General features: G+C 41.8%; 3 protein-coding genes across 9 annotated transcripts in view; 1 reads left to right on the top strand and 2 right to left on the bottom strand.

The window, feature by feature from the left end:
- Nucleotides 1-13,929, bottom strand: part of LOC137340498 (myosin phosphatase Rho-interacting protein-like) — a 131,280-nt gene extending 117,351 nt beyond the window's left edge. For 2 of the 6 annotated variants that reach the window (XM_068002973.1, XM_068002974.1), the window contains exon 1: nt 13,248-13,929. In XM_068002973.1, the coding sequence (XP_067859074.1) occupies nt 13,248-13,370 (123 nt within the window). In that variant the 5' untranslated portion in view covers nt 13,371-13,929. The remainder of the gene's footprint in view (nt 1-13,247) is intronic. The other 4 variants (XM_068002975.1, XM_068002979.1, XM_068002980.1 and 1 more) reach the window with 4 other exon arrangements.
- A 27,033-nt stretch (nt 13,930-40,962) lies between these two features.
- On the top strand, nt 40,963-50,743 carry LOC137340497 (tumor necrosis factor receptor superfamily member 13B). Its single transcript, XM_068002972.1, has 6 exons — nt 40,963-41,045; nt 41,138-41,190; nt 42,194-42,310; nt 42,880-42,969; nt 45,665-45,880; nt 49,626-50,743. Exons 1-6 carry the CDS (start codon nt 40,987-40,989, stop codon nt 49,928-49,930), a joined length of 840 nt encoding a protein of 279 aa, XP_067859073.1. The 5' UTR covers nt 40,963-40,986; the 3' UTR covers nt 49,931-50,743.
- Nucleotides 50,744-53,252: 2,509 nt separating this feature from the next.
- On the bottom strand, nt 53,253-141,175 carry usp22 (ubiquitin specific peptidase 22). 2 transcript variants are annotated; one of them, XM_068002970.1, is made up of 14 exons: nt 140,879-141,175; nt 101,926-102,058; nt 89,218-89,331; nt 86,750-86,851; nt 76,571-76,740; nt 74,713-74,860; nt 67,494-67,599; nt 66,110-66,271; nt 64,928-65,054; nt 64,061-64,152; nt 61,228-61,290; nt 60,312-60,401; nt 57,883-58,032; nt 53,253-56,828 (listed from the first exon to the last, which is right to left on the bottom strand). In XM_068002970.1, the coding sequence occupies exons 1-14, from the start codon at nt 140,996-140,998 to the stop codon at nt 56,786-56,788; spliced, it is 1,620 nt and encodes a 539-aa protein (XP_067859071.1). In that variant the 5' UTR covers nt 140,999-141,175; the 3' UTR covers nt 53,253-56,785. The 2 variants fall into 2 exon arrangements, with proteins under 2 accessions (XP_067859071.1, XP_067859072.1); XM_068002971.1 differs by lacking the exon at nt 60,312-60,401 and having other exon boundaries at nt 140,879-141,174.
- Between the last annotated feature and the right edge of the window lie 3,004 nt (nt 141,176-144,179).

The raw sequence follows: 144,179 nt of genomic DNA, 5'->3' as shown, positions 1-144,179 counted from the left end.
TGGGTGTAATTTTTAAAATATCACTATTAAGTTACATTTAAGGGAGTAAATCACCGCCTCAGGTGAACAGATGTTTTTCTGACTGGAGAGAAGTATGCAGTGGAGTTCCCCCAGGGATCAGTATTGGGGCCTTTGCTTTTCTTGTCATGTATAAATGACCTGGACATGGGTATAGGGAGTATAATTTCCAAGTTTGCGGATGATACAAAACTTGGCAACATAATAAATAGTGAGGAGGATAGTTGCAGACTTCAGGAGGGTATAGACAAACTGGTGAAATGGGCAGATGCAATTTAATGCAGATACGTGTGAAGTGATGCACTTTGGGAGGAACAACATGGAGAGGCAGTATAATCTAAACAGTACTATTTTGAGGGGGGTGCATATTCACAAATCTTTGAAGGTGGCAGGGCAAGTTGATAAGGCAGTTCAGAAAATGTATGGGATACTTGGCTTTGTAAATAGGGGCACTGAATACAAAAACAAGGAAGTCATGCTAAACCTTTACTGGTTAGACCTCAGCTGGAGTATTGTGTACAATTCTGGGCACCACACTTTAGGAAGGATGTCAAGGCCTTGGAGAGGGTTCAGAGGTGATTTTCCAGGATGATATCAGAGATGAGGGACTTCAGTTATGTGGAGAGATTGAAGAAGCTGGGATTGTTGTCCTTAGAGCAGAGAAGGTTAATGGGAGACCCAATAGAGGTATTCAAAATTATGAGGGGTTTCAATAGAGTAAATAGAGAGAAACTGTTTCCTCAGGCAAGTGGGTCAGTAACCAGAGGTCATAGATTTAAAATAATTGGCAAAAGAACTATAGGGGAAACGAGGAGAATTTTTTTCCACAGAGGGTTGTTAAAATTTGGAACACACGACCTGAAAGGGAGGTGGAAGCACATTCCATAGGAACTTTCAAAATACAATTGGACACGTACTCGAAGAGGACTAATTTGCAGGGTTACAGGGGAAAAGCTGGGGACTAAATTGGACAGCTCCTTCAAAGAGCCGCCACAGGCATGACGGGCTGAATGGCCTCCTTCTGTGCTGTGAGATTCTATGATTCTATGAAATCAACAGAACACCCACGTGCCGGGAATACAGATTAGAATTCAGACGCAGCATCTGTTCAAGCATTGCTTGAAACAATGGAGGCTAATTAAGAACATCCCTGTAAACATTCATGCACAGAATTTTGCAATGGTCCTATTCATTTGTGCTTAGCATGAGTTAGTTGCCAAGAAACGTTCATCAGGTGGCAGTAGCTGGTTTAATTGGTGGACTCAGCTGGCCAATCTCTGGGCACAGAGAGCCGGGCGAGAGTCAGAGATTAAGCCCTTAGCTTCCTGTCCAGTTAAGGAATAAAGGAACAAAGAAGCACAATCAAGGAGTCCGTGTGATCTGGCAAGGAAGCCAGGCCTGAAAAGAGTAGGCTCTCTCCCTAAATTCTGGGCCAAACAGTTGCAGAGCGTCTTCTAGTCACAAGAATGCATTTAGATCATTAACGGGACTAGTGTGGTGCATTTTGTTATTTTCTATGCTACGTGGAGTGTTACAAAAATAAGATGAAGTAAGGTAAATGTTAATTTGTTCATTCATTTATTGTTTGTAAATTATCTGTCTGTTGCTTTATAATCGGCCTCGTTAAACTAGAGTATTCATCAGTCTGCCTTTCAGAAGATTGAAGTCGTGCATGTGGAGGCATGTGAGTGATTACAGTATCTAGTTCATATAACAAGTGTTTTCATTGTTATGACTCCAAGTCACACTATCATAAGACTAGATACTGGTCGGTAAAGATAAATTCCAATCCTAAGGGACACAGGATTCACATATGGAAAAGATTGATGACACAGAGGGAGAACATATAGTTCAGGCCCAAAATTTGTAACAGAGCACAAGAACAAAGTGGAGCTGCGGATGAATGAGCTGGAAAGTAGCCTGAGGCTGCACCAAACACGTCTGGAAGAGGAAGATAATAACAGGAACTCCAGCAAATGCAGAGCTATTTGAATCCTATAAGTTTGAGAGCAGTTTGGTTGTGCATATAATCAGCGTTATGGTCTTGGGGAATCTCTGTGGATGTCTTATGTTTCTGGTTATGTGGACAAAGGGCTAAATTAAAGGACAAGCTTTGTGTGGCCAATACCTTTACTGGCTAGTAGGAGAGGCTCGGTTCCAGCACTTAATGCACCCCAAGTGCTGGTACCATTGGGATACATATCTCGGTGACAGTATGAAATTCATAACTGGCAGATAGCAATTCCACGATTAGTTTTATGTGTAGGAAATGATACTGGAGAAAAAGAACAAACTTGCATTTATATAGTGCCTTACACAATCTCAGGACATCCCAAAGCTCTTTACGGCCAATGAAATATTTTTCGAGTGTAGTCGCTCCAATGTAGGGAAATGTGGCAGCCAATTTGCACACAGCAAGGTCCCACAAACAACAATGAGATTAATGATCAGATAATCTGTTTTAATGATGTTGTTGAGGGATAACTATTGGCCAGGACACAGAAGAACTCCCCTGCTCTTCTTCAAATAGTGCCACAGGATCTTTTACATCTTTTCTCTGAGAGGACCAGGTCTTGGGTTTAACATATCAGAAAGACAGCACCTCCAACAGGGCAGCACTCCCTCAGTACTGCACTTAAATGTCAGCATAGATTATGTGCTCACATGGCAAGTATGTATCCTGACATGAGAGTTGTTTCTCTGCTCTACAGTCTTGTCCACACTCAGGTGTGGCTGGGTCAAGGGGTATAGCTCTTTCACTTACCTGCAGTTCTGATCTGTTTCATGACTCAAATAGGCTCTTTTGGATGAATTCTGCATTCAATTGGAATGGGGGTGGTGTTAAGGAACAACATAGGATGCCAAGATTGGTCTTAAGATTTTATTTTGGAAAGGGGGGTGTTAAAGATTGTACATTCATCCAACTCTATCCAGTCTTTTGCTGAGGTTTGTATTCTATACTTATCAACTTCCCTCACTGCACTCAATCACCAACCCTCTTGCAGTGCAGTGATCACTAAAGTTCAAATCAACTCTATGCTCTTCAACAAGGCAGTGAAATATTAGTTCAATATTAATTTGTTATTGGGACTGATGTTGAATAATCTAAATTGGCAAGTGGATTTTGTAGGCATGTTACCAATTCTATGTTGTCACATTGCGCACCAACCTGCACATATTCCCTTTTCACACAGTGAGCGAGACAGGAAGCTCACTATTCAAGTGTCAGGTTTCACATCACCAATAAAAGGTGGAAATGGATAACCCAGGCAACTATCAACTGATTAGCTTTAAGTCAGTAATAGGAAAATTATTAGAGTCTACAATTAGAGATCAAATAAATGAATACGTAAAGGGCATAGCCCAATCGGAGATGGATTTGTGAAGGGTAGGTCATGTTTGACTAACCTGATAGAATTTTTTGAGAGAATAACAGAAAGTAGTTGGGGAGAGGTAGAAAGTCGGGGAAGAAGAGAATGCAGTAGATGTAGTTTATATGGACTTCCAGAAAGCATTTGATAAAAGCACGTTAGAAATTGGTTGAGAAAATTAAGCCCTTGCCACAAAAGCAAAACTGGTCATATGGACTCAAAGATCATTGAATGAGAGAGAGCAAAGAGTTATCATAATTGAATGATTCTCAGTCTAGCAGGTAGTGGCTTGTGGTGTTAGAATTTATAAATAAATCTTGCATATGGCATGCACTTGCTATCCACAAACCTTACTTCCTGTGGTCATAATTTTTGGTCATGTTTTTCTGTCAATATTTACTACTATAAATTGTTGCGAACATTTCCCATTCAATTTTACAAACTCAACTTTCAAGATGTAGTTGCTTACTTTGGCCACCAGGTCCGAAGTCTCTCCTAACTCCATCACCATCTTGTATGTAAAAAAAACTTATAACAGTCAACCAACTGTGGGCAACACCTCGTGCAATTTATTAGAATATAGAACAATCTGGACTTTGACATATAGGGGTGAATATCAAAAGTTTGCCAATGATACTAAAATGGGAGAGGCAGCAAACTGGCAGGAAGAATGCAGGAAATAAACTACAGGAGGACAAACAAGAGAATGGGTAGATAAGTAGTAGATGCATTTAATATATAAAAAGTGATGTAATATATTTTGGGAACAAGAGTAAAGAATGGAAACGTGCCTTAAATGGCAAATTTCTCAACGCAGTAGAAGAACGAAGGGTTTTAATGCGTGCAGATGTACCAATCCTTAAAAGCAGGTGGACAAGTGAAAAAAAAGCCATTAAGAAGGCAAATAGGATTTTGAGCTTGGTATCAAGAGGGATTGAACAGAATAACAAAGAAGTAAAGATTACACCATATAAAATAATAGTTAGGTCCCTTCTGGATCACAATGTGCAGTTTCAGGCACTTCATTACAGGAAGGATACATAACCTAGGGAAAAGTCCATTGCAAATTTATCAGGATGATAGCAGGGATGAGATACAAGGAAAGGTTACAGTGACTAGAATTTATTCTCTTGAATTGAGAAGATTGGAAGAAAATTTGATAGAGGTATTCAATGTGATAAAAAGAATAGACAAAGTAAACATAGATTATTTCCATTGATAGGTAAATCACAAGATCACAATCTCAAGATAACACTGGATACATAAATGCAGAAATTAGAAAAAACGTTTTCATAAAAGAGTTATCGGAATGTGGAATGCTTTACCACCAGTGACAAATGATGCCATGATTGATTGCAGCATTGAGAATTATACTAAATATTGAACCGAAAAGGGCATGGGGAGAAAGCAGGAAAATAGGACTATGTAAAATCAGCATGTGGGAGGGACCTAAATTCAGCAGACAAGGAGAGCAAAATGATGGTTTCATACATTTTCCAAGCATAGGGTTATTTTTTGACAGCTACACAAAAGAAAATACAGCAGATGCTAGAGTATAACTTTAGAGTAAAACTCTTAACCAAACACTGGTTAGTTTAATAAGAATAACGAGGTGAGAGTAAATACTACATGCTGATCAGCATTATCAAGAACCTCTCACTGATTGAACTACATTGCATGACCTTTTGTAATTGAAAACTTTCACTTTCTAACAAACCAAATATGGTGACCATCATGTAGATCATAAGGGGTATGTTGCAACTACCCTCTTCATGTTACCACAGAAAACAATCAGTAAAGTCTTGGTAATGTTTACGTGACATGACAACATTCACACTGACCAATTCCAGCCTCAGTGGGAGTGCTGAGTATTTGCAGAGGCAGTTCAATATGTATCAGTACAAATTCACTATCTCTAGCTTTGTAAGTTTTCTCTTTCATAAGAACATAAGAAATAGGAGCAGGAGTAGGTCATACAGCCCCTCAAGCCTGCTCCACCATTTAATCAGATCATGGCTGATATTCAACCTCAACTCCACTTTCCTGCCCAATCTCAATATCCCTCGATTCCCCTAGAGTCCAAAAATCTATCTATCTATCTATCTCAGCCTTGAATTTACTCAACGACTCAGTATCCACAGCCCTCTGGGGTAGAGAATTCCAAAGATTCACAACACTCAGAGTAATGAAATTCCTCCTCATTTCAGTCTGAAATGGCCGACCCCTTATCCTGCGACTATGCCCTTCAGTTCTAGACTTTCCAGCCAGGGGAAACAACCTCTCAGCATCTACCCTGTAAAGCCCTCTCAGAATCTTACATGTTGCAATGAGATCACCTCTCAGTCTTTTAAACTCCAGAGAATATAGGCCCATTTTACTCAATCTCTCCTCATTGGACAACCCTCTTATCCCAGGAATTAATCTAGTGAACCTTCGATGCACCGCCTCTAAGGCAAGTATATCCTTCCTTAGATAAGGAGACCAAAACTGTACTCTGTATTCCAGGTGAGGTCTCACCAAAGCTCTGTACAATTATAGTGAGACTTCCTAAATCTTATACTCCAATCCCCTTGCATTAAAGGCCAACGTACCATTTGCTTTCCTAACTGCTTGCTGTACCTGCATGCTCACTTTTTGTGTTTCTTGTACGAGGATATCCAAGTCTCTCTGAACACCAATATTTAATAGTTTCTCACCATTTAAAAAATATTCTGTTTTTCTTCTTACTAAAAAGTGAATAACCTCACATTTCCCCACATTATACTCCATCTGCCACCTTCTTGCCCTCTCACTTAACTTGTCAACATTTTTTGCAGACTCTTTGTGTCCTCCTCACAGCTTACTTTCCCACCTAGCTTTGTATCATCAGCAAACTTGGATACATTAAACTCGGTCCCTTCATCTAAGTCATTAATATAGATTGGAAATAGCTGAGGCCCAAGCACCGATCCTTGAGGCACCCCACTAGTTACAGCCTGCCAACCTGAGAATGACCCGTTTATCCCTACTCTCTGTTTTCTGTCCATTAACCAATCCTCTATCCATGCTAACATGTTACCCCAGCCCCATGAGCTCTTATCTTGTGTAACAACCTTTTATGTGGCACCTTATCGAATGCCTTTTGAAAATCTAAATGTACTACATCCACTGGTTCTCCTTTATCTACCCTGCTAGTTACATCCTCAAAACACTCTAATAAATTTGTCAAACACGATTTCCCTTTCATAAAACCAAGTTGACTCTGCCTAATCATATTATGATGTTCTAAGTGCCCTGTTACCACTTCCTTAATAATGGATTCCAGTATTTTCCCGACGACTGATGTCAGACTAACTGGCCTGTAGTTCCCTGTTTTCTCACTCCTTCCTTTCTTGAATAGCAGTGTTACATTTGCTACCTTCCAATCCACTGGGACCGTTTTAGAATCTAGGGAATTTTGGACACACACTTCTTCCTTCCTCTCGCCTTGCCACGTGCCAATCAGGTTGATCCATTTCTAGGCTTCTGTTAGGAATACCTTTGCACTGGTTACTAAGAAATGGCCAAGAGTGAGATGGTTCAACCTCTCCTTTAAGGAAAGCAGGTGCCCTCTATTTGGCAACTCTGTAGAAGACCTGAACAAGAGTGGGAACTCAAGATACATATTTTTTTCCAAATGCTCTTCTTAGCATATTAACCACATACTGTACCACTGCACACTTCTGACTATCAATCTTCTACTCAAACCCATGATTTTTAAAAAATTCATTCTCAGCATGTGGGCGTCGCTGGAAAGGCCGGCATTTATCACCCATCCCTAGTTTTCCTGAGAAGGTGGTGGGCCTTCTTCTTAAACTGCTGCAGTCAGTGATTATTGCGGTTTTGATACAACTGAGTGACTTACTAGGCCACTTCAAAGGGCAGTTAAGAGACAACCAGGTTGGTATGGGACTGAAGTCTCATATAGGCCAGACCAAGTAAGGACGGTTGATTTCTTTCCCTAAAAGACATTAGTGAACAAGTTGGGTTTTTGCGACAATCCAACAGCTTCACTGTCACTTTTAGTGATGTTGGGCCAGAAATCATTCCCGAAATAAAGGATGAGCTCAACAGCAATCTCCGTTTTTAGTGGTGAATTGAAGGAGCAAGTTCCCGAGTTTACACGTGCACAGTGAAACGCGGAAATCCAGAACCTGCTCCTAGTGGTTCGCCGGCGACATGACAGCTTTGAGTTAAAGGGCCATCGCACGCTGAAATCAGAGAAATCATTGAAAAAGCATCAACTTGCTCATCTGCCCAGCTGGAAAGTAACTAATTACGCCACCAAACAGGTACGCTAAATATAACAGATCTAAACTAAGTTTTAGTAGCGCAGTAAGTTTTAATGATTGTCAAACACCAAAAATTAACTTTTAAAAATGTGGAGTCTCATATTACTAGTTTTAATAGTTTTTGGTCATTAAATTTTTTTTAAATTAATTTTTTTTTACTTTTCCCTTCTGTCTCTAATTTAATTCGATTATTTCTTTGGCTTTTTATAAAAAAAAATTTTTTAAATTTACAATGACGTACAGAATACTAACTTTAAATGAATGAAATCTGCTTGCCTGCTTGAGCAATGCAGCCTGAATCTGTGGGCATGACTTCTCTTCCTGATAGATTTTGTGGGCGTGTCTTCTCCTCACACTTTTCCAGCCGTGCAACAACTCACGCTGCTCAGAGCCTGGATTGATAGCACACATTTTTTTTTAACGTTCAAATTCAAGCAATTCGCGTCAGGCCCCGCAGTAAGCATTTTCGTTAATTTAATTCACAGGAGCTGCGGTGAGCGTTGCCTCGCTGCTCTGCATGATTTCTGGCCCGTCAAGTCTACACAAGACATTAGCACAGCCACACCTGGAATACAATGTACAATTCTGGTCACCATACTCATAGCAAGGATATCCAAGCATTGGAAGCAGGGAAGAAAAGGGCAACCTAACCGATACTGGCTTACGGCATCTGAGCTATGAGAATAGGTTGAAAATCCTGGGATTGTTCACTCTGGAGAAGGTGGTTTATTTTTTTTTTTGAGTTATACAGCATGGATAGAGGCCCTTCGGCCCATCGTGTCCGCGCCGGCCATCAAGCCCTAGGGAACATATTAATCAAGTATTGAAGATTCTTAAGGGAATAGATAAATTGACCCCCAATAATATGTTTGATTAATATTGAAATTAGCTTCTGTACACAGAGGGTGGTGATCATGTGGAATGGACTGCCTGGAGTTAATGGAGGCAGATAGTGTGGAAAAATTTAAGGAAGAATAGGATACTTATTTGAGGAAATGGCAATTGAGAAGTATTCATTTTTTGTACGAGTCTTTTCTAATCTTATACTATCCTATGTTTCTACCAATTCAAGAACAGCTCAAGGCAACTCTTTCCACTCCTGTGAGAAAGCACCCAACTGCTGCTTGTGCTGTACGTTGCAATGCAGCTGAACCAGAAAACTTAGTGTGGGGAATTGTGCTCATGTACCCACATCCTAAAAATTCATCATATTTTGCCACCCCTGCTCCATGCCATCATTCAGCACACTGCCCAACCCCCACCCTACTCCATATCAATCATTCAGTACATTGCCCAACCCCCTGCTCCATATCATTCAGCACATTGCCCAACCCCCACCCTGCTCCATATCAATCATTCAGCACATTGCCCCACCCTATGCTTCATATCACTGAATAAACTGCTGCACCTCCACTCCATATCATCATTCAGCACACTCCCCACCCCGTTCATATCATTCAGCACAGTTGCATCCCTTCCTCCATATTACCATGCAAAACTGCTCTACCATATTATAATTTAACATGTCCCTCGCCTACTCTATATTATAATTCAGCACATTACTCCATCACCTGCATATGTTGTAATTCAGCACTCTGCTACATCTTCCTGCTCTATGTCATCATTCAGCACACAGCCTCACCCCCTGCTCCTTATCATTCAGTACATTGTCCCACGTCCAAGAAAAAGATATTAGATGGGGTGACCAAAGGTCAGAGATGAGTTTTAAAAAGTGTCTTAAATGGGAAGAGAGAGGTAGGAAGCCAAAGAGGTTTAGGGAGGTAATTCTAGGATGTGGAATCTAGGTAATTGAAGCACAGCTGCAACTGGTGGTGATTGTAGAGCTGGAGGAGGTTACAGAGACAGGGAGGGGCAAGGCCATGAAGGGTCAAATAAGAACCGAAGCTGCAAAGAGTCTGGTTCAGCCTGAGACAATGCCAGGAAGGGGAATGAAATTAGTGGCAAGGGTGCAGGGTTTGTGGTGGGACCAAAAGCGATGGCTTCAGTCCTCCAATGTTTAACTACAGGAATTTGAGGCTCATCAAAGACTGGATGTTGGACAAGCAGTCTGACAACACATAGGCTTTGGAGAGGTCAAGAGAAGTGGTGAACAAGTACAGCTGGGTGTCATTTGCGTACATGTGGAAGCTGAGCCTGGGGTTATCTTTGCATTCCAAGATAATCCTGGAGCAATGGGCAATTTCGGCAGAGGACAGTGAGGCTCAATGCGCTTGATGTGGTCCAGCAAGGTCTGGTGACGGATGGCTGAACCATTGTATGTCAGATATGCACCCCTTGGACTTGAGGGAGCTAAGACGGGGGCCATACCATGGGGAACGACTAGGATGGAAGAGAATAAAGGTTGAATGGAATAAAAGTCTGCTCTGTCTGTTTGCTGTAAGGTCTATGTGAAGCGTCTGGGCAGTCTCAACCCAGTTCCTAACGGCTATGAGCTTACGTCACTAATGGGATGATAATTCAACATTAGTTAGCAATTTTGCACATTGAAGCTGCAGGATGCCTAGTATGATGTACAAACAGAGATTTCTTCTGATTTTGAAAAGGCTGAGGCATGGTGTTGGGACAGAGCAGGTGGAGATTTACCCTGCATTTAACCTGTGAGTGTTTAATGCCAACATTAGATGCCCAAAATGGGAACCCAGCGCTAATATCCCGCACCTTGATGAGCACTAAATTAATTTAAATTTTTTTTAAAAATGGTATTATTCAAATCTCAGATCTGATCAGTGATGAAGCAGTTGATCTCAGATGGGGCAGCAGATGGGGCAGCAGTAAGGATACTGCAATTATTTTCAGTGTCCCCAACCAGTGACCCCTGCTGGAAAGCATACATGTAGATATCGGATGAGGATAAGATGGGTCAAATTTTAGGCGATCAAACGCCAGCAGTGAGCCTCAAATGCAGCAGATGGCTTATCAGAAAATGCACTGCCACTGATATTTCTTCCATTAATTTCAATGGAAGGAAAATCACGAGCAATGAACTCTATTTTCTGATATGCTGCCTGCTGCATTCAAGGCATGGCCTCTTGGAAAACACTGCCCTATAAGAACTGGCTGTGGTGGCCCCCACCATGATCAAAAAACCTGTCGATATTCACTGGGCAGAACGTTCCAAGATCTAGTACCCCAGCAGGGCCTGGCAGACAGCAGGCAATTTTATTGGAAAATTACTGGTGCAATGCTTGCAATTTTTCTCCCATTAATATCAATGGATGGAAAATTACAGGCAAAACACCCATAATTTTCTGATCAATTGCCTGCTGCATGCAAACCCCACCAGTGGTGCTGGGCTTCAAAGTTCCGCCCAGCATCTAGGCCCACCGATGAACAGCAACCACTTGGGCAAGGTACTGATACCTGTGGATCTATATCTCAGCATGAATTAGCACTTTCGGGATTGGAAGGGAGAAAAAAGAAAAAAGAGTAGGTGAAGGCAATTACAAAATTACAATGTCATTGAGGGACTTGAATGGCTGAAATGCCTCATGATAGTGACTCAGTTAAACTATTCATAACACTATCAAATAAACCTGCATAAGGGGTGTCTTCAGGTGAAGTTAGACATTGAGGCACCGGGGCAAGCAGGCATAATTCAAGCCCCATTTTGAAGTCATATAATATGTTCTTACTTTTAAAAAGAAATACTTTTTCAAAACTGATGACAATTTAGGAAGCAGATAAGCAGAGTTGGTTAAAGCATAGGAGTTTCTCAGTACAGGTTGAGGAGCTGGGAGATGAAAAACTGAGGTGCTGCAGTGACATTGCTGGAAGGAGGGTGTAACTACAGTTAACATTATAAATGTGGTCAAGAATTTATAATGGGGAAAGTTGACATAGGAAATGTGTGTAGATGTAAGATTTTTAATATTATACAGTGTTATAAAAATTATGAACTATTGCCATTGCGTGTTTTTTCCCAGGCTAGACCTGGCATTGACTGACAGGACATTTCAATTGAGCCAATGCGTGGTAACATCCTTAACCAAAGATTGAATTTGAGACATAATCACTGATAATTTACTAGAATTTGAAGTGCAGTGAATTACTGGGATATCAATGGAATTTCAAAAGAAATAGATTACTGAGATATCACTGGAATTTTAAATGCAATGGATTATTGGGATATAGCACAGCCCACCGAACAGCCCGCCCTCTACTCTTGCAGCCTTTAATTTACTCAAACGTTCAAAGCAAAACAATAATTCAGCTCAAAAAAATGTTTTAAAAGCTACAAATGATGAAAAACTGAAATAAAAACAGAAGACGCCGGAAATTGATTAAGACGTCTCGTAGACAGGCTTCATCATATCTGACCAGGAATCTTAACCTGCCTCTCTTTTCAGATACTGACCGACCTGCTGTGCATTTCCAAGATTTCCTGTTTTTTTTTTAAAAACTTTACTATCTAGCTAGTTTTCAGAGTCTTGGCATAAAGTGCCTTCACCTGCTGGCGTGAAGTACAGGATTTAAAATCTATTGCTAGAAACATGGAGACCTCCTATGGATAAATCCCTAGGCAGAATCCATTTACCTCACTGCACAGCAGCTAAATGCGGCCCTGACCTTGTACTACTTCAATGATATAAATCAGTCAAAATAAGTACAGGACCGAGATCTAATTATACAAATTACCCATCGCACTTTGAGGTCTGGGATTACACGAAGCAATTCCCACAATAAATAAAACGATTTATATAAACACAGCATTACAGAGGCTGATGACATCAAATTATAGGGTCCCAGGGGGCAATCCGTTTACATTTCAATGAAGAGGGGAGAAGAAAACTCGAGATTTGTATCCGACACAGTCCCAAAGCCGCCTCTATGATCCTGCAGGATGAGAGCAAGAAACTTAAATGGCCGGTTGGTCACGCACAGGGGCAGTCCCTCCCCTCCCGCCTCAGTTGGGTAATAACTGGGGGAAAGGTAGGATTATATAACTGCCCACCAACTCCACCCTGTAATACGATCACAGTTAGAACACCGAAGAGTCCTCTCTCCAGATTGCACACATCTTTAGGGTGAACGTGCTGAGCCATTGCGAAATCTCACGGGTTAATTGCCCGAGTGCTTGCGAGGGAAATGAGGGATGTGAATACATTCAAATAAACTGAATGGCCTGTGCACAATCCACTCTGCAGCCTAGCAAAGCGTAAAAACGGTGGACGCCGCTGGTTTTGTGAATAATACTTATTTACATAAATTTCAAATTATCTCTTACATCAAATAAGGCGAGACAGAGTGTCCAGGCTCACAAAAAGAAAATTAGGATATGGGTGAGTAATGCTACAGAAACAAGCGCGTCCGAATACAGCTCCTGACATGTAATAAACACAGACCTTGTCTCCATATATTGGTTCTGTGCGTTTTCGGACAGACAACAAATGTATCTGCGTTTAATTTTTAAAACATGGTTTAAACTCAAATCAGTAAAACATAAATTGAAACTAAATGATAGCAAACGCGGCCAATGCGTTTACAAATACACCGGGGAAGAGTTCAGATTTATTTATTTTTTGCTCACCTGGTTCAAATCTTGGTCGGAGGTTAGGTGCGATTCCCGGGGTTTGAAGCAGTTCTGACACTTGCTCTGATTGAAGATATTCGCCTGGAATTTCCTACAAGCTGCATTTTCTTTGGCAGACATCGTCCCGAGGAACAGTAACAAGGCAAGCCCCGAGTTTGAGAACTCCCATGGATATTGGGTCAGACCTTGGGAGGCTGCTGGGGGGCCGGGGTTCCCTCTTCCCCCTTCAGCCGCTCAATAATTTCCTTCTAAACACCGGAATCCTGATCCCGAACCACGAATTGTACTAGTTGCATTCCCCCAAAAAAGCCGAAGCACAATCCTGGAGCCAAAGAGGATTCAACGCTTGATTCCCGGCCATACAGCGCTGGAGCTGACCCGGGGATAACGAGCTCCTGCCTGGCTCAGATCTTGGCCTCGTTCTCTCTCTCTCACTCACACGTCTCCCTGCTCCTTGCCTGGGTTGCAGTCTCAATGGCTCCGACACTCTCAGCCGCGGCTCGGTGTCTTGCGCTCTAAGTACGGTGGATGTCGGAGCCGAAACTCACAAACAGAACCTAGCTCCGCAATCTGCAACGCCTGCGCATTTCCACGCACACGTCATCCAGAGCCACCTTTCCCATGCAACATTGGAAGAGAAAAGTGCGAGTACTACACTCCCGAACAATTCACCTCTACCCCAAAACAGGAAGAGCGATGAGAACCGACCGAAACCATTCACATCCAGTTCAACACAGGGCAGTGAACAAACTCAATAACCTCTACATTCCCACAAAACAGGGAGACTGGACAGCTCCATTACCAAAACAATCTCAAAATCCCACCCACCCAAACCCCCATCTAATAGCAGGGAAACTCAAAGGGAGCAATCCCACACTGTTACACTCCAAAAACACGGAAGAGCTTAACAGCTCCAAACTATCTCTGCCCAAGGGAAAGTGAACTGTCCCAATTCCAAATTATTTCCATCCAAAAACTCAAGGGACTGAACAGCCCTACATTCCAACCATTCATAATTCATGCAAAATAGGAAAAAAAAATAATAGCTCCAACCTTATATTATTCCTGTCCAACACAGGGCGACTGAACAGTTCCAACCCCCAAACAATTTACAGAGACTGAAGAACTCCAGAAAATTCAACAGTCCACCTCTCTAATGTCCTTATTAACAGAGAAAGCCCGAACAACCTCCAACAATGCACCTTTGCAATGTAGGAAGACTAAACAGTTCAACCCCAAATTCAACATTCCAACCCTACCCTATTGAAAAAAACCTTAAACTGCTTTTATCAGATTGAGGAAGACTCAAACTCTACTCTTATCAAACTAAATAGCCTCTTAAAAATCATCCTGAATAAAAAACTGAGGCTAGCCTTTGTCAAACTAAAGAAACCCCAAACTGTTGCGATCAAACTAATTAAAATCCCAAGACCAGACACTACTGTTAGGGAAAGTAGCAGATGCATATTTAACATTTTCATTTAAAAAACTGCAATATTACACTGTTTTTCATATGAGATTCCTACAGCTGCTATTTCAATTGAGGCCTTCACGCTTTTTTTTAACTGGATTAACACCTCTATTAAAATAGAAGGCAGAGGAATGTCATACGAACATATTAAATATTTGTTATTATCATCAACAATAATTTATAGCCTCAAAATACTGTTTACTCAAAACCTCAATACTGCTTTGTAAAAGTTCAATCCCCCACTCTCACAAACTGAGCAAAAGCCCAAACTACTTTGAACAAACTCAGACATGTCCAATGTCTGCTCTTCTCACACTTCACAAAAACATTCTCTGCACTAAACTGAAAAATGAAATCACAATATAAACAAATAACTATTTTCAGAATAAATGAAATGGAAATAACTCATTAAAATTGAGAAATACATGGAAAGAGTTTATGTATATTGCATTTCAATTAGTGTAATTTAACATGTCAAAATTCTGCAAACTACTTCAATGTAATATTGGGGATTTTATGAAAATCAGTAACACTGTCACAACCTGCAGCTGGTTTTCAGAATAAGCTCTAAGCAAATTGAAGTTTACCTGACAATCTTTGTCTTGGGGTTTGCAAAGATAAGATAGGCTTCTGAGTCCTTCTTGCTTATCCTGTAGAAACCAACAGTGCCCCAAACCAACTGCCTCTTGAATGATTCCAGATTTTGCATCTTCCCTATCATTAGTTACTGAATGGTGGTAGATGTTTGTTAAGTAAATATACACATGAAGTACATTTACCTGTATTGTATGTAAGGCATTTTCCACTAAAATTAGAGCATGTAGCTACAATGGTGTTGTTGCCACAGACACATCTGTGGCTACAATGGTGTCACCATAGCCACATCTGTGACTAGTCAGCGATTTCTATTGGACAATACTCGATTAGAAATAGTAGCGACACAGGACCAATCCCTGGAACATTCCACTCAGTCCACTGCCCCAGCCAAACATCACCCCTGACACGCAACTCTGCGTCCCCTCTTTCAGCCCTGTTGTTATCTATATCCAGGTTTTACAATGAATATCCACTTTCCTTAAACTTGTGTACAGCTTTTAATGCAGAACATTATCAAAAGGCTTCTGGAAATCGAGGTGCATTAGGGCTGCTTGAAATGTCATTTCCTATAAAATGTCAGGGAGGTTAGTCAGGCCAATGAATTAATCAATTCCATTATTTTGCCAGTAATTCACATAAGTCTAATGAGCTTATAGTTACTTGATTATGTTGTTTGGTTTTGAAGATAGACCATTTGACTTATTTCTAATGATGCAGGACTATCCCCATATTCATTCACTTCCTTATGATGCCCATCAGCATTTTGTAGATTTTGTCTCTAATTTCACTTAGCACCATTGAACAGATACCATTCTTCCTTGGAGATTAGTTTTATGCCCTTTGAGTCTTTCTAAAAACCCCTCCCAGTGAAATCAAAATCATTAGGTTTACTTGTAGAACTTCCTATGATGCATCTACCCTGGTAACGATTTACAGAAAATAATCATTTAGTATGTGTTAACTGTTTTAGCTCAACCTCAGTTTTAACTGAGACCACAGTAGAATGGAGTTCAGCCCTAGAGGAAGTTCACCATAGAGGTGCAGTGGGAGCTTTTGTCTATAATAATTAATACATGTATAAAATGAGTAAACTGTATTTGATTCTTGCAAGAGTTTAGTGCTTGTGGGAGTTCAGGCTAACATTATCTAAATTTTTACGGTAGACACAGAGGTATGGAAGCATAGGGAACCCTTGTGGTGTGTATGGAGTGCATCATGTGAGCCTCAGTGGACCCAGTGGCAGCACATTTCCACTGTGTCAGAAAATTGAGTCTCTGGAGCAGAGGATCTCTGTGCTTGAGGAGCAATTGGTCATATGCTGTAACATCAGGGATGATGAGGGGTGTCTGGATCGTAATCTTTGGAATATGGTCACTCATGAGGCAGTTTTAGACAGAGATATTGTACACAGTGAGGTGGGTGACCAACCATCGGGACAACAGAGGCAATCAGGATTCATAATTGCAGTCAACTCCTGAGTTACTAGAACTATCCAATATTGGACAATTATGAAGTGGACAGTAGTATATACAAATGATTTGGACTTGGATATAGCAAACATAATTTAAAAATTTGCTGATGACACTAAAGTAGGAGGTTTAGCAAACAGCAAGGAGTGTAAAATATTTCAGGAAGACATAGATAGGTTACCTGAATGGGCAGACTGGTGGTAGACACAATTTAATGTTGAGACGTATGAGGTAATATGTTCTGGGAGGTAAAACAGGGAATGGGTGAATACACTCAATGTAAGATTCTGAGAGGTATAGATGATTAGAGACCTATGAGCTCAAATCATAGAAAAAAAATCATAGAATCATAGAAAATAGGAGCAAGAGTAGGCCATTCAAAATGATCATGGCTGATTGTCTAACTCAGCACCCTGTTCCCGCTTTTTCCCCATATCCCTTGATCCCTTTAGCATTAAGTAATGACTTGGCCTCCACTGTCTTCTGTGGTAGACATTCCACATTCACCTGAGGAAGGAGGAAGCCTCCGAAAGCTTGTGGATTTCAAAATAAAATTGTTGGACTATAACTTGGTGTTGTAAAATTGTTTACAATTCTGTGGTAGAGAATTCCACAGGTTCACCACCCTCTGAGTGAAGACATTTCTCCTCATCTCTGTTCTAAATGGCATACCCCGTATCCTGAGACTGTGACCCCTGGTTATGGACTCCCCATCCATCAGGAACATCGTCCCTGCATCTAGTCTGTCTAGTACTATTGGAGTCGGAAAAGAATATATAAATGCAAGTAAGCAATTGAATAAAACTGAGATCCACTCTCATTAGTTCAAAGCATTCACTGATAGGTGACAGCATTTAGCACTATAGGTTACTCATAGACAAAAGATGCTTCAGGAGAGGCTCACAAAAATTAATTGAGCGCAAAACCAGCAACTGCAATTTCTTTAAGTAAAACCTGAAGTTGAACTGTTTTGTTGTTTTAGTTTTCCGTTCAAAAGCTCTTTTGTGTATCGAGGTCATTCTGGTCATTAGAGTGATCCTGATGTACTCATTTTCAGAATGCTACAGCACACAAAAAATGCACAGCAGTTTGTGCGAGCCGTAAACATTGAGCACCTGCTTCTCCGATTTCAGCACTGAGCAAGGGAATTAGATCAGCAATATGATTGTGGACTGCATTATGACAAGAGGTGTGAAACCAACTTAAGGAGCTTTTATGTTAACTTATTCTCTACAGAACAACAGTACTCAAAAAGAAAATTGCACTTATGAGAATTGTTTGATAGTGCAAGTGTAGTTAGAAAGCATGACAATGCCAACAGCACTTTAGGTTTTATAAACAGGGACACAGAGTATAGAAGTCATGACAAATTTGTACAAAACATTGGTTAGGCCACAGTTAGAGTACTGTATGCAGTATTGGGCACCCCATTATTGAAAGGGCATTAAAGCCATAGGGAATGTACAGTATAGATTCACCAAGATGATGTCACGGATGGAAAACTATAGTTACGGGAAAACACTTGAGACACTAGGGATATTTCCACTGGAACAGAAGAGGCTAAGAAAAGATTTAACAGAGAGTTTTTACATTATGAAGAGTTTTAATAGAGTGAATAGGGAAAGACTATTTCCTCTTGTACTCAGTATTAACCTAGAAAATTTTAATCTATTTATATAGCCCTTGTTCCAAACTTAAGATTTTTCATAGCAAAACTTTATTTTATACTTACAAGATCTATCTGATGACCTCAGCTCAGCCACTCCCTCAATTCAAACAGCAAAATCCAGTTAATTGAATTAATTTTGCAGTCAATCTACTTTACTTAAAAAAACAGCCTAATCCTCACAGTGCACCTCTTTCACATCAGCCCATCTATAACACAGCCATCATCACCAACTCCTTAGGCCAAACTTGCTCCCTTAGCTGGACTCAGCAAAAACTTACTGTCAATGTATCTCTCAATCTGCTTCTTGCAGTTGCAGGCTTCCTTGTGGAACATAATAGGCAAAAGCTTTGGTTGGGAAGCATTTGGAAGAAGACCTTGCTGATAGTGGAATATCCATAAGGTGAGAAAAAGCAAGCTGTCCCATGCAGGCACACTTTCCTTTTGGCTCTGCTCGTGTTTTGTGCCACCAGTTCATAACTGTATGGGATGTTTTCTGCAAGATGTGAGAGAAAGCACGTATGCTGGGGACTTGTAAGGCATATTACTGTAGGCAACTAATAATCGCTTGACTTTTTTTATATTTGTTCTCAGGATTTGAGTGACACTGGCAAGGCTGCACTTATTGCCCATCCCTCAATTACCTGAGAAGGTATCTAAAATGATCGGAAAGGCAATGAGCTGAAAACCTCTACTGGATTCAGCCTAATTCCAGTACAGAAACGTGACTGCGACTGCCTCCCTTCGTTCCCAGCACTCGACGCCACACCGGCGGACAGCGACCGAACCAATGCGCGCCAAACCTGACGCATGCGCAAATCGGTGCGTCACCGTGGATTGGGCACGCGCAGAGCGCGAGTTGCTGCGACTGGTGCGGAGTGCACGTGCGACAACGATTGGGAAAAAAACTGTGTGAAGGCGGGAAAATAATGGTTGCTCAAAACCCCTCAACTAAAGAGAAACGGTGCACTAAATAAGAGAGAAAGGGGTCAACGATACTTTGGGTGCTAACCGTAAGGTGTTTTGTGCGCAGTTACCAAACCAGTTTGCTGCTGATGGATTTAAACCAACCAATGAACCCTAATATGGAACCATAGAATCATACAACACAGAAGGAGACCATTCGGCCCATCATGCTACCCAATTAATCCCACTTTTTCCCGTAGCCTTTTGAATTTTTCCTCTACAAGTATTTATCCAATTCCTGTCTGAGAGTTATTATTGAATCTGCTTCCACTGCCATTTCAGACAGTGCATTCCAGATCATAACTACTCGCTGCGTAAAAAAAATGCCTCCATCTTGCCTCTGGTTCTTTTACCAATTACCTTACATCTGTGTCCTCTGGTTACCAACCCTTCTGCCACTGGAAACAGTTTCTCCTTATTCTTATCAAAATATATCAAAAATTATGTAATAATACAAAACTTTACCAGAAATAACAAACTTGACTTTGGTGACAATTATGACATTTGTGGTAACTGTAGAAAATGGTACTTTTAGGGAGCTTCTAATCAGGTGTGGATCCAGTTATCTACAACTATCAGCTCTATAATACTTAGTTAAAATAAACTGAACAATTAAAGTTTTAAAATGCGGAGGGATGGCTACAAATGTCCTCATACAACTGATATGAGCTGCATCCCTCTCAATTACCTGTGATTTAAAGCTTTACAAAGATAATTAAAATGTGTAAAATGACTTCTTCTCACTCACAAATGTTGAGCCATTGCCCTTTCAGCAGTAGTCAGTAATTTCTGTGAGAGCATAGTTCCATTCTTGTCCTTCCTAAAATTTTATTTTGGAGCAGGTTCCTGGCTAGATGTATTCCTGCTACAGCATGGTGCTATTATGAGGGAGTGGTACACAAGCGGCAAGGACTGAAGAGTTTTTTCAGCTGCATTAAAATTAAAACTGGTTTCCAGGTACTAAAAAGGCATTTACTAAATTCAGTTAAAATAAAAGATTTTCACTAAGCAAATACCCTTCTATTCTGCAAGAGTACATGATCTCGGATGCATAGCAGTGACACTTCAAATTAATGATTTACACCTTCCCTTGAATCGAGCTGCAAAACAGCTTGCAGAAAAACAACTTGTATAACTAGAGTTCAAAGTTCTAAGTGATATATACCTGCAGTATGGGTGTTGCATTTTGTTAACACATGGAATTGGTGAAAAGTTTGTAGGTCTTTACTACAAATATAAAAGATTAACACAGACGTAGATAACACATAGGCGGAGTATGTTACAAGCCAGTGACCCACCAAAATGATATTATAAGCTGTGAGATTTAAACTGTGAGGTGTGAGCCTGTGATATGACCTTGAATCCAGCGCGGATTATTTATATTATAATACAAGGTGGGTTTGTGGAGCTTTTATTTCTTTTTAGGCAAGTTGGGTTTAATTTTCTGGGGCGGCTGTCTTGACAAACAGCCTATTTCCACATTCAAATCACCTGATTTGGAATGAAATAGTGTACTTATGATATGACTTACAATGATATCAGGGTTTATTTCACAGTATGCTATAGGAGGATATCATAAATTGTATATATTATTCATTATCATATCTCAATCTTCCCAGCAAAACCAAGAAGAATTTAGCATCAATCAGTAACACTCATTAAGGTGACATAGTGAAAGTATTCACTGTTTATTGCTCACTCTCACAATATTACAGGTATCCCTATGTTTTGTAGAATTTTCAGGCAATTAAGGATACAGGCAACCTTTCCTATTATCACTTCAATTAATGGGTTTGTTAGAGACTGTTTGCCATCAAATGGAAACAGCAGCCATGTTTGCCAGTTCTTCTTATGCTATCTGATTCAGTTTCCTTTGTGCTCTGTGTATTGTGGAGCATGCATGGAAACAAATTGAGATCTCTACTCATGGGAAGAGAAGATTACTGGTCATGTTGCAAGAAAATGTAGAAATATGACATACAGAAAAGGGATGGAATATTCAAAAGCAATTTCTTGTCCCTGTATGATTGATTTCCTAATATCATTGAGCAGTCAGAGACAATCAGTGAGCAGCTGAAGGAGGAAGTGTTGAGATAGAAATTCTTGATGAATCATTAATGGGCTCTGCTTGGCAACATTCCTGAGCTGCATGGAAGAAGGTGATAGTTATGGACCAGTTTAATCAGCAGATTGATTGTTGACCCAACCTGCTGTGATAAGTGTACCTAGTCAAGTGACATAGTGAGAAGCAAAGAAGTAATATTTATGGAAGATAAATGGGCATAAGAATGTTAATTGCTTACATTATATCATTTTAACTGTTGTAAAGTAGGTTGAATAGAACATCAATATTTTCAGTATTCTGAATTCTTAGAGCACTCTATGTATCTTACTACCTCTCGGTCTCAGGTGGGTTTCTCACCTCTGTGTCCCGTCATCTTTTACAGCTCAGTCCTTGGGTGAGCCCTGCCTTTTTATAAAGTGGCCCTGGAATTTCCTGAATGGAGGTGTTTTTTCTGAGTTTCTTATTAGCTCTGTTCTGCTTCTCTGGAAGTTTCGGACCGCATCGTGTAAGAAAACACTACGTACGGAATATTGTTTCAGATCTTCTGAAATTCAGTCTAAATACATTAGAGGTATTTGACCAGTCTTTGTCCATTCTCTTCCCTCATATATACAGACTAAATTGTATTCCTATTATGTACATCTGAGGTTCATAAAGAATAGAAATTTCAGATAAAGCAGTCATTGATAGGCTGAGGGACTTAAAGGAAGATACTTCACACAAAGGTATTCAAACAAGTGGCAAGCAAAATCAGCTATGTCCTTACTACTATCTTTAGGGAATCATTAGAAACAGGAATTGTGCCCAAGATTGGAAAGTAGCTCACAATAATGATCTTTAAGAAGGGGCAATGGGACAACCCATCTGTTGTGGGTAAAGTATTGGAATGGAACCATAAAGAGGAGATAATGGAATAACTAGATAAGTATGGTATGATCAAAGGGAGCCTGCGTGGATTCATGGAAGATAAATGGGCATAAGAATGTATCATTGCTTACATTATATTATTTAATAATAATATTGAGTATCAGGAAACACTAGATTGTTGTCGCAGGATTCACAGTTTTACATGTGCAAAGGTTCATATTTACTTTCCCCTCCTGGTGAGGTCATTAAACTTTTTCCAGCATTTCCAGATAATTGCAAAAAAATTACAGAGCGTGTTAAAAAAAATTTCTTTACGAGGTGGTTAAGAATGCAGAATTCTGTGCTACAAACTGTTGTTGAAGTAGAGTCCATGAAGTATTTTAAAAGGGAAATAGATAGTCACTTGAAAAAAGGAATATTAAAGGTTATGAGGAGCAAGCAAGGGAGTCAGATTAAATTACGTAGCTCATGGAGAGAAAATCACTAGCACAAATTTGATGGGCCAAATGGTCCATTTTTTGGCTGTAGCCTTCTCTGATTTTATAATATAGTTTCCTTTTGAATGTTTATCTCCAGTAGCTCTTCCACACCCTCCTCAGGCACTCCTAATGTTCCACTTTGTAAAATCTGAAGCAAAATTCTTATTAAGCATCTTTGCCATTCTGCCACTCTCAAGTCCATTGTGCTCTCTTCATCTTTAAGTAGTTCCACCCTGTTTGACTAACATTTAAATAAAACTTTGTGCTGTTTGATTGTAGTGTTTACACTTGCTGTAATTAAAGTCAATAGCAAATGTATTTTATAAGCAGACATAACCAGCTGTTGCACCATATGAAGCTATATTCTGCAGCCACTGAACAAAGGTTAGGCAGAAGAGTTTAAGGAGGAGATTTCAGAGCTTGTGACCCAGACAGCTGAAGGCACAGTGGCCAATGAAGGGGTTAAGGGTGAAGATGGGATGCACCAGAGAATAAAAAGTTAAGAGGGGTTTGTAGGGCTGGATGAGGTTACAGAGTTAGGGAAGGGCAAGGCTATGAAGGGATTTAAACATAAGGATGAGAATTTTAAACTGAAACCAATGTAGGTACAAGGGTGCTGGGAGAGCAGGACTTGGTATGGGATAAAATAGGGGCAGCAGTGCTATGAGCAGTGGATGAGTTGAAGTTTACGGAGAATGGGAGGTCGTCCTGGAGAGCATTGGTATAGTCAAGTCTGGAGAGATGATAGAGAGCTAGAGGCAGTAGATGGGTCGAGAGAGGTGATAGAGGGAGCTGAGTGTCATCAGCACCTGGAAACTGACCCCGTGCCTTTGGATGATGTCGTCAAGGGGCAGCAAATAGCTAAGAGGATAGACCCTTGGGGAACTCCAGAGGTTATGGTGTCGGTGCAGGGAGAAGGCATTGTAGGAGATACATTGGATGGGATAGGTTGAGTGGAAGAAACAAGGGCAATTCCACTTAATCAGACAACAGAGGAAAGGTGTTAGAGGAGCATGGTGTGGTCAACCGTGTCAAAGGTTGCAGAAAGGCAAGGAGGACGAGGAAGGATAATGCACCACAGTTACTGAGGATATTATTTGTGACTTTGGTTAGGGTCGTTTCAGTGCTCTGACAAGGACAGAACTCTGACTGGAAAGATTCAAACATGGAATTGCAGAAAAGATGGGTACGGATTTGAGATGCAACAAAATGTTCAAGAACTTTGATGGGGAAAGGAAGGTTGGAGATGAGGCAGTAATTTGTAAGTACATAGGGGTCAACGGTGGGTCTTTTGAGGCGAGGGGTGATGTCAGCGGTTTTGAAAGAAAGTGGGAGTCCCTGAGGCAAGGGAACTGTTTACAATGTCAGCTAGCATAGGGGCCAGGAAGGGAAGTTGGGTCAGCAGTTTAGAGGGAATGGGTCAAGGATGCAGGAGGTGGATATCATGGCCAAGATGAGCTTGGAAAGGGCATGAGGGGAGATGAGAAACTGGAGAAGGCCACGAGTTCAGGGCTAGGACAGCAAGGGGAATGGGAGGAAGCATTAGAGGCAGCTGGATGGCCTCTACTGGCCAACAATCTTAATGATAAAGAAGTCAATGAGTTTCTTACACTTGCTGTTGAATGTGAGGGTGGAGGGGGCGAGGGTGGAGGGGGCAGGGGAGAGGGGTTTAAGGAGACAGGTGGTAGTGGAAAAAAGCCAGGCATTATCTTTGCTCTCCAAGATTATCCTGGAGTAGTGAGCAGTTTGGGCAGAGGAGAGTGAAGGCACGCAAGGTCAAAAGGGCCAACTTTAAGAAATGAGCAAAGAGCTTAAACAAATTGTTTGGGGAGGAAGGGTCAATAAAACCTCAATTGAGGATAATGGAATCTTTTAAGGACGCACAGCAGAATTAATACAAACCAAGGACTAGTAACAGACTAAACAATCATGATTAAATGGATTAACAAGAAAATGCATTAAAAAAAACTGCCCAAAATCTGTGGGAGAAAATGTGAGGGAAATCATTGGGAAGAATACAGGAACCTCCAAAAAAAATGTAAAAAGGCAGTTAAGCGGAAAAGAAGCAACTATAAATGAGCATAGATGCAGAAATCAAACACAGCTGTAAGAAATTCTTCCAACAATAACTGACATTTCTTAGCGTTCATCATGTACAACGAACTGTCTGCGTGGATATTGAGTGGGCATTAAGCCGGGGGATGGGAGTGGGGGGAAAGGAAACGGGTCAGGAGGGCACAAAAGCTTGGCCAAAGAGGAGGGTGTTAAGGAGGCTTCTGAAGACAGGAAGGAAGCTAGCAAGGGAGATATACTGAGGGAGGCAGTTGTAGCGGATGGTGATAAGGCACATCATTGTAGTTTTGGAATTATTCAGTACCATCAGTGGTAACACAACAATTTTTATTAGAGCAATTAATTTCTCTCAATAGTAGTCTCTCTCTGCCAGCAAATGGTGCCATTTTGTTATGTAATTATTTTTGTGAAATAGGTTTACACAGTGCACTAGCACCACTAACTGGCACAAAATAGCACTACAACTATGGAATAAAAACACTGATCTTGAAATTACTCAGGAATTCTGCTGGTCTCCCATTTTAAATCCAGCAAGAGACAGGCAGAACAAAATTCCTGTTTGTCTTGTAAGGGGCAGAACCTCCATCTACCCCTTACAAGGCAAATGACAACTGGGCACAGAAATGGGACTCCCTAAGCCTGGAACTTCTGCTCCTGAGGTTGGAAGGGAACCTAATGCCTCTCTGGCAGCTGGTACATCAAGGGAATGGAGGCAAACCAGCCTCCACAAGGGCGTGTGTGGGCCCCAACGATGGGATGTAGGCCAGCTAAGTGGCCCGAACCTCTGAAGAGTGCCAAATTTACAAAAAAGAAACTTTGCCAGATCAGCCCTGTTTCTCAGGGGATCAGAGTCGAACATGGCTGGTGGTGGGTCCTAGGTATCCCCAGCCTCCCACGTGTAGGCGAATGACAGAGTTTCTGTTGTGTGGAGCAGGCAGGCGCCAAAGATATGCCCAAATCAGGATCAGTACTGGAGGGCACCATCTTGCATCCACAGATTTTAAGCCCCACTGTATCCTGGTTCATTTCACAAGGTCCCCCCTCGCAGTGCTCAGCTGTTTCTTAAATGACAGCTCTACAATCTCATCCATTAGTCCATTCCACATGTGGATCGTTCTTTGTGTGAAGAAGAATGTCCTGATATCAATCTAAAAATTGCTACAGTTTTAACCTGAGCGCTTTTAGTCCTTCTGTTATGGTTTAGCGTGCACAAATTTACCTTTCTATATTGCTTACTATCCTATATAGCTCTTAAAACCTACCTCTTTAACCAAGCTTCTGGTCACCTGTCCTAATATCTCCTAATGTGGCTCGGTGTCACGTTTTGTTTGATAACACTCCTGTGAAGCGCCTTGCGATGTTTTACTACATTAAAAGCATTATATAAACGCAAGTTGTTGTTAAAGTCACTTCTTTATTGTCTCATTTAAGGCCGAAAAGCCCAGTTTTCTCTAGTCTTTCCACATAACTCAGTCCTTTGACATCAGAGGTCAATCTGTGTGCCTCTTCACTGCACTATCTCCAGGGCTTGAATGTTTCCCTTCTTACTCAACAACAACTTGCATTCATATAGTGCTTTTAATTTAGTAAAACCTCCCAAGCCGCTTCACAGGAGCATAATCAAACAAAATTTGACACCGAGCCACATAAAGAGATATTAGGACAGATGACCAAAATCTTGGTCAAAGAGGTAGGTTTTAAGCAGCTTAACCAAAACTGGACACAGTACTCGAGGTGTGGACTGACCAGAGCACTGGTTTTAGCAATGGCTTCCTCTGACTTGTATTATACTGTTTTGGCGATACAATTCAGCATTCCATTTGCTTTTTTTTATTGCTATTCTGCAGTGACTAGCTATGTTAAGCGCCGAGTCTACCAATGCCCCAAAATTTCTTTTAACTGCAACCATTGCTATTTCAGCAGCCTTCAACTAATATGTATGCCACCCATTTTTTTCCTTCCAAAGTGCAGTACTTTAGACTTGTTGGTATTAAATTCTATCTGCCACTATCCAGCCCACCAACGTATTTATCTACATAGAATTTACAGTACAGGAACAGGCCATTCAATGCAACTGGTTTATGCCGATGTTTATGCTCGAGATGAGCCTCCTCCCACCCTACTTCATCTAACCTTATCATCATATCCTTCTATTCCTTTCTTCCTCATTTACTTATCTAGCCTCCCTTTAAATGCATCTATGCTATTCTCAACTACTCCATGTGGTAGCAAGTTCCACATTCAAACCACTCTCTGGGTAAAGAAGTTTCTCCTGAATTCTTATTGGATTTATTAGTGACTATCTTATATTTATGACCCCTAATTTTGGACTCCCCACAAGTAAAAACATTGTCTCTACGTCTACCCTATCAAAACCCTTCATAATTTTTAAAGACCTCTAAGAAGTCACCCCTCACCCTTTCTTCTAGAGAAAAGAGCTCCAGCCTGTTCAGTCTATCTAACTTATTTTGAGGTCCTTTGGTAGATTTGACTGCTCCTCTTTGTCTACAACTTTGTCCAGTTTGCCATGTCGGTCTCTGAGAGGAGTGGCACATCAGCCACAGTGGCACTTGAAACTTCCCCAACTATTCCCCCCTCCTGCCCCCAGGTTAGCTGCTAGATGATTCAGAGAAGGTTTATCTGATGACATCCCTCAACTGTGTGGAAGAAGGTGATAGGTGGTGGACAGGTGTAAAATAAGAGAACCAATCTGGTTAGCTAACCATACACTGCCAGTTTGCACACTGATACAGGATATAGCATCACTGTACAGTTTGGTGAAGCCAATCTGAACTGCAGATAATTTCAATGCGCTTGGGGACTCCCTGAGGTACAATTCAACTTTGGTGGGGACACAAAATGAGTGGTAACGAGTCGGCCACCGTTACACACTGTGCCCGGTTTTTCTTTTCACAATGGGCAGCCAATCTGCCTTCAATAAGGTTTTGCATGAAAGGCTGTTAAACAAGTTGGAGATTGGTGTTGGAGCCCTAATCTATATAAAACATGTTGTAGGACTTTAGGTTTCTGCAGTAAGATGAGCTAGATGGGTTAAATAGTCTCTCTCATGTAATTATTTTTGTAATCACCTGAAACATTTAAAAAAGGGGTCCAGCCCAGCCCATCTTCTGCTGTACACGAATTTCCTGTGTAGGTACATGTTTCTGTTATTGTGTGCGCCTTCCTCCCTTTTCACTATTGAATTTTGTAAGTTTTGATTTTTTGAGGCCTAACTTGAAACCCTGTAAATTTGTACAATGTAGATGAGACCATTATATCTCTGAAAAAAGTTTTATTTTACATATGTTACTATTTTTGATAAATTCATAAACATTATTCAAAATAATTCACAAGTTATGAATTATGTGTAATTATTCCATTAAGCAATGAAACTTTGGTGATTCAAAAAATGAAATCTGTGTCTATAATATTAACAAACATTTAATATTCTCCAAATATTGGAGAATATTAAATGTCTTTATCCAAAGAAAAGGAAATATGTGACAGCAGAAAATTTCTCTCAGTGAATCAACTGAGGAATTCAAGCACGTTTAAAATGTAATTTTGTTGTACATGTGCTTCAGTAATTGTCTATGGTTTAAAAGGCAGCACTGACCAAACTGGAAGAAGCTTTAAAGTCTGTTATTTTGTTTGTTTCAAGCTAATTTTGCCAGCAGGAAATGCAGCTAAAACTACCACAATGTGAATCATCTCATTTCCTCTCTGACTGGGGAGGTTGCGAGTTACAATTCTATTTATTCACTGAGGCTTCCCCTTTTAGTCTCAGAGCTCCAAATGAGTTTCACACAAACTTTTTATATGAAAAAGTGAACAAGAAAGCAAATCACCCACCCCTTCATTGTCAGGTGCTTTATCTGAATAATTGGACCCCTCAGTAACTGGTGGAGGCAATATTCTGAATACCATCAAATCATCTTCCCTACATGAAACTGATTCATTCTTACAAGGGTTCATTTATTAAAAAATGATAGATGGAACAATCTAGATAATTAGTTGCTTTGAACATTTTAACAAAGAGAGTGTCTGAAACTTTGTCAAACTGAACATTTTTTCTTGAATTTTTGTACTCTGAGGCAATAGAGGTCAGTCCTGGCAACACTTTTCTATTTCAGACATCCAGTGTTAGTGATGAGCACTCCGTTGTCAGGTATAGCACAGGTTGGATGTGGAGTGAAGTTTCTTCTATTCGGCATCATCAAGACAAACTTGAAAAAAAAACTGATAAAAATGCCAGAATATAATTCAGCCTTAATTGTTTCTGTTGTTAATTCCAGTGTTCTACAGAGTAAACACTGTTCTACAAGGAGTAAATTCAATCTAGTCCAAAACTGTACAGACGAAGAGGGATGAGAATGGCCTATTCAAAGTCACAGCCTTTTCATTCTCCACATCAAAGAGATCTAGACAAGATGGCAGTCTTGTAGAATCATAGAGTGGGACACAGAAACAGGCCATTTGGTCCATCAAATCTACTTTGGTTTTTCTCCACATAAACCAGTTTGCTAATCCCACTTCCTTGCTCACCACCCATGCAATTTAATATTTCTCTTTTTCAAGTAACTATTGAATTCCCCTTTGAAAAAAATTATGGACTCTGCTTCAACAATAGTTTGTGGTGGATAATTCCACATTCTAACCACCCTCTTTGGTTTTTTTCTAACCTATGTTGGTGATTATTCATAACTTTGTTCCCTCTTGTTACTGTCTCACTAACCTATGAAAACAATCTACTACTATTTATATTATCATATCCCATCATAATCTTGAAGAAATCTGTCAGGTCACTCCTTAACCTTCTCAGCCCTAGTGAGAAACCCCATACTGCTCAATTCTCCCTGCATAACGATAACCCCTCAATTCTGGTAATACCCTAGTGAACCTTTTCCATTGCTTTTATTTTCTTCCTATAGTGGGGTGTCGAAAACTATACACAGTACTCAAACTGTATCTTGTCTAAGGTCTTGTACAAGTTCAACAATACCTGGCTTTCCTCACCCTATAATGCCCAATTCGACAGCAACTTTGTTAAATAAGAATTTGCTGTTGCCTGTTTCAGCTGCTTAACTGTTTCCTAATTGCAGTTTACAGCCGATTATTAGGATTAGTGCTTTTCCCTAGTCATTGGCTGGCCCACAGCATGGGAGATAAATTTACATTTTAACATGCAAAACTGTGTTTAAACCAGCAGGCTTAATTACTCTCCAAAACTTTAAATGCAGTTAACTCCTGAAAAGTTCCAGCAGTAATTTCTAGTTTTTTAAAAAAATCTTAAAGTCTTGGCTGAATTCCAATCCCAGAAATCAAAACACTTCACTTTAACTCACTGTATTAGCTCTTCACATTCTGCCTTACGAGTCACTACGTTGGATGCTTGAGACATGCCTGGATGAGTGCAGCTCCAACAACACTCAAGAAGCTTGACACCATCCAGGACAAAGCAGCCCACTTGATCAGCACCCCACCCATCACCCTAAACATTCACTCCCTTCACCACCGGCGCACAGTGGCTGCAGTATGTACCATCCACGGGATGCACTGCAGCAACTCACCAAGGCTTCTTCGACAGCACCTCCCAAACCCGCCACCTCTACCACCTAGAAGGACAAGAGCAGCAGGCACATGGGAACAACACCACCTGCATGTTCCCCTCCAAGTCACACACCATCCCGACTTGGAAATATATCGCCGTTCCTTCATCGTCGCAGGGTCAAAATCCTGGAACTCCCTTCCTAACAGCACTGTGGGAGAACCTTCACCACACGGACTGCAGCGGTTCAAGAAGGCGGCTCACCACCACCTTCTCAAGGGCAATTAAGGATGGGCAATAAATGCCGGCCTCACCAGCGACGCCCACATCCTATGACCAAATTTTTAAAAATGTAAAGATTTTAGCATCTACATTAAGAATGTCTTAACTAGGATGACACCACTGACAAGGATACTCGATATTTGCAGGTAGAAAGTTGTTTATTTCTTCCATACAGAATGCTGTTTGGCCAAGATCTGTTTACCACCTGGGTTCTGCAGTTTAAAGTTGAAGGTTCCCATGATATAGCTTGAAGCATTCATTCAACAAGACAGTGGTGAAGGTCTGGAACTCACTGCCTGAAAAGGTGGTAGAGGCAGAAACTCTCAACTCATTTAAAAAGTACTTGGATATGCACTTGAAGTGCCGTAACCTACAGGGCTACAGACCAAGTGCTGGAAAGTGGGATTATGCTGGATAAAGCTTTTTCGGCTGGCACGGACACGATGGGCCAAATGGCCTCCTCCTAACTTTCTATGATTCTAAGAGAGCCAAAGAGCAGCTGCTTTCCATTCGACTGCTTCATGTTCACATGCAGAGAATAAAAGGTACAAAAAAGGTTCATTTAGAAAGGCTAATATTAACCATGTAAAAATCTTATTTATTTTAACTGTGGAGTGTGCAATTGTTGAGTAAATCCTCATTTACCTGTAGGCAAAATTCCAGAAAAAAAACACAAGAGATGACTGGGTGGGTAATTTCTGGATGGATAAACTAAATGTGAAATTTCAGTGGATTAAGAAAAATGCATCTTACAAAAGATTTTTAAAATTTCCTTTATTTTAATATAACTTCTTATCTCCTGTACTCAGGTGAACTGATCATAGAATCAAAGAATGATATTGCACAGAAGGAGGCCATTCAGCCCATCATGCCTATGCCGGCTCTTTGGTAGAGTTGTCCAATTAGTCCCACTCCCCTGCTCGTTCCTCATAGACCTGTACATTTTTTTCCCTTCAAGTATTTATCCAATTCTCTTTTGAATTTTGATAGTATTCATACATTGAAAACTTTTACTGTTTTTGTAAGAAATAAAACATTAAAGCTTCACTTCATTAGAATCACTCCTTCAAAAATGAAGGTAATATATTTGATTATATTCACATATCAACAGGCAACAGAAGGCATGCAAATGTGAAAATCAGAATGAGATGATTCCATTTAAGGCACTTCAACCATTGACATTTCCCCTTCACTGCTTCCACTGTGACTCAGCCTAAGTTGTAATCAGTCATAATGTGACCTGTTCTACCACATCAGATCATTGTAAAATCTTGATGAAGTACTGAATTTCGTCACCTGTTGCTCATGCAATGTTCATCCATGAAACTACAATCTCACAGCATATGATAGCAATTTATTTAGACTGGAAAAATGGCCAAAATCGCATTGGAAAGGAGGCAAAAAGCAGATTAAAAAAGGAAAAAGAACCCGAGAGATACTCATCTTGTCACAGAGACAAAGATGGTGTGAAATCTTACAAGGTGTACTCATCATGGGGTCCAGCTTCTAGATCATTCTCAAAACTGGCAGTTCCTGACACAGCACCAAACAAGTCTGATAAATGTACCTGAAAACTTGAAGAGTACCATGAGAGGAAGGACAAGACACAGCTGCTCTGGAAATTTCCTGCATGCTACTTTTTGCCACTATCTTGGAAGTTGTAGCTCCATAGATACAATACTTGCAGTGGGAATAAGTTACAGGCATCATCACATCTGACTTCCCTTTGGGGCAGTAACTGAATTACCAAACTAATGCCAATAATATGGACATGGCCAATGCAACCTTTATGCTGACAGGGATCAGCAGCCATCATACAATCTCTGTAAACCCATCCTGAATATTACAGGAGATATTTTGGTGACTAGGCAATTTATAAACAATGGGTTTGTAGCCTCCACACAGGCTGATATGGGGATATAAAGAATTCTCCCCTGCTCCCCACAGACTTTCCCCAGTGAGTAGCTGTCCATCTCTCAGTAGTCCCAGACTTTTGGAAACATCAAGCACCTGCATCTAGCCTTCAGTTAAAAATGAGGAAAAACAAAACAGAGTACATTGAGTGGGAATCTTCTGTTTTGCGCAAAGTCCAGATGTAGGGATATTCTCTTTCATCAGCTAAGTGCCAGAATGGCTTCCTATCTCAAAGTGGACAGGTCTGAACTTTTCAAGGAACAAGAAATCTGCTTCAATAAATGGGTAAGGCCATAAATAAACAGGCTTCTTTGATTCTTTTGCAGTTGTTCATAAATATAGGGATACAGTAGGCAGGAAACAGAAAAGACAATTTAACACATCTAGGTTGCCACTGTGTTCAAAAATCAACCATAAAGGAATGATATGTTAATAAAAGGCACAATTTCCTCAAAAGTAAAACAAAAAAAGATTTACACCAATGCTCACCACGAGCAATGCAGGAGTGCTAACATTAATATAAAATTATTGCTTCTGTGCTGAGTGCAATAAGAATATAAGAAATAGGAGCAGGAGTAGGCCATACGCCCCCTTAAGCCTGCTCCGCCATTCAATCAGATCTTCGACCTCAACTCCACTTTCCCGTCCGATCCCCATATCACTTGATTTCCCTAGAATCCAAAAATCTGTCCCTCTCAGCCTTGAATATATTCAATGACTCAGCATCCACAGACCTCTGGGATAGAGAATTCCAAAGATTCACAACCATCTGCATGAAGAAATTCCTCCTCATCTCAGTCTTGAATGGCCGCCCCTTATCCTGTGACTATGTCCCCTAGTTCTAGACTCTCTAGCCAAGGGAAACAATCTCTCAGCATCTACTCTGTCAAGCCCCCTCATAATCTTATATGTTTCAATTAGATCACCTCTCATTCTTCTAAACTCCAGAAAGTATAGGCCTGTTCTACTCATCCTCTCTTCATTAGGACAAGCCCCTCATCCCAGGAATTAATCTAGTGAACCTTCGTTGCGCCGTCTGTAAGGCAAGCATATCCTTCCTTAGAAAAGGAGACCAAAACTGTACACAGTACTCCAGATGAGGTCTCACTAAAGCCCTGTACAACTGTAGTAAGACTTCCTTACTCTTGTACTCCAAACCCCTTGCAATAAAGGCCAATATGCCATTTGCTTTCCTAATTGCTAGTTGTACCTGTATACTAACTTTGTGTTTCTTGTACTAGGACACCCAAGTCTCTCAGAACACCAACATTTAATAGTTTCTCACTATTTAAAAATATTCTGTTTTTCTATTCTTCCTACCAAAATGAATAACCTCACATTTCCCACATTATACTCCACCTGTCACCTTCTTGCCCATTCACTTAATCTGTCTATATCCCCTTTTTTGCAGACTCTGTGTGTCCTCCTCACAGCTTACTTTCCCACCTAGCTTTGTGTAGTCAGCAAACTTGGATACATTACACTCGGTCCCTTCATCTAAGTCATTCATATAGATTGTAAATAGCTGAGGCCCAAGCACCGATCCTTGCGGCACCCCACTAGTTACAGCCTGCCAACCTGAGAATGACCCGTTTATCCATACTCTCTGTTTTCTGTCCTTTAACCAATCCTCTGTCCATGCTAATACATTACCTTGAACCCTTACCTTGTGTAACAACCTTTCATGTGGCACCTTATCGAATGCCTTTTGAAAATCCAAACATAAGACATCCACTGGTTCTCCTTTATCTACCCTGCTAGTTACATCCTCAAAAAACTCTAATAGGTTTGTCAAACACTATTTCCCTTTCATAAAACCATGTTGACTCTGCCTAATCATATTATGATTTTCTAAGTGCCCTGATACCACTTCCTTAATAATGGATTCCAGCATTTTCCTGATAACCGGTGTCAGGCTAACTGGCTCGTAGTTCCCTGTATTCTCACTCCGTCCCTTCTTGAATAGTGGGGTAATATTTGCTACCTCCCAGTCCACTGGGACCAAAATCTAGAGAATTTTGGAAGATCATAACCATTGCATCCACTATCTCTGCAGCCACCTCTTTTAGAACCCTAGGATGTAGGCCATCAGGTCCAGGGGATTTGTCAGCTTTTAGTCCCGTTAGTTTGTCTAGTACTTTTTCTCTAATGATATTGATTGTTTTAAGTTCCTCACTCTCATTTACCCCTTGGTTCCCCATTCTTTTTGGTATGCTTTATGTGTCTTCTACTGTGAAGACAGATACAAAATATTTGTTTAACGCATCTGCCATTTCCTGATTCCCCATTATAATTTCCTTTGTCTCAGCCTCTAAGGAATCAACATTTACTTTTGCTACTCTCTTCTTTTTTACAAACTTGTAGAAGCTCTTATAATCTGTTTTTATATTTCTTGCTAGTTTACTTTCATATTCTATTTTCTCCCTTTTTATCAATTTTTTGGTCGTCCTTTGTTGGTTTCTAAAACTCTCCCAGTCCCCAGGCTTTTTACTCTTCTTGGCAACATTATAGGCCTCTTCTTTCAATCTAATACTCTCCTTAACTTCTTTAGTTAGCCATGGGTGGATCACTTTTCCCATGGAGTTTTTATTTCTCAATGGCATGTATATTTGTTGAGAATATTGAAATATTTCTTTAAATGTTTGCCATTGCTTTTTAACTGTCAAACCCTTTAATTTAATTTCCCAATCTACCTTAGCCAACTTGCCCCTCTTACTTACGTAATTGGTTTTATTTAAGTTTAAGACTCTAGTTTCTGACTTACGTATATTATTGATCCAGGTCCTGGGGGGGGCGGGGGGAAACGTTGGTTTTGTAGGAACAAGGAGTGTCCCTCTTCCATGGAGGAGGTTTGATATTTCCTTTTGTGCTGTTTATTCAATAACTGTTCTGTATCAACATCAGGTTACAGAAGGTCAAACTATGTGGGCAGGAGAGAAGCTTGCAGCTCATTCATTCATTTAAGTGAAATTAAATACTTTTCACTCAAGTCAAAGTAAATTGTTTCTGGCATTTTCAATCAGTAGTCAGATTTCATTTATCTCTGTATTTGTCAGAGGTAGTGCTGCAAAAAGTTTAAAATCACTGGACCTTTACAACGCAGTTAAATGACTGATTAATATTTGCAAATTTAACATAACTTCTCTGCTTTTCAATTCTATCCCTCCAGAAATTTGCTGTAAGATGACCAGGGAAAGCCCCAGGAAGTTGTTCCTTCTGTTAAAACAAGAGGTTTCACATTCTGATTCACACAGGCATGTGTACTGAGAAGCTGCAAAGGACGGCCAGCTGGGACCAAGATAATGTGAGTACCATATATAAATGTATAACGTGTTCAGAAAGCTTGTCAGTGATACTCTCAAAAGGTTAACAGTATTTAATCACTTACTAAGGAAACCATCTGAATATTGGATTCCCTTTCCCTAGAATATATTTATGTTTAAAACAAATTTACACTGTCTCACTTGTTTTTTTTGTTTAGTTTTAATTAAATATACCTGTCCCACCACCCAAAGATTTAAATACTTTGTTTTGAGAGGTTTTACTGATTATATAGATCAACTAGTGTAAATACAATAAAAGATGTTCCGATTCAATGCAACTGTTACACAGGCTGCCATTTAAGAAGCCTAAATTATTGTACATTTCTCATATCTGTGAAAGTTAAAATAAGAAATAGATGTACTGCATGGAGAGAATTTAATAAACCCAGAAATAAAAGCATTGATTTGTTAAATAGTGAGGTTGAGGTAACCACCAAAAGAAATATGGAAGAGAGAGAGTAAATCACTAACAGGACCTGGGGCAGATGGCATTTTGAAATTTCCATGGTGCCTACTATTCCCAGGAAGTCTCCATTCCAAGCACTAATGCAACCCAGACCTAGTTAGCTTCAGAGAGCAGATTAAGCAGGCATACTTAAATTGGTGTGGCAGTCCAGAAAGTCACCACAGAAAGAAAGAGGAAAGAGTCCTGAAGCATTTTTGTTGTGTCCATGCTAAAGTTCTATCTATTCAAGCCAGATATATACCAACTATTTACCTACAAATCTGAAACAATAAATGACAAAAGGGGGAAGACACTATTTCTGCAGGTGTGCAATCTGGCACATCCAGACAGCCTATTAAAACTCTTCTTATTACAACAGAACTATTCCACTGGTGCCAGCTGAAGCTGCAGTGTTCAAAAATGCAGTTGGAATCTGAATAAGGCGAATCCCTTACTGGGAATAAAAATCTTTGCCAGTCTCCTTGAGTTTGTAATAAGAAATAAAATTTCTCACTTAGCAATGACTATTTTTCTCCATTATTAATAAACCATTAAGAAAATGGCAGGAAAACACATGGCTCAAATAACCTACGATTTCATTATTTACGGGTGACACAGGTATTCATTTTTTTTTTATCAAAAGAACAATTTAACCTTTAGCTGAGTCATTTCTCTTGCATCTTCCCTTCAGCTAGCTAACAACTGTTGATACTGGAGTTTGAATGCAGGAGCTTTTGTCTGCTCCCTTGTCTTTTTAAAAATTTGTTCGAGATGTGTGCGTCAGTAGCAAGGCTGCATTTATTACTCATCACTAAATTTTCCGAGTGGCTGTGGGCTTTTTTCTTGAACTGCTACAGTCCTGCTGGTAATGTGCTCACAATGTATTAATTAATCACATTCTCATCAAAGCCCTCGGTTGCTGCTCCTTGTTGTTTATGTCAATCATAACTATATGCCACATTTTCCTTCCCTTTTGCCACTTTTAAGATTGGAAAATAGAAGTGGTAGCTAGCGCATCTAGTATTTCGATTAATCTTGATCCAGGGCATAAATTCTCCTACAAATTATTACTTTGGCTGTTCCTGTTAGTAATGCATTGAAATAAATCCAATTGGCTTGAATTACTTTCTTCATTAATTAGTAATGGGTGGTTGTAGTTGATAGCCTGTTCAAACAGTAGAAATAGAAATTCTCCTGATCAGACAACTTGGTTACTGATGGTTGTTTGCCTGGCAGGGAAAAGCACACGTTCCCTAATTTAGCCAGTGGTTCCTCCCCATATTCAATAGGTAAGGTGCATTAAAATCTTGTAGTAACCCTTTAATCAGAGAACATTGGAATAGGAATGATCAGAAAGTTTCTGAAAATCACGTTTAGTTCTTTTCAGTTAAATCACTTGTTAAAACCTGTTCTTTATGCGGCTGTAATGTGTCTTTCCAATTCTTAGTTCATTTTATTTGTCCATAAAAGGTAATTAACTCTTTGGTACCCAATTTTACTTTAGAGACTTCAAAAAATTGTTTAGGTTGTCAGATCTTTGGTAAGAATCCATGAGTGAGTTTTATTCAGAGCTTCATTTAAGTCTCTGAAAGGCAAAGTTGGCAATACAAATGATATCTCAGAGCAATAAATTATTATAGTGGGAAATCAGTATGAAGGGCCAAGGCCAATCGTACAGGACACCAGATAAATCAGGAAGTAATGATTATGTTATGCAAAGCTTGTGGTTTAAAAGCATGTAGATGTAGGAGGAAGTGCAAAATTGAGGGAGGTAAGAAGTCCCACGCTTTGAATTTCGGGAAAAGAATGAATCAGAGTAGCAGAATGTGCAAAAAGTCTTAATCTCAATACAGAATGCAGTGAGAACATGCAGGATGGTGTACTTTGAGCTTCGAAGGAACAAGTGAGGCAAGTTGAGAGTAGCACAAGTAGTAGTCATGTCTTGTGTTTTCCATTTTGTTTTGTTAATACTAAAGGTCTTGTCCAAGTCTAAATTTCAAGATTCACACCCAAGGAACTAATCAAAATCATAAAGAAACTGGGTAAACAGTCATGTGAAGCAGAGGCAAGGATGGGAGAGGAAGGATGAGGGACAGCTAAGGTGATCCTGGTGTCTTTTTAGGTTCCAGAGATGCTTTGAATGATTTGAGTTGCATTTTGACTGACAGTGGCAAATACTGAAAGGTTGGGGACACTCATTTGAAAACAATTTACACTTGCTTAGTCCTACCTTGCGCAGACTTCACTAACAGCATGCCTTGTGAAATGTCTCTGCAGTCTATATTCTTTTTTTCCGTGAATTTATGTGCACATCAAGGTGAACAATAAGACTACCGTGAATACAATATTTTACATTTCGGGCACCCATTGCTAAATCAGGCACTCACTTCAGCAATAGCAACTGTTAGATGCAAAATAAAGCTCCTTCTACATCACCTCACCAGGTCAGGTACAGTATGGGTTAGATACACAGTAAAGCTCCCTCTACACCGCCTTATCATACACTCCCAGGTCAGGTATAGCAAGGATTAGATACTGAGTAAAGCTTCCTCTAAACAGCTTGTTACTGCTGCGTCCTGTGCATAGTAACACTTTGATTGCATTGGCCCCTCTGTAGATGGTTGAATGCTCGATTTCAGGGCTAACAGGCATCCCCTGGCATCCAGCATCAAACAGGGCAAATGGTAGGAAACACGGTGGAGGCTATATTTCCATCATTTCAATCTGTTTTGCATGTACCCATTTAGATACGGATGGGTGACTTTTACCCCGCTATGCTCGGCTTCTGGAAGAAGGCAGAAAGCAGGGACATGGCGAAGTGTATCCCCAAGCACTTTCATGGCCCCATCTTCCCCCGATCCACCAGAAAACTGGCAAGAGGGATTAAAAAGTCTAGGACAATACGTTTAAGTTAATGAAAGATGCGTGTCTTGAGGGTGAAGAGGATGTTTTGAGATAAAAAGGATAAAATTCAAGATTTACAGTGGCTGATCAACTGAATGGTGGATGGAATTTAATATGGAGATCTGCAAGATAGAAACATGGTTATCCGCAATGGTGCTATTTGCATGAAAGTATTGTGAAGCTTGCCAATTTACATCAATCTACATTTGAATCCAATCCAAATACATAAAGATCACAATGAATTGAAAGAAAGCAGCATTGTCGATGACAGTTACACAAAATCTGCATCAATACAATCACATTAAATGATAACCCACACACCAGGATCAGCCCACTTCCCGTCAGGCAGGTGCAAATCACACTCAGCCACACTCCCGCTTGGGATTTAACCTTAGCGGAAGATATAGGCTCGAGTTCCGTACAAAATGCCAACCAGAGCAACACCTCGAGCTGGCTGTGTGCAAAGTCCTTCCAGAGGCTTTGGCCCTGCAAAAATCTACCCTCAGGTCAAAAGTGAAACCATTTCACATTGATACTAAACTTGTAGTGTTAAATGCTCCCCAAGTCTCTGTGCTGGGTCAAATTGGTGAGATAGCTGTCCTCGTTTTAGTTGTAACCAATTATTTTCACCTAATATATATTCAAAAAGTATATTATATAGGCTGCTCGTTCATAAATGTTGCTTTTATCTTATCGGAATTAAACTATAGAAATTACAGCACAAAAGGCGGCCATTCAGCCCTTCGGACATGTACTAGCTCTTTACCTGGAGTTGTCTATTCTAATCCCATTTCCTTGCACTTTCCCGTATTCTTTTATATATTCCCTTTCAAATGTTTACTAAATTCCCTTTAAATTATACAATAGTCTTTTTCTCAAAAATGTACTATTTCACATTTGCTTGCATCTGCCACATATCCTCCCACTCTGCTAACCAGTCTGTCTGGTAGAATCTTTCCAAACTGTTTGCCCTTTCCATCAGTAAGACCAAGTTATCAATTGCAATCTCCTGCATTTTTCCTCACTGTTTGTAATGTCCCCAAACTTGGTATCAACAAATTTCAGTATCATTCCTCTTTTGCCTATGTCCAAACTATTTATGTAACAAAAGATACCCCAGGGATCTGTGCTAGGAGCTTCATTATCCTCATCCTGCCAATCCTTAAACACTCTTACTCCTTTCTTTTTGTCCCCCAACCATTTTCTATTAATACAGTTATAGTCCCTTTAATACCATACACAGTAAGTTTTGTAACCAAGTCTCTTATCAGATACCTTCTGAAAATCCATTGCATTCCCTTTATCTATAAACTCTAATCTCCTAAAAAATAAAATCAATTAGTCGAACACCATCTGCCAATATTTGTCCGACCAATACCATCAAAAAAAGATTAAGTGATTATCCATCTCATATCTTGCTGAATGGCTGCTGAATTTGCCTACAAAATAACACTTAGTAATTCATTGACTGCAGCGATTTGGGATATCCTGAGGCCATGAAAGGAGCTGTATCAATGTATTTTTTCTTTAATAAGGGGATCTACAATTATTAACACTAAAGCTAAAATGATTCCTTTTTAAATTATTTTAAAGACCCCGCTGTCCCCTTGTTGAGAGAATATGAGCAGCTGTTCCGATGATGAATTCTGGGACGAACTCCTGCGAAGATGCTTCAAATGTATGAATTGTGGGCACAACTGGCACAGCATGTGCAAGTCCTACTGTGGTGTGTACGCTTTCACTACCTGTTTCTGCAGCCTGTAAGCACATGGAACTATTTTTAATAAAAGCTCGTGAAAATTTGCATCTTTGTTTCAGTTACAGACCAGAAAAAATATTCCTTGCTTCCGTATCACACAGAGCCAGTGCTGGTAGGCTTCAGATCAAACGTTTGGTCATGTTCACCCCAATATTGAGACATTTACATCTCTAAAAAAGGTAGCATCTTTCCAAACTGTTTGCCCTTTCCATCAGTAAGACCAAGTTATCAAAAAATATTGAAAAAGGACAGGGAGAAATGAAACAGGTCCATCCAGCCTATCCCATGCAGATGTGGTACAGTCTACATGCACCAACCCAACCCGCCCCCACCTGAGTCACACAAGCTCCTGGGAGGGGCAAAAATAGAGAGAGAGAGAGAAAAAATCTTAGGCCAATTTAGGAAAAAACTCTGGGAGGTTCCTCTCGAATCCACAAAGGCAATTAAACAAGCCCCTGGAGACTGCAGCAACTAATCACAGCTAGCCCCACCTACTTTCGAGAACTCAAGATGTCAACCAGTTTCAGTTCTAAGGAACTCGCCCAGCTCTTTTTTGGCAGCCTGGAGTGAATCCATACCTATCACAAATGTGGCAATCTATTCCAGAGGTCATTGACTCTCTGAAAAGAAATACTACCCAGCATCGAATGTAACTTTTTTTTTGTATTTTGTACTAAATGTCCCCTAGTCCGTCCCTCTCTATCTAGCTCAAATAACCCATCCATCGAAACAGAATCTATTCCCTTCATCATTTTAAAAACCTCAACCATATCACCTTAAAGTCTATGTTTCTCCAGCAAAGAAAGCCCCAGTTCTGAGCCTAATCTGATAACTATAAGTTATAGAGTTCTATCTTCACACACCTGGGCAGGAATTAGGCAGAGGATCACACACCTGTTCTTTATTCCATTGAAATCAATGGGATGAAAATTGGGCGGGTGATCCACTCCACTACATTACTGTGGAGACGAAAATCTACCCAGAGTCTAATCTGTTCTGCATGTATACCACTGAATGCACTATATGGAAATGTGTTGAACTGACTTGTTTGTCTTTCACAGTTTGATTCACAGTAAATAGTTTGATTCTCACCATTGTGATTGTCTCTTTATCAGAGATTTGGAGTTGCAATGATGCTGCAGGATTTTATTGGGACGAACTGCTGCGCAAATGCATCAAGTGCTCAGATGTATGCGGACAGCACCCTCAACAGTGTTCAGAAATTTGCCACGGTAAGAAATTTGAGACAGATAATCATATACCTGAGGAAGGAGGAAGCCTCCGAAAGCTTGTGAATTTAAAATAAAATTGCTGGACTATAACTTGGTGTTGTAAAATTGTTTACAATTGTCAACCCCAGTCCATCACCGGCATCTCCACATCATATTATTTTCTGTGAAAGCTCCGTGACTACAAAAGTGCGATCAGTTATGTCCGTGATTATGTTGGCCATTACTTTGTTCCTTTCTGTAAAGGAACATGATACACCAATATCCACCCCCAGTGCAATAGTGCAAGAATGCAGTAAAAAGTCCTAGCGGTTGCACCATGCTGCGGTAGCTGAATTACGCTCAAGTGACATGCTTGAACGCTAGGTTATGATGATTCCTTCTTTTTAACGACCATTTCCTTGTTCTGAGACTTGCAGCAGCAAGAGGACAGGCATACTGCTTGAGGCCTTTCAATGTTCTGAGTACATTCCTGGTCTGTGGCAAAAAGCTGCTGCAGGATAACTGCCTTTCTGATTTTCCTGCCCCACTACTTGCAGGTGATTTACTCTCAGATTTTCCCTCCCAATCAGAAAAAAAGTGTGCAGCTGCCACTTCCCAGCTCTCTTTCGTGGGACATTTGGAATTGGGAACTCACCATGTGGGATCATGGATCCTAACAGGTTGGTAGTAAAGACATGAGTTGCCTGCTAGTTGGTGTGATAGTGACCCAGGGTGGTTTGTTCTAAAATATTAACTGTGTGCAAAGTGCCTAGCCTCCTTTCTACCCTCCCCTGGCAACCTGGGTGAGATAGAGAAACCTATTAAAAATGGATAGTTAGAGCTTATGCCCCATCATTCATGCACTGAAGGACCAGGCACTATCTTGACAAGGATTCAGTAGACCTGATAGTGCAGAGGAATAAAATAGAGAACAGTGGACTCAGACAGAGGAGACAGCATTTCAGGGATGATATAATGCCATTAGTAGAAATGCTGTTAGCAGACTAGATTCTACATAATTTCCATGAAACTAGAGGAACCGATTGATAGGACCCCCACACCCAGGGTGGGACATGGAATCAGAACTGCCAAAACCCAATGTAAATTTGAGGGACTAGTTACTGAGTTAGACATTTTAGCCCCAATTTTATGTTGAAAAATTTGTGTGCCCACTGTCGTGTGGACACATCCATATCCATAGCATGAGGAGCCGTACACATTTTACAATATACCTATCCCCTCATTTGGCTAGGTTCCCTGCACATATGAAGCGTGTACATACATTTATGCCTACAAACTAATTGGTTGCCAATCGTAAAATTGGGTCAGCCAATTGAATCTTTACACAGAAGTCAATTTTCAGGTGTGTCAAGGTATATTGAAGCTTCCGAACAATGGTTGAAAGGAGCAACGTGGGCAACACGAGCCAGAGATGAAGGCCTGAATGTCTCTGCTTTGGTAAGTGCAGCAAAGGAGGATGGTTGTTTTTAGGGCAAAAGCCCACCCTCCTGAAAAGGTAGCAATGGAAGCTGCATGGATGGAGGTAGCAGAGCATGTTAAGACCATAGCCCAAGAGCAGCAACACTTGGAGAAAACGAGGAAGAAGTTTGCAGATGTCCACAGATGTGCCAAGGTAAACAGACACCCCTTTGCGCATATGTTGCCTTTTTCTCTCTGGAAAGAATGCCACACAGGATTCGGGCACTTCTTCTCTCCTCCCCACCTCCTCTCCCCTCAGGGATACAGGATGAGGACAATGTTTGTTCTCTCCCAGCATTCGTGCATGGTATACAAGGTGAAGGCCGTCTTTACAGAAGCCAATCCCAACACCTTTCACTTGGTATTTGCAAGTTTTCCTTCAATTCAGTACTGCCACCATGCCAGAGCCTTGGCAAAGTCATGTCCATTGAAGAGGAGAGGTATTATGTACATTGGGGTGCAGAATGTGTTCCTTTAATATCCTTCACTGTGTTCTGCTTGCAGGCCAAGGCTGTGCATAAACAGTGGGGAGAACCAGACAGGTGAAGGACTTACAACCAGCAAGACATCCCCACAAGGAGATGCCTTGCTCTGTTGCCAAGGGAAGGCATGAGGTACAGAGTTTAGAGGTGTGGTACCGCCATCCAGCAAGTATCATCCTATCCTTATTACCTTTTCCACACTCCCCTAGGGCTGCATAACAAAATGTCTTATGTTCTATTTTTCAAGGCATCATATTGGGGATGCTTGTAACTAACTGGCTGTCCTTTTCATTTCCTGTAGGTTCTTCCCAAGATGAGTGACCAAGACACAGTGGCAGCACAGTCTCATTGCAAGTTGCACCAAACACTTCCCTGTGACCCAGCACAAGCCCAACCACCGGCACCTCAAGGAAGCCATTAGTGAAGCATTATTTGCAATTGAGAAGCAAACGGAGGAGACAGGAGAGAAAGACAAATTAGAGCAGCTAGCCAGCTCTCACGGTGTCCTCATGGCATGGGCGAAGGATTAATATCGTACTGGGCTCCACCAGTTTTTAAAAATTCTACACCCTCTCCAGCTGCTGTCTCTTTTCCCCGAGAAAGTGATAAAATGATAGCTCTGGGCTAACATGGCATCTGTGCCTTGGTTCAGCTGTAAACTGCAGCATGGCTGATGTTGGACAGGTTCCCTACAATTGCCTGGAAGGATACTGTAGCCTAGCTGTCACCCCACAGCAACATCAGTCCCAGTTGAAGAGAGAAGGGCTGCAAGTCAGATTGCAACACATCGGCGGTGACTAACACAAATATTCTGGTCTCAACTGACATGCTGAGGTGGAAGTGGCATGGTCTGTAGACCTGGGTCCTAAGTTAATGATGGGTCTGCACATACTGGCTAAGATGTTTTCATACCTACAGATGAAATCTTCCTTCTCCTTTAATTCTCATGCATGAGAATATGATGGACCCATCCTCCCAATTTTCCCAGGTGGCACTAAGATAATAGCAAGGATTAGCCCTTTAAAGGCAAAGGGCAGCACAGGGCTAACGGCCAACATCATAAAACAAAAAAAAACTGAACAACGGTTGTAGCCAAATATGATAATCCAGCCAAAACTACGACACATTAGCTTTAAGGCGGCCCCAGTCTTGCCTTTGTGTACATATATTTATGAAGCTTGTAACGTAACTTAAAAAACCTCAAATCAAACCTCAAAATCAAGCAGAGACCTTGTGCATCCAGTTTTACAATCTTCCCTGGCAGAATGCGAGGCCCCATCATTGGTGCACAGCCTTGCGATATTTACCCTATTAAGTAAAGCATCTGGGATTGATCAATACATGACATGTGGCTCTCTTGTTTTATCCTATTTTGTTTCATTTGTTGGGATTGATTATATGTTTCTCTCTTTAGAGATCACAAGCTCAAATCAGGACTCCTTAGCTAGTCTCAGGCACTGTCTACCCCATGAAGAGCATTTTAACATCCGCATCTTTATGATCCTGGCAGTTAGTCTCTGTGTCATCACTTATGTATTTCTGATGCTGCTGGTTTGTTGCATGAAGAAGAGGGGTGTTTCCACATGTGACACTGCTGTATCCAGCCACAAGACTAATGTATCCTCAAAAGGTCAGTAACCAGCAACGTGACTTTATTTTGCAACTGAGAGTCTCAGCAGTTCTTTTGCAGATTAAAAGTAATAAAACTAAATGAATGGGATTCCTTTACAGGTGTGAATTTTCAGTATTCACTCCACCCACCCCATACAGCTTCAGAATAAAACAAAAACAAAGAAAGTTAAGAAATTAGAGGACTAAAAGGAGAAACAAAATGGGCTAGAAATTAGTATCGTCACAAAGTCTATTTGTGGGGTACATTCCTCACATAATGACTAACTAGTAACTCTGTTCAATTTTTCTTATTAGCTTTGATTTTGCAAAGTTGGAAGAATCAGGGCTGCTCCCGACCATGATGTGGGCAAGCCTCTGGTAGCAGCTAGGAAGCCTGGCCTTACTGAATTCTGAGGCTATCCCTTCCAATTTTTATTGGACGTCTGTGCACGGAAAACTGGGCAGCATGGAGCCTGGCCACCTGTGCGATTGCTTGGGGTCAAGTGCAATAACTCTTAAGGGCTAGTGCTCACCATTAAAAGGGGAGTGAATCTTTGTTTGGCTGAATAAACTCTTTTCTGGAAAGTACAATGTAGGCAGGGAAGGGAAGAAAAAAAGTGTAAAACGCCCACCTTTTGATGATGCAAAGAAGGTTCACTTGGTTAATCCCGGGGATGAGGGGGCGGACATATGAGGAGAGGTTGAGTAGATTGGGACTCCACTCATTGGAGTTCAGAAGAATGAGAGGCGATCTTATTGAAACATAAGATTGTGAAGGGGCTTGATCGGGTGGATGCGGTGAGGATGTTCCCAAGGATGGGTGAAACTAGAACTAGGGGGCATAATCTTAGAATAAGGGGCTGCTCTTTCAAAACTGAGATGAGGAGAAACTTCTTCAGTCAGAGGATAGTAGGTCTGTGGAATTTGCTGCCTCAGGAAGCTGTGGAAGCTACAACATTGAATAAATTTAAAACAGAAAGAGTTTCCTAGAAGTAAAGGGAATTAGGGGTTACGGGGAGCGGGCAGGAAAATGGGCATGAATTTAGATTTGAGGTTAGGATCAGATCAGCCATCATCTTATTGAATGGCGGAGCAGGCTCGAAGGGCCGATTGGCCTACTCCTGCTCCTATTTCTTATGTTCTTATGCTTCGGAGGTCCTGTTGTAGGGGTCCTATTTGGAGAGGACAGTTATTCTCCTTTCATAGCTAAGGTTAAAAGGTGCTTGGATGGAGATTAGGGAGACTGTGCATGGATTGGGAACAAACAAGGAAAAAGTTCTTCCACGTTAGGTGGACTGCCAGGCTGCTTCATCAATGACCTTCCCTCCCCAAGGTCAGAAGTGGGGCTGTTCGCTGATAATTGCAATGTTCAGCTCCATTCACAATTCCTTAGATAATGAAGCAGTCTATGCCCACATACAGCAAGACCGCAACAACCTCCAGCCTTGTGCTGACGAGCAACATTCACATCACATAACTGCCAGCCAATGACTATCTCCAACGGGTAGAACCACATTTCTTTGATATCCAGTGGCATTATCATCACTGAGTTCCCCATCATCAACATCCTGGAGTCACCATTAACCAGAATCTCAACTGGAACAGCCACATAAATGCCATGGCTACTAGAGCACATCAGAGGCTGGGTATTCTGCAGCAACTGGCTCACCTCCTGATGCCTCAAAGATTCTCCACCATCTACAAGGCACAAGTCAGGAGTGTGATGGAATACTCTCCACTTGCCTGGATGAGTGCAGCTACCACAACACTCGAGAAGCTCGACACCATCCAGGACAAATCAGTCCGCTTGATTGTCACCTCATCCACCACCTTAAACATCCACTCCCTCCACCAGCAGCGTACTCTGGCTTCGACACCACCTCCCAAACTTGTGATCTTCACCACCTAGAAGCACAAGGGTAGTAGGTTCATGGGTACACCATCACCTCCAAATTCCCTTCCAGGTCACACCAGCCTGACTTGGACATGTATTGCCGTTCCCTCGTGATTGCTGGGTCAAAATCTGGAAACTCCCTACCTAACAGCATTGTGGGAATACCTTCACTATATGGGCTGCAGTGGTTCAAGGCAGAGGCTCACCGTCACCACCTTCTCAGGGAAGTTTCTCAGGATAACTAGCAATGGGGAATAAATGCCAGCTTTTCTAGCAACACCCAGAGTTAATTTTTTTTTTTAAATATAAAAGTTTTTTCTTTTCCATTATATGGAAACTATAGGCCACGGCAGCTGTTAAAGGATCACATCTTATTTGCTAAACTCAACAGGACATTGTTAATGACCCTTAGCTAGGTAGAGGTTCAAAAGTGCACAGTGGAGGCAAGTGAAAGAAGAACATTTCCTGAGCCTTACTGGCATGCAGTACATATAACCATGATCTTTGCCAGGGTACCAGGATGCATGCCTGAATACAAGAATGCCGAGGGAATTCTCATTTGAGGAAACTAGATAGGATCCTGGTGCTGATGAAGTTGCTTAGGTACGGTAAGGTGGAGTCAAGTTGTAAGACAGCTGAGTGAGAAGGAAGGTAGGTAAGTAGGGTTCGTCCTGAACTAGATAACGTTGACTAGTTATTGGTTAACTGGGGCTGTTTTTGCATGTTAAGAGATCAATTTCTGTAGTAGATTCCAGATGATCCAAGGTTATGGCCATCTGATGAGGAGTGCAAGGCCAGGAGGCAGTTAAGCAAACTAGCAGACCATTCTGTGACTGAGTATCAGGGTTCCAGTGACCAAATGGGTAGCTAAACTAATCCACCAGTCAGGCCAAGGGAGACCCACCCAACCAGGTGTGTTTCTACAGCTTCAAGAGCAAGGGGATTGGTTTACCACAGTATAAGAGCCCATAGGGTGATGCCAGCGATCTCAGGTGCTCTAACTCTAAATTGAGCATGTTACAGGGGATAGCTGGTCCAGGAGAATGGCCAGGCCCCCATTGGGACGACCAGATCAGGTTGTTAAGCTCAAGACTGCAGGATGTGAGCAATGCAACTGCATTGCTGTGTCCTGGCTTAGAGAACTGGAGATTGGATTAGAAGATATTGGTGTATAGTAACACTGGTAGGAAGTAACCATACCTAGAGGGTAGGATAATCCACGTTCATAGTCTCACCGCATCAGTTGTTGTAACACCAAACAAAAGTACAGCTAGAATATCACTTACAGTCAAGGGTGAAAGAAGTAGTGGTGTCAACATAGCACTGTTCAAGCTCTGCAGGGCAAATAAGAGTGTTGTAGCTAACATGGTTAAGGAAGAGAACACTTGTGTGGGAATTTGAAGTCAGCAAAAACTGCAGGGCTGAGCTAGACTGAGTTGAGAAATGGATCGAAGAGATGGCTTTTAGAGAAATTATCCAATGACTGGTAACTATAATGTGGAGATGCCGGTGATGGACTGGGGTTGACAAATGTAAACAATCTTACAACTCCAAGTTATAGTCCAACAATTTTATTTGAAAATTTTATTTTATTTTCAAATAAAATTGTTGGACGATAACTTGGTGTTGTAAGATTGTTTACATTTGGTAACTATAAATGAATGGTATAATACCACAGTGCCACCTAGCTCTGAAAGAAATGTAGTACGTATACACACCTTACAGATTAAAATTAATTGCTTGGCGAAACACCCAGGCATAAATGGAAAGTGTGACACAACCTTCCAGTAAGTGCAATAAATCCACACTATACCATATCATAGATGTTGCCTGCTGATTTTGCTAAATTAGACATTGCTTTTCTTCTCAGACCGACTGCTGCAACTGGGTGTTGAAGGAGAAGACCAGAATCAAAGTATATCCTCAGAGCCATCATCGTCTGAGCCATCTGAGACTTGTAGCTACTGCTTCTCAGAGCAGAGAGTCTCAGATAAAGAAAGAAAACTGTTGTCAACACCTCATCAGTGCATCCCGATACCATCTGCAGCTGACACAAGAGCACTGCCTTCTGCCACAGTTTACAAAGAGAAGCCATTTCAGATTATCTGCTCTCCCTCACAACCCAGCACAAAAGAAACAGAAAGCTTCCTGGAGAAGTGCCACTTGAAGTATTGAAGACTTTGAGCTGAAGCCACTTCAACTCGTGTTGAAAGTGGACTGACTCCCCACTGTAAAACTGGTATACTCCCTGTCCCTCATACACTGATGTAAAACACAGGGTTTAGGTCACCCTTCCGATACAACAATCATACTAAATGTCCTCAATAAAATACAGCCTGTGCCCCACCTTAAACAACAGCTAGAGAAGATCTGATGTACTTCAGCTTTGCAGACTGTACAGAAGCAGGATCAGAAATCACATGACAGGACAAGTACTTCCATCACAAAGTCTTCAGTAAGAGTATGGAAGTCTAAGAATCATTATGGTTTGCACAAGGTGATGCCTCGGTTAGTAAATGCACTGAGCCACACAGCAGAAAGATTCCTGGGTTGTTCAGTGACCTGCAGGTGCTATTATTTGTCTTTGTGCCTCTTGACCAGGTGTGTGGGCAGGGGAAATCAGCCAAAGTTCCTGCTCCTGACCACTATCTAGTGACATGCTGAAAAATGTGTGAATGTCAGGTGAGGACAGCATCAGGCCCCAGCTGCGTGCTCCACGTGGTCGGATAGTCTGCCAACAATCACTGCGTAAACTCAAGTGAAAAACGGTTGCAACCCTTTTGGAATAGTTTCCCATCAAGGAGATTGCAACTTCAGAAGCGGAGGAAAAAAATAGAATTCATGCAGGGAGTCACTGGATACAATAATAAAACGACAAGCAGATCTGGTCAAGTCACTCCCAAGCAGTAATTGTGATACTGTGCAAATGTACTATTGTACCTGCAGGTTTTCAGATTTTTAAGCAAAAATAAACACAAATGGAACATCTCATTTTGCAGATTAGCCGTTGGGACAAGGTGACTCACTTGGTAATGGGAATTGTGCCAAAGGTCCAGGGACGTGGGGTATGGCAAATGTTACATCAGTTAGTCTTATCCTGGTTGTGGGAAACTTCAAGGTCAATAAGACCATAAGAGATAGGAGCAGGAGTAGGCCATTCGGACCCTCGTGCCCGCTCCGCCATTTAAGGAGATCATGGCTGATCTGATTTTTACCTCAACTCCACTTTCCCACCCTTTCCCCATATCCTTTGACTCCCTTGCTGATCAAAAATTTGTCCAACTCAGCCTTGAACGTATTCAATGATTAAGCCTCCACAGCTTTTTGGGGTAAAGAATTCCAAAGATTCACGACCCTCTGGGAGAAGAAATTCCTCCTCATTTCTGTCTATGCTCCCTAGTTTTAGATTCCCCCGAGGGATAACATCCTCTCAGCATCTACCCTATCGAGTCCCCTCAGAATCTTGTATATTTCAATAAGATCTCCTCTCATTCTTCTAAACTCCAATGAGTACAGACCCAAGCTGTTCAATCTTTCCTCATAAGACAACCCTTCCATACCCGGAATCAACCTAGTGAACCTTCTCTGAACTGCCTCCAATGCAAGTATGTCCTTCCTTAAATAAGGACACCAGAACTGTACACAGTACTTCAGGTGTGGTCTCACCAGCACCCTGTACAGTTGTAGCATGACTTCCCTGCCTCGATACTCCATCCCCGTAGAAATAAAGGCCAATATTCAGTTTGCCTTCCGGATTACCTGCTGCACCTGTATGTTGACTTTTTGTGTTTCATGTACAAGGACACCCAGATCCAGCTGTAATACAAGATGAAATTTGTGAAGACTTAGAAAGGCCTGGGCCAGTGATGGCTTAGATTTGCAAATGCTTGACGAATGTGATTGCAATATCCTTTTTTCAAAAAAAAATCAATGTCTGGATAAAGTGAATGTGATTGATATATGTTTAAACTTTCAGAGGTTGTTCCATGAGGTGCCATGTGAGACTTGTGAAAATTACAGCAGATCCTGTGAATAGGAAGAATGATTAGGAACCATAAAGCAAAGTGCAGGGGTAAATGGATTTTTTTTTGTATTAATAAATTCAAAAGAAAAATTGGCAAATAAGACTGTGCACACAACGATGTGAAACTTTTAAACAAGAGATGGATTAGGATACTGACGAGAAGTTGAGAGGTGCATGAAAAGCTGGAGTTCCTTGGATGAGTAGAAAAATTAAAATTAGACTTAAAAAAGGCACATCACAAATCTAGGCCTAATAATACAGAAGGAAATCAAGTGCAATATAGAAAATATATAAAGGGGAAAGGAAAAAAGATTAGAAAATAGAGGCATGATAGAAGACTGACAGCTAACATATTCCAACTTTATAGCACGACAGTTGTCAGAGTCTAAAGCAGGTTTTGTCATTGCTGCTATAGTTCAGAGGAGAGATTAGATCTGTTTTCCCAATAATATTTCACATGGAGGCAAGTGGGGAAGAGAGCTCTCACTAATTGTTGCAGGACAAACTACAAATCTGACACAGGAAAACCCAACGTGATCCAATACAAGAACTAATTCTGGAGTCTCCATGACATTATGAAGACGACCCAAAATTTCCATGACATTATGAAGACATTAGGAGGTCTCCCATAGTCAATTGATTTATTTTGACATTTTGCTTTTTCAGAACATGGAAAAAAAATCAAGTGAGATTACAAATGAAATTGGTACTGCAGGCAATACCACAAATGGAGAACTAGAATAACAGTGGGGCTGAATTCAAATATACATTATCCTGTCCGGAGGATATTAAATGGGAGTCCTTACATTTCATACTGAGGACAGTGCATCAACAAATGACCCTTATCATGGGATATGCCTGAACCACCTGGCATTCTGGGAAATGTAGTTTCATTTAAGCAGCTTTTGTATACCAAACACTAAGACCCACAAATAAAAGGACAACAACTCCCAAAATGCACTGTGATTATCCAAGCTCGTGAACTGAGCACATATCCTATAAACTGCTGAGGCTGATTTTTTTTTGTAAGCCTCTCTAGGGTAGGATGTGTGAAAGCAGTCCATATTATAGTTGGCTGTTTTCACTTTTCTCTCGTTATTGAATCCGTTCTGCTACGGTGAACTACACATCAGTTGAAGTTGAGCAACAGCCAGTCATTTGCAGGACTGACAGACATTCTGAAGGCCAAGTGACATGGTTGAGATTTTTGCATAATTGTGAATGACAAAAAAGACTAATGAACAGAAACTCTCCCTTTCTTGAAATCACTGCCACTGGCAGTACTACCCTTGGGTGTTCTCTAACTTTACTACCAAAATGGATGATGTTGTAGCTAATGTTTAGCTGTTGTCTGTAATAACAGCAGGATCATAATTATGACTAACACTAGTAATCTCGTCTTTGCTTTTATGATCTAATAAGTCAGGTGACAGTCATTAGCTATTACATCATCATTTCAGGCAAACTAGTGCGTGAAATCTGTAACCTTTATTAATCCTTGTTGTATAAATCATTTTGATTGTACAACTTCACAGTAACATTAAAAAGTACAGATGGGAATGTATGTAGGGAACATATCTTACCACAATAGTGGGGAACTTGTCACTTGACCTTAAATGCACAGAAAACAATTCTCAAAATGTAGCTTACACTGCCATGTGGACATTCCACATGCCATACCCAAATACTTAAGTTTCTGCCGCACTGCGCTATACACAGGGCATGGCATATGAAATGCTCGCGTGGTACTTACACCGCATTCACCTACATGTAAACAGCACAAGTTCTACACTTCACTGCAGTTACAAGAAAACCCGATACTTAGTAGAAGGCCCATTCCAGAAGGAGGAACACGAATGAAACGCAGCTTTCAAAGGCTTTTTCTGCCCACTGACATTTAGAGCTTTGAGTTCTGTTTCTCCAGAGTAATGCAAGGCACTGTGGAACCTTTCTTTGCTAACGGCACAGAAACAGACTGGGATGCTGCACATCTACAGCAGTGGAACGGCTGGAGGGACAAGCAGCTTTTTATAAAAAATGTTTTTAAAAAGTTTGACGCCAATAAAAAGGACATTTAAAAATGTTTCCGTCTGAATGAAGCTCCATTCAGGGATGACTGATTGCCTGGTGACAGGTTTACTAGTCAGACACTGGTGATCCAAATACCGACAACCATATCTCTGGTTTGTGAATAACCTTCTAAAGACCCTGAAGAGTGAATCAGTCTATCCAAATCTTAACATCCAGCAGCCCTGAGCACTATTCTTGTTTTACTCAAACTTTCAGGTGTCTAAAGTTAAAAGACCATCTCCAATAACTTTCCACATTTCCTGGGGCAGGGAATTTGGAAGATGCTTTTTTTTGTTGGACCCAATATTCACATTAGTAAACAGGTATTTAAAATTTTCTACCATCACTTCATCACAAGTAATGCAGATTGCTTGGGCACGAGTACTGAGGGGATCAAACTGGAGAGAACAGACTGCGCAGTTCAACCAAATTGTTTTTAAGAACACCAGATTTTTTTTTTAAAAAACGATTCCTGCAAAGATAACCTAGAATATTTCCTGGACCAATCTGCAGAATCAGAATTACCAAAATAAAATACAATGAAAAGGGTTTAAGGTACAGAACGCTGCAGAAAACTCAGCATTTCAACAGGGACAAACTGCAGCAGGTCTGACGAAACTGAAAATACATATGGAAGAACCAAATTAATTCAGTGCAAAAATTTAAAAATCCAATACTCTGACCTTAAATCGCAGATAATCTCAGCTGCACATTCTAGTCATAAAGAAAAAGAAAAACTGCAGATGAGAAATTCCTTATTGCCTGCTTACTCCCATCAAGAAAAGCAAAATAGTAATAAAAGAAAAAAAGGTACAGAAGGTGCTGGGAAAGCTACACTGCAGCAGTCTTACTCGCTTACATATTCCAACTTACTCTTGAGCTGCTCCTGTATAGTTTGAATGCTGCTTTTCCCTTTGGTGGAAGCTACCAATGCACACAATTGGGCTTCCAGCTACTCTGCTGAGGATGCTTAAACAGTAGTTTCCCACCCAAGTCTAAAAGCTGTTGTCCTGTCTAACACGAATGGCTAGAACTTGGAATTAGGGTTCCACAAAGCCTTGCATTTCTCTACACTCTCCCGATTGCTAGTGGCTACACAGAACCCCATCACAATACACACAGAGCTGCAGCTACCACAATATGGATGCCATGTGTCCCCTGAAATGAAGGCCTGAGTAACTGGCCAATCTTCTAATGATGGTGCTTTATGAAGACTGTAGACCAAGAGAACACTGCAATATTCAGCGAGTAACAAATGGTTGGGTTCTTGCTCAGGATGGGGGCAGCTTGCATCAATTCACATAGGCAGTGGGTCGAAGTGTCCATGAGGGATTAGACTTTATATTGCCAAATCAACAGGAATTCCAGACAGTTGGTGCAATAAATGTGACAACACTAAGCCACATTAACAGGCCAGATTTTGGTTTCTTTTTTACCTCAAACACAAACCTCTGTAAAATGTCCAAAATTCAGTAATTTAACTAAGTGATAATTTCATCTGGTTTTTGAAAATGGAGACAGGTCTGTAATCCAAAAACATGATCAACTTCTGAAGCAGAATTGGAACAGTGTCCGCAGTGATTAGCTACATGACTTCCTTTTATCTTTGTGAAACCCAGTTCATAAATAACAATTTAACCTGCTCCTCAACTGCGAGAATTACACAGAGAATCAACATGGCATCCAGGAAGCTTGCTGATCATCCTGAACCGTTAATTACAGCTCTGCTCTGTTTTATGAAATGTTTTCATAAATAAAACATTTACTTATCTTTGTTTTTAACTGAGATCGCACTACATTCTGAAATTAGCAATATCAGCTATTGTGGAACAAGCTGACCAGCAGGAGCTGCTCTCCAACATCCTGTCTTGCTTAAGAAAAAAGTACAGAATATTTGATTACTTGTGAATCATAGTTCCAAAAGCAACTGATACTCAATATAAAATTGTAGAAATGAACAGAACAGGCTGTGTTTCATCGGCATTCCCTTGTTTCAGGCCTCTCTGGTCTGATCACATTGTTTCATTCAATGAAGGCCACTAGGACTGCCACATGGATCCTGCTTTCTGACAAGACAGCAAAAGCTCCCAAACATTGATCTACCGATATACCCCAGACTGCATAATTTAAAAATAAACCAAAGGGGAAGAATCAAGAGCAGTCATTATGGCCGCTTTTCAAACTGCAATGACGTGTGTGTGTGTGTGTGTGTGTTTGTGTGTGTGTGTATGTTTTTTTTTTAAGACATGAACACAGACTTCTCCACCACTCAGTGATGTAAGGCCATCTCGAAACACGAGAGTTTGTACAATAAACAAATACCAAGTTCAGTACAGTTTCATTACGGCACAGCTGCTCTGAATCTTGCTCCTCTGACAGGAAAAAAAATTAGAACACAGCTAGAACGCAAACAAACCTGGGCCCGATAGAGATCTGTTGGGTTGCATCAATCCGCAGTCCTCCGGCAATGCGTACATACTGAAAACCTGTCTCAGTACTGCATTCAGTTTTAATGGCCATTTTTCTGAAAATAGATGCCTACTAGTTTTATACAGTACTCAATATCTAAATCCACAGAAACGTATCTGCAAGTCATTAATACCATCCATTTGCTCTCAGACCCATTGCATATCAATGGGTTGGTTTGTTATTATTGTTATACACTTGGTCGGCTGGAGCTCGAGCACCATGGGAACAGAAGCTGAGATGTGCACCCTCCCCCCCTCCCCCCACCCCACCCACCCCCTCTCTCTGCGGACATGCGGGTTGTGGCTGCGAGGACGACCCGTGCCTCCTTCCATCTCGTTCCATCAGGTGTTCAGTCTCACTCCTTCAGACCAAAGTCAGTGTCAAGTAGGTTCACTCAGTGCTGACAGTACTTAAGAGTTTCAGGTAGGTTGTGTATCGTTCTGAAGGCTTCCCCCAGTCTGATAAGGCTACTCGTATTCAAGGAACTGTTTGTGATAAAACAAGAGATACCTACAGACAGGAAATAAAGACAAAAGCATTACTTATTAAGAATGGATGTTAATGTACATTGAAAACCAGGCATCACATTTTATACGGACATATCACACTAAGACTGACACAAAACTGTATTTCAGCTTTTCTTAAAGGGGCATTGCCACCTGCTGGTGCTGTGCACACACTATACCAGGTGTGATTGTTGCCAACACGAGATCACCATGTCCAGCACGGTTTTTTAATTCTGTATACAGAATCTATAAAGGAACTGGAATTGGCACAGAATCAAAGTGTGAAAACTAGAAGAGTCTCAATCACTAGGGAACAAGCAAAACAAATGAAAGGAGAGATCAGGATAGGTTGGGAAGGTGGGGTGATAAGTGGCAAATGACATTTAATGTGGACAAATGAGACTAGGGAAGGGAAATAAAGAATGGGAATATTAACTAAATGACAACACAGGAGAGAGATCAGGGTATTGGTGGATAGCTTATTAAAACTGAATTTTGGGATGTATACAGCACCAATCAGAAAAGGTGACAATGAATTTGCCACACCCAGAACACACTACAATTCTGGTTGATGTACTAATGCAAGGATATCCAGGCATTGGAGGCAGTGCAGAGAAGGGCAACCAAACGGATATGAGCATCAGGAGCTGAACATCCTGCGATTGTTTACATTGAAGAGAAGACTCAGGGGAAAGACTGCTACAAACTTCGTAAGCAGGTCAGACAGGCTCAAGCGTGGACGAGGAAAGATGCACAGTTTAGATTTAATTCCTTTACACAGAAGACTGTGAATGTGTGCCATGTGATTATGAAGGCAGTTAGAAGAAGAAAGTGTAGAAAAATAAGGGCGAACTGGACAGACATTTGAGAGTGAGCGACTGAGGGAATTTGCAACCAGCCAGATGGACTACAGTTGGTTCCATCTATATATACACACACCTCCTACCCTGTCTGCCTAGAAATTTGTCATTAAAGTAATCCGGCCTTTCCAGAGCATGTGGTAGCCAAGTTTTGGTTTAAAATTGAACCTATTACAGACTTTAGCCATCAGTACGCACCCTTCACTGTCTAGCACATCTTTTATGCTAGCCTTGGTGATAATTGCATCATCACACTTAAACCACTGGTCCTTGTGTTGTCGAATGAAGCTGGTATAGTGCCCACTCTCCAGTGTTCCCTGATGATTGACTACTGCAAACAGCGAATACCTGCAGGAGAGACAACAGGACAACATTACTGAGTCCAGCAGAAGTGTGAGACGAGCAATAGTTTGCAGATAGGGGATTCATATTCCACATCAATTCCACTCATTTTCCTCAATCACAAACAGATTCTTCATAATTTTGTTTTAGATGCCCAAACCATTCTCCATTAGTAGTTTTCTTCCAACCAAACTTGCTCAATTTCAAATTTTTCTGCTATTCTCATGGAATTTGCACTGGACACTGTTTTTACAACCTCTGCATTCATGCTTTCCTTTTAAGTTACATTCTAGAATCCTCAATGAAATGAGGGAGGAAATAGGTACGGCCGTGATCAATACTGTTAGGAGCTCCACAAATACAGGGGTTGCAGCCGAGGACTGGTTCACCACAGATTCACAAAAGGGAATGAGACATAAACCTGGACATTAAAGATTAGTCGGATGCCAGCAGTAGGGAAACATTTATAGCATATTACAGAATGCTGTCAATGCTCATTGAACATGTGGATAGCAGTTTAGAAGCATTCTGCCAATCTTTAGGAGGCAGCTAAAAGAGAGGATGAAGGCTATCCAGCAGATATAATCTACCCTGATTTTCAAGGTTCTTAATTTTAGATAAGATTAAGATTGTTAGAATTAATGGCAAATTTGCTCCTTGGGTTGAAAACTGGCTTGACAACAGAAAGCAGATGATAAATGGGGAAGGCTCTGTCTGGACGGTGACTAGGAGTCTGTGCTGGACCCCTGCTGCTTACTCTGCATAAATTATACACTGGAGAATTACTTCTAGTAGTTATATGACATTTGATGATTATATGTAGCCACATGATGGGGTCACCAAGTGAGGGAGATCAAGAACATTCAAAGTGACCTGGTGACATTAAATACAACACATTGTACATTTACACATGAAACATGTACACTCTGAATAGAAGGCTGTTAGCAAAGGTGGAAAATCAAAGGATTTTGACAGAACCCAGTCACGGAAGTGGTTATCAGCAAGAACTGGGGGCACTAACTAGAAATGATTTTAACCACATCAAGTCATTGGTGAGGTCACACCTGGAATGTGTGCAATTGTGGCACTCTGACCTGCAAGGCAACCCTGGAGGGGTTCAGAGAAAGAGTGACGAGGACTTCTTTAGAGGGGAGACATGATCCAGATCTTTAAAATAAAGACACGTATAAATGAGGCAGAAGTAAACAAGGTTGAGTAAACAAGCTATTGAACTTGGACAACGAGCACAGGGCTAGAGGACATTAGTACAATATTCAGCAGCCTCAAGCACGATTACAGACTACAAAAAACTTGTTCCACACATCTACTATCCTGTGGAGAAAATACTCCCAGAGAAGGGAGTTCATTTGGGTTCAACTGACACCTTTACGAAAGGAGTTAAGAGATGGAATTGAAGGTCAGAGAGATATTGACAACACTGCTTGATTTTTTTTCAACCCCAAGGAAGGTAGAGAAAGGAATTTATTATGCTGAACAGAGGGGGATCAAAAGCTGGCGTGGGCAGGAGGCCCTTGATAGGATAATACATACAGACTCTGGATGGAGCACTGGTGAGCTGAGTGGTCTTTTCTTCATCTGGATTTTCTTATGTACTCAACTCTTTCAAATTAAATTGGTTTTCAAGGCAGGGTAGACAGACAGAGGGAACAGAATTCAGGTGCTCGAAATGCACGGATCAAGTAGATGGAAGCAGATTATTTAACATTGAGTACAAAACGAAAAGGACACAGGCACAAAAGTAACGACCTTAGACAAGTAATATAGAACAGACTCTCATTATAGTAGTTTGTGTGTTTCAATAAAAACTAAAATGAATATCTGGCTAAGAATGTAATTGAAGGATAAGGAAAAAGATCAATGTTAAATCTTCTCTAGAACTGTGGTGCCTATACTTTTGGGATAATGGAGTGCAAAGGGAAAATGGTAACTTTATATTGATAGCTAGGGGATTTTGGGGTGAAGTTTCAACTGTGAGTATTCATCTCCCTCAAATAAATAAGTTGGGTAGAGTTAATGACAGATTTGGTGGGACTGATATCCAACGGTCTTCTCATTCTAGGCTTTGTTCTCTCTCTTTTCCACCCCCCACTCAATTGAATTCTATCTCAGATACTCATGAAACACATACTCGCCTGCATTTATTCAGAAATGTTTTACAATTGCAATGGTTGTCGGAGTGAGATGTTCCCATTTAAAGGAATCCCACACACTGACGAGTGAGACACGATTCGTATTGAACACGTTCGGATAACTAAAAGACTCACTTGCGATTGGGTTGCTTGCCAGTTATGATGTCATGCCCACACATACACACAAGATGCATCTCTCTCAGCCTGTGCTGTTCACATAGGACTCTGGAATGAACAAGTGCACTCACTAAGAACAGGACTCTCCTTCCCACAACTACACAGATTATCGCGACGTACTCAGCAAGCCTCGCACATCAATGGGATCTCCAGATCAAGTTCAGAGAACAGGCCTCGGCTCCCCAGCTACATATGGTTACTTTTCACAGATGATTGCACACAAGAGGGAATTGATGTCTTTGGTGTGTAATGTATTTATAATGGGCAGTGAACTCTTCAATTGAACTGAGATTTATATTTTAAAATAGATATCAAATAACTGGAGGAAACACAAGTGAATACCAAACTTAAGTGACAGAAACTGAACAACAAAAAGTTACTTCCTCTCAAGTAGAGTTAACTTTATGGTCAGCTTAGGTCATCAAAGGTGACTATTTACTTACTAAAAATACAGTCCTTAAAGCAACATCGCCATTTCTTTGATAGTTAAAAAGCTCTCCATAAAATGGAAAATCAGTTCTCAATATTGTCAAACAGTAAGTTACATATTCTGCAGTATCATCTGTCTGAGTGGAATGCAAACAGCCACCATGCTGTCACTCCTACTTCTCAGTTATTAAATGAGGAAGAAGCCAGCTTTTCAGGAGGTTTTGCTCGCTGTGTTGCCAACAGAATGGCTGCTCCCTAGGACCTAAAAGCCACTAGTCAGCACTCACAGACAAGTGCAGTCGGCTGCAAATCCATTGCCTTGTGATTGACCTGTATCACACAAGTGAATCCTCCAGGAAACTGATCAACAGTACTGATAGAGAAGCATTTCTGTGCACCTTGGCAGCATTTAGACAAATGCAAACTTAAAGCTGCTTAAACTTACTTATTGTCATTGTTTAGACTATCCACAGGCTGCTGGTACTGTCCATTCATCCTGCTCTCTTTACTACAAGAAAAAAAAAGTACATTTCAGATAAAGTACATTTTAACACTGGTTATATGTCTATTTACACACCCATACATAAACATAGCAACACAGCTTACAGTGCAACTCTTAAATTGTGGCTAGCTAGGAAGGACTGAATACATCTTCAAAGAGTAATCAGTAACGCACCTTAGTAACAATTTGTAACAGGTGGCAGTGCCATGAGCAGTAAAGATCAGGACTACATACATGTGGATTTGAAAGCAAACCTGATGTGCTCCCCACAGCAGCCAAATGGAGGAACAGGAAAAATATGGCCACAAAACAAAGGTGCTTTTGCATTAGAGGAATGCAGGTAATGACAGGTCTATCTCTGTTAGTAGCAATTTTAAGTATAAATGAACAGAGCTGCAGAGAAGGAACGACACTGTGGAGCCACAAGAACAAGGGTGTATGAATCTGCCATCAGATTACGGCTTCCTGTTCTGTGGGTATCAGGATGAGCTTTTAAAGTCATTGACAGGCCATCTTTCAAACACTGCATTACTCCTGACAATCCTATAAGCGACGTTCGACGGATATTTGAATAACGACACATGTACGGCAAGGCTAATTATTCTGGAAAATACCTGTAGAGTTTCGTGCCTTCTGGGACTTATCTGATCACCTGTGAGGTGAATGTGTGGGCAGGGGCCTCCTGAATTATCTACTGGTCTCTGGTTTTCTTTGCCTCTCCCAGGAAAGGAAGTCAGTACATGGGGATGAGATTTGACCCCAAAAAAATGGGGAGACCACATATGTGCCCAATGTACTTTTCTTGTCCCATAACGTAACATTTAAAATGCGATAAAATCAGCCACATTTTTACCATCTAGGGATGAGAAGTAACCCAGACGTGGCCCATTAACCATTCTTTTACTCCCCCCTAAGGGACTTGGAACAATATAAATAGTAGAAATTAGCAAAGTGAGGGTTTAACCAGTAGCGGGATTATACGAGGTTCAAGTCCCACTCCAGAGACTTGAGCCTCCTAGGCTGACACTCCACTGCAACACTGGGGGAGTGCTGCACAGTCGGCGATGCCGTCTTTCGGATGAGACGTTAAACTGAGGCCCCGTCTGCCCTCTCAGGTGCACTTAAAAGATACCATGGCATTAATTGAAGAGCAGGGGAGTTCTCCCCAGTGTCCTGGCCAATATTTATCCCTCAACCAATATCACCAAAAAAACAAATGTCAGGTATCACATTGCTATTTGTGGGACTTCGCTGGGCACAACTTGGCTGTCAAGTTTTCTATATTACAACAGTGACTACACTTCAAAAAGTACTTCATTGGCTGTAAAGCACTTTGGGACATCCTGGGGTTTTGAATGGCACTATATAAAAGCAAGTCCTTTCCATATTAAAAAAAAAGTTAGACATGTTGATTTATAAGCTATTTGAAAATCCATTAACACCTGATCATTTCTGTCGCCACGACATTTACCGTTTCATCGATTACCATGGAAACATTTGGTAACAGATGGGCAAAAGCAGCTCAGCAATCAGAGCCGAACAGGGTTATGGAAACCTGGACTGCCTCACTGAACTTCACGACAAGAAATCCAGCAGCCATTCAAGCCAACTGATTTAATTTTTTTTTTATATTCATCACATATCAAGTGTGTTCAGGGTGCTGCAATGAATTAGAATGCAGGCACTGCCAGCACTTGGATACGGGTCGAAATCCAAACCAGACAGACGGCTGAAAGTCTCTCCTCTCTGCCGGCTGTAACAGTCCAAAGTGAAATTAATTTGGGCCCATCGCGTCCCACCTCCTTGTGGGCAATTGTCTACAAATCAAAACTGCCAAGACCTCATATTGGTGCACTAGGCAGTGAAATGCATTGATGTGCAGCATTTGTATCCTGCGTTACACAGGACATGGGAGTGCTTAATGACACAATGTAGAGAGAGTTTCTCTCTGCATCTAACAGGAACGTTGGGTAGCAAAATTGGAGAAGTGTTCCATTTCCCAGCACCAACAGTTTCTTCAAGTGCACTGTCAACAGCTACCAAACACCTTCCAGATAGATACAAGAAAAACCTCACCATCTGCGATCCCTCTCACACCTCGAACCGTTGCAGCCTTCCTTTCCTCCATTTTATCAGTGCTCCTCTTTATTCTCTCATTCTGCCTGAACCAAATACACACACTTCCTTCTTCCCAAATCCTCACTGTGTTGGAATAAAGGCTCATTGCATCATATCCAACTCTTCCCATTCTTTCAAAGAAACTCACCTTGGTCCCTTCTCCTTCAACAATCCACAGGCATTAAAAAGCCAAACTTGGCTTTAAAAAGTCACCTAATCAGACCGGTTTGGCTCAGTGGTAGCCCTCTCATCAGCAAGCTGCCCCACTCTGGCTGACACTTCATTGTAGTACTGAGGGAGTGCTATACTGTCAGTTACTGTCTTTTGAATGAGACACTGAATCGAGGCCCTGTCTGTCTTTTCAGGTGGTTGTAAAACATCCCACAGCACTATTTCAAACAACAGCAGGGATTTCTTCCAGTACCCTGGCCAACATTCACCCATTAACCAACACCACCAAAACAGATTAACTAGTCATTTATCGGACCTTTTGTGCTTAACAATATGGACAACAATTCAAATGTATTTCATTGGCTGTGAAGAGCTTTAGGACATCCTACTGTACTAGATAAAGGTGCTATATAAATGAAGATTCATTCTTTTACCTCTTCTCAATCTTAGTGATGCTTTTATACATAATTATAAAAAATACAAGTACCTGGAAGCCATGAATGGCGTCATGTCCAGCTCCAGTGGAAAGGAGACATATGTAGTGATCTTTCGCCGTAACTTGGCCGAGTGTTCAAACCGCTACACAAGTAGAACGAGAGTCAGTTTGGTTCTTTTACCAGTGACTAACCAAACTTCAAACACCCCCCAATTCTTAGTCTATAGCCAAGGGGAACCTGAAATTACTTTCTTCTCAGGCTGACATTACTTTGGTTATAACGATGCATGGAACCATGCTGACACAGATGCTGGACATAGCATTGCTGGGGAAATTTGCTGGCATTTGCACCATCTAAAGCACGGCAATTGCACGCAGCTCGCATCCACACCAGTCACAACTCTGTGGTTACACTGGACCAGCACCGGCTAGTGCACTGCCAGAGAACCACTGCCACTTCCCTGATAACTCCGTGTATTGTTCTTTGCCTGCCTCCATTCTGTAATTACCTTTATCAGTACGAGAGCACCCAGTTAAAAACTGATGTTTTAAAAAACTAAAGCACAGCGTATCACTCAAAGCTAAAACCTCCTGCTGGCTCTGTGCATTCCAACATAGACAAAGTCCCATACATTTAACTGCGTATTCACTTTGTACCACTCACTCCTACAGGAATATGAGCGGCTCAAATGATCACTTGGTTTGAGCTCATTTCCAGTACAGACAGAAACGCAGTAAATTGCATTTAACAATTTTATTTTTAAGTAAACGACACTTGTGGCATGCAGAAACTATTCAACGGAGGACTTTGAAACAAATTTATTCCACTCTGCCAATCCAGCTGAGAATGGTGGAACACTGTATGCATTCACAGGCATCAACGTAAATTCTCCCAGATTCTTTGAAGCTGTAACTTACTTTGAGATGAAAACAGGCCACTATGGGAAGTTTCTTCATTGTAAGCTGTTTTGTTGACTCTTGGTAACTATGGCAACCACTACATTTTATTTTGGCACTGCTTCCGAGATGCTCAGGTCTTGTAAACCTGGGGACAGAATTAGTGAAAGACATAGGCCAATAAGATTAATAATCCTCAAATGACCTTTTATTTTAAAAAAATTGTTCTTGGGATGTGGGCAACCAACAAGGCAGGATTTATTACCCATCCTTGGTTGCCCTGAGGGCATTAAGAGTCAGGGGACTGGAATCAATGTAGGCCAGATCAGGTAGGGACGGTAAGTTCCCTTCCCTGAAGGACATTAGTGAACCAGTTGGGTTTTTTAAGACAATCTGACAACTTTAATGGTAATTTTCTGGTTCGGCCCACAAATTACCAGATTTTATTGAATTCAATTTCACAACTTGCTATGGAGGCATTTGAACTCATGATCTGTGGGTTGCTAGTCAAGTACCATAACCACTAAGCTACCATATTCAACTTATTGGACAGTAACCAGTATTAACTGGGCAATGAAAATTAAGCAACAGCAGATTTCTTCAGTGAAATCAAAAGATGAATGCTGAGCCAAAAGGAGGAGCTTGGTCAATGGGGTAGGTTTTAAGGAGGGTCTTAAAGGAGGAGCGAGAGGTGGAAAGGTGGAGGGATTTAGGGAGGGAATTCCAGAACTTGCTGCTGTGCCTTCAGCTGCCTAGGCCTTCAATGGTGGGACAAACAGAGAGAGGGTTGCACAAAAAGCCAGAGTCAGAGAGAAATGGAGAGTGGTGGGGATTATTGGACTGGAGGAGGTTACAGAGGTAAGAAAGGGATGAGGCAAAGACTGATCAGAGTTTTTAAGAGCAAAGCGTCAGACAGAATTGGGTCTCCACTCCATCCAATTAAACCAGTGGTCGGGGTTTAATTAATAGTTATCAGTAATAAAAACATTTTAAAATGGCACACATGCTAAATGCTTATTCCATTCTACATGTTATTGTCTAGGGATAAATCTCTGCAGTGGCACTGAAACACTATACTATCTGATCACAGCATAAACAGACATGATATATACACCACAAAAGGGATGAGCTGCTACATGTTCAGTGCTGTACATATCTACACAGCTCAAACTCTATACAGTGAGAACCAGTAGCAAAAGGTACCTTCGTAGACAATCTGTGAGTGTGGTAGTTCCAGAGGACATATGGCTTTCTCCATTCACAACATTCCCATCAGAGCCTGGGCTTAAGGGCCAGAATGGAGTGGAAGACCCAGGTAAGTCCAGGCTGATGTCCCAGAAAGGATCTATCGTAGTGGAGACACCACTAGAGAAAAAAAGTTATTATGTCATAACTGTGCACACAGAGGTCAGAAGACATCCAGTGAATAGCTCAATTCAACATAACTTGTCCCTGTAGTAACAATCTTCTGCTACATAGGAGTTACAATGCGGGAACATGGAATTCGGCCCAACCAGTTCGTGCTGGTATTTATCCTCCATACAAGCAGTAGTCCTAATCCCATGTGCCCATGACTGCATCATCATTGATGACAAGGAACCCAACAGCTCTTTGAATCTACTGATGTAATGGAACATACTTCTGTCTCACCATTTCTCTAACAAATGGAAAGTATTAAAAACCTTATGTCAAGTCCACCTTGCAGCACCTCTTCAGCTCAAATAATTGTGCAAAATTTCAGCTTTGTTTTATTTTAGTCAGGTTTGCCCCTTAATACTCAGTTTAACCGCTGTCTAAATTAGTGCTGCGATTAGCTGCAGAAAAGTTTGCAAATGAACCCAAGTTGAGTTCAAGCCAAAATACACCAGTACTGCAAAGAGTACATGGGAGGAAGGTGATGCAGATTGGCAACTCCAGCCCATATCTGCAATACAAATCAAACTGACCAAGGGTGGCCTCAGTGCTTCCACCAGTTAACTAGTTTCAATGGGACGCCAAATAATTCCAAGTTATTCTTTTTGCGATTAAAAAAAATGATTTATCCATTCATTGAATTAAGCAGCACAGATAATAAAGTGGGAACTTAGTGCCAAGAAAAAATTGAATTAACGGATGATTTGAATTACGTGTCCTTGAATTAAGAGGGCTGGACTGTATACTTAGGCTGCAGGTGATCTGTACACTGAAATAGAAAATTAATATCCGAACGCTTGGAGACTGGAATTACTTAGCAGAAATGTGCATTATGCAGCTTATTTTTTCTTAATTTTAAAAAAAATACAACAAAATGGTGAAAGGGAACAGAAATCGATGATTATTCTATAATGGACTCTGGATGGGGCTGGCTTGATGGTCCAAATTGTCTTTCTATGCTCTGAATTTCCTTATGTTTTTAGAAAACACAGTCAGTGAAGATACTAGAAAGAAGCACTTTTGTTTTTACTAATGGTGGCGATGCAATTTTGCTAACCCTCTCCTCTCATAACTGAAGAGGAGAATAGCACTGTACACACCTCTCCTCTCCCACAGCTCCAGATGGTTTAACAAGGCTTCAATTACAAACCTACAATAAAAGCTATTCTCTTACTGGCAGACTTGGCAAGTGACGTCAGACTGCAGTCCCCCAGTGAAGATTTGGTCAATAATGCAGTTACAGTGGTTTGGATTGCTGGCTTTCTTCCCATTATCGTCACCTACAGAAAAAGATAAAGTGTGATAAAACCAGTTGAGAAATTTTGCACAGAGATCGAACTTAAAGACTGAGAATTAAAAAAAAACACAAAGCACCAAAAAAAAATCTTTCACCAGTCATTTCAAGCATGATTTGCAATAACACAGCTGACATTTACCAACACTTCTGTCTGATCCCATCGGATTGAGGGGGCAATGGCTAAATGTCTGCCCTAAAACAAAGCAAAACATTTCAATTTTGTACATGGTCAGAAATTTAACTTTTCACTCTGCAAATTGTTGTATAAAAAGTAGCACAACTTGCAGGAGATGACTGAAGCTTCGACATTTTGGGGCAAAATTTGCCAACCAATGGATGTGGTACTATTGCACCCTCCTTAACACTTGGAGTCTCAGAACCAGAGCCCATGCAGGACTACAGATTACACTTGGTCCACCAGAGGTATTCCATCCAAGGGATATGGACAGGAATCAGGACAAAGCACTGGAGCTTGGGTGAACCAGTCCATGGTTTTGATAGACCTCAAATAAAGACGACGTTATCAGAAAATTACTCAACTAGGAAGATGGATTAATGTGTGCGTTTTTAAAAAATTCATTCATGAGACGTGGGTGTCGCTGGCAAGGCCAGCATTTATTGCCCATCCTTAATTGCCCTTGAGGTGGTGGTGGTGGGTCTTGGGAGAACCTTCACCACCTGCAGTCCAGGTGGTGAAGGTTCTCCTACAGTGCTGTTAGGTAGGGAGTTCCAGATTTTGATCCAGCGACTATGAAGGAACAGTGATATATTTCCAAGTCAGGACGGTGTGTGACTTGGAAGAGAATGTGCAGGTGGTGGTGTTGTTCCCATGCGCCAGCTGCCCTTGTTCTTCTAGGTGGTAGAAGAGGTCACAGGTTTGGGAGTTGCTGCAGTGCATTTTGTAGATGGTACACACTGCAGCAACGGTGCACCGCTGGTGGAGGGAGTGAATGTTTAAAATGGTGGATGGGATGCCAATCAAGTGGGCTGCTTTGTCCTGGATGGTGTCAAGCTCCTTGAGTGTTGTTGGAGCTGCACTCATCCAGGCAAGTGGAGAGTTTCCATCACACTCCTGACTTGTGCCTTGTAGATGGTGGAAAGGCTTTGGGAGTCAGGAGGTGAGTCACTCGCCGCAGAATACCCAGCCTCTGACCTGCTCTTGTAGCCACAATATTTATGTGGCTGGTCCAGTTAGGTTTCTGGTCAATGGTGACCCCCAGGATGTTGATGGTGGGGATTCGGCCATGGTAATGCCGTTGAATGTCAAGGGGAGGTTAGACTCTCTCTCTTGTTGGAGATGGTCATTGCCTGACACTTGTCTGGCACAAATGTTACTTGCCACTTATCAGCCCTAGCCTGGATGTTGTCCAGGTCTTGCTGCATGCAGGCAGCACTGCTTTATTATCTGAGGGGTTGCGAATGGAACTGAACACTGCACAATCAGCGAACGTCCCCACTTCTGACCGAGGGATGGTCATTGATGAAGTAGCTGAAGGTGGTTGGGCCTAGGACACTGCCCTGAGGAACTCCTGCAGCAATGTCCTGGGACTATTATGATTGGCCTCCAACAACAATTACCATCTTACTTTGTGCTAGGTATGAATCCAGCCACTGGAGAGTTTTCCCCGATTCCCATTGACTTCAATTTTACTAGGGCTCCTAGATGCCACACTCGGTCAAATGCTGCCTTGATATCAAGAGCAGTCACTCTAACCTACCTCTGGAATTCAGCTCTTTTGTCCATGTTTGGACCAAGGCTGTAATGAGGTCTGGAGCCAAGTGGTCCTGGCGGAACCCAAACTGAGCATCAGTGAGCAGGTTATTGGTGAGTGAGTGCCGCTTGGCAGCACTGTCGATGACACCTTCCATCACTTTGCTGATGATTGAGAGTAGACTGATGGGGTGGTAATTGGCCGAATTGGATTTGTCCTGCTTCTTGTGGCTAGGACATACCTGCGCAATTTTCCACTTTGTCGGGTAGACGCCTGTGTTGCAGCTGTATTGGAACAATTTGGCTAGAGGCGTGGCTAGTTCTCGAGCACAAGTCTTCAGCACTACAGCCGGGATGTTGTCAGGGCCCATAACCTTTGCTGTATCCAGTGCACTCAGCCGTTTCTTGGAATGAATCGAATTGGCTGAAGACTGGCTTTTATGATGGTGGGGATCTTGGGAGGAGGCTGAGATGGATCATCCACTCGGCATTTCTGGCTGAAGATGGTTGCAGACGCTTCGGCCTTGTCTTTTGCACTCATGTGCTGGACTTTGCCATCATTGAGGATGGGGATGTTCACTGAGCCTCATCCTCCAGTTAGTTGTTTAATTGTTCACCACCATTCACGACTAGATGTGGCAGGGCTGCAGAGCTTTGATTTGATCCGTTGGTTGTGGAATCGCTTAGCTCTGTCTATAGCATGCTGTTTCCGCTGTTTTGCGTGCATGTAGTCCTGTGTTGTAGCTTCACCAGGTTGGCACTTTTTTTTTAAAAAGGTACACCGAGCTCCTGGCATGCTCTTCTACACTCCTTGTTGAACCAGGGTTGATCCCCAGGCTTGTTGGTAATGGTAGAGTGAGCGATATGCCGGGCCATGAGGTTGCAGATTGTGGAATACAATTCTGCTGCTGCTGATGGCCCACAGTGCCTCATGGATGCCCAGTTTTGAGCTGCTAGATCTGTTCTGAATCTATTCCATTTAGCACAGTAGCAATGCCACACAACATGATGGACAGTGTCCTCAGTGTGAAGACGGGACTTTGTCTCCACAAGGACTGTGCAGTGGTCACTCCCAACAATACTATCATGGACAGATGCATCTGCAATAGATAAATTGGAGAGGACAAGTCAAGTAGGTTTTTTCCTCTTGTTTGTTCACTCACCACCTGCCACAGGCCCAGTCTGGCAGCTATGTCCTTCAGGACTTGGCCAGCTTAGTCAGTAGTGGTGCTACCAAGCCACTCTGTGATGGATATTGAAGTCCCCCACCCAGAGTACATTCTGTGCCCTTGCTACCCTCTCTGCTTTCTCCAAGTGGTGTTCAACATGGAGGAGTACTGATTCATCAGCTGAGGGTGGGTGGTAGGTGGTAATCAGCAAGAGGTTTCCTTGCCCATGTTTGACCTGATGCCATGAAACTTCATGGGGTCTGGAGTCAATGTTGACGACTCTCAAGGCAAGATTGTACAACTGAGTGTCATGCTAGGCCATTTCAGAGGGCAGTTAAGACTCAACCACATTGCTGTGGGTCTGGAGTCACATAGGCCAGACCTGGTCAAGACAGCAGGTTTCCTTCCCTAAAAGGACATTAGTGAACCAGATGGGTTTTTATGACAATCCGGTAGTTCCATGGTCACTATTACAATTCCCCAGCTGTCATGGCAGGATTTGAACTCACGTCTCCGGATTATTAGTCCAGTAACATAACAGCTATGCTACCGTACCAGTGATCTGCATGCGCGCATTGGGCACAGTTATGAGTTATGGGCTGTGCTCGTGTAGTAATAGAACTTAGTAGGGTAGATGGTGAGTCATAAAGACAACTCTTAAACAGGGAAGATGTACAGCCCCCTGCCTTACTAACCTGCATTGAGTTTATCTCGTCATGTTTTGAATGTTCTCGTTTAACACTAATGTGCTGCTAAACTGTAAAGTGCAGAGCTATTAAGACTCGAACAGTGGGTTCCCTGGTGGGTTGGATGGTTTTAAAAGAATAGCTGGGGATTTCCTCAGCACTGCTTCCACGCCAGCGTGACTTCACAGCGGAATTGTTTTATCGGCTCACATAGATGGTGCTTATCCCTTTCTTGCAACTGGCGTGAACCCTAGCGGGGGGGAAGCAGAGGGCATGAAATCTGCTAGTAATACACATGCAAGTCTGTGCAGTCTTGTTTCAGCCCAGGTACAGACAAGTTAGAGAAGGAAATACCTACATGGCTGTAAATAAACCTTGTTTAGTTGTTTTACGAAAATCCACTCAACTATTGTTACTTGCTTCGCATCATCTGAAATTTATGAGATTTACATAGAAGCTTTTTCTACAAGCAAATAAAGCAAGAAAATGTTGAAATTTGGCCCCTGCATTTGTCCTTCTGTTTGGACTGAATCTGCGTGCGATCCATCGTTACACTTCAAATACACTTGCTGGGTTCTTTCGTGAATATCACCAACAGAAAAATAAACCTTCACAATTAATTCACAGCTGTTCTGTCTGTTCAAGTTTAAACAGAAAGTTACAAATTACAGGGGGGAAAAAAAAAATCAAGCAATTCAAAGAGGATCATGAATAGGCAGGTCTCTGAAATTGAGCACTGAACCACCCTGGAGAGGGCTGAAAGTACTGGTGAAAATCAGGACATTTTTAATTTGGATTGATAGATGCACCTTCAATGATTCTTTACCATATTCTATTAGGGAGGAGGTGGCTTACAGTAAAAGACTACAAACTGGAGGTATCAGCAATGTAGTTCCATCATGGTCATGGAATTAGAAGAGAAATGCTTTAATTGGTATTTAAACTCCCACATTTTAATAAAGCATCAGAAGCCCTGCTTCCCTGTACTGTAATAAGAGCCCACAGTTGAATATGGCAGTTTTAGATCTAGAAAGATCAAGCTACTCTTTACTAGATCCTTCATAACTTTGCTGCAGGATCTGAGGTGAATCTGTCACATATCCAAGCCTAGACCCAGCCTACGCTTCCACCCCCAGTCCTGATGCTGGCACAGGCTTTATAAAGCTGCACTTCCAGCCACCTACACACCAATAACTTTAAATGAGAATGTGTTAAAAATAGCACAGCTTAGCCCAATACCAGTCTATAGTCAGTGCTACACAATGCTGCAGTGGCCTCTGCTGTTGCCAATTGAACATCTCAGTTAATATGTCAGAATGTCCACAGGTTTAAGCTCTTTTCATGACAGTCCATCCACCTGTCAAGATACAAATGAGGTGGGTGGGGGTCGTTACTTCTGAAGGTCCCAAAATAATTTCATTTCACACCATAAATAAACAGAAGTTTTGTTCAAGTTGTTAAAGAAAATAGAATGCGGATCCAAGACCTTGTCTATCTGTTTCTGCCAACATTACATTCTTTCAACTGCTCTTTGGTAGAACTCAACATTACTATCCTTCCATCCAGGGGACTGTACACAAGAGCAGGATTTGCAAATAGCTATAATGGCTATCATTTAATACAGAAAGTTACACAGTTGAAGATTTCTGTGTGCTTATGTTCTGATGAAAACAATCCTCATGTTCAAAACCCTCCATAACCTCACCCCTCCCTATCTGTAATCTCCTCCAGACCCTACAACACTCTAAGAACTCTGCGTTCCTCCAACTCTGGCCTCTTGTGCATCCTCCACTTCCATCGCCCAACCATTGGCAGACTTGCCTTCATCTGTCTAGGCCCTAAACTCGAATTCCCTACCTAAACCTTTACATCTCTCCCTCCTCCTTTAAACTTACCCCATTGACCAAGCTTTTAGTCACCTCATTTAGTATCTCCTTATTTTTGTCTGATTTTGAAGGCCTTAGGATGTTTCACTACGTTAAAGGCACTGTATAAATGGAAGTAGTTGTTGCTGTTAAAGAATATTGTCAGTGGAAATATTTTTTCATTTTTAATCTCAATAATATCAAGCAAGAAACCACTCAGCAGGGGTCAGATGTAATCCAGACTGCTCCCTACATAGCTCAAACAAAACTCAAAGAATGCATCCTGCACAAGCATTTCTCAAATACTATCCTTATGACCTTTTGACCTTCCGACCTTCCAAAACACAGCAGAATTATTCAACAACTTGTGGCAGCTGCATTTTTGTCTGTGCACCGGTAGATTGAGTGAACAAACCCACTTCACTAAAGGGTCAACGCAGTTAGCAACAGCTGCCCAACAAGCTATAAATCTGTGTACACAATGGCCAATTTGAGGCATGTAAGCTGATGGTGGATACACAAGTTCCAGCAACTCTCACTTCACAGTAAAGATGTTTTAGGACAGTTTCACAGATGGAATGGTCCAATAAAACCAGGTAACCTTTGTTCCCACTTTCCTCTCCCCATGAATTTTCCACTCTCCACTTTTCAAAGTCACCTTCATTTTCATCCTTTTCAGAAAAGCCAGTCAGAACCATAGCATGCATCATCATTGATTCGCCATACATCAGCCTTTCTGCCTTGTCTAAATTGCTCAGAGAAACTCCAAACAGCAGCTCTCGGCACAAAGATAGCTGTTCAGCGCCCCTTGAATCTGCAGCACCTCAAGGCCAACCAACCCAAACAAACTCTGCAACAAGGAAATGCAGATTCTGTGGCAGGCCTAAGCAGCTTCTGCAAAACATTACTAAATGTTCTAATGTTATTTTTATATTAAGAAAATTCAAGGACAATCTCTAATGAAAAAAAGTTAATTATAATTACAAACATTAACTGAACCATTATTGCAAACAAATATTCATACTTTGAAGTGTTAGAAGTAATTTTAATTTTAAAAATCCAGCCACTAAGAAGAAAAAAAGTTTGAACAAATTCCCTTAAGGAAAAAAATTCAAAATAATTTAGATTCAATATAAAATCCTATTAAAATAGCATTAAACAATTTACTAAATTAAAATCACTAAATACAGAATGTAACTTTAAAAAAGAAAGAACCAACCTTTAATCACAAGAACAAAAGGAAACCCAGGAAAGTGCTCTCCACAGCTCACACTGAAGTCCTCTGGGGCAGTGCAGCTGTAGGAACAGGGCACTTTGTTCAGGGGGCAAAACACTCATTTTTTCTGCCTGTTAAAATTAGCCAAGCCATCTGATTGGCTAAGAACCACCATGCGATTCGCCACAGGGAAAAAAAGCCTCTAGCCATTTTCGGACATTTTTCTTTGACCCCATGATTTTAGGAGAGGGTGCGTGTGTGTATATATATATATATATATATATATATATATCGTAAATACAGGTGAGGAGCATTAAGGAAAGCCAATTCTTTGGCTGGGGGAGGGGTTGCATTCCACAGTTATGTGGAAATTTCATGGCCATGCAATTCAATAAAAATTAGGGCCTTGGTTTTTTTTTTAAATATAGCTCTACCTCATTAGTCCATACCTTTGCAGTGCCTATGTAGAACATCTAGTGCAGCGATCAGAAACTCATGTGCATCCTGCTGCTCGTACCCTGCTAAATGCCGTGCGTGCGTCCACACCAGATGCAATAACCTATATGGAATATGTGGAGATCGGTACCCAGAGTAAAACTGCATGAAAGGAATAGAAACACTTTTGTTAATGTTGGAAAATGGAAACCCATTTCACTGTACATACAATAGTTGCTTAATAAAACACCGTTGGAGGTACATTAATCAGCACTCCAGGATCCAAGTGACTTGGAAGATCAACTGAACGTGCTTGCAGTTGTGTGTTCTACAACATTTCAGCTGCGCTATGCAAAGCAGACATCTGAAAGAAATTTGAGCTAGAACATAGAGACTGAGAATCCACTGACAAAGAAGTCCATCCATAATCAACAGTTGCAGACACACTCAGAGCTCCAGAGTTTATTGAGTTGATACATTGTGAGGATGAAATGTTTCATTTTCGCAAGCTGGAGAACAGGTTTATACACATGAACCAGTGTCCTCGTGAAATAATGACACATGGGTGGTCTCTTTAAAAAAAATTCTCAAAATATATGACAAGCAGGACTGTAAAGGAAAATATCCCAGACGCAAGTAGTACAACATTAGTTCTGTGCAAAACAAGCTGGCGTTTCGTTTTGCATCCTATTTGTTATGTAGATTTTATACTGGCTTCAAGCATTTGAAAGGAAGAAACAAGATAGCATCACAGTAAAACGCAAAACGTTTCTTTAAACATCTCACAAATTTTAAAAAGAGAATCAGGTGCCTTTTAAAGGAGACACTTCCCTCCCCAGCTGTGATACTCATTGAGCACCGAGTCTACAAATATTATTAAATTTCTTCCAACTTCACCATTAGCTCTTGCAACACCATTCAGGGAGTGTGCGTATTGTGGCTTTTCTGTTGATAAAAACCTTTTTTTGAAGAAGGTTGATGTTTTGCGTAGGATCCCTAAATGAGTAAAAGCAAATGTATAAGGTATTTTGTACAGCTTTGAAGTATAACCCAAGACATACTGGAGTTAAAAAAAGATAAAAGAAAAAAAAACAAAAGATGCTGGAAATGGAAATCAAAACAGAAAATGCTGGAAACAGATCTATCAGCATCTGAAAAAAGATCAGATGAGTTAATGTTTCAGGTAGAGAGCCTTTGTCAGAACAGAGAAAAATGTTCACAGCTAATTTTCTTTAGTCTGTCTAAGAAATTTGCACAATATAACAAAAAGACACTTTAAACCAAGCACTGTAATGGTCTGTGATTCCTCAAAGGATAGTGGAATGGGGTTTGTTCTGTGGGAGTTGGACTTGACACACCTGGCACTGACTGAATGTGATATTATGTTAGTTGATGAGGCAGTGGTGTCAACTGTAGCAAAAGTCAATGACTAATGCTTGAAACAGACAGTAATTCATTCAAATATACCAGGGACCGTGTACAAGACTGTTAATCATATTAGGTTGCTTTATCAGAAATGGAAGTTCACGGGAGAGCTTTAGTCCAGAGTAGGAAAAGTACCTGTACAAAATGAGGTTCATAACATTTAATGAAACAAGTTTAACTGCAAGGAGAAACTGGAACCAAAATAATTTAGCATCCTGATCAAGCAAACATGTTTGACTGTTGGAAAAATTAGATATTAGTTGACATTTTCTTTTCTAATTGATATTTATAATTAGAATTAGGAGGTAACTAATTAGAGCCCCCCCCTAAGATAATTACTTTATATCCTTCAGAAGCAGTTTGTCACTTTGCTATCCTGGAACACATTAGGTTTGGGGTAGTTTGGGAGCTCAAATGGTGAACAGTATCTTGCTGATATCCACTCACCTCCTGAAATAGCCTAGACATTTCACAGACCAGACAGCAATTGGGACTCTGCATTTCACATTTGTGTCGGTCAGAAAGGAAAAAATCCCGGAGTAGTGGAGTGTGGGTAAGTGCCTGGACAATGCAGTTCATGAAGCAGGTGTTCCCTAGGTTTATTAGGCCTCGGAGACCTGAAACAGAGAATACTGGAGTCATAAAGTGAAAGCACGTAGCATAGTTCAGTATCTGGTACAAATCACTGAAAACATTAAACCAAATACACTTACAATTGTATAAATGAACAAAGGAGGTTCTATTTAGTGTAGTGCAATTTTACAGACAACACAGAAGTATAAGGCCATGTAGAAGCTAAGCAATACATTTACTGAAAAGGTGCATATTATTGCCACAGCACAAGACACAAATATTCAACTTTTCGACTTTTTTGGGTGCAGTTTCATTACAATGCTTATTTTGTGTATTGGCTCCGATAAAATTCAGGAAAGACAATTTGGTGTCATCAATATTGTTCCCTCAGTTCTCAAGTCCAGATCATTTATGTGTAAACAGGAACAGTCCCAACATGGATCCATGGCCCACTGCTCACTATTACTTTCTGTTCTGAATAACTTTTGCTCACCCCATCCTTTGCTTTCTGCAGTCTAACCATCTCTCTATTGATGTGGCTACATTCCCTTGAATTGGAGATTCTAGTTATAGGATAGTTGTTGAGGATGAGGGCACTAACCTAATTTTCACCATAAATTGGAATTTTTAGGAAAAAATGTTCCATCTGCCCAATGCAGTAACTCATTAAAGGTCCAACTTTTCAAGCAACCGAAACCTGTAGGTATCATGGATTGGTTGACTTTGACTGCACGACGAGTCCAGATTTGATACAACAGGAAACAGTGGATGCAGACAGCAACATTTAAGACACTTCCAGTATGCTGCCTTCTAAACAACTTCCAGCAAACAATTCCTGGTCGTAAACCAATGAAGGTAGCTCTGCAGTGACCTTGACAAGGAGCTGCATCTCCAAACTAAAATCAATAGGAAGCGTCTAATTACATTAGTGTGATAATAGCGCAACCCTGCAGAGCAACGAGCAGTCACTTTGAAATGAGGCAGGATACTCGAGTCAAACCTGCAGAAATTCCCTTTACTTTTTCACTACTGCTCCATGTGCAGGTCTAAGATTTTTCAGCAGTAAGTTGACACAAGTCATACAAAATTAGCATTATACCATTAAAAAAAATTTTGCACACTCATAAATTTAACAGCACAGATGGTAAAGTAAGCCACCAAATCCTAGAGGGTTAAAGCATAGACAGCCATTCATCCATCAAATGTGTGCTACAAGCCACATTGTCTAATCCACTCTGCTGCATGCTTCCTATACCTTTAATATTCCTCTCTTTCAAGCAACTAGCCAAGTCACTTAAGAGTTTATTGACTCTGCTTTGACAATAGTTTGAGACAGAGAATTTGAATTTTTTTTTAAAATGCCTCCAATTACATTTTTTCTAACCTCCCCTTTAATTCTTTCTGGAATTATGTTCAGTTGACAGAGTCTCATTCCTTCCCCTTTTCTTACTAAAGATTGGGAATGCCACAGTCTCAGTCGGTACACTGGTGCTATGCTTCATGGAAGGGCATCAAATGATCTTCAGTCTATAACTCTTTGGAACAACTGAGACAGAGCACTGGAGAAACTTGTGGCAAGTGGCTCTTTGAATAGGTGATACTACTCCTTGCACTCCCCATAGCCTTGTACCTTCCTGTGTTTCAAATGGTGCCCGCTCTTTCTGTAAAAAAATGCAATTGTCTCTACTTCAACTTTATCAAGCACTTTCTTTTTCCCTTTTAGAAGTTCTGTTGTCTATCACAAGCTACGCTAAATAGTAATGATGGCAACTACATTTTTTCTTAAAAAAGCATTTGAACAAGTAGAATTTCACTGCTTGGAGTCTGTCACTGGTCTGTATATCTCCCAATATCTGGCCTATCAGGATTAAAATTGGGCTATTATTTACAGTCATTTTCACGCAGATTCCCACAGCTCCTTACTGTGACAACTGCAATAGTGAAAGAATATGCTGCCCCCCCCCCACATTGGCAGTTTGTAGCAGGTGGAAGAGAGGAGTCATTCCACCAGACCAAGTCAAAGGCTTCCGTGGCAATTTAAATTTCATAAATTTCAACATGCTGCAGTGAATGGGAGGTGAGCAGTGTATCAGTGCCGAGGCTGTGTTTAATTTGTACTTCGCCACAAGTAGCAAAATAGATGCATCACACCAGAAGCACAATCACATGTAAAAAAAAAAGGCAGGGATGCACACCCTTGCACTCAGCCAGCCAAGTGGTTTTAGATATTTGGCGCCAGCAAGTTAGGAAGCAGGAGTGATGGGCAATTTTCTCCCATCATTTGGAGAGGAGTGGGAGAGGAAAGTGGGAAGAAAATGGGTGGGGGAGGGGAGAAAAGAGGGGAAGAGAAGAGGAAGCAGAGGAAATGAAAGTGGGGCAGGGGGTTCTCTACTTGAGCCACCTAATCTGATCACACCACTTTTGGAAATAATGGACAGACATTTCTTGATATCTATGAGGACAAGGAAAGAGGTACAGGAGTGGGTAAGAGCAACACCATGGAGCAAGAAGGTACCCATGGAAAACAGTAACACTATCCCCCAAAACTGGCACGTGTTAGTACCGGGGATTCCATAACCAGGGGGATAAACTGCGTTGTTTGCAACTACGACTGAAAGCCCCAAATGGTGCATTACCTCCCTGGTGCCATGGTAAGGGACATAATAGGACGGCTAGGATAAACTTCTAGAAAGGGAAACAGCCAGAAATCATGGTTCACACAGGAACCAGTTATACAGACAAGAGTTGGGTGGAGCTCAGAGGGAGCTTGATGAATTAGGTACTACATAGAAATTACAGCACAGAAACAGGCCATTCGGCTCAACAGGTCCACGTCAATGTTTATGCTCCACACAAGCCTCCTTCCTCCCTACTTCATCTATTACCATTTGGGATAAACAGATTTGATAGGTAAATATGTGGGAGACGACATAATGGGCGATTTCGGAGTCTTGCACTCCCCAGGAGCGCTACCGGTATGATCGCAGGCTCCACAACTCCAGACATTCCTGTAAGTTCCGCTTCCTGCTGGGAATGCCGACTGTGGAATGAGCCATTGGTGTAGAGGGAAGTGTTTCAGATTTCAAGGATACTGGGACAAGTTCAAGGACAGAGGATCTGTTTTTGTGGGATGGCTTCACCTAAATCTGATGGTACCAACGTCATTGGAAAAAGGGTAAATTGGGCAGTGGGGGAAGGATTGAAGCTAGCACAAGACAAGGGAGGGTTAAAGAAAACAGACAAAAAAAATTAAACATAAGTAGCAGAAAAAATCAAGTGAAGGAGTATTTTTAGGCATACGCTTAAATTAATATTTTTACACAAAATGAGTATCAGGAATGAAGTACTGGAGTTAGATAGATGCAACCTAGTAAGATTATTGGCATCTCAGAAACATGGCAGGGGATGTCCAAGAGCTGGAGCTGAAGGGTGTAAAAAGTGTTTCACAAGACTAGACCTACAAAAAGAGAGATAAGGAGTTGCTTTATTGACTAGGAATGAAATAGCAACTACAGAAAGGGTGGATATAACCAAAGGGGACAAAGCCAAGGATGCTTCAAAGATTGTGGGTAGAGCATCTGCTATTTCCTCAGTATTCCAGAGTGCTTGCCACCAGGGCCCAGTGCTTTTTCCACCAAGTTCCACAAACTTTTTCAGTACTACTTCCTGATCAATCATTACCCTATCCAGTTGCTCCATGTCTTGCATGCTTTCATTCCCTTCTCACATTCTTCTACAAAAATCAAGGCAAAGTACTCATTTAGCATCTCTACCATTCTCTCATCCTCCATGAGATTTCCTTATTCTTGAACTATTCTTTTAGTTTTGTGTTTAGAAGATTGCTGTTGATGTTACCGCCCAATCTTTCACAAGCCCCCCACAACTTTTCTAATCTTATTCGCTTCCCCTCTACATTTTGAACTCTGCTCGATTTTCCTTTGTATTAGTAGCCTTGAATGTATCATACACCTTTTAAAATCTCATTTTAATATCAATTTCTATACTTATCCAAGGAACTCCCACTTTTCCTCCTGTGGGAACATGTTTAATCCTTACCTTAATTATCTCCTATTTGAATGTTTCCCATTGTTTGTCCACCATTTTAACTACAATATTTCCCAATTTAGCTGGGCGAGTTCCCTTTTTATCCTTTGCAATTTGATTTTCCCCTCATGTTTTAAGTTTTATATTGAATCAAATTCCATTATGCTTGATGTTTGAGATGTTTGTTTACCCTGATATTACTTACAAAGCCTTTGTTTCGTAGAACTGGATCTAGCACTGCCCCCTTTCTTGTTGGGCTAACCAGTCTGCGTTCTTGGATTGAACCCAGTTATGTAGAGGGATTTTAATGTTGATAAGTATAAAGGTAATGCAAATATAAACCAGGTAACAACAAACAGGTGTGTAACATGAAAGTTGTATTTTGCCAAAAGCTGGAGGAACCCTGGGATTTGGTTAAGCCTAACCCCTTGGGAATACATCAAGTGTCTCCCCTTAAAAGTGAGACACTGCTGATGTTCAGGGAGCGTGCCACCCCACCCCACAACTGATTTTTCCCAACAAAAAATAAAAATGGAATAAAGTCAGGGGAAAATCAAAACAAGAATATCAAATAGTGGGAGCCATCCAGTGCACTGACATATCATGTTGGTATTCATGGATCGCCCAAAGAAACAATGTGGACACACCTGGATAGGTCAACAGCACGCAAACTCAAACACATGGACTGAGTCATCCAGAGAGTAGAAAGGTCTCTGCTGGCAGAGGTCAAAAAGGAGTTGGGAGTGATCATTTATCACACCCTGAAAGCATCTGGCTAGTGTGAAACAGTTATTAATACAACAAACTGGCATGCATCTGGGAGAGTATTGGGTTAGCAATCAGAACACATTATCCTGATATGGTACAGATCAATGGTGAAGCCAGACCTGGAGTATGTATGCAGGTTTGGGCCCCTACCTCAAAGAAAGGATATAGATGAATTATAAAGGATTCAGAGAACCATGAAAGCTCAAGGGACTATGTTATGAAGAAAGGCTCAAGCAACTGAAATAATTTTCATTAGAGAAAAGCCTAAGCTTCGAATGTCCCCTCCCCGACGCAATAGTGGATATATACGGAACAGACTCCCAGAGATGGTCATTGATTTGGGGTCAATTGCTACTTTTAAGAGATGAATCGATATCTGTTAAGAAAATGGATTGCCGGTTAGAGAGAGTAATAGCACCGCTCGATTTGAAGAACAGTAGGGGAAGAAACTTATTGTTCTGTGAAGTAAGAGATCAGCATGCACCAGTGACGACAATGTCGGAGTCTACGCTGAATCTGGATGGAGCGCACCTACGCGTCATCGCGGCTCCTCCTCCTCCACCTCCTCCCCCCCCCCCTCCTCCCGACTCTCCCTCCTCCTCCTTCCGCTACTCCTCTCCTGACGTTCCCTTGTCCTCCTTCCCCCCCCCCCTCCCCACCACCACACCGGTCATAGAGATTTGCATTCTGTAACAAATAAATAAGAAGTGTCAAAATTAGTTGACTTTGGTGTTTTGTAACAGGTCTTACAAAGAGACACACAACAATCAATATGGTCGCAATGGCACAGTTGAACAAGTAGCAGAGCAGACCATTAATAATTCTCGTGCCACAAAACAGTACTAAATCCCAAAGAGATTCTTCAATATCCCTCTGCAATGGAAATTAATAAAAATCATGGCTGAAAAGGCTGCAAGTGGTCCAGCAAGAAACACTACTCACTACCCAAGTTCATTGATTTTACTGCAGAAACTGATGACTCACTGCAAGGGCCACGCTAGGGAAGTGTTTCTATCAGCAATGCACCATTTGCAGGGTTCCAGGTCTATTGTGATTTACTCCTAATTAAGTTAAATGGATACATAATAAGATACATTCTTGACCTTCTATGGTCATCTTCAATGATATGCAGGCTGCACACACCACAGAAGTCAAGACAAGCTCAATTCTGGGGAAACTACAGAGCAAGATACAATGCCAGCAATGGGCGGTGCCATGAGCAGTTCTCCCCCGTTCCCCCCCATCCCACATAGCCCCAGCATTGCACATATGTGCCTGTTTGCTTTGACTTGAAGCTAAATTTGTAATTGCTTAACAAAACTCCTAATCCAAAGAAGAAACATTTGCAGCCACGTATAACTTGGACTTGGGAGTACCAGTGGATGATTGAGAAGGATCTGGTGTGTGGAGGAAACACATCATTTGAAACAAACAACTTCAGAGAGAGTGTAACTGCAGCTCCTATGGAAGTGTAGCAAAGCAAACAACCAAAGATATTCCACCCAGTCAGAATCCAAGATGTACATGGTGGCCCGTGTGTGGTTCTTAATGAAAAATAGAGGCTGACTGGCAATGGGGCTATGCTCTCTGCCGCAGCCTGGAGCTGGGTGGTCCTCCAGTGGATGAAAGCTGCCCAACTGGATGCTACCCAGACTCAACAGTGGTACCCCCGTAAGACTGGTCTATTATTGCAGACTGCCACCCAAAGAGAGGTGGACATGAAAGAACCATCAGCATGAAATCTAAAGGGCTGCATTCCAGATTCAGGAGGCCCTGCAGCAAATACATTAAGCATTGAACTCATGTGTGAATTTAAAACTGCATTCTCCTCCTCAGGGGGAAGTCCTGTTCCAATTCACTCAGTCCTGGGGTAAATCGCTGCACAGTAGCGGGGTGGGAAAGGACAGCCTGATTTCCTGTGGCATTTTCTTCTCCCCCTCGGTCAAAGAACAGTCATAACTTATTAGGAACATATTGAGGATGGCCAATAGGGGGCAGCCTTAGATAAGTTTTAGGCCAATGGTCCTTAAAATCGACAAATATTGCCTCAAGATCGAAAGCAGGGGGGGGGGGGGTGGGGGGAGGAGGAGAAGAGAAACAGAGAAAAGGAAAATCCCTATCACGTTAAAATAAGCTAATTGTAACACTTATTAGACACGCCCATCATCTGGTTGGTCTCTTGCTCCTTCAATATTTTGCACAAGTTGGAGCCTATGGGTGCAAAAAAAAAATTTCCAAAAGCATTTAAAAATCGGTCATGCAATTGGGCAGACAGATAGCAAATGGAATTTAACACTGAAATGTAAAAGCGAAGTCGAAAAACGTGGGGCAGAAATAAACAATGAATGGAATTGAACTAGCACAGGGGCACTTAGAAAAGGACCTGGAAGTGACAGTAGGCTTCTCATTTTCAGCATCTGGCCAATATATAGAGAAACAATTAAAAGGGCAAATGGAAAGTTGGAATATCTAGACAGAACAGAAGAGCGCAAGTATATAGACGTTACAGGCTTTACAGGTCACACCACACGTAACCTTGGGCACAAAAATGCACTTACATTGGTGCGCAGAAAGAGCAATGAGTCTATCCTATGCATAAAAGGGATGAGCTCCAAGAAAGATAACAGCAACTTAAGTTTCACACTTGGGGAATAAGGCACTTATGGGGGCAGGGTGGCATCATTCTGCAGCATGGTAGAATATTAAGCAGTACAGATAAAATAGACCCAGAACATTATCTGCTGACTTGCTTTGAAGTAAACAAAAATTCAAGTAAATTTAAAGCAAACATCAGAAAAATCATCTTCTCTCAAAGAGAGAAAAGTGTTTGGAATAATCGACCAGACTGGGTACTGGAGACAAACATTAGCATTATTCAAAATACATTAGGGGCTATGATGGGGCAGTACTGCTGCATCTATAGTGCAGCTACTTGTCTCAGACCAGTAGCTGCAGTATGAGATCCAGGCAGACAGCACACCATTTCCAATGCCTGATCACCAATTTTCCTGTCTAGAAAAGGACTCAATTACACGCACAGTGCACAGAGCTCCTGTCCCAGCAGTTCAATTTTTTTTAAACTGTTCAGAGAATGGCACAATATCACAAATGGCAATTGAGGTAGAGACTATAAATTTATTTAAAAAGCAATTGTCCAAGTATTCAAAGAGGAAGTGTGTAAAAGGATGCAAGAAAGGCGCATGGAAATGGGATTCAGAGGAGATTGCTCCAGCTGAAGAGCTAGAATCAGCAGTCAAGATGGGCCGAATAGCCACCTTCTGTGCTGCAAAGCAGTGTTCTGGTGGTTGAGTTTACAACCTGTAACAGTCAGGTTGATGTGACAGTGTAAAACCCTCCTTAAGTACTTTTTAAAAATCTGGCAAGAGATTTAGGACAGAGAGCAGGAGAAACTTTTGTGGAGGTTAACAGAGCTAGTGATTCAAGAGACCATAGGGTTAAGTTTAACCCTCAAGGACAGATGGGTTGGGGGTGGGTGGGAAGGTAAATATTGTAAAAATGTAATACCCGACCCCAAATCGCCCACTTCTGGTTTTAACGGAGGCGGGTCGAGCAACCAACCCGCTCTCAGGAGGCGGGTAGGTCAGTAAAATCTTTTAAAGGAGGCTCCATTTTAATAGCTTTTTTATTTTTTTAACTCCTGGGGGCTGGGATACCTGGGCCTTCTGATTCTCGCCAAGTAAAAGGAGGCGAGAAGGCCCAGATCAACAGGAGGTAAGTGCCTTTATTGGCACTGCTTGTGCGCCAGGAGGAGCGCGAGTGTTTCCTCCAGGCCCAACAAGCTTACCTGCCACGATCCGACACACGTGATTGGACCCCCCAGAGTGAAAATCCAGGCCACCGGATAGCAGAATAGGTTATATTGGTGGTTGAAGGAAAGGGGTACATGATAGGGAGGGCACGTGGGATTAGGACTACTGTTCTTGTGGAGGACAGAAATTACAATATGTAAACAGGTGACTCAGCCCAACTAGTTTGCGGGTGGGCCAAATGGCCTGTTTCCGTGTTGTAATCTAATTTCTACGGATTTACATTCCACATGGTGTCAAACCGAAGCAATGCGAGACTCCCTTCTCCAGGAGTTAGGTCATGTCCTGACTCCAGAATTAAACTACAACTTTAATCACTGCAAAGCAGTAAACACTCAGCAACAAAGCTAAAAAAGTTGTGTAAATGCATCCTTAATGCAATGGAGGCATGTGCTTCAAAGAGCTCAATGGCCTTTCTTGTCCCTGACTTTTCTTCTGCCGCTAATACTTTTGGACTACCCCCCATTGCGAGCTGAACAATAACTCATCAGTATTTAAATAACAATGATTTTGTAATACCTATTTTAGGTCTGGAAACAATGTGGGCTGCTCTGACCTGAAACCTTAACTTGCCTGTTCTCTCCACTGATGCTGACTGACCTGCTCAGTGTTTTTTTATTTCAAGATTTCCAGCACCTGCAGTTTTCCTTTGACCATTTTAAGTCCATTTTCCTTCTGCAACATTGATTAAGAGGAGAGAATAGGGTTTGCAATCCCAAGTTCCTGTGTCCCAGGACCATGGCTACCTTAAGTAGCTCAAAATCCCAGAATTAGCTGCCCAAAAAATTCCAGGATTTGCTAGCTTGAGGCTGAATCTGCTAATGGTCATTGGGATCAAGTTCCAGAGCAATCCAGATTGAGGTCACTGCTTTGGCCAAAGCCTCCATTCCTGGAGGTTGGTAAACCCATTTCAGTGGCATCTGTCAACTGGATGTTTTTGTTATGCTTGGTACCAAGCATTGGACAACTCGAAACCTAACCAAGCCAAGTTCAACAAAATTAACAGAATCTTTCCAATGCTGTCAATCTTCGTGGGGACGAAGAATTGATACATGGAACTCCGAACTTCTGACACTGACCAAGAACCAAGACTGCTGCTGGAAAAACAGAGCTAAGGATGTTTGAAGAGGGAAGCCTTTACAGAGTTCTATGTACGAGATGGTCACTGAGTACATCTCATGTCCCAAGCTGATTTTCCTCCACAAGGATTATTCCATGTACATGAAAGCTGTCAAGAAAAAATTATGAAGATTAAAAGTACACATTATACCATGAAATTATATGGTAGAAGCAACCCACAAAGACTTATGAATCTATTGCTATGATTCCAAATGTGACTTGTGTACCGACCAGGCAGTTATCATTGCCACCAGAAGCTTCTAATCCTCACTTTACCTAACACTCATTCACTTACCGATGGTACAATTTGTAGTTATTTTCCTACGTTTGGGATTGTGCCGTAGTAGTTCCAATTCTCTTTTTGTTGGTTCCCATGTTGAATACTTTTCACCAACTCCTAACAAGATTAAAAAAACATTTCAATTTTTGCGACACTCGATCATTCGCAGACACTGATTAATGTTGCACAGACTCTACACAAAATGCAAAGAATATTTAAGGTGGGCATAAATCCTAAAATTCCACTTGCATCACACGGAGAATAATTTCAAAATGGACCTAAAATACTCTTTTTGGGGGGCTGAAGTTTGATGTATGGAGCATTGTGGTAAAGCACAGTGGTAGTCCAGATATTAATCATGGACGTACATCCACAATTCCATGCAGGAAAAGATCTGTCCCTCCTCTAGGTCATGATGTGACCTAGAGGAGGGACAGATCTTTTCCTCTCACTCACCTGATGAAGGAGAAAGCCTCTGAAAGCTTGGTGATTTTCAAATAAAACAGTTGGACTATAACCTGGTGTTGTAAGATTCCTTACATTCCTCTAGGTCACTGAGCGGAGGCTCAGCGTTTCACTTTACAGCAGGAAATCTACAAGCAACTCTTTCTGCCGATTCCTGTGCACATCTGGCGAGATAGATCAAGAGGACCATAGCCCATTCCATCAGTTGTGATATGCTGCAGGGTGGGCACAGATAGACATAAAACAGAACAGGTGGAAAGAATAAGTCAAATCACACTGTGACTCTCCCAATATAAGATATTGCCTATTGGAGCTGTTGCCCGTGTCCTGTGGATGATATGATGCTTCATCTTCCTCATTTGATACTAATGGAATTTTTAAATGACTACACTTCAAAAACACTATTGGTTGTGAAGCACTTTAGGGCCTCCTGAGGTTGTGAAAGATGCTATATAAATGCAAGATTTTTTTGTATTTTTCATTTCATTACAGATTTAAGCAAAGAAATTTTCATTAAAATCACTTGCCTCAGGCTGGAACTTAGGAGGTCTCTCTCTGCGGGTCCAATTCCCTCACTTTGCTTTTCCCCCCAAATATATTTAATGTAAAAAATTTATGATTTATTCCTTCCTCTCCTGTTTTCTCAGCCTCAACCCTTCTCTATCCTTTCCCATTACCAAGACCCAAGACCTATTGGAAATCTTCTGTACGTCTTGCATCAGCTCAACACGGATAGATACACTGGTGTCGCTAACAAGGTATCAGCACTTCTGCTTCGCCCACCACTAAGAGAACTTTTCCTAGAAATTGTAAATTTTTTTTGTTCTAACTGTGTATCAAAGTAGTTGAGAATTGCACGGCAACAGACAGAAAGGGGCAGCTCAGAATTAATGCTTAAATGTAGAAGCTCCAGAAACTTTAGCACATATTCTAGGCTCACACTGCAGTGCAGTACTGAGGAAGTGCTGCACTGATGGAGGTGCTGTCTTTTTGATGAGACGTTAAACCAAGGTCCTGCCTGTCCTCTATGGTGGATGTAAAAGATCCCACTGCACTACTCGAAGAAAAGCAGGGAAGTTTCTCCCAGTGTTCTGGCCAATAATTATCCCTCAACCAACAGCTGAAACATGATCATTTATCTCATTGCAGTTTGTGGAGCTCTGCTGTGATCAAATTGGCTGCCACGTTTCCGACATTGCAAACTGCGTACACTTTAAAAATACTTCATTGGTAGTAAAGCACTTTGGAACGTCCTGAGATCGTGCAAGGCATCATCATCTAAAGAGCACAGGTATCAAGTGTAAATAAATTTATTTTTGCTCGAGAAATGAGTGAGGGGAAACTTGACATGTAGAACTAAGAAATTTTTTTTAACAAGGCTTCACTTCTCGTTATTCAACTGGAGGATTGAAACCATTGTCTTTGTCCCCACCCCCCACCCCAGTACGAACTCTGAATCCATCCTCCTCCCCAGCCACCATCTCAGGTTAAAGTAGACTGTTCACAACCGTAGCAACTTGTTCAACTCCGAGCTGAATGTTTCTGACTCCATATCCTCTCCCATCATAAAGATCACCTATCGCTACCACAAACATAACCCACCTCTAGCCATATGCCACTGAACCATCAACCATGCCTTTGTCACCTCCAGACTCAATTACACCAATGCTCTCCTTGCCAGCCTCCTGTTTTCCACCTTCCATAAACTTTGGCTTATCCAAAATTCCACTGTTCGTATCCTATGCCACAACAAATCCCTCAGTCTTCGCTGGCCTACATTACCTGGATACCATAATAGGATCGTTTAGGTACAGGAGGAATGAGCTTCAATGGGCCGAATGGTCTTTTTCTTCAGTTTTCTTATGCTTAGTTATCCCAATCAGATGAGGAGCACCTCAATAATTCTAGTGACTTTTCTGCTCAGGTTATTGGATCTTCCTGACTGTTTTCCATAGTTCCCCATCAGAAAGGGTCCATTACACTCCATCCCAAAATAAACAGAAACAAAAGAGACTTACCTTGCAACTTCCATGCTTTTCTTTGTTCTTCTTTGGCAATTTGTTCCATGTCTTTGTCATATATATAATCTTGACACATAAAACAATATATACCTCCATACAAGAGGTCTATGGCTGAGGGAGAGAAAGAAAACCAAGAATTAATACTCAAACATTTTCATTAAGCGAATAATTGTCACCTTTTCACAAAAAAAAATTCTTTTCTTTACCTCACACCAGAACAAACTTTGAAAGAAAATTAGAAAGTATGGAAAGGATGAACCTCCTTTTAACCTCCCCAACAGTACTTCTCTACTTTTGAAAAATATGGACATTTCCCAAGTCGCATTCTTTTAGACTGAAGTTATTAATTATTGAAATTGATAGTAGCATTCATGGACTAAATACAAATGAAATCAAGCTAATGCTACATGTGATTGGACCACATCTATTGGGTAAACAGAACCTTCATTTCTCAGCTTCTCTAAAAATGCAGAAACTCAGTGTTGCCAATCAGCCCAGTCTGTGCTCCCTGCTGAACAAATAAGTATTCCAATGATCAAAATAAAGAATGAATCAATGATCGATAAAATATTCTATATTGTTACCAGCAAGCGGGCAGAGTGCTCCTGAGGAACAATCTGAAGAGTCACTATTTCCTGTGTTAACCTCCGATCAATGGCAGTCTAAAATATCTAATGTGCAGCACCTTGGCATATTCTTCACATCTTCACTAAGTGTTGCAGCCTAGAGAGTTAACAGCTAGGACAGATATCATGAAATACGGTGGAGCCATTTTCAACTCTGGCTTGAATCCGACACAAAGAGATCCTCCCTGGATTCTTAATTTTAAAGGTGGAAGCAGAGAGACCCGGCAGATGTGACCCATGTGGTGGTTGATAGGCTATAAACCAAAGGGCTGGAAGGTGACTAATGCATCAATTAAAAATAAGGCAAACCGGTGAGTTATTAGGGCAGTGAGCGAGAAATAATATAATGCTCTATCGTAACTGGTGTCTGAGTTGCACTGGTGAATATGGTAGGAATGGTAACTTGAGTTCTGGCAGATTCAGAATTGAGGAATCCAAATCCAAAGTTACAGGTGAAAAACTCAATGAGATCAGCCACCAAGTCAATGAGGCAATGGTGAGAAAGACAGACTCAACGAGTGATGGTTTCACTTAAAATCCACCCTTAGACTACAAGATGAAACAGCACTAGATGAAAAACTAAACAGATGGGCTGGTACACTGACCCAACAGCAGTCCATTGTAATTGGTGGAGTCAATTGCTGGCATCAGTGGGGAAGCCCCTGCGGATAGTCTCCTCCACTTTATATGCAAAGCAACTGGTGACGATGTCACTGGAAACCAATTGCAGACCTGCACATTGATAGTTTCAACACAGTCTCATGTCGCACAAGGAAGCTGGATTAAAATTCTGTAGCACCCCTGGATAATCCAAGCAGTCCTATTTAGGGATAGCACTGCTCAAGGACAGGTCTCAAAAAGGCAGCCCAAAGTCCGTTTCACAAAGCCCAGCTAGTCTGCCACGAATGCTGGGCAGTTCCATATGCCGTCAAAATGACAAAAACAAGGTCCGTAAAGCTTGGGTTGTCAGAACACTGAGGTGGGGCTCAAAGATTTGAATGCCCAAAGAGCTGAGCTACTCTGATTGTATGCACGAAAAATACTTTTGCTACATTAGCCCTCAGCAAAACAAAATTAGAGAGGGTCAACTGACTTCAGTTCAAGGAGGCTGCACATTTTTCAGAAAGGCTAGAATCATAGAACGTAACACCAATGAAACAGGCCACTGAGCCAGTGCTTTTCTCCATAAGTAATCTAGTTTAAGCTCATTCTCCTGCTTGCTCCCCTTTTAATAGTCCTCTTTTACAAGCAACTAATTCCCTTTTAAAAAGGATTTATAAGAACATAAATAGGAGCAGGCCATACGGCCCCTCGAGCCTGCTCCGCCATTCAATAAAATCATGGTTGATCACCTACCGCAACTCCACTTTCCAGCCCTATCCCCATATCCTTTGATTTCCTTAATGTCCAAAAATCTATCGATCTCAGTCTTGAATATACTGAACGGCTGAGCATCCACAGCCCTCTGGGGTAGAGAATTTCAAAGATTCACAATCCTCTGAGTGAAGAAATTCCTCATCTTGGTCCTAAATGGCTGACCCCTTATCCTGAGACTATAGTTCGAGACTCACCAGGCAGGGGAAACAGCCTCTCACCATCTACCCTGTCAAGCCCTTTCAGAATTTTATACGTTTCAATGAGATCACCTCTCATTCTTCTAAGCTCCAGAGTATAGGCCCATTCTACTTAATCTCTCCTCAGGACAATCCTTTCATCCTCTAAATCAATCTAGTGAACCTTTGTTGCACCCCCTCTAAGGCAAATATATCCTTTCTTAGGTAAGGAGACCAAAACTGTGTACACTACTCCAGGTGTGGTCTCACCAGAGCCCTATATAATTGCAGCAAGACCTCCTTACTGTTGTACTCCAACCCCCTTGCAATAAAGGCTAACATACCACTTGCATTCCTAATTGCTTGCTGTACCTGCAAGTTAACTTTGTGATTCATGTACAAGGACACCCAAATCTTTCCGAACACCAACATTTCTTATCTCTCACCTTTTTGAAAAAAAAATTCTGCTTTTCCATTCTTCCTACCAAAGTGGATAATTTCAAATTTCCCCACATTATACTCCATCTGCCACCTTCTCGCCCACTCACTTAACTTGTTTATATCCCTTTGCATCCTCCTCAAAGCTTACTTTTCCACCTAGCTTTGTATCATCAGCAAACTTGGATACACTACACTTGGTCCCTTCAGCTAAGTCATTAATATAGATTGGAAATAGCTGAGGCCCAAGCACCTTGCGGCATCCCACCGGTTACAGCCTACCAACCCAAAAATAACCCGTTTATTCCTACTCCGTTTTCTGTCTAAAAATATAAATATACTACATCCACTGGTTCTCCCTGCTAGTTACAACCTCAAAACAATTAAGATTTGTCAAACACGATTTCCCTTTCATAAAAGTGTTGACCCTGCCTAATCAATGATTTTCTTTGTGTCCTGTTACTATATCTTTAATAATAGATTCTAGCATTTTCACTACTACTGATGTCAGGCTAACTGGCCTATAGTTCCCTGTTTTCTCTCCCTCCTTTCTTGAATATATGGAGTATGCTTTAACAAGTTTGTGGCATGTCATATCTGAACATCCTCTGTGCAAAGAAAGTACAAATAAACAGCATGAAACTAACATTGTTCTCTGCTGTTCATTAAGAACTTGTGCAATATCTAAATGACTTAGTCACAGACATTAACGATTGACTGATGAATCACTTCCACTTTGCCAAGAAACATTTCACCATCCTCATTAGTGCCTACACTCCCACTATGACTAATGATAATGAGACCAAGAAACAATTCTGTGACCAATCAAAAAGGGTTTTTTAAGATTCACTTGCGACAAGCCAAGCTTTAGTAATGTATGGCAGGTTAGAGTCAGACTGGCAAACATGGACTCAATCAAGCCTCACTGTGGCATCAGAAAGATGTCCAGTATTGGTGAATACAGGACACAGGCACCAATCAGTATGGCCTGACATGCTTTTTTCAATCAAGATAAATTCAGAACTACATGGATGCCCCCCCAGTCATCTGATGGACTCCATTCCGATTCAGTACCAAGACGCCAATATTAACCAGCACGCCACACACAGGAAAGAATGCTGCAGCGGATTAATTCACTCAAAAATGGTAGTCATCGCAAAATAACGTTGAGCCAAAAAAAATTACAAATTTGAAGTATTAAATACATGGATCCAGAGAACATTCCCAGAAAATCAATCAGGCAAGCAGCCTTGAAGCTAAAATCACTAGAAAATGTCATCCCTTGAAGGGACACCAGAAAGAGGTTTATTCTTTTACATACTAAACTGCAGGTTTCAGCAAATGTAAGGATCAAGACTGGTTGAACGGCAAGGACACAAACTCTGCAGCGTGTCCTATTTGCCCAGTTCAAATACTAGACACAGGCACCTTATGTTAAGCTCCTTTGACCAGTATTCAAAGCTTAGCGGAGGGGGCTTTCGAAGATTAATCGTGGAAGGGTCTGTTGAAGTGTACTCTGGACACAGCAGTGTACAGGCTTTAGCAGCCGAATGAAATTTTTATAAAAACATTTTCTTCAGTCAGGTGCCTTCCTCCTCCCACTGCAAGAGCCTCTCCCCCTTCTCTTGGCCTGCAACAGCAAGTCCTCCCCAGTCTGGCATGGTGCCCTTGTGGACGCGGACCTCCAGCACGCAAAAAAACCCCAGGACCGGAATATCAGCTGGGATCAGGGGGCATCCCCGTGGCACCTTAATGCCCCTCGATAGGAAAGCCAATGCCAATATGTCATCCCTTTCTAGAGTACCACAACTTGGACAAAATATATTCTCCCTTCCAAGTACATTATTTTCACAATATACATAATACTAAATAATCAAAAGATTAAAATTCAGAATCAGTGCATATAGGTTTACCATGTTTATTTCGACTGGTACCTGGTGTTATGGGTACACAGAGCACTTTGCTGTAGGCCATCTTGCATTCTACCTTCTTTAAAAATGCCTCAACTGTTTCCTAGGAAACAGGTTTTCCACACATTACCACAGCAACAGTGTTTCTACGCATCAACAATGAAGCCCATATTAGGTATAACTCCACTGAATCCCATGTTTAAGAACAGCACAATGTTATTCAGTTCACTTAGCAGCTGGAGAACAAACTGGCCAGTTCACACTTAACCCCACATTGTTTTAAAAAGGGTATGGGATCATTTAAAACCAAAATGAAAATCATTAGTGGTAGAATTTAATGACACTACACAACAATGGGTCCCACACAGTATTCTGCAATTCTACACAGCATACCATGTGGTATCCCACATAATGTACCAGATGCTACAATGCTCATACAACATTCTGTTCCTGCACACTATCACGAAGGATTGCAATCTAGGTTGTCTGATGTGATCCTGGGATTTCAGGGTAGGGGTCAGGATCACTACTTCCTTCCTAGGATAAGAAACTGCCCCACTAAAAAAATGGAGGGGGGGGTGGAAGGAGAAACAGGCAATAAACAGGAGTCTTTAAGATGGATCAAAATGTATTTATTTCACCCTATGGAACATTTTTTTAAAAAAATGTTGTGGCATTCGGATTCCTTTTGGCTCTACAAAGCTAGTCATCAGCTTCAGTTGGCATCACTCACACTCAGCACATTGTGAAATGATTAGTCGCTTGCTGAGTCACTGAGCAAAATTCTTCCATTCCACAATACCCAGCAACATCGAGACACTTGCATTTATTTGACGCCTTGTCTTTCAAACATCCCAAAGTGATTCACAATACAATGAATCACTTGGAAGTGTGGTCACTGCTACAAAGGAAAATGCAGCGGCTGCTTTTGCACACAGCAAGCTGGCACAAACACCAATGAGATGAATGGCCAGTTAATCTCCAGTACGAATAAACAGAATACAAATTCTATTCACGTCCCACTCCAGAGACTTGAGCACATAATCTAGGCTGCCACCTCAGTGCAGTACTGAGGGTGTGCTGCACTGTCAAAGGTGCAATCTTTCAGATAAGACATTAAACAGAGGCTCAATCTGCCCTCTCAGGTGGAGGCAAAAGATCCTATTGCACTATTCGAAGAGGAGCAGGAGAATTCTCCCGTGTCCTGGCCAATATCTATCCATCATAAGAAATAGGAACTAAGTAGGCCATACGACCCCTTGAGCCTGTTCCGCCAATCAATCAGATCATGGCTGATCTTCTACCTCAACTCTACTTTCCTGCCCTATCCCCATATCCCTTGATTCCCTTACAGTCCAAAAATCTGTATCTCAGCCTTGAATATACTCAACGACTGAGTATCCACAACCCTCTGGGGTAGAAAATTCCAAAGACTCTGAAGAAATTTTTCCTCATCTCGGTCCTAAATGACTGACCCCTTATCTTGAGACTATGACCCCTAGTTCTTGGCTCTCCAGCTAGGGGGAACAGCCTCTCAACACCTTGTCAAGACCTCTAGGAATTTTATATGTTTCAATGAAATCACTTCTCATTCTTCTAAACTCCAGAGAATATAGGCCCATTTTACTCAATCCCTCAACCAACATTAAAAATGTTATCTGGTCATTATCACATTGATGTTTGTAGGACCTCTCTGTATGTCATGTTTTCTACATTACAACATGATTACGCTTCAGAAGTACTTAATTGGTTGTAAAGCACTTTGGGATGTCCTGAGGTCAAGAAAGGCACTATAGAAATGCAAGTTCTTTCTTATTCCAGCTAAGGAAGAGAAATTAGCCAGATACTCATTAGAATGGTGGCCAAGCCACCAGGAGAACTCCCTACTCTAATTAATCCACCCAAAACACCAGAACAGGCAGAAGGATGACACTTCCCACAATGCAGCACACCTTCAGTATTACACTAAATGTCAGCCTAGATTACATACCCAAGTGCTAGAGTGTGACTTGAGCCCACAATCTTTTGAAGAATCGAATGCTACCAACTGAGCCCACCTCACCCAATAAAGGGTAACCAGACCATTATAGTCTATAAAAAGACAAATCACTAACAAACATAATACAGTCAATAACTCCTCCAACCCCACCTTCCATCCTTTACCGGCTTATAAAAGATCCGGCAGATTGACATAGCACAGGGCATCTGAACTGTAGCAGTTTGCTTTGCAGCAGCATAAAAGCTCGTAGGTGGTGTGTCCAGTGTCATTGATACCAGAATTCAGGTTTGTACAAAATTATGGCAGCTACTGAAAATACACTTTCTGATTCGTATGCTTCGAAAGGAAGCAGGTACAGAAATCTTCTAAATACAAGCACTATCTGTGCTTCCCTCCTGGCTCTAGCACTTCAATTCTCTACTCCACAGTGCACCATACCACATGCAGACACTACTATATTATATTGTGCACCGTGTTTAGTGTGCACAGTACACGGCAGAGATGACTCTAAGCTCCCAGCAGGAAGTGCATCTCGGGCAATCATTGGCTCGTTGCCTGCAATTTTACATTCATTAATTTTGACAAATGGAAAATCCCAAGCTATGGCCCCAGTTTCTAAAGAAGCACTCCCTCTTGGGAGTGCTAGTTCGAGGAATCATTCCTTAGGTTACAGCATTCCGTGCAACACTGCAGAGATTTGTGGATTGCTGTACTATATTGCTTGCACTGCATTGGATTATATTTGTATTGCTCTGTTCGACAAATACTGTACACTGTTACAGCATGCCATACACAGGTCTATCAACATTAAGGAAATGGACCAAGATTTGTGACCACAAAATGAGAAGTTCAAGAAGATTACACTTCCAAACAAAAACGAATGATTGCCACTCATGATCAAACTTGACTATGATGCTGTGCTAATCCACATACAGACCAGCATATCATGCATCTCTAGTTACTTGATGTTTACTTACTTCATTATTACTAAATGCTGTTGCCTGGACTGCATGACCCAGCAGAGATCCCCACCAACACAGATGAGGCAGCTCAAAGTATTCAAGATAATATAATTTCTTTAAGCGACTGCTGAGGCATTTTGAAGGGGAAACACAGTAGAGGAAATGTTTTCCTGATCTTGTGCATTAATGATGTTATAGGCACTGTGTGACTGAAGTCTCGAACAGGTACTACTGGACAACAGTTATCTACAACATCCACTGCACCCTGTTGAGAAAGGACTTTGTAGCAGCGACTCATACAAAAAGCTGCTTTCAAAAAGACCAAATACGAGGGGCTTTGATAGAGTAGATAGGTAAAAACTGTTTCGACCTGCAGGAGGGTCGGTAACAAAAGGACACAGATTTAACATAATTGGCCAAAGAACCAAAGACGAGATGAAGAGAATTTTTTTTTAACGCAACAAGTTGTTATGATCGGGAATGCACTGCCTGAAAGGGCAGTGGAAGCAGATTCAATAGTAACTTTCAAAAGGGAATTGGATAAATACTTGATGGGAAAAAATTTACAGGGCTATGGGGAAGAGCAGGGGAGTAGGACTAATTGGATAGCTCTTTCAAAGAGCCAGCACAATGGGCCAAATGGCCTCCTCCTGTGACGTATGGTACGATTCTATGAGAAACAATAACACGTCAAAGCTGTTGCACTATTCTGTACTTTATCCTCTGCCATACAAATTATTTTAGGACTGGATAACACTGGGATTTTAAAATTGGCAGACTTCCTGGTGACGGGATGCATATAACAATGCCAGACTATTTCCAGGAATTTACTGCAAGATTCCACAATTTATAAATTGCCAATTGTAGGAATTTGAACATGCAAATGCAAATAAGCCTGTGGCATGGCTGGGACCACAGGTCAGTGTCCCATCACAAGCTGAGGCTTCAGTTGCCCCATGTTGGACAGCTCTAAAGACAAATCATTAAATCTTAAATTCTTGTTTCAGAAACAAAAGGGTACTAGAAATGAATTACTTTCACATTGAAGTAAACTGGGAAATGTAGGCGGTCTGGTAATCTTAAGTGAACTTCTGAATCTTTCAAATTGGCATAAACTGAGGAACAATATTTTTAATACCAATCAGTTTCTGAATCAGTTCTGCTAAATCCCTCCCAGCTCAATGACAGAAATAAAGATGTCCTGATTGTGCAGGTATCTTACTACTGGAAGTTTTATTTCACATAAAATGGCTTCTTTTCAAATTTAAGGATCACTTGCATTCCTGTTCTTATTGTAATGAAATTCTTCTGATCAATGATTACCCCTCAACAGAATTATTTCTTCAAAAGGTCTTTGATGATTTCTGCTGCTTGAGGAGTTCTCAGGACCACACATCAATAATGATCTCAAACATTTAACCTCAACCAATCTGCAGTTAGGGAAACTAAAAAGTTTTCAAATGTTTTCATATAAACAGTATTCCCACCAATTTTAAATAGGAAATCCAATTTATTTTCAAGCCATTTGGCTCCCAGTCATGCATGTTCTCTCTCAGTTGGGACATAACAATCCCTGGAGGATTCCAAATTCAACTCTTACACTCTTGTTCCACAGTCTTTGTTGTCTTCTCCAAAAGCATTTTTATACTTCCGCTGAATAACCCAACAGCAGATTTAACAAAGTACACTTTGTAGTCCCGTCTGCCAGCCTTAAAGCCAGTCTAAATAGGGAAGCACAAGGAGGGATCGCTGACAAAGGAATTAAAGGGCCAGGTACGCAAGTCATTAAAATTAACTCATGGACCGAAGAAACGATCGGAAAGGCTAATGGAAGGCTGGGAGTCATCACAAGAGGTTTAGAATATAAAAGCGAGGAAATACAACTGTAAGTATACAGAGTGCTGGTCAAGAGAGAGAACACGAACGAACATGACGAAGATTCAAACAGAAACTGTATTTGAAAAGTTAATGGATTAAAATCAGGAAAAAAGTCATCAGGACCAAATGTTGAAGGAGGGTGGGGAGGAGACAGTCGAGGTACTTTTTCCAAAAACCTTCATAAATGGACAGAATGCCAAAAGATTGTGCTGTAGCAAATGTTACACCCTGTTCAGGAGTGGAGGAAAAGGATAAATCAGGAAATTACAGGCCAGTTAAGCTTTACAAACACAAGATGATAAGAAATAGGAGCAGAAGTAGGCTATACAGCCCCCTCACGCCTGCTCCACCATTCATTCAATCAGATCATGGCTGATCTTCCACCTCAACTCCATTTTCCCGCCCAATCCCCATATCCCTAGATTCCCCTAGAGTCCAAAAATTTATCTATCTCAGCCTTTGAATATGCTCAACAACTCAGCATCCACAGCCCTCTGGGGTAGAGAATTCCCAAGGATTCACAACCTTCTGCATGAGGAAATTCCTCCTCACCTCAGTCTTAAATGGCCGACCCCTTTTCCTGAGATTCTGTCCTCTGGTTCTAGACTCTCCAGACAGGGGAAACAACCTCTCAGCCTCTACCCTGTCAAGCCCCATCAGAATCTTGTATGTTTCAATGAGATCACCTCTCATTCTTTTAAACTCGAGAGTATAGGCCCATTCTGCTCAACCTCTCTTCATAGGACAACCCTCTTAACCCAGGAATTAATCTAGTGAACCTTTGTTGCACCACTTCTAAAGGCAAGTATATCCTTCCTTAGATAAGGAGACCAAAACTGTACGCAGTACACCAGGTGAGGTCTCAAAGCCATGTACAATAGTAAGATTTCCTTACTGTTGTACTCCAACCCCCTTGCAAAAAAGGCCAACATGTCATTTGCTTTCTTAATTGCTTGCTGTACCTGCATGCTAACTTTGTGTTCCTTGTACCAGGACACCCAAGTCTTTTTGGACACCAACATTTAATAGTATCTCACCATGTAAAAAATATTCTGTTTTTCTATTCTTCCTACCAAAGTGAATAACCTCACATTTCTCCACATTATATTCCATCTGCCACCTTCTCGCCCACTCACCTGTCTATATCCCTTTGCATCCTCCTCAAAGCTTACTTTCCCACCTAGCTTTGTATAGTCAGCAAACTTGGATACATTACACTTGGTCCCTTCATCTAAGTCATTAATATAGATTGTAAATAGCTGAGGCCCAAGCACCAATTCTTGCGCACCCCACTAGTTACAGCCTGCCAACCTGAAAATGACCCGTTTATCCCTACTCTCTGTTTTTTGTCTGTTAACCAATCCTCTATCCATGCTATTGTTATCGCCAACCTCATGAGCCCTTATCTTGCGTGACCTTTTTTGTGGCACTTTATCGAATGCCTTTTGAAAATCCAAATATACTACATCCACTGGTCTCCCTTTATCTACCCTGCTATAGTTACATCCACAAAAAACTAATAAATTTGTCAAACATTATTTCCCTTTCACAAAACCATGTTGACACTGTTCTAAGTGCACTGTTACCATTTCCTTAATAAAGGATTCTTTGGTTGCAGATAACTTTGAGTCTATAATACAGGATGAAATTAATGGGCTAGTCACCATGGATTTGTAAAAAGCATGTCATACTTGTCTAATTTAATAGAATTTTTTTTTAAAAGAGGAAACCACATAGGGTATAAAGGGAATGTACTAGATGTATATATGCACTGCAGATAGAAAAAGGCCATAAAAGGCAAATGGTATTGTGGGGCACTGAATATAACAGCATGAAAGACACTGGTTAGGCCATTCTGGGCTCCCCATTGTAAGGAGGATATTAGAATCATGGAAAAGCACAGCGAAGATTCAGTGGAACGATACAGGGAATGAGATTAGAGTTATGAAGAAAGGCTAAAAAAAATTGAGTTTTTCTCACCAACATGAAAGGATACAGGCAGGTCTAAGTTTTTCAAATTAGGAAAAATTTAAGCTAGTGAAAGACTGTTTCCACTGGTTAGTGAATCGATGAGAGGGCAAAATCAGGATCACAAGAAGAATTAAGAAGTTAGAAGAAATGGTTTTGCACAAGGGTCACTGTGATATGGAATGCTTTATCACAAGTGGCTATTGAGGCACAAACTAGATCAGTTAAAATGAAATTGGATATGTATTTGAAAAGGAATATAAAAGGATACAGGGCATAAGGAGTGTATGAAGCTGGCAATGAAGGGAAAAGGACAAGCAGGGGAGAAATCCATTATTAACAGCACAGACACTATCCCAGTTCAATGGTTGTCTTAAAGGATTATTGCCATTTGAATTCTCCATTCATGGTATGGCTACTTGTGTTGGAGCATAGAGGATGCTAAAACGAATAATTTTTAATATTGTGACTTGATTCTAACATTTCTGCCCAGTTTTACATTAAAAGCAAACTAATGGCCTTCCATTAATATCTTCTCGCTTATTTACAGTCTGTCTCAATCCTGCAGATAGAGCTGGCTACAAAAACAAGCTCCAATATCATGAGTACCATGGTACCCCACCCCAAGTCATCATTAAGGGCAGAGGGTAGCTGTGTTGAGGATGTGTTGCATGGTGGATTCATTTATAGCATTGAAGGTGTGCTATAAATTAAGGACAACATGCTCATTAAAAATATATTTTCTTTCTTCAATTTCATCCTACTCTCTCTCAGGCCATTTATTTCTTTCAATCCTTCTCTATTGCTGTTGATATCCATGTTCTGCCTTTTTGCTGCTTCTGTTTTCCTCCCCCCACACACCCCTATTCACCACTGTGAAAACTAATCTTTTGACTGGTTCAGTCGATGGGGGGGGGGGGGGGGGGGTATACAGTCAAGCTGCAAGCTTGAATCAGTGTCTACCATTGATTCCTACTCATCCGAATGCCCCATTCTACCATGATTGGCAAGGCATTTCTTTCTTTGTACTTCACAGAAATTAAATTCCTTTATCATAACCAGATTCAAATATAACAAAATAAACATTTCATCTTTAGCACTGTTAATGATGCTCATAAAATTCACTGGTCAGAAATTTAACTGGCACTCAAGACAACCCATTAAGAAAGTCAAACTGACACTACAGCTTGCCATACTACTAAATTTTAAACAGAAGAAATTGTTGCATAAAAGTTGGAAGATTATTAGTTTCAAGTAGAAATTGATTTAACCAGAGGTAACATTGTCATACAGTAACTGCAGTGAAATTACCACTTCTGGTAAGGCTGCCATTAATGAAAGACAAGGTAAAGATGCTTGACACGAGCTCACCTAAGTTGTGGCGCTTGGACTTTGCGTGCTCGTGTATGTGTTTCTTGGTGAAACAGCCAAAGAAGACACAGTACAGGCAGGAATGGAGTCGGTTGAGGTGAGCGCCACACATGTGACAAATGCAGGATTTTGCCTGAAAAAAGAAACACATGTGTTAGAGGTCAAATGGAACAATCGCCACAAACAGGACATGGGACCATTTCATACAAGCAAACTACCACTATTCATTTGCATTGTATCCCTTCGTATTCAGGAACAGGTAACATGTCAAAGCATAAATAAAACTGCAATTTGCATCCAAGGATTTTTTTTTTAAAAAACCAATTCAGTGAGTAGGTCCTGTATTGGAGAACTCCATAAAGCTGCATACACACATTTTATTGTTTCAAATCATCAAATTTGAACAAACACAGGAACAAAAACACACAAACAAAAGATGCACATCAACCACAAGGCTAAACTGACATTAAAACTCAGGTCTCACATTGTGCCTTCTGCAGCTTGCTTCACAGCGACAGTGGGATGCCATGGAGAGCAACGGGGGGTTTTCCCCCCATTTCACAGCACCGTTTGTTACACTTGGTGAGTTTTTAAAACTCAAATAAAGTTCAAATCTTAAATTTTCAGTCAGGGAGCTAAGCTCGTTAGCACTGAAGTTGAGAAACAGTTCTGTTGAGCAACCAAGTGAGACACATTTGAAAATGGAATTTGGCCTAAGAGTGTTCAGTTGTGAATACTGGGTACAACTTTTAGTTCAGAAGTTTATAGGTTGTTGAGATACAGAAAGGAACTAACATCTGTTTTAAACTGGCTGCTAGGTGTTAATTGTAGAATTTCAGCTAAACTGGGGGAGATGTAAGCAATATACACAAAGTAAATTGGTGAAAAAAGGCACGAGTTATGAAAGCACCCAAGTAAGGAACAATCAAATGTGGTTGTCTTAAGGTGCTTGTTTTGAGCGAGCATTGGCTGAACCATCAGACTAGATCAGGCATATTAATTGTCAAATAGCAAATTAGTAGTATGACAGCACAGCCAAAGCAACAGCTGGAAACGCCATAACATACATGAGGAAGGCTTTATGCAACTTACATTCAGAAGATGACCCTTCAGTTGGAAAGGAGGGGCAGTGACCATCCATTTGGGTGGGGCGGGGGGGGGGGGGGGGGGGGGGGGGGGAGGAAAGAGAGAAAGAGGAGACAGGAACAGCAGGCACGTGAACAGTTCCAGATTCTTAGGGGAACCAACAGGTATACAGTGCTAGAGGCCAGTGATGTAGACATGGGGATCACAAACAGCATATGGCACCATGGAACCAGTGGTTACCTACAGGGTGAAAAAAGTGAAGGTACCTCCAAGAACAGGCTGTGAGTGACAATTTAGAGGAACGAACAGCAATTTTTGCAGCCATCACCATGAGTCCAGAATGGAGTCTTGCCTCAACTGCCAGGGTAAGGGACATAATCAAACAGGTGGAAAAACCTCAGGAAAGACAGGTGGGGGGATTACAAAAAGGAGTTTGAGGAGTTAGTTGCTACATTAAAAGAGGCAAACCTCAAGGGAAGTAATCTCAATCACTCCCAGTGCTGTGCATTGGGACAATTATGAAGGCACTTCAATGTGAGGCTTCAAAGATGGTGCAAAAGAGAGGGTTGTAGATTCCTGGAGCATTTGGACCAGTTCAAGAGCATAGAGAGGCTTTACCTAATCAGAACCAATACCCTCATGGAGAGGGTAAATAGGACAATGGAGAGATATAAAATAGCAAGCTCGGGAGAAAAGAAAATTGCATAGGTGGGGAAGGAAGGAGGGGCTCATTTTTACACAAGTTAAGCATGATAAGTTATCAGAGGCATGCAGACTAAATGGTGGGAAAGCTAAAAGGTAGAAAGCATTCAAACAAATAAGTTGTCTTGTATCAGTGCCTAGGAGCATTACAAATTAATAAAGGAACTAGAAGCAGGTTGAAGGGTATAAATATAGCAGCAGTGAGAGACCTGGCTGTAGCTCAAGCAAGATTGGGACCTAAACCAGGATTTTGAAAAGGATAGATAAAATAGGAAAGGATGCTTCAGCATCAACAACAAAAATATGATAATGGAGGTAGCAACAAGGGAACCAAATTAGAGGAAACATTATGGGTAGAGCCAAGGAACAGGAAAAGATCCAAAATATTGGGGAGGGGATATTTCATAGATCTCCTGACTAATGACTTAACATAGGAAAGCATGCATATGCAGATAAAGGAGGCCTCCAAGAAGAAAATGTGGCAACACTGGGAGATTTGGGATGAGAATAAACAGCACAAGTGGGAAAGGGATTAGACTTATTAAATTTATTCAAAGTAGTTTTCTAAAGCAGCACATTTTTAACCCCACAATGGAGCAGGTGATACCTCACTTAGTCATGAGCAGTGAGCCAGAAATAATTAGCGATCTGGTAATGAGAGCAGCATAGAAATATGGACCATAATATAACTGAATTCATTAGTAGGCTTGAAGGGGAGAGGAGGAGGAGGATCACAAACCAATTTAAAGAAACCTGGTTTTGATGGGGAACAAATAGGTTGGAAGGAATCTACAAATAAATTGGGAAATCTATGCAAGGAGGTAATTGGTTACAAAAGAGAAAATGGGAACCCAAGTACATACAGCTGGAGAGAAAAAGAAACACTTCAGGTGATGCAACCATTGCCTAAAGTGGTTAGGATAATGTTAAACAAAAGGAGGTTTATATAAAAAAAAAGTGAAAAACAGCATTGAGACTGAGGACTGGGAGGATTATAGAAAGCAACAGAAGACAACCAAGAGGTGTGGCCGCCGCAAAGGCTCAATGGGGAAAGGCCACAGTTTAGGGCCCTCACGCCGTTGTACACTGAGTAGCTGGAACCAGAGTAAAGTACACTTGGGCTGAATTTGTAATGAAAAATATTGAATGTAATGTAAATGTAAATCTGTACCAAAGCCTGTGCTGATTGTAAGTGCCATGGACTGTATAGAACCATGGAATGGTTGCAGCACAGAAGTAGGCCATTCGGCCCGTCGAGCCCATGCCAACTCTCTGCAAGAGCAATCTCGCTGGTCCCGTTCCCCTGCCCCTTCCCCATGGCCTGCAAATCTTTTCCCTTCAAATACTTATCCAATTCCCATTTGAAAGTGCATTCTAGATCATAACCACTCTCTACGTTCTTTTGCCAATCACCTTAAATCTGTGTCCTCTAGTTCTCGACCCTTCTGCCAATGGGAACAGTCTCTCTCTATCTACTGTCTAGACCCCTCATGATTTTGTACACCTCTATCAAATCTCCTTCGAGCAGAGACGGTTGAGAGGAGAACAACCCCAGCTTCTCCAGTCCATCCATGTAACTGAAGTCCTACATCCCTGGAACCATTCTAGTAAATCTTTTCTGCACCCTCTAAGGCCTTCACATCCTTCTTAAAGTGCGGTGCCCAGAATGAGACAATACTCCAGCTGTGGCTGAACCACTGTTTGAAGAAAGGTTCAACATAACTTCCTTGCTTTTGTACTCTATGCCTCTATTTATAAAGCCCAGGATCCCGCATGCTTTTTTAACCGCTTTCTCAACCTGTCCTGCCATCTTCAATGACCTGGGCACATATACCCCCAAGTCTCTCTGTTCTTGCACCCACTATGGAACTGTACCATTTAGTTTATATTGCCTCTCCTCATTCTTCCTGACAAAATGTATCACTTTGGACTTCTCAGCATTAAATTTCATCTGCCACTTGTCCACCCATTCCACCAGCCTGTGTATGTCCTCTTGAAGTCTATCACTACCCTTCCAAGTTTTGTGTCATCTGCAAATTTTGAAATTGTGCCCTGTACACCCAAGTCCAAGTCATTAATATATATCACAAGAAAAAGTAGTGGTCCTAGGACCGACCCCTGGGGAACACCATTATATACCTTCCTCCAGTCCAAAAAACAACCGTTCACCACTACTCTTTGTTTCCTGTCACTTAGCCAATTTCATATCCATGCTGCCACTGCCCCTTTTATTCAGTGGACTTCAACTTTGCTGACAAGCCTATTATGTGGCATATACACCACATCAACTGCATTGCCTTCATCTATCCTTAACCTCATCAAAAAACTCAATTAAGTTAGTTAAACACGATTTGCCTTTAACACCACACGGACTGCAGCAGTTCAAGGCGGCAGCTCACCACCACTTTCTCAAGGGCAATTAGGGATGGGCAATAAATGCTGGCCTTGGCAGCGATGCCCACATCCCATGAACGAACAAAAAAAGTGTGCTGGCTTTCTTTAATTAATCCACACGTGTCCAAGTGACTGTTAATTTTGTCACGGATTATCGTTTCTAAAAGCTTCCCTACCACCGAGGTTAAACTGACTAGCCTGTAGTTGCTGGGTTTATTATTACACCCTTTTTTGAACAAGGGTGAAATATTTGCAATTCTCCAGTCCTCTGGCACCACCCCCATATCTAAGGAGGATTGGAAGATTATAGCCACTACCTCCATAACTTCTACCCTTAATTCTCCCAGCAACCTAGAATGCATCCCATTCGGACCAGGTGACTTAGCCATTTTAAGTACAGCCAGCCTTTCTAATACCTCCTCTATCAATTTTTAGCCCATCCAGTATCAACTACCTCCTCTTTTACTGTGACTGGCAGCATCTTCTTCCTTGGTAAAGACAGATGCAAAGTACTCATTTAGTATCTCGGCCATGCCCTCTGCCTCCAATGGTAGATCTCCCTTTTGGTCCCTAATCAGCCCCACCCCTCCTCTTACTACCCGTTTACTATTTATTTGCCTATATAAAACTTTTGGACTCTCTTGTGAGCTGCTAGTCTATTCTCACACACTCTCTTTGCCCTCATTTCCTTTTTCACTTCCCCTCTGAACTTTCTATATTCTGCCCGGTTCTCACTTGTATTATCAACCTGACATCTGTCATACGCCCCTCTTTTCTGCTTCATCTTACTCTCTTTCGTCATCCAGGGAGCTCTGACTTTGGTTGCCCTACGTTTCCCTCTTGTGGGGATATACCTCGACTGTACCCGAACTGTCCACTCTTTAAAGGTCACCCGTTGTTTGATTACAGCTTTGCCTGCAATTTACCTGGGCCAGATCCATTCTCAACCAACTGAAGTTGGCCCTCCTCCAATTAACTATATTTTTACTCCAGGTTGCTCCTTGTCCTTTTCCATAACTAATCTAAACCTTATGATACTATGATCACTGTTCCCTAAATGTTTCCCCACTGACACTTGACCCACCTCCTTCCCCAGAACCAGATCCAGCAATGCCTCCTTCCTCGTTGGGCTGGAAACTTACTGATCAAGGAAGTTCTCCTGAACGCACTTTAGAAATTCTCTTCCCCGCCCCCCCCCCCCTCACCTTTACACTATTACTATCCCAGTCTATATTAGGATAATTGAAGTCCCCCATTATCACTATATGGTTCTTGCACCTATCTGTAATTTCCATGCAAATTTGTTCCTCTATATCCTTTCCACTAGTTGGTGGCCTATAGATACACCCAGTAGTGCAATGACACCTCTATTGTTTCTTAACTCTATCCAAATAGATTCTGTCTTTGACCCCTCAGGACATCCTCTCTCCAGCAATGCAATATTCTCCCTAATCAATACTGCCAGCTCCCCCACCTCTCTTTCCTGAATGCCTTGTATCCAGGAATATTTAGCGCCCAATCCTGCCCTTTTCTGAGCCAGGTCTCCGTTATCACCACATCATAGTCCCATGTGGCTATTTGCACCTGCAGCTCATCAACCTTATTTACCACGCTCTGTGCATTTACACACGTGCACTGTAAACCTATCTTAGTCTGATCCCACTGCACTACTACTTATTCTAGTGCTATCTGTCTCTCCCAATCCTTTGTGCACCTTTTTTCTCCTTTCTAATGCTACATCCTGGTGTCCACTCCGCTGCCAGATTAGTTTAAACTCTCTCCCACAGCACTACTGAATCTCCCCAGGATGATATTGGTCCCAGCTCTGTTGAGGTGCAACGCGTCTGGCCTGTACAGGTCCCACCTTCCCCAGAACCGGTCCCAATGCCCCAGGAATCTAAAGCCCTTCCTCCTGCACCATCTCTCCAGCTACGCATTCATCTGCTCTATCCTCCTATTTCTATACTCACTAACACGTGGCACCGGGAGTAATCCGGAGATTACTACCTTTGGCGGTCCTGCTTATTAATCTCTTTCCTAGCTCACTAAAATCTGCCTCCAGGACCTCATCCCTCTTTCCTCTTATGTCGTTGGTACAGATATGGACCACGACCTCTGGCTGTTCATGCTCCCCCTTCAGAATGTTCTGCAGCCACTCTGACATCCTTGACCCTGGCGCCAGGTAGGCAACATACTATCCTGGACTCACGTATTTATGGTGTATGATCCATATTGTATTATTTGAATTGTGATTTTGGATAATACTGTATGTACCCTCGCAAAATGAATACAGTATATTTTTGAAATAAAAAACGGGACCAAGAAAATAAGGAAAGCAAAAACAAGTATACAAAAAATGTAAAAAACAGTATGGAAGGTAATGACAAGGTTTTATTTTAGTAGGTATGTCAAGAATGTGGTAAAGGAGAAGATAGATTAAAGCATTTAGATATGACAATAATACAGGATAAGGAAATGGCAGGTGTGCTTAACAAAGTGGAGAAAGACGCAATACCAGAAGAACAAGACTAGAGATTAGTGTTGGGGAGATACTTACAGGGATTACAGAGAATTGAGGAGGAGAGCAGAAAGTGCTGGACAACAGGCCCATCAGCATGTAGAACTGTCAGTCAGAACAATGGGTCTACTACAAAAATGTTAATATCTTTTCCATTTGCATTTCCAGTTTTGATTTGATTTCCAGCATTAACATATGCGCTGTTTCTTTATGGATCAAATTAATTTACATCCATAGAATAGGAATCTAAATTTGTAGAAATTCATGATCATTAATGTGGAGTTCCACTTTAAAGATTATTCTGTTTATACTCCTAATCTAATAAACTGTTTGAACCCTTCAATTTATTCAGAGGTCAGCTGTCCACCATCGCCATTGTTAATTGCTTTTGCAGCAAAGCTCTTCGCCATTAGCACTGGCCAAAGAAGATACACCAATGACCCAGGTTGCAAGTCAGGAGCACAAAATAGGTATCAAAGATGTACGACTGAACCTCTATGATCCACTGTTTGCCTTCTAAGTGTTTTAACTTGCAACAGGAAGTTTGGTGCTTTGCAGGTATGACATGGTCCAAGTGTTTACCTTGACTACAGGGCACTCTAGTAACCCAGACTCCCCATATAAAATGCAACAGATGGCATCTTTTGATCCCACATTATTTTAGGAACGTAGGCATGCATGGGACTGGAGAGACCACTTCATTTGCTTTCTGTTCCAAATATCTATCTAGTTATTTTGGAATTTGCCAACATTATCCAACTCCACAGCATCCCTGTGCAGTCTGTTCCATATACTCACCATCCCCTAAACTGCTCATCTTCCTCTTCTGAGCTGGAATCTGTGCCCTCCTGTAAAGTCTGTGATATGTCCAACATATCAGGATTACGTTTATAGATATCCCTCATTATCTTGAATACCTCAAAAGATCGTCTGGGAGCCACCTTTTCTCCAGTATTAAAATTCCCTGCCATCCCAGATTGTCCTCGTAGCTCAAATACCTACAGGTCATTGCTCCTGCAAAAACTAGGAAATTCTGGCCTTGCCTTCATCTCCCTCCCAGGCTTATCCCAGAGGTGCAGACTTTGACATGTTGCTCAACCAAGCTCAGCTTCTACCCCTCCATCTGAATCAGTCTCCAAAACTGCTTCCTTTCACCTCCGCAAAATGGCCTCCCTCGAAGTCCTAACCCATGGTTTTATCATCTCAGTTAAACATCAAAAGATTCTCAACAGCCTCCCCCAACTCTTATTCATAAATCACAAAGGCCCACACCCCCTTCATCTGCTTTGCCAAACTCTACAAGCTTCCTAGGCCTCACTCAACCAAGATTCTCAACAATACCTTGAAATCCCTTTGCTGTCTAGCCCATTCATACATCCAAGATCTCCTCCAGCGCTATGTCCCTGCACACACCATCAGTCCTCCAACACCAGCCTACTTAGTGTTCCCCATTCCCTCTGCTCCATCAATGGCGACTACTTCAGCCACTGTGCCCCACTTTCAAACTCCCTCCCTCAGCAGCTACCCCCTCATCTTCAAAAACCCTCAAGACTCTCCTGGACTTTTGATTTGCCTCTCCTGACTCTCTTCCATTCCCCCAGCTCAGGGCCCATTGGCTATTCAAAATCATGTAAAGCACTCCCAAGATGTCTTTGTATAGCGTGCGCTATAGAAATGCAAATTTTTAGCAGTAGTAGTGATCCTTCATTCTACCCACTCCACCAAGCTGTCTCTGCTATATGCTTGTGACCAAAGTACGCCTGGTAGGGCCAGATCAGTCCTTTGTACAAGTTCATTGTTCCATATAGTCTCTGCCTCCATAGCTAGATGTAGTAAGGCATTCCAAATTCCAATAACCCTTAGTGGGGGGGAAAAAAAAACAAATTCTCTCTTCCCTTATCCCCTCCATCATTCCAATGATGGACCTCAATCTGTGCCCCCAAATTACCGAATCACCAAGCATAAACAATCTTTCCATTTACCCATACAAAAATTTATTATTTTGAAAATTTCCATTAAGTTTCCCATTACCCCCCATATTCCCTCTGTTCCAACAATGAGCCCCATTTTTCAAGCCTTTTATTCCCAGCATCACTAATCAATCGTCACCACGCCCTTCCCATGGCTCTAAATTCCCCATTCCTTTCCTCCTACAAACCATAGCCTTCAAAAAAAGCTCAGTACCACGTAAATCACTACTTGATTCACTTAATTTTCTCAGCACCTTTTCGCCCTCGGAGGTATCCTACATAGGGCCTTTGGTCCTTCACCCAAGTCCTTTATCAAAATAGATTTTCAGTGTATACTCAATAATTAAACCCAAATCATCTTTCTTTCGCCCTTTGGTAATGAAGGCTGCATGATGCACATATTTGACATTTCCTGTTCCAATGTGCATTACATTAAAGTCCATCAGTATTACCGTAAAAACCACAACTAAGCTCTTACAAACACAATGCTCCTTAGACGAATATTATTATCCCACAAAGTGCACTTAACTTTTCGCCCACTACAGATCAGATTTGCCTGTAATTCCCTTATGTACTTGCAAATATAAAGATTGTGTTATTGATCATTGAGTGAAACTACCCGATGTGTGCACTTCCTCAAAATATTAATCAGAGCCTCACCTACGTCCTTTCAGCCTAGGCTCCACAGTAAACCTCAGAACCACTGTCATCACCTTTTAAACAAGTTTCCACTGGAAACCAAAATCAGCTGGTCTTTACATTTTCAGTCCCTGAGCCTGGCAAATGCCAGCCATCCAAATGCATCGCATGGGGAAGAAATCCATCAAACACATTATATCCCCTAGGGGAGTCCATAACGAGGAGGCATAGATTTAAGGCGAGAGGGGAGAGATACAAAAGGGTCCAGAGGGGCAATTTTTTCACTCAAAGGGTGGTGAGTGTCTGGAACGAGCTGCCAGAGGCAGTAGTAGAGGCGGGTACAATTTTGTCTTTTAAAAAGCATTTGGACAGTTACATGGGTAAGATGGGTATAGAGGGATACGGGCCAAGTGCAGGCAATTGGGACTAGCTTCGTGGTATAAACTGGGCGACATGGACATGTTGGGCTGAAGGGCCTGTTTCCATGTTGTAAACTTCTATGATTCTATGATTCTAAAGCACCACTACCACAATCCTGTAATACCACATTTATCGATAAGGAACCTAGACTTCTGTGCATTCTGGTCCAGTCTGTAGACCAAACTAATCTAATCTATGGTGCGATAGTAAGTCAGATTATAAATAGAATTAACCAGATTTATTTTCGTGCCTTTGTGAACATGCGGCAGTGACTCATTTATGTGACATTAGGCAGTGCTGGCATATTGTCTCGGTTCAGAATCTTTGAAAAACAGTCTCAAAATATTTTATCCTTTCTGGAAAAATCAAGTTTCGCCAGGAAAACTGCACATAATGCACATGACAACCAATGCTGTACAGGACCTTTCTGTTAGCGCAGGGAGGATGCCAAAGTTTTGGGACCTACCGTGTCATCTCAACTCCCCCCAACCCAAGATCATGACCCTCCAGTGCCCCTTCCAAAGCTATCACACATTAATGTCTATTAATATTGTATTGTGCCAGGAGACAGCACCTGGATACAACCAGACAATGCACTGGACCAGTACAGCTGTAGGTCAGTATCACCACTTCACATATCAGAGAGATGGAACAGGAGTAGGCCATTCACCACCCCAAGCCTGTTCCATTCAAGTAGATCATGGCTGATCTATACCCCAACTCCATCTTTGTTCCATATTCCTTGATACCCATACCTAATAAAAATCTGTTGATCTCAGTCTTGAAAATTTCAATTAACCCAACATCCAGATTTTTGGGAAAGAAATCCGCATTTCCACTATCCTTTGTGTGAGATAAAGTGCTTCCTGATTTCACTCTTGAATGGTCTGACACTAATTTTGATTGTGCCCCCTTGTTCTAGATTCCCCCACCAGAGGAAATAGCTTCTCTGTATCTAGTCTATCGAATCTTATCATTTTCAAGATCTCATTTAGATCACCCCTCAACCTTCTAAACAAGACGATACAAGCCAAGTTTATACAACCTGTCCTCATAATTTAACCCTTTAAGCCACATAGAATACAAGAGAAGGCAGCCATTCGGCCCATCGTGCCTGTGCCAGCTCTTTGAAAGAGTTATCCAATTAGTCCCACTCCCCTGCATTTTCCCCATAGCCCAGCAAATTTTTCCCCTTCAAGTATTTATCCAATTCCCTTTTGAAAGTTATTATTGAATCTGCTTCTACCACCACTTCAGGCAGTGCATTCTAAGCATCATAGCTCACCAATAACATGGAGGAAACTACTCACCAATTTAGACACTACAGCTTTAATTCAGTCTTTTCTGTCTATAATGCAAAACCTGATCAGCTACCTATACATCAACAGGAGGTGCTGAAACCAGAGATTGCGAAAGAACATGACAAGAAGCCACGCCCCAGATTCACAATGGAAGAAAAGGAGAGACAGCAACCAGAATGTTCTTGAACTAGCACAGAAGGGCACATCAACAGCAAGGCTGGTAAGTGAGTGGTACAGTTCATTTCAGCCCACAAATCTCTAGCGAATAATTTCATTAAATCTAATCTAATACAAAATGTTGATGTAACTAACTGTCTGTTGTTCCCTACATCAGGGCTTTGAGATATTAGCAAACCAACATAAGTAGAACAAAGGTTTGGGGTAAAAGGCTGAAGCTGTCACATGGATCTGTTGAAAATGTGGTCCAAAAGATTGGGGAAACATGCTGTTCTTACTTTTGACTGAACACCTGAAGCACACAGATAAAAAGTTCAGAAAACTCTACTACTTAGATAATTAATCAAGAGAGCTGGAAGATGTTTGGAAATTGTGGCTAGAAGGGGAGAATTAAGGTCTGTCAACCAATGTTAAAGGATTGATTTCCTAAAACAGTTCCAGGTGATTTAAGGACCATGGTTGTTTGACCAGGACCGCAAGATCCTAAGGCAGTTAAGTTAACAAGCAGATCATGGAGATCAGTGGGGTTCCAGTGAATGAACAAGCAGTCAGATATCTCCCACTGAGCCAAGAGCAGTCATAACAAGCATTGTGCACCCATAACTCAGTACACCAACAAGGCCTCCAAATTCACAGGCCTCGAGCAAAATTAGTGATAAGTTTGGCTTAGTTGAGAGAACTCTCGTCTCAGAGTCAGAAGGTTGTGGACTCAGGACTTCAGCATATTGCACTTAGTGCAATGCTGAGGAATTGCTACAGTCCTTCAGAGGCAGCATTAAACCTAGGACCCATCCACCTGTTCCGGAAAAACATGGTGTTTTCCTAGTGTCCTGGCCAACATTCCTCCCTCAACCAAAAATAGATCAACTGCTCAGAGGTGGTGGAGGCAGATTCAATTGTGGCTTTCAAAAGGGAATTGGTTAAGTACTTGAAGGGAAAAAATTTGCAGGGCTACAGGGATAGGGCGGGGGAGTGGGACGAGCTGGATTGCTCTTGGAGCGCCGGCACGGATGCGATGGGCCTAATGGCCTCCTTCCATGCTGTAACCATTCTATGATTCATTCATCCCACTGTTTATGGGAGTTTGTTGAATGCAAAATGGCTGCCACATTTGCCTGCACAACAGTCACCACAATTTCAAAGGCAATTCATTGCATATCAAGTGCTTCAAGACATTGAGGCATGGCCATACTCTCTATAAATGCAAGTCTTTGTCTCTGGAAATAGCCCTCCACAAGGATAATGGATATTTTGAGAAGACTCCCAGGCAGCATAGCTGATTCGGGGTCAAGTGACATCTTGAGAGTTGTATCGATATGTGTTGAGAAGTGGGATTGAATGCTGCAGGATATTAATAGCAGTACTCAATTCCACCCCCCACCTCCTACTAGGAGATGGGAATCAACAGATGGTACTGGAAGTCCACCACAGAATCATTATATACAGGCTGTGGCTCAGTGGTAGCACTCTCGCTGCAGAGTCAGAAGGCTGTGGGTTCAAGTCCCACTCTGGAGACTTGAACACATAATCCAGGCCGACACTGCAGTGCAGTACTGAGAGTGCTGCAATGTTGGAGGTAGTCTTTCCTACATTACAAAAGTGATTACACTTCAAAAAGTACTTAATTGGCTGTGATCCGCAATGGGACATCTGGAGCAGGCTTGATGAACTGAATGGCCTTGTCTTTCTCTAGACTTGCTGCTCACAATGCATTTTAAAACCTTAATGTACTAGATCCTTGTTGTAGGAATAATCAGTATCACACCCAGAAACTCTCCATTTAGCAAAAAGTGCTTCCAGAGGATACGCAGATTATACCTTCTGGATAATAGTTTAGGATGGGGCTCAAAAAAGGCAAGCATTGGCAGAAAGCCCTCCCAAGCTCATCTGTACAATTTTTGTCTGCCAATCAAGAAATGCAGCAAGCTGCTGACAATGAATGATGTAGTGACAAATCACTCAGACGCCACCGCGTCCCTGGGTGTAATATGTATTTTATGCTTGGTCCCCACTGTACATCAGCCTATTCTCGTGCTTGGTGCATCAAGTTTGGTGCAGGAGGGGCCTGAAACCCAGAAACAGCAATATTGAATTACATTGTAAACCCCTCCAACCAGCCACAGGAACACCCCCACTGTTCTCCCAGCCCTTCACATGTTTAGAACCACAAAGGATCACAATGGCACCACAAACTAATTTATACAACTTTTAGAAGCAGCATTTAAACATTTAATCATGAAGAAATTAGGGCTCTCAAAATGTTCCTTTTTTTAAAAAAAATTTTAAAAGACTTTTTTGATTTGAATTTTCTTTCTCCTGTGCAACTTTTTCCCTTTTTCTTCACCTATCTGGCCTGAGCAAGTTTAAAGCCAGAAAGCAGGTGTACATCTTGCCGCCAGGTGCCACCAACCACACCTGTCCCCCCACCTCCCCCCAGGAGACACCAAGATGCCGACCATCCTCACCAGCCCCGATTCTCCCCTCTGGTGTTCCCTCGGTCGTGAGGAGAGGAGCTATAGCCAGTGTTCCTGCCTCCTTTTAGCTCAGATCAAGAGCTGAATGAAACAGGACTTGTGCCTGTGTTTTCCCCTGCTGTATGGCACCGATTAGTAGCTGCTCAAGCTTTCACAATTCTAATGTAAGTGCTGCTCATAACTAATTAATTTTTAAAAAACAGGTGTGATCACTGGTTCAGAAGCTTTCATACTGATCTTCCCTTAATAATATCCTCAAAGCAATTGTTTTTCAATCCTATTTTTTGGAAGTTTGATTGGTTCAGGTCAGCTTTCCTTTTATAGTACAATACATTTTGGGTTTGCAGCTTAGTTTTTCCAAGGTTTCTGCAGTGGAGAAATCAAAAACTACAATTACCCTTTGTGGAAGCACCACCAGGCTAGCCAAAGCGATAAAAACACGAGGAAAGAAACAACATGTTCTTCTAAATGTGTACCAAGAACTAGCCCAGCGTTATTCTACTCCCTGCAATGCACCAGGCACTGCAGTAGCTTGGAAAACAACACAACCAACACTGCAGCAGTGCACAGTCACTGAATCGACTGCCATTCCAAATGCCTATTTGCCCATCAGTACTGCAGCGTTATGTACAGCTCTATTTGATAAGTATTGATTGCAAACCTAATGGACTATTTACAATGGGATGGGAGGAAGTCTGTGAATGCTGCCTTCTGCTGACTGTTCAACTTAAAGTAAATAGAGTATTTCGTTTGCTGCTGTGCTGTTCTGCTAGAAACACAAGAATAAACGTGTGACTCAGTCCCCTATAAAAACTTGTCGTCGTTATTTAGCCACTGACAGTTAATTTTTTTTAAAACAGAATATGAAAAGGGACAATATTCTTTCCCAGGATATAATACCTCAAGGCTCAGCAGATTTATCCCATGAGTGAGTGATACAGACCAGGAAGATCACAGGTTCAACCGATGAACTAGCCAATCTCCACTAAAGCAGCATTTACAATTGACCCCAGCACTCCTACATTTTTGGCCGAGGGGGCTGTTCCCAAGCTTCCTATTCTTGATCACTATCCAGGACAGTGACCCCTGCTGAAAGTGTCCATGCAAAGACATCAGCCAGGATGGGATGGGCCTCAGCTGTGGTAGTCACAACATTTCCACCTCCTTCCCAAGACCAACAAACAGAACCACGCAGGGAGACCCATCGATTCAGCCTGTTCTTGCCCCACGGAACTTACTTCTTCCTATCTCGACTAGTTTTTCTTCCCTTGTCCAGTCTCTTCCGACCTACATGGGCAGCTCTTCCGACGCCCTCTGCCACTAACGGTTTCCAGTTCTCCGGCTCTAACCATCTCCTTTTCACCATGGACATCCAGTCCCTTTACACCTCCATCCCCCACCAGAACGGCCTGCGGGCCCTCCGCTTCTTCCTTGAACGGAGGTCCTTGTCCTCCTCCTCCTCCTCCTCCTGGCTGAACTTGTTCTTGCGTTGAACTTCTCCTTTGACTCCACTCACTTTCTCCAAATAAAAGGCATCACTATGGGAATCCGTCTGGGTCCTAACTATGCCTGCCTTTTTGTGGGATACGTGGAACATTCTTTGTTCCAGTTATACTCAGGTCCCCTCCCTCACCTCTTTTTCAGGTACACTGGTAACTGCATCGGTGCCGCTTCCTGTTCTCGGCCCGAGAAAATTTAATCAACTTTGCTTCCAATTTCCATCCTTCCCTCACCTTCACATGGTCCATCTCCGACTCTTCCCTTCTTCGACTTCTCTATCTACATTTCTCGGGATAGGCAGTCAACCAATATCTACTATAAACCCACCGACTCCCACAGCTACCTCGATTACACTTCCACCCCGCTTCCTCAACCGTGGATTCCCTTCCTCTGTAGTTGATAGGGCCCTCGACAGTGTCCATCCCATTTCCCGCACATCTGCCCTCACCCCTTCCCCTCCCAGAACTAGAATAGGGTCCCCCTTGTCCTCACCTTCCACCCTACCAGCCTCCACATTCAACGTTTCATCCTCGGCCATTTCCGCCACCTCCAACACATCTCCTCTCCTTTCAGCATTCCGGAGGGACCACTTCCTTCGTGATACCCTGATCCACTCTTCCATCACCCACCCTCCTCCCCACTGCACCTTACCGTGCGAGCGCCAAAGCTGCAACACCTGCCCTTTCACCTCCTCCCTTCCCACCGTCCAGGGCCCCAAAGACTCCTTCCAGGTGAAGCAGCCATTTACTTTTACTTCTTTCAATTTAGTTATACTGTATTCGCTGCTCACGATGCGGTCTCCTCTACATTGCGGAGACTAAACGCAGATTGGGTGATCGCTTTGCTGAACACCTCTACTCAGTCCGCAAGCATGATCCTGACCTGCCGGTCGCTTGCCATTTTAATTCCCCGTCCCACTCTGACTTCTTGCACTGTTCCGATGAAACCCAACGGAAGCTCGAGGAACAGCACCTCATCTTTTGATTAGGCACTTTACAACCTTCCAGACACACTGATTTTAATAATTTCAGATCATAACCACTGCTCCCATTTTTTCAGGCAGCAGGTGCTGGTAATGGTTCTGATGTTGCCATTTACAGCTCCTCTAGACCCGTCTTTTGTTTCTTGTCCTATTACCACCCTCCTTGCCTTGCACCATCATCCCTTTTGTCATTTAATCACTCCTGCCCTCCACCCTATCAGAGACCTTCCCTTTTGTTCTTTCCTCCCCTCCCTCCCACCACCCCCACCTTCCCCTGGCTTTGTATTTCCTTAAAAACTGTTTAATCTTCAACTTCTTCCAGTTCTGACAAAAGGTAGTCAACCTGAAACGTTAACTCAGTTTCTTTCTCCACAGATGCTGCCTGACTTGCTGATCTTCTCCAGCATTTTCTGCTTTTATTTCAGATTTCCAGCATCTGCAGTATTTTGCCTTTTGGTTTTACACATCCAGACCTGAAGCAAGTTCCAACCAGTGTAAAGAGAAACCCAGAAAAGATTGTAGAACTCCACTGAGCACTCTTTCTTCGAAAACAATGAACACACCAAGCAGGTACAAATCTGCCTATGAAATGGTCTTTTGCATAATAGACAGTATTGATCATTGTCTACAGTCTGTGGAAGCAGCTAGCAGTAACGCATATAAAGCGAGGGTCAGTCTGCTGTACAAAGATATTGAAATGTATGGGCTTTCTTACTGTCAGAAATGAACCAAACTCCTTATTTATTATAGTAGATTTATGGAGAGAAAGGAAGAATGTCAAAAGGTGACCATGGGAGTAGGAGAAACTTTCAGGAGATATGCTGGCTACATCAGGACAGGTAGAAAAAATAATTTGCATTCATTCAGTGCCTCATCACATCTCAAACATCTGAAAATGCATCACCTGGCAATGAATTACTTTTAAAATTGCTGTGACTTATTTTGGCAAATACACCAGCTATTTTGTATTTAGCAATATCCCACGCAAATAGGGTGAATTAGTTAACCATTTTTGACTGTTTGTTGAGGAAGGAATGCTGACACCAAAAGAACTATCTGTTCTTCATAAAATGCCATGGGATCTTTTACATCCACCTGAACCAGCATAAAAGATAAACAATATAAGTTTTATCAATGGTGCGCAGAAGGGGTCTGTCCCAGGTTGAATAAATAATAAAAGATCTGTTATCATACCGAGAGTTCGTAGGCTACCAAATTTTGGGGGCTGCGGTAAGGCCTCCAGTAGCTTTGGGTCGTCACAAAACCCTTTCATTTATTCTGTTTAATACAAGACATACCAGTAAAATGAACAATGAGATAAGTGAATGCATATTAAAAGATGCGGGTGATTTTACAGAAATCGAGGGAGAGTTGGAAGGTCTGTTCTAATCGTGCACCTTTCCCTTCCATGTTCACCTTGTAAATTAAAGACTTATTTGGGCACACACCAATTGGCAGAGGTCCCAAGAGATTTTTATTTCCAAGATTGTAGGTTTCACTCATTTGAACCAGTTTGATTTTTTTTTTAAATCAAGGATGGAAGTTGCAATCATGGGGAACTGTTATCCTAGTTCACCTTAGGTTAGTTAGACAAATGTTTGTGGTCAAAATAGTGAGTGGTTCTTGCAGCTTTAAGGAAGCAGTTCTGAATGTGTTGCAGTGATAGATCTGGTTCTGGGTAACAAAACAGAACATGTAGGCTAACCTGAAGATAGGAAATGACGACCTCAACCTAATTAGGTCCACGTAGAAATGAATAAACAAAGGAGGAGTCAAAGATAAAAGGTGTTTGACTAGAAAATAGGCAATTTCAGTAGGATGAAAGGGAACCTGCCTCAGATTAATTGGATGGAAAAAATTGGCAGATCAAAATAGATCAGCTGTCAGAGATAATTAAATACAAGACAGGTTAAAAACAGCATTGGGAAAACGGTGAAAGAAAATATACATACTTTAGTCTTCGAACAGAGGAACAGTTCTATGGCTACAGATATATAGATCGTTAAAGGTGGGGAGCACAGACCACGGGATCATCACTAAAAGAACGAAGGGGGAAATTCAAAAGGAAAATCTGTTCGGGAACATAATGATCCCTATCAATTGTAGTCCTATTTGAAAAAGATGGGGGGGGGGGGGGGGGGGGGGAAAGAGAAACACACAACTTTTCAAACTTAACACATCAGACAACAACAGAGGGTGGTTTCACCACAATGCAGATATGACCATATCAGCAAAGACCCCATAGAACTCAAGTTTGCAGAGTGAATGCTGGTGGTGTAATATGAAAAGACTTCTCACATACCCTTTAGGATGCTGTTCCTTGGGGTCAAAGAAAAAGATTCTCAAAATGTACTCATACTATGAAGATTTACATCCTCAAATTCCCAGCCTTCATTTTCAGCAGTATTACTAGGTGCAGTGGCCCCTGTAAAATTAAGCTGTATTGATAAGAATAGATGAAGTAAGATGGGAGGAGGCTCGTATGGAGCATAAGCCTATTGGGCCGCAGGGCCTGATTCTGTGCTGTAAAGTTCTATGTAATTCCATGTAAAGAGATATCTAATTACTTTCCTCGTAGGCAAGACATAGCTTGAAAAGTTGTAAATTGCAGCCAAAGTTGCAAGGACACTATTTATGCCATCTAGTGTTCCCACTTCATCAATTCTCGCCAAATTTTAAGATCCAGGAATTTAATGTTAATCAGGCTTTAATGATTTTCATGGGGGGAATTAAGAATCTTGAGAATTGGCTTGTGCACCCTTTAGTTGTATAGTCTACAGTGTTTTGTCATCTCTACTGCACATGAAAGATTTGCGCATTTTTGGAATGAAGATCAAATAAAAAGGTAGAGAAAATATTTTGAAAAAGACCACTTGCAGTCAGTAAAACCTGTTATAAGGTGAACAGGGCCATTGTCCCTTGCCATAGATTTGCACCTGGAAAGCAAACCTCCCTCCTCCCTGATTTTTCTCAACTATATTATTTCTGAAGTCAAATTCAAAAATTCCTAAGAAACAAAAACAGAAAGACCCAAAGATATAGAAAGTCCACAGGGGATAATCCTTTAATTAAATGGATATGGGTTAAATAATGGCACAGGAAAGAGAGGATGGAAATTTATACCTTTATTTTTTAAAAAATGAGTATGTTGGGTAACGAACAACAGCTATTTGCATTATAAAGCTGTAAAACAAAAGAAGAGGGCAAATTGCAAAAACAGCACAAAATCCTGAGATGTTCTAGATTTAAGTATTGTGTAATTAATACTCAATGCAATTACCTGTTTAAAAAAAGTCAGATGTCTGGCCAAGGAGCTCAACAGTATACAGAAAGTAGGGGAGAAATAGTTTGAAGGAGTAGTAGGGAAGACAGCAGGACCCATCTGGTGACAGGAAGGGAAGTCAGTAGTGGGAAAGGGAAGCAGCAAGAGGAACAAGGCAGGAGGGACAGGGAGGGAAACGACTGGGCAGGAAATGGATGAGGAGGTAGTGCCCAACCAGCTCTATACACCCACCAGTAGGAAATGAGGGTGCAGCCCTCAAACGCTGCCTTCCCTGCCATGCCACCCACTACCTCCCACTCCCTGCCATGTCGCCCACCAGAAAAAAAACCCAGCAGCATGAAGATATGGTTAACACAAGGGCTATACATACTGACTTACTGCAAGCAATGTCAGCGATCTAGCAAATTTTGCAGTATCGGTTCTAAGGCTCTAATATCCTTCCTAAAGTGGAGTGCCCAGAACTGCGCACATTTCTCCAACTGTGGCCTATCCAAGGTCTTGTACAAACCCACGTCACTTCCTTGCTTTTGTAAGCAGTGCTCCTATGTATGAAAGAGAATCCAATTTTTTTGCTGTTTGAGTTGCAATTGCTTCCTTTCTTCCTCCTCCCTAATAAGCTTACTGCAGACATGTGTTTCCGATCCAATGCAGGAGTTTCTTGCAGATCTGGAGACCAGGACAAAAGGATTATGCTCTAAACATTAATCCGTCTTTTTTTTTTAAAATACAGGTGCCAGATCTGCCACAGTTTCCAGCACTTTTTTTTTTTTTTAAATTAGCTAAGCTGTTTGCCTAATCTAAACTGCATAGGTGCAGACTTCACCCCAAATAAGAGGAGCAAAGAACCTTTAGCTGGGAAAACTAAAGTGATTCAATGGCACAGGTCCTGAAGCTTTCCATATTACAGGAAGAGAGATAGTGTACTGAACCATCCATCTGCAACATCCTGACAACAACTTGAATTTATATAGCACTTTTTTTTGTAATCATATCAAGGTGTTTAACAAAACAGTTGATCAAAGAGAAAGGCTTTGAAGAGGTTTAAAAAAGGGTGGGCGAGAAGTGGCAAGGCAGCAGCATTTAAGAGGGAGTTCCAGAGAGTAGGGCAATATGGCAGCATTCCCCCCATACACCAACAGGCTGCAATACCGAGACTCTTATAAAGCCTGGTTTGAAGCTATGCTTTGCACATATCACCATCAAAACAGGAAGAATCGCACTTCAAATGACACAAGGATAAGAGGACCAGCAGGTTTCTGCTGCTGCCGCCATTTTCTTTACCAGTTATTATGTGACTAGCCAGCAACAGGAATTGAATAACTACAAGTCAGCAGTCCTGAACCTTTGGTAAAATCACAGCATGATGTCCTTGGGACCTGTAGGTATACCATAGTGCTGTCTCTTTTACTCAAGGGACAATTGCTACTTACGTAGTTCATCGAGAGCCTCTAGTGGCAAAATTATGTAGTTCAGCTGAATATACCATATATACGTCCCATCTTTTGCTATAAGCAACTAGTTATAAATAATCAACTGTAACGATAACGGCTTAACATTTGTACCAATTCAGATGTACGTGGATGCTACAGGGGCAAACTAGCAGGGATTTATATTTCTAGACAAGCTTGTTCCTTGTCTTATTTTCTTTCTCCTCACCCCCATTGGTGACAACTTAAATTAATGGCTTTAACGGGACTTGCAACACATCAGTACATAGCTTTCTCGGTGGTGGCCGAAAACAGGTGGTAGCGGATTGCCCACCTGTCAAATGGGCAAGGTGTGTAATGAGGCCAAATCAGCTCCCACCCATTTTCATCCACTGCCAAAAGTTACAATTAGCCCTGAAGTCCTTACTCCAGGTAAGTGCTCCAACTTTAATAAGGCAGACATGCTGAATCTGGATTAAAATTTACTTTTCTTTCACAAGCTGGCCATTTCACCAGACCTGGACCAGTATGCTATCTTACAGTTCACCCTTTCTGTGCCCTGAAGACATGCTTCGGATCCCATGGTTTACGTGAAAAATGCTGAGTTTAGATGGTTAGAGGGAAAATTAAATAGAGCTGGTAAACAGTCCAACGTGTTTTTTTTAAAATGCATGATGGCGCCTGAATTGGAAGACTTCAGAAACTTGCTCCACAGAGATACCCAGTGGTCAGTGCATGCAACTACATTGTAACAGCTCATGCAGCAAAATCAAACTGAAAATGTTGACAAAGGTGTGACCAAAAATTGTGACAACAGGAAGTAAGGCTTGTGGACAGGAAGTGGGTGTGCTTGAAGCAAAATTTTTTTTAATATATATTTTCCTGCTAACTGCAACTAACAAACATAATGCAAAATATCACAGAAGGACTAGTGCTATGTTTTAGTCAGTTATGAGAAACAAAATGCACATCCAACAATGTAGTATTCAGGGGAATATCTGGCAAATGAGGAGAGCAAAGACTAAGTTTATTTAAGGCGTGGAAATCAAAAATGCTTCTACCTCTTAATTTAACCTTTCAACATTTCATTCCCACCCCCCCATCCTCTTCCAAACAATGATTAAAGTCAAACAAGACGACATGAACCAAAAAGATGTAGTAAACATAAATACATGTACATACACATGTGGAATTAGATTCCTCCCCTCCATTCCCAGATTTAATACCTACAAAATATTGAAGGCAGGAATAAAAATACAAAACCCAACTCAAACATGTATATAAAATTTTATCTCTTACTGAATTATTGATTGTTGAGAGCAATAAGGTTACAGTTTCAGAAGACAAACCACAAAAGCAAAGCGAGAGTGCTGTAGCAACATAACAGACCAAGGTCTGCTCGTCTCCCAAACAAAAAGGCAACCCATGCTCATGCCAGTTAAAGGTAACAGCTGAAAGGACAACAATTCAAGATCGAGATCGCTGTGATGTCACTACAGAATACGGCTGAGAAAGAATTACTGGGCAGGAACGATTACAAGAGAATCTCTTTAAGGAGTTCATATGACAAGCTGCAAGCACAATAGATTAGGTGATTTTTTTTTTTGTCTAACAACCCAGATTATACATTCATTGAAAATTACTCCTACTCACCTCCTAAGAAATAAAATTAAAGCATGACCAGAAGTTGTGTGAAAAAGTTCCACTGCCACTTTCCCCCTCCCCTCTTCCTAGGCAGTTGCTATGGTCAACAAGGGTCAGGATGCTTCATTCTGCTGATTTAATCAATGAGAGCAGAAGATAACCTACTACAACAACTTGCATTTATATAGCATCTTTAACATAGCAAAACGTCCCAAGGCACTTCACAGGAGCGTAAATCAGACAAAAATTGATACCGAGCCAAAGAAGGAGATATTAGGATGAGTGGCTAAAAGCTATGTCAAAGAAGTAGGTTTTGAACAGCATAGTGTGGATTACTGTGAAGTAACACAAAATGGAAAGACTGACCAACTCTGGCCTCTTGCGCATCCCTCACTTTCTTCACTCCACCAGTGGCAGCCGTGCCTTCAGCTGTCTCGGTCCGCTCTACTTCTCTCTTCTCCTTTAAGACGCTCCTTAAAACCAACCTCACCTGTCCTAATGTCTCCTTCTTTGGCTCAGTGTCAATTTTTGTCTGATTACGCTCCAGTGAAGCGTCTTGAAACGTTTTACTACTTTAAAAGCGCTATATAAATCCAAGTTATTTGTTGACTTCTCATCACTCTGAACTGCAGTGATTTGTAAAGCAGCCATTTCAAGGTGCAAGATCCCACAAGAGCAATGAGATGAATGACCAGTTGATCTGTCTTGAGGTGTTGGTTGAAGAATGAATGTTACCCAGGTCACCGGAAGAACTTTCTGCTCTTCTGCAAGTAGTTCCATAGGACATTTTACGTTCATCTGAACAGGCAGACGGGGTCTCAGTTTAACATCTCATGCGAATTACAGCACTTCCAACAACACAGCTCTCCCTCAGTATTACACTGAAGTGTCAGTAAAGCAATAACTGCACTTTCATAAATCCCACGTCAAGTGCACTTGACAACACAGCGAAATTAGCAGTTAGTTCTTCCTCCAGGAGCACATAGGCGCAAATTTAAAATGCTGAGTAAATCGCGACCAACATTAAAAATACAAATCATGTGGCAAATGAAGTTAATTAATGACTTGTGAAGTTAGGGCTCTTTTCAACACAGCTAAGAAGGTTAAGGCATGAACTGGAGGAGGCCTTCAAGATTATGAAAGGTTATAGTAAGGTAAATAGGGGTTGATTGTCTTAAATTTGTACCCTTTTGACCAGTGGAAACAATTATTAAGAGACTTCGAAAAATGTCTTTACACAGAGGCACCCGAAATACTCCCTGCACTTTAGAAAATGCGTTGGGAACTTTTACATCCACTTTAACAGGCCTTAGTTTAACATCTCATCCAAAAGATGCACCTCTTAACAATGCAGCACTCCCTTAAGTACTAAAAGTAGCATCAGCCTAGATAATGTGCACAAGTCCTGGCGTGAATCTTGAACCCACAACTTTGACTCAGGACAGAGTGTTGCCGTAGACAAGCTAAAGTCAGGTTTTCAGAAGAAACAGTCTGATTTCATGCAGATCCTGGCTGGCCTGTTGCACATGGGTGGTTTATATTTTTGATGTTTTGCTTCACTATTTGTTTCCCTGTAATTAATGCATTTGAGGTTGAAGTAACCAGAAACTTTTACATATGCAGTATATCAGGTTTACTAACTGATACTGAATGAACCATAATTACATTTTTCACTACATTAATGCTTGCACTTAAGTGAAGTAGAATCTCTCAGTATGTATGAGCTACAGGATGCACTGTTCGAATTTACCAAGTTTACTTCAACAGCACCTCCCACCCCTGCAACCTCAGAGAAGGAGCAAGATCATGGGAACACCTTCAGCTCCAAGTCATACACCATCCCATCTTGGATAGATCACAATCCTTCACTGTCACTGGTCCAAAATCCTGACATTACCTACCTAACACCATCATCTCAAGGACTGCAACAGTTCAAGGAGAAGACCCTCCACCACCTTCTCAGGGCAACTAAGGATGAGCAATAAAAATGGGGCTTTAGCGAAAGTCAACCATAATTTACAAAAAAAACAGAAAAATGAAAACAGAAATAATCCAAAAAAGAGTTCAGATGAACATCAGAAATTTTGTTTAGCAATCGCTCACTGGTATATTTAGTAGGATGTATATATGCTGGAAATTCTGGGGCTATTCGACAGACCGCTCTGTTCAGTTCAGTTAATGTGCGATGTTTGCAGTGAAAGATGACATTTAACAATTGTTGCAAGATTACTGAAATTTAACTTAACAGGAAATTACGCTACTATATGCTGCATGAAAATAACTTCACCAATTTACCTTCCAAGTTATTTATGTCCCAAACAAGTTTCCCATTAAATTTGAAGCACAGGAAAGTCCCCACTCAATGTTTCAGAGTCTCTGGCAAACACCAGTAATTCATTTTTAGGGAAATGAAAGTACCAACAACTCAGAATAGGCTGCCTACATCCATAATTTTAAAAGGAAGACATATTTCCAGCTTTCACACATGCAAAAGCCTTGCTAAAAGCAAGTAGGGTTGAAGCATTCTTTCATAGCATTTTCAAAATGTAACATTCACCTTAATTTATTCCCATCTTTCCTGTCCTTCTCCAAATCCTTTTCACTAGATTTATATCTTACCAAAAGTACAGGGACCACACAACAGTCAACATCATCCAACACATGCTTCAGCAAGTCAGCATTCCTTCCTTGGCCTTATTATTCTAAAGATTGACTTATCTATACATTGTTGAACATTTTGCATATGGTGCACACTTCCAGTCCATAAACATTACTTCCCATAATGCTTTTGTAAATGTTGATATTGACAATGGAATCTGCCTGTGTAAACATTTATAACTGGGAAACACTAAACATGTCAACATCTTTGAATGGGAGATCATATGTAAACAAAGTATCATGGTTTGTAAAACCAACTGAAGCACTCAAAATGCTTTAAAAATTTCAATCACTATTTTTTCAGTAACTGAAATTTCTTTGTGCAAAATAAGGTTTTAAACAAAAATTGTAAAATTTCACATTACAACATTTATCCACTGAAATGTATTTGGTGTCTTTTAATACCTTCAATTAAGTTTTTACGTGAAGGCCTCAGCCTTTTCCTAAGGCCTGGACTTGAACTTGAAATTTTTGCCAATAGTAGCAACTGTTTGCTGAAGCCTGATACTGCAGTCTGAGCATGTGCAGTATGAAAAGATTCTGAGGATACATCAGCAGCATTTAGCTAACCAAATGATACAATGCTTCTCTTTCAGACTCAAACAACTTTCGCTCCCCACACCCAAAAAAGTGATCTGAAGACAATTTTCAAAAGCTATACTCAGGTAAAATTTATTTTTGTTTATTTTTGTATATAAAAGTTGTCTATGAATGTAATTGCATGTGGGAGATGAAAAATAAGAGACTGTACAAAGTACATACCTGTTGCAGCTTTTGTTATTTGAAATGATTGATTATGAACTTTAGAAAGTGTATTAAGCTGAGGGGGGGGGGGAAGAGAAGAGAAAGAGTCCTCATCCTAATTTGAATTTTTTTTTTAAAAAGTGAGTTAAATATTAAAAGCAAAAAAAAAGCCTCTGATTATCACCTGTGTTTTGTGGGTAGTTGGCAAATGTAAATAATCAAATTATTGATTGATATCTACATAATACACACCAGTGCTGCCAAACCCAAGATAATCCCACCAAATGCTGTCAGACCCATACCCTAACCCTCACTGCTGAGGAACACTAGAAATCCACTAGTATGCCTGTTCTGCCAAACCTCAGATGCCCACCCCCAAAGTTCTGCCAAATCCCCTGCATGGTGATGCAAGACGAAAGAATTCCCCAATACTACAAGTTTACAGTGGCCCACCAGCTAAGCCACTCTCTCCCTGGCCAGTATTGCTAAATACCAGATATCAAACTCCATCTGGTATATCTTGCATATCATCTTGCTGTTGATTCTCAGTTTTAAAATTAAGAAATAAAAATGACAGGCAACAGAAATAAGGAAACAGCTGAATTTATGGTTTTCACAGAATAATGGACAAAAATCATGTAATTCAATCCCCTAAGCACTGGTAAAAATCCCAGTATACAACTTTAATATAAATGGAATTTGCCTTATTCACTGTAAATCAGTGGCCCTGATGTTATTCCCTATATGGCATAAACACCTGTTATTAAAGTGTATCTTCTGACTGACAGTGAGCTAACCATATCCTATCATAATAGCTGCTGCCTTACACTTTCATGTCAATGACAAAGTTTAGTCAACTATTACGCCTAGATCTGATACCAGGCTCGCCTTAATGAGCACAAATTAGGCTCCGTGGGATAGTTTGGCAAATTTATCCAGCAAGTAATGGAGGCCAACTGATGACCCTGGAACCATACCCTAGTGACAATCAGGTGAAAAGGATAGTGATGAGAAAAATAAAATGGAGTAGAAACTAAAGACTACTATTTTTATTACCGTACATGCTTATAAAAATCCACCTTAAATTCATCTGCATAACAGCAAATGGACTTCAAAGTAATTCACTGTAAGTGAAGCATTTTGCAGCATGCCAAGATACCTAATAAGGCACTATAAAATACGAACGTACAAAAAAGGAGGGCAGGAAAAGGCCAGATTGTCCATTAAACCTATCCCATCCCACATAGAGCAACCTGCTCACGTCATTAAAGTCATCCCACAGCCAGGCCATCTCCTGGGAGCTCTTCCTTTCTTCTACCCAATTAACACTCTGCAGCTTTCCATGAACATTATCCCTTTCCTACAAACATCTTGCTTTACCAGAGAGCTTGGTATCACCTGTACATTTAGACAATTTACTTTTTAATAACGTAAACAAGATATAGTTTATAATTATTGTTAACTGCGGAGATCAAAGGACTGATCCTTGATGAGCACTCTGCTCTCCAAATATAAACTACCTTTAATAGCAGTTATTTAGGCAATTTAAACCTTTTGTCTTTATCCCAGGGCGTCTCACTTTAACCACAAGTCTCTTATGGGGTAACTTATCAAATGCCCTTTGTAAGTCACGATGCAACATCCAGTTCTATTACTCTCACATAAATCCAGTTAACACACCACCTTGAAGTTACTGCCTTTACTCTCCTTAAACGCACTTGAATCATTTCTTTTGTACAAACTGTAACACTGCTGTATATCACACCACTTTGGAACAGTTCACAGCCATGATTCAACTTTGGGGCAAGTCGCCGACCAACTGGCATAAATTGTGCAACAAAATCTGGGAGCAATGTATTTTGAAGGGATCCTGGAATAAAACCTGAAGGATAACACTCATCATGGCCATTAGTTTATACTTTCCACAGAAAAAGACTAAATTGCAACCCTCAAAACATCGGTTAAAAAGCCAAGAATCCTATGCAACAAAAATTGAATTTTACTTATTTGGTCTCTGTAAGCCAGTATCAAAAGTGCACCATCTTATTATAGGTCAGCAAACACACACATGCAGCAGTGGGTTGTTTTCTTATCAGATTTAAAAGCATTCTAATCACTTTCAAACTGCTATAGTTTTTAAGCACACTCAAATGCACTAGGCTAGAAATGTTTCCCAACATCTTTAATAGCATCCTATTAAGTGTGCACTTCTAAACAAGTTACTATCATAGGATCCATGCTGATGGCTATTTAGTTTCCTCTGAAATTGCTTTAGTTGATAGCTCATCCTCTGACTCTTTTTCCATTAGCTATGGGGTTTCCCAGCACTCTCATCTCTCCCATGTTTTTCCCTCATATCAAATGACATTTTACTCAACATCCAACTCCAGGCACTCTTGATTATGCCAATCGACATTCATCAACTTCCTTCAAATCACGTCCTCGGTGCTTACAATTTCCAGTCCTCCACTGGTGCAATGAGGGATAGAGCCACATCTTGATCTCCTCCATGCCTGATGAACACTTAACATCTGGCTTCTTCCAATTCTTCAGAAACAGTTACTTCATTTCTCTTGCTACTCTAACCAACAGCTCCCACCTCTTCCCCTTCATGGCTCCAATCTTGGGTCTTATATCCAATGACATCCTTCACCTAATGATCTCCCTCCAAAACAGGTTTCCTCTTTCGCGCCAAGTTTCTCAACAACTCAACTCGCTACTAAGCCTATCCAAGACTTGAATACTGCTCCTATACCTCTCTCACTCTTGGACAAGATACAACAAAAAGCTCGTCTGTCAGGCAATCCTTCCATCACATCCAGCCTCTCACTCGCTGACAATCTTTCTGGTCTCTTTCCACTTGATCAATTTTACTAGGGCTGGGGCTAGTCTCAACTTTCCTGTCTTTTTCTGAAGTAAAATGATATAACCATTTTACTTCAATTGAGGAGAAACAATTGCCACTTTGAACATAAATCTAACACGCAAGGCTAGAGAAAGAAAGCAGACATAGGGACCAGTGTAATCTAAATGTGTTAACACTTGAATCAAAGTAGTGCATGAGTTCATAAAAGATTGGTGAATGCAATTATATTTAGTAAAAAAAAACTTATGGTTCAGTACTAAACAGAACATTACAAAATAATGTTAGTCTCCTATGAACATGAAGGCTGCTTTAAAGACCAGCTGCCACACTTGTAAACTGAAACCAGAAATCCAAGCTTTTTTTAAAAAAAAACTGAAGTACTGCAATTCTCTTTTTAAAGTTAGCACTGAGAATGTGGGGAGTACAAAATGGGTTTAACTGAAATATCCAAGTGCAATATATTACAGATCATTCAGTGATAAACCTGAACCAGGAACAGATTCACTTCACTCCTTTTGCCCTCCCATTACAATAGATACAGATGCTCTCAAATCGGTTTTGCATTTTTTGCAGTTTTAAAAACTGTACCACAAGAATGTCAGAATAACAGCTAGCTAAGCAGTTAGAAAAATAAAATCAATTGCAGTTGGAAGTCAGTGAAGTGTCAAAAATACCAAAAGGAGAAAGCACCACACAGCTCAAGGGTCTAAAAGTACATTGTTTTACTTCCACATCAGTTACCCAAATCATGTGAAACAGTCACTCCATCTTTCCCTCTCTTATTTCCACCCCGCTCCCCCCCAACCCCCAACAGAGTTACAACAGACCACCCTGTCCCACTCACCACATCCTTCGGACAAAAGATTCCTCCCTCCTGACTCCACCTCAATAACATTTTAGTTTTCACTATCAGGAGCAATGTCGAGTGCTGCAGAAAGGACTGCACTCCATTCAATTTTGTTCCCTACCACGACAACGGACTGGCAAACATACCTGTAAGAGAAGCTCAAGTACAAATGCCAGATATACTCAAACCGCAGACCTTCTAGTAGATTGCAGCATCAGCATTATAGGTAGTGGAAGGGCTCATATTTTAATAATGTATTAGTAGGTCTCCTGAACAGCACAATATGCAGCTTTCTAATTAGCCCTGCACGCAGGCAACACAGAAGGCTGAAGATCTCACACTTTTATCGATGGATAGATGTTTATCATCTTTGATCGTGTCCTGCATTATGGGCCTTGGCACTTCACCTTGTTTTCTTGGTTAAAAAAAGGTAGGGAACAAGTTCACCCCAGTGAGTCCCACACAAAAATGTTCGACCAGGAAAAGCACTGAACACCAGTCACTACCAGGGGGAGGGAAGGTGTTGCATCAGTTATCAGAAGATGAATTAGTGCATCAGCAATAACAGTAGAGGTGTGCGAGCAGATAACAGTCTACCTCATGACCAGGTAATGACCAACAAAACTAACCACATTTAGAGTAGGGTGGAGGAGAGGAAAAGTTGTTCGCAGGGTCTCTTTGGGGTCAAGGTAGCTCCAAGATGGTAAAACCACTGTCACAGACCAGGCAATACAACACCCAAGCCAGGCAAGTCTGCATTACTCCAAAAGCACTGGTTTGATGATTAGGTTCCATTAGTGAGAACAAAGAGGGTCACTGGAGGCTGGGATTCTCCCTGCTCAGATCCAGATAACTCTGCAAGCCAATGCCCAAATGGGACAGTAGTTCTAGCTATCCAAGCAGCCAGAAGCTTACCAGTGCTCTGAATCAGCAACCTGCATAATTTTAGCTGGTTAAATTCCAGCAGTACCCCTGCACATCATTGATCTGCCAACCTGCACCCAAGCTCTCTAGAATTAGGTAAATGGGAAATGTCCCTGCAGGGAGAGCGTACCCTCCATATCAAGCAAACAAAATCGACAATTGTAGATTTCCTAGTAGCTTGGTTTGCAGATTCAAGCATGCAGATAAGTTTCCGCGTAACCAAAAAAAAAGGCCAGGGAATGGGAGACAGAGACATCAGGAGGCAGCAGTTTCTTGGTTACTTTAAAGCATTTATTTTTGTACAAGGCCTGGGGAAAAAAAAGTTAAGGTGTAAACAATGGCAATTTGCATTAATGTAGAAATGGTCAAACAGAAGGGTCTTAAAAGGAGAGGAAAATGGCAAAGCAGAAGAGTTTGAAGTGGTGGGGGGGGTGATGCCGCCAGAGTGTGCGGGGGCTAGGCAAATGAAGGCACAGCCACTAATGTTGGGGCAAGGGGGCAGGCGCAATGCACTCGAGTTAGAGAGCTCAAGGGGAGGGCTGCAGTGCTGGACAGAGTTAGGGGTAGGGAAGGTGAGGTTACGGAAGAATTTATATACAAGAATGAGAAATTTAACTTTTGAGGCATTGGAGGACTGGGATCCAACATAGGTCACTGAGGACTGGAGTGATGGGCAAGTGGGATTTGGTGCTACTCATGCTCAAAACACCAGAAGGTACAAGGCCTACAAGTATCTTATTTGCTGTTCAAAGAATGTGTTAAACAGTTTTGCAGCATTGCGGAGCCTCTACTCAAGACTTTTTTTTTAATAAGTCTTGCAGCAGGTATCAATTCAACATTCAGCTTGGATTACTAAAGAAAGCTCCCGTAGATAATCTCCAGTTTATAAGGGTCATTAAGCAGGGATGCAAAACATAAATTAAGACATTTCTGTACAAGGCGACTTGTAAATTCCCCATGAAGCCTTTCCACAATGAAACTGACTTCAGTTCACATGCAATAATGGCACGCTTTGAGCTGGTATTGGTGAAACAGGAAAACTGGAGCTTCTTGGATAGCCATGCATACATTCCCACAGCAACAGCCTCCTTGTTCTGAGATTTTACTTTCCAGCAGTAATGCATCAAAGCGGTTTATCAATTTTACATAGAAATAAGATTTTAAAAGCCTCCTTATACATCAACATTCTTCCAGTAAATACATGGAAACCCTGACAAAAATATAACCAGCTAAATTGTGTCATTATCTAAATTATTGTGTGATCTTACAGTTGTCTCTGTATGATGGTGGAGAGAGGAAAAATGTTATATATTTAAAGTGGGGGTTGCACAGCACCTTGGCAAATAACCTATTCTACATGAAGCTGAAGGATGCAGATTTGCCTGATAGCAGTTCATAGCCTTGGGCCTCAATCAAGGAAGTGCCAAGCAGAGGCATGGTGCTTAGATGTAGAAAAATAAGATGAGTCATTCTGGGCTATTCTTGCACACCACCTAGTACCTGGATCATGAGCAGTATAGGCAGAGGCCTGTGGCAGTTCACCTAACCTGCCTTCAGCGGTGTCCACAGGGCGACTCTAGGAAGCCAAAAAGGGAAGAAAGATGAGAAATTACACCACAACAGCAGTGGAAAACCTCATCTAGATTTTTGACTTCAGTTCAGAAAAGCTAAGACATTATTAGATCATCTGCAATTAAAAGAACACTGCAAACATATACATCGTACAGTCAGCGGGTCAGTGTGTACAGGGTGCAAAGATACTCTCTGCTCTCTAAGCACAGCTTTCCAAATTCTATAACCAGATGAACCAACTAATCCCCAACTATTACAGGTATCTTTTGTTTTTTCACCTGAACAGCATCTGGAGTGTACACTTAATTTTGAAAAGCACAAAAGGGAACACCATAATCTCCAGACTTACAAATGTAGCCACCAATAAGCATTTTGCTTACTTGCAGCTCAGCAAGCACGAATTTTCTATATACAAGACTCCAATTGCCACACAAAAAAAAACCAAGACATCCAAGATTCATGAGAAGGATCTAGCTTTCATCAGTAATGGCTGAAGTCTCATTTTTTAAATATATTATTCATATTTTAGATATGGGTGTCGCTGGCGTGGCCAAGCCAACATTTATTGCCCATCCCTAGTTGCCCTTGAGAAGATGATGGTGAGCCACCTTCTTGAACCACTACAGTCTGGAAGATGCTCCGACAGTGCGGTTAGGTAGGGAGTTCCAGGATTTTGACCCAGTGATTACAAAGGAATGGGGATCTATGTCCAAATTGGGGTGGTGTATGACTTGTAAGGGAACTTGAAGGTGATGGCGTTCCCATGCACCAGCTGCCCTTGCCCTTCTACGTAATGGAAGTCACCGGTTTAGGAGGTGCTGACGAAGAAGTCTTGGTGACTTGCTACAGTGCATCCTGTATGCAGTACACACTGCAGCCACAGTACGCCGGTGGTAGAGGAAGTGGATGTTTAAACTATTATATTAAATTGTCCAAGATGAACCAATATGATTGCAATAACCTCTGACTACTTACGTCCTATTAGGAAACGGTCTCTAGTTCTTGGGCTAGTGACAAGATACACGGGCGCACTCTTCCTGGTCCTCACACAAGAGGAATAGGAATACCAACTGCCCCAACTCGTTACGGCTGCAGCCATCCCATAGTTGGACATTCAGTCTCAAGGTAGAATCGAAAACCTGGCTATTCTGGTCAGATGTTTCTAGCCCGACAGAAAGAATCCTTGGCAAGCCTGCTCAAGCACAGGTTCAAATACCTGTACCATTGCTTCAACTGCTCAAAGGGTAGCAACAGACCTACAATATTTTAGCCACAGCTATTTTCCACACTATGCTGGGCAATAAGCATCAGGAAGCTATTCAACCTGGTTCAGGAGTCTCCCCAGCCAATCCCAATCTGGTCCTCAACTAGCATGCACACACAACACACACAAGCATAACAGGGATACTGGGTGACAAAGTGGAGCAGGAATCTTGAACAATATAAAATATCTCCCTCAAATCCTGGAGAGGCTGAAACCAATTGCAATACTTCCATCACCACCAAGATCAGCCAAGGCAGTATATCCCTAGAGTGCCATGTTACTCAACGCATGTAGCCACTAATCCATCAATACTAGGTCCACACAAGATACAACCAGTCATAACCCTGGGCAGATAACTTGCTCATCACCCTTGTGCATCACAGTTTACACGTGATACCTAATCCCAGTTCTGGCTGTAAAATTATATTGGGCCTCAGTTGATCTGCAAGTTCAGTACCCCCCTCAGCTGGCAAATGCTAATTTTGTATGCTTGATTATTCCAGGAGGTTGAATATTGGTAGTTGATGTATTGTGCACAAGATCTACCCAAAGAGGTTTCCCAGTCCAAGCTGCAGAATCAGAAGTTTCTCCACCCTGTCTGGTTTTGATCTTTCACAACAGGGGCCAGGTCACTCCAGAGCATTACTTAATGTATTAAACAATCAGAGAAACAGCACTTCTCTGGTTCATTCTGCATTCAGCATCTTTCTCCGCGATTTGGAAGCATCATGCAGTGCAGTCTCGGCTCAAACACGTTACATTTTTCATCCAATATGTCAAATGCTGAGCAGATTTTTTTTTAAATATAAAAAGACTATATTTCAGCATTCAGCAATGTCAGCAACATGTTGTAGAACAGGATTGAAATGATCAAATCTAAATGTTGCAACAGAATTGCACCCTGCCAATATGTACCAGATGGTTCAATGACAATTTTATTCATTTAATTTATGACAACTGAAGCTTGTAATAAAGTGATTGATTTTACAGCACAACTCTGGAGTGGGGTGCACAAGTTTACTCAGCACTGCCCCACAAAAATAATCCTCACTCAGTACACATACTTCAAAGAGAAACTCCCAGATCAGGCCTGACAGTGGCTCCCAGCTATTGAGTGGGCACATGTACTTGATCAGGAATGTTCTAGATTCAATTCCTGCTCCATACTGAGCCTGCAGATCTTGCTTAGGCCAACACTGGGGGCACCAGTGGCCTCAACACCCTCTGGCTTGGAGGGGAGGAAGCAAGCAAAACATCAACCAGAACCTTGCTCTTGAGACAGTGTTCAGTCGCCCCAGCTGGAAGCACACCCGGACACATCAAGGGAAGGTTCTGGCTCAGTCGTGAACTCCCTCTGTCCCCATCTTCTTATTAAGTAGCCTGGACTAACTCATGAAAAATACCCACTTGGCAATGTTTGAAATGGCTACTGACACTCATGGAACCAGACCCCAAAACAACTTTCAGGAGAAGGGAAAAACACATTTAAAAAATGTCCCAAGAAACCAGAGGCATTTAGTGCTGAGCAATAGTGCACTTTCACTTTTGTCACCCAATGTTAGCATCAACCACACCCAGGTCAAGTAAAGTACAGGCTAGATGCTGAGTAAAGCTTTGTACACCGTTCCATTAACATGTTTGACCCTTGCGACAGAAAAACAATCCCCACTGCATGAATGAGAATTTTTCCATTTCCCTTACCAGCCAATCTAACAACCTGAACGAGCATGTTCAATCAGGAAGACTTCCATATTGCAGACAGACATCCACTAGATACTCGGTCGAGACTACCCAAGCTCGGTTTAAGTAGGACTCCACCATCCAGCAGAAAGAGGCAGATTTCAATTTAGACTGCTCTTGATTCAAAAATCAGACTTTAAGTGGTAAAAAGTTAAAAACAGTGGATGGCCAAAGGGACTTAGGGGTTCAGGTACATAGATCATTGAAGTGTCATGAACAGGTGCAGAAAATAATCAATAAGGCTAATGGAATGCTGGCCTTTATATCTAGAAGACAGAGTACAAAGGGGCAGAAGTTATGCTGCAACTATACAAAACCCTGGTTAGACCGCACCTGGAGTATTGTGAGCAGTTCTGGGAACCACACCTTCGGAAGGACATATTGGCCTTGGAGGGAGTGCAGCGTCGGTTTACTAGAATGATAACCGGACTTCAAGGGTTATGAGGAGAGGTTACACAAATTGGGGTTGTATTCTCTAGAGTTTCGAAGGTTAAGGGGTGATCTGATCGAAGTTTAAGATATTAAGGGGAACGGATAGGGTGGATAGAGAGAAACTATTTCCGCTGGTTGGGGATTTTAGGAGTAGGGGGCACAGTCTAAAAATTAGAGCCAGACCTTTCAGGAGCGAGATTAGAAAACGTTTCTACACACAAAGGGTGTTAGAAGTTTGGAACTCACTTCCGCAAACGGCAATTAATACTAGCTTAATTGCTAAATTTAAATCAGAGAGATAGCTTTTTGGCAACCAAAGGTATATGGGCCAAAGGCGGGTATATGGAGTTAGATCACAGATCAGCCATGATCTTATCAAATGGCAGAGCAGGCGCAAGGGGCTGAATGGCCTACTCCTGTTCCTATGTTCCTATTGGTGAAAGGACATCCTAACTCACTAGACCACAGACTCTTCCATCTCTTTTTTTGGGGGTACATTAGATCACTTAAGAGGGTGCACAGGCTAGATGAGTAATTACAGAAATGTCAAACACTTCACAGCCCCAAAGTCCCTGATTTAGCAAGTGTTGGACTCAAATATGCAAGAGGTACTGTCCCAAAGATAGTTCTCCCAGACAGGAAAAGCAGAGTGTGAAATTTTGTCAGCGATGAAATAGCAGCTATTATGTTCCCACGCGGAAGTCTCATTTTAAAGTGGTCATTAAATGTTATGACGGATCACTAAAACCAAAAGACTAGTTAAAACTCAAATCAGGTTCAAACATTCCACAGAAGTATATGCCCCCACTGCACACATATGGGCCGGCCACCCACCTTCCACTGTCACAAAGCACCAGTCAATTGCTGCTACAGAGGTGCCTATTAGGAGGATTACACAGATGTTAGTCTGGCATGTTTGTATATTATTCTATAAAACAAGTAGTACTTCTTCCTCAGTAGATACAAAAATAGGACATGAAAAAGAATGCACAGTCCAGAATGCTTCATTAGGATTGACATGTAAAGAGGTGTAGGAAGGAACTACACCATAGTGTAACATACAGTTTACAGAGAATCCTTATTCATAGAGTGGGCAGGGTGAAGTACAATGCACTTACTGAAGATATCCCCATCCATGAGGAAGGTGGGAAAGAGGCATTGAATGCCTGTCGATAAAGGGCTTGTGATACATGGTGGGGGGGGGGGGGGAGCAGAAAGAAAGAGAAATAACAAAGTGGAGAGCTCCATTACACTAGGACGCAATGGATATTTGCACACAACACCTGCATAAAATCAGTAAAGTTCCCAGTTTGGGGCTAGGTACTGCAACAGTGCATTGGAGATAACAAGCAACCAGCACAGTGCTGTTCATTTATGCTTGTACAGAACCTAATGTTACTAAATGTTTAGTCACATGTGTCTGTAAAGTTCTAAAAATTCTTATACTTTTTTCCCTGTTAATGCATTCTTGGAATAGGTCAGTATAGATTATATTTCGACTTCCTGGTAATTATATACTAGAGCTGATTAGTATTCGGTAGTACATGTGTGGACCCTTCCCTGTACTATGCGGGAATGAATTCATTCCTAACACACCTCTATGGTGTGACAGCAAACTACTTTCCTGGCAGAATGTCATCCTGCATACGCATTACACATCACATCACCTCTCCTGCATTTTTGTTATCAGAATAAGGCAGTATCTTTTTATACATTGTGCAAGTGTCCCTTGCCTTTCTGTGCTGTATAGAGACTCTGTTTTTAGATGTAACCCCTCCTGCACCATCCCATGCGCAGGCGCAGCCCAGTTATAGTCAAACACAAGTTCTGCTCACCTGACTGTGCTGTGTACATGCTGTGCTGTTAGCTGGACCCTGTAGTAGATATTCTGGGGCGCCACATAATGGATAGCACCCTTTACTGCACTATACTGCTGAGAGTCTGCCCCAGTGAGGGGAGATATCTCCATTGTGCCTTATCACAACTATCAACTGCACAAAAAACCAGGCCCTGCAAAAAGGCTGCCTACCAACATAGGAACTCCACAATATCCTTTGTCTTACCAAACATACACAGATTTTAATTTACCATCTACACCAACCTATGTTGAGGGGATATATTCTTGTACAGCCTTGTGCCAGTTTCCCTTGCTGTGCTGGATTGATGAGAGCTAGTCCTTGGTGCCAGTGTACAAATTTGCCTTGCCTTGTTGTGCTGGGCTGTCTGACCACAACAGTGCTAATAGCCCCAATTATGTCCCTTGTCTTGCTGGGTGTAGAGCACTGCCAGTCACAAAATACAGATAAGAGACCATGCATCCTACCTAGATCACCCATCCATTGAAACCTACTACTACTTCCTGCATTACAGCATCTACCTCTTGAATGACTCGTTTTTGACTATTCCAGGTATTAATCACCCTGGTTAAAAAAAACTGCTTCCTGGTTTAAGTCCCAACCTGACCTTTTACTGATTAGTACCCTTGTTCCACAGTCATGATCTAACCAGAAACTGCACTTCGAATTAACCTTCTACATTTTATCATTTACTTCTTTCCCCTTTCAATCATCTCCTTTCATGTTTTTCTAACCTCACCTCATAAATCAGTCCTCTTACGTGAAGGATCAGCTTTATGGGCCTTTTATTGCACCAGAGACAGGCTCCCCCCTCTATCTCTCCCCGCCATCCCTGCCCCAGCCCGCGCGAGGCTCCCCCCCGCCATCCCTGCCCCAGCCCGCGCGAGGCTCCCCCCCGCCATCCCTGCCCCAGCCCGCGCGAGGCTCCCCCCCGCCATCCCTGCCCCAGCCCGCGCGAGGCTCCCCCCCGCCATCCCTGCCCCAGCCCGCGCGAGGCTCCCCCCCGCCATCCCTGCCCCAGCCCGCGCGAGGCTCCCCCCCGCCATCCCTGCCCCAGCCCGCGCGAGGCTCCCCCCCGCCATCCCTGCCCCAGCCCGCGCGAGGCTGCCCCCGCCATCCCTGCCCCAGCCCGCGCGAGGCTCCCCCAGCAGCCCTGTGCCAGTGCGCGAGGCTCCTCCAGCAGCCCTGTGCCAGTGCGCGAGGCTCCCCCAGCAGCCCTGTGCCAGTGCGCGAGGCTCCCCCAGCAGCCCTGTGCCAGTGTGCGAGGCTCCTCCAGCAGCCCTGTGCCAGTGCGCGAGGCTCCCCCAGCAGCCCTGTGCCAGTGTGCGAGGCTCCCCCAGTATCCCTGTGCCAGTGTGCGAGGCTCCCCCAGTATCCCTGTGCCAGTGTGCGAGGCTCCCCCAGTATCCCTGCTACTCAGTCCCAATGAGAGGCTCCCCCTGTGTAAGGCTGCCCTTTTAGGACCGAGCCCGGCTACTGCCCCTGCCCCTACCCCTACCCCTACCCCTACCCCAGCACCAGCCAGGCCCTTACCTTCCTTTTCCTGCTCTCCGCAGTCCCGCTCCACACAAAGCACTGGTAAATCACTCGCAGGCTCTGCTTCCAATTGTCCGCCTTAAAACTGTTCACATGGGAGCACCCGGCCGGACTCATGACAGGAGCCGCACCACAAGCACTAGCGCCACCGCGCAACCTCGGGCCGCAAGCTGTCCCCGCGCCTCCTCCACCACCGCTTTCCGCCCCCAAAGCGCCGCCCGCCACCGTCGCGGCTCCGATTATTTATATGAAGAAAAGCCCATAGTGTCGGCAAAGGATGATGGTCGTCAGGCGATAGCGCTGCGGGGGGGGGAAGCAAACTGGCCGCACTGCCGGAAGTGCCGCCCACTCCCTCCACCCTCATTGGCCGAGCGCCAGTCCCTTGGCCCAACCGCCTCTCCGATTGGTTGTACAGAGCTGCCAATCATCCGCCGGTCCCGGGATCGGGAGCGTTGCGGGGGGAGGGAAACAAACTCGCCGAGATGCCGGAAGTACCGCCCACTTCATCAATCCTCATTGGTCAAGCACTGGACCCTTTGCCAGACTCCTCTATGATTGGCCAGAGAGCTGTCAGTCACCCGTCGGACCTGGCATATGGGGGTGGGGGGTGTCAGAGATTTGAATGGCATAAAACGCGACACTTCCGGATCCTGTTGCTAAGGGTTTCCTGCAGGCGTTCAGGCCGAGGTTGGTAGTCTCTGACTGCATAGCCCCGGCCTCAGAGTTTCTGGGCCACGCCCGGTTCCCCCCCCAGCCCCGAACCCCTTATAAATACCTTAGGCCTGGGCAGTTGATCAACATCCGCCCACGCCTAGCTATATTACGACCGGTTGCTATGGCGACACGGTCCCGGGAGCTGTGCGCAATGCGGCCCTGGGCTGGCGTAAACGGATCTTTTTATATTTCCCCGGTGTTTCCCAAGGAGTTCCCCTGCCGCCACTCTGTAGGCCTCAGTGTAGATGAGCAGCTCGTCGCCTCGCCCGTCCCCTGGTTTAAACACTTCGTTCTAGAATCATCCTGTCCCCAATGGGTGGCCTGAACCTGCTGCAGAGACCAACGTCTGGCATTTTTGCGACCTGTGCCTCTTTTTTACACGTTTTTAACTGAAAAATATTTTATTTAAAATTATCCCATTGTATTTTCTCCCTGATCTATGTTGGTGTTTCCAACAGTTCAGGGATAGATTTTATCTGAAAGAAAGGAAAGAACTTGCATTTATATAGTGCCTGTCACAACCTCAGGACATCCCAAAGGACTTTAGAGCCAATGAAATACTTTGAAGTGCAGTCACGGTTGTAATGTAGGAAATGTGGCAGCCAATTTGTGAATAGCAAGATCCCACAAACAGCAATGTGATAATGACCAGATAATCTGTTTTAGTGATGTTGGTTGAGGGATAAATATTGGCCAGGACATTGGGAAGTACTCCCCTGCTCTTGGAATAGTGACGTAGGATGCTTTATATTCACCTGAGAGAGCAGACAGGGTCTCAGTTTAGCGACTCATCCAAAAGCCAGCACCTCCAACAGTACAGCGCTTCCTCAGTACTGCACTGGGAGTATCAGCCTAGATTATGTGCTCAAGTCTCTGGATGGGGTTTGAACTACTAACCTTCTGACTCACCTCAGTTACCAACCGAGCCATAGCTAACACTGACTTATCTGCTTAGAAGACAGCTTTCCCCTCAAGTTTATTGTTCTCAAAGCACAATGTATGTGGACCTATGGCCAATATGAACTGCAATGAGACTGTCTCAACTGATTTTGCCTATAACCATTGACATCTATACAAGGGAAGAGATAGGAATTTTAATTAATGGCCAAGCAATACCAGTCTTTGCCTGTCCTGTCAAGTTTAAAGCTTGCCCAAAATAATTACTGTTCTATGTTGCATATAATTTTGTTCACTGGGAGATATTTGCATGTCCCCTTGCCTCTGAAAATTATATGGGTGGGAATGGTAGGGAACTGGCTTATGTTGGCAAATTGCCACACAACAAATTCCTTAATTTTTTTAATCAAGGGGGAAAGGAACTGCAAGATAATCTTGCATCTTCTGCTGGCTCAAGAAAATCATTTTGCAATAGCTAGAGCAGGTTACCACCTTCCAATCTTTCTCTTTGCACTTCATCTCCACCGCCCCCCCCCCCCCCACATAAGTGGGGACATTAACTGTGGAAAAAGCTAAAGAAAGAAGCAAACTAAAGTGAGTGTCTGGTATGAGCTGTGTAGAAGAGTTAAATTGGAAACTAAAGGTATTGAATGGTTCTGGAAAAGTCTTTATGGTCCTTCGTTGAGGCAGACCTGGAGATCTTTAGCACATCAAATGCAAATTGGGCATTTGCTCAGTTTGTGATTACTGTGTGTTTGGGGAGGGACCTGATTATAACCCAGGACAATATAGCAATAGGGAATAGAAAGAAAGAACATTCCTTTATATAGCATCTCGTAACACCTTAGGAATGCTTTAAGGGGCCTCACATACAAAGAATTACTTTCACACATAGTGGCTACTGTAATGCAGGCAAATGATACCAAATATGGAGGACAGCCATGTTCCATTCATGAGGACCGTTTCTCACCAGCAACTAAGTCATGAGCGAGTTATGCAATCCTTCACAAGTGAGCATGGTTTTTGACAGCTTCATGAACAGTGTCCCACAATGTATTTGTTGCACTTTTGTGTTCATAAGAATGGAGTGGAGGTTTCACCTTAGTATAGTGATTTTTTTTTGTAGATGCTTCAGAGGCAGTCATGAGGGGGTGGTTGCTGTGGTTACAGCTACCATTCAATGATCATGAAAGCAAGCACATGACTGCTTCAGATTTTTTTCAAACTACTGGTTTGTGGACATGAAAGTAGTCCTAGTTTCTTTAGTATCCTGTTGACGAAACAATCTCCCACCTCCATAGATGAGATAACAAGAATCCTTTGAATCGTAAACATTGCATTAAGAGTGTTGTCAATCTTATAAATTCTGCCTTTTTATGGAACAGTTTAATTGGTGGAGCCACTGGTAACTGGGTGGTTGAGTCCCACAGGAAACATCTAAACCCGTGGAAGTAATGCAGAGAAAGGCCACAAAGCTGATCCTTAGTCTCAGAGGAGGTTAATTCAAAGCACTGTTTCAAGTTAAACCATGACTAGGACACGGAAGAAATAAATAATTTGCATTTATGTAGCACCTTTCACAACATCAGGACATCCCAAAACACTTTACAGCCAATGAAGTACTTTTTGAAGTGTAGTCACCATTGTAATGTAGGAAACACAGCTGCCAATTTGGGCACAGCAAAGT

Source organism: Heptranchias perlo, chromosome 22, assembly GCF_035084215.1.
Source record: "Heptranchias perlo isolate sHepPer1 chromosome 22, sHepPer1.hap1, whole genome shotgun sequence".
In the NCBI taxonomy this organism is placed as follows: domain Eukaryota; kingdom Metazoa; phylum Chordata; class Chondrichthyes; order Hexanchiformes; family Hexanchidae; genus Heptranchias; species Heptranchias perlo.
This window is presented reverse-complemented; position numbering and strand designations above follow the sequence as displayed.

What these genes read in the sequence shown, in the direction of transcription:
- LOC137340497 (XM_068002972.1), top strand. Translation starts at nt 40,987, where the DNA reads ATGCTTCAAATGTATGAATTGTGGGCACAACTGGCACAGCATGTGCAA. An exon ending in GTGTTCAGAAATTTGCCACG is followed by an intron (nt 42,311 to 42,879) that starts GTAAGAAATTTG and finishes CCTCCCAATCAG; the next exon opens with AAAAAAAGTGTGCAGCTGCC. An exon ending in GGGATCATGGATCCTAACAG is followed by an intron (nt 42,970 to 45,664) that starts GTTGGTAGTAAA and finishes TTCTCTCTTTAG; the next exon opens with AGATCACAAGCTCAAATCAG.
- usp22 (XM_068002970.1), bottom strand. Translation starts at nt 140,998, where the DNA reads ATGAGTCCGGCCGGGTGCTCCCATGTGAACAGTTTTAAGGCGGACAAT. An exon ending in AACTACAAATTGTACCATCG is followed by an intron (nt 76,741 to 86,749) that starts GTAAGTGAATGA and finishes TCTCTGTTTCAG; the next exon opens with GTCTCCGAGGCCTAATAAAC. An exon ending in GGCAAGCAACCCAATCGCAA is followed by an intron (nt 58,033 to 60,311) that starts GTGAGTCTTTTA and finishes TCTCTCCTGCAG; the next exon opens with GTATTCGCTGTTTGCAGTAG.